At 38.0% G+C, this 129,656-nt stretch overlaps 4 protein-coding genes and 1 long non-coding RNA gene across 9 annotated transcripts; 2 read left to right on the plus strand and 3 right to left on the minus strand.

Moving 5' to 3' along the window:
- Nucleotides 1-12,944: 12,944 nt before the first annotated feature.
- LOC145775851 (VWFA and cache domain-containing protein 1-like) lies at nucleotides 12,945-54,023 on the plus strand. Of its 5 annotated transcripts, none has more exons than XM_082587235.1 (25): nucleotides 12,945-13,157; nucleotides 13,724-13,789; nucleotides 17,537-17,692; nucleotides 18,822-19,024; nucleotides 21,218-21,377; nucleotides 26,547-26,691; nucleotides 28,487-28,576; nucleotides 32,541-32,684; nucleotides 36,346-36,395; nucleotides 39,185-39,323; nucleotides 40,051-40,200; nucleotides 40,803-40,920; nucleotides 41,154-41,265; nucleotides 41,567-41,732; nucleotides 42,368-42,510; nucleotides 42,645-42,823; nucleotides 42,916-43,026; nucleotides 43,223-43,357; nucleotides 45,480-45,672; nucleotides 45,961-46,125; nucleotides 46,449-46,527; nucleotides 46,961-47,258; nucleotides 48,116-48,228; nucleotides 53,508-53,659; nucleotides 53,924-54,023. In XM_082587235.1, exons 1-25 carry the CDS (start codon nucleotides 13,014-13,016, stop codon nucleotides 53,978-53,980), a joined length of 3,468 nt encoding a protein of 1,155 aa, XP_082443361.1. In that variant the 5' UTR covers nucleotides 12,945-13,013; the 3' UTR covers nucleotides 53,981-54,023. The 5 variants fall into 5 exon arrangements, with proteins under 5 accessions (XP_082443361.1, XP_082443369.1, XP_082443376.1 ...); XM_082587266.1 differs by having other exon boundaries at nucleotides 13,125-13,157; nucleotides 17,560-17,692; XM_082587243.1 differs by lacking the exon at nucleotides 43,223-43,357.
- Nucleotides 54,024-68,173: 14,150 nt separating this feature from the next.
- On the plus strand, nucleotides 68,174-76,289 carry LOC145781189 (dynein axonemal assembly factor 11-like). Its single transcript, XM_082592968.1, has 9 exons — nucleotides 68,174-68,465; nucleotides 70,106-70,191; nucleotides 70,688-70,820; nucleotides 73,269-73,377; nucleotides 73,762-73,868; nucleotides 74,041-74,203; nucleotides 74,390-74,535; nucleotides 75,104-75,287; nucleotides 75,607-76,289. The coding sequence occupies exons 1-9, from the start codon at nucleotides 68,297-68,299 to the stop codon at nucleotides 75,818-75,820; spliced, it is 1,311 nt and encodes a 436-aa protein (XP_082449094.1). The 5' UTR covers nucleotides 68,174-68,296; the 3' UTR covers nucleotides 75,821-76,289.
- An 18-nt stretch (nucleotides 76,290-76,307) lies between these two features.
- Nucleotides 76,308-87,991, minus strand: LOC145781181 (chondroitin sulfate synthase 1-like). The gene is made up of 16 exons (XM_082592959.1): nucleotides 87,729-87,991; nucleotides 87,407-87,525; nucleotides 86,777-86,930; nucleotides 86,195-86,290; nucleotides 84,113-84,295; nucleotides 83,562-83,785; nucleotides 82,665-82,822; nucleotides 82,380-82,490; nucleotides 81,395-81,557; nucleotides 80,467-80,574; nucleotides 80,178-80,321; nucleotides 79,696-79,850; nucleotides 79,039-79,147; nucleotides 78,471-78,563; nucleotides 78,172-78,290; nucleotides 76,308-77,915 (listed from the first exon to the last, which is right to left on the minus strand). The coding sequence occupies exons 1-16, from the start codon at nucleotides 87,934-87,936 to the stop codon at nucleotides 77,729-77,731; spliced, it is 2,331 nt and encodes a 776-aa protein (XP_082449085.1). The 5' UTR covers nucleotides 87,937-87,991; the 3' UTR covers nucleotides 76,308-77,728.
- Nucleotides 87,992-95,553: 7,562 nt separating this feature from the next.
- LOC145771314 (BET1 homolog) lies at nucleotides 95,554-101,592 on the minus strand. Its single transcript, XM_082583063.1, has 4 exons — nucleotides 101,459-101,592; nucleotides 100,654-100,730; nucleotides 99,487-99,543; nucleotides 95,554-98,184 (listed from the first exon to the last, which is right to left on the minus strand). Exons 1-4 carry the CDS (start codon nucleotides 101,475-101,477, stop codon nucleotides 98,029-98,031), a joined length of 309 nt encoding a protein of 102 aa, XP_082439189.1. The 5' UTR covers nucleotides 101,478-101,592; the 3' UTR covers nucleotides 95,554-98,028.
- A 23,977-nt stretch (nucleotides 101,593-125,569) lies between these two features.
- Nucleotides 125,570-128,342, minus strand: LOC145781206 (uncharacterized). The gene is made up of 2 exons (XR_014290713.1): nucleotides 127,344-128,342; nucleotides 125,570-127,145 (listed from the first exon to the last, which is right to left on the minus strand). It is a non-coding gene; the product is annotated as an uncharacterized LOC145781206 (long non-coding RNA).
- Between the last annotated feature and the right edge of the window lie 1,314 nt (nucleotides 128,343-129,656).

Genomic DNA, 129,656 nt, shown 5'->3' on the forward strand with positions numbered 1-129,656 from the left:
ACCTCGCACCTTTTGGTCCACCTTCTTTCCATTATTCATACAAATTTTTTGCTTTGTAAACTGTGTAAGGTGGCAGTAAGTACCCATCAGCTGCACCAGAAAACATTACACTAATATTGACCTTGCTGTGGTTCTTGACCATCTCTGGATAGCGGGCTCCCCTACGCACTACGCATTTCTTCTTGCCCGGATCGTCTGACAGACCAGTTTCTTCAAAATTTACAATATTCTCGGGTGGCACACCTGCCAAACTTACAGCAAGTTCGTCAAAGTAAGCATTTATGCATTCCTCATCAACTGCTGCTCTTCTGCGAGTAATATTTGTCACCATCCTCTTGCTTAGTTTATTTTGTACACAAAATTTATTAACCCACTTTTTCCCAGGAATATTATTCGCCCATCTGCGATTTTCAACCCCCAACCTATCTAGGTAACCTTTAGCAAACATGCGGATATCTTGTGCTGCTACCGGAAACCCCCAGTCTCCCAGAATCTCAATGCGTTTAGCGAGACGATTTTTTTTCATCGGCGAATAGTTCTATAGGTCGTCCATAAGAGGCAGTGTGCTTTTCATTTATTTTGTTCCGTAATGTCTGTCTATTAAGCCCATGTTTTTCTGAAGCAGTTCTCAAACTCATTCCACCAGCAACATCTTCTTTAGCGGCTTCTATTGTTGCATCATCAAATGCTGCATATTTTCTTTTATTAGACATTTTAGTTATGGTATTTACAGGTAATATAAGTATCTGAAATGTCAAGAAAGTATAAATAAAACCTTGGTATACCATCACTGAACCATATGAATATAGATTAGGTGGCGGCTAAAGTTAGGGTATTTTGTCTGAAGTCGAGGTCCTTACTTTGGCCACCCATAATATTTTTAGTTGAAGTTGGAGTAAGCTCATCAAATTTTAACATGTTACTCTCTGCCATATTACATATCTTTCTAACTCACTGATTTTTTTCAGGATACTCGGAAAGTGCATGAACCGGAGTCAGTTTTTCAGGGTGCATTTTTCCCGGTTTCAGCGAGTTTTAAAAATTATTGATTAATAATCCCCCATATAGCTGGAGATTTCACCAAACACCTTTAAACCATCCACATAGTCCCTACTGAAGTGTATATGCAATATAAATGTGATAAGCAAAGCAGTTCTGCTCCAGTGCCCTTTGACATCACAAACCCGGTTTTGGCTAAAGTTAGGGTCCCGTCTAAAGTTAGGGCGTTTTACGGTATATAAAATGCCAAAGAAAACATGATCTTATCCTTTTGCTATGCCACCGGACAGCACCATTTTTTTTACAGTTACCGTAATATTCATACCCAAATTTTTGTTGAACATGCGCTCAGAATGCACCAAATTCAACATAATTTTTCGAAATTTTCTGGGGGAGGCCCCCCAGACCCCACACCACTGGGTGTCACCTTCGGCAAACACGCCGTCAGGCTTTGCCCGCCGGCCGTCAAACCCCCCTCATCTTTCAAAATACTTACGGTAGCTACGCTACTGAATTGGATCATTGTTATTGGGGCCGCAAAGCACATTCCGCACAGGGCCCAAAATACCCTAAGACCGGCACTGCTCAGTGCTCAAGCAATATAAAACTTCTGAGACGCGGCACATTATTTGTAATTATTTTTATTGAAAAGATTGCTGGAACATGAAACTATTTCAAAATTTGCTGCAGTCTACTTAGGGCAGCATTTTCAACGAAAGCCAGGGGGCAGCAGCATATGCTCCTACGCCACTGCACCGAACCTACTTTTATGTTAAAATATCATTGAAAGATATTGTTTAGAAGCAATTGTGAGGTCATTAAATACTTTGTCTGTTTTAATTCCACAGTTATTGGAGTAAATTTCGAAATTTAATGGAATTTATTGAAATAGGAAAAAGACGGAAATGCGATTTTTAGCCACAACTCAATACCGAACATTTTCTTATGTTGAAATATCATTGAAAGATATTATTTAGAAGCAATTGTGAGATCATTAAATACTATGACTGTTTTAATTCTTAAGACTTTAAGTTATTTCCGCATTTCTGTCTTTTAGTGTTGCCCAATATTTTACAAGATAATAGCCATGTGTATTGTGCGCATAGAAATTAAATTTCTTCTAACAAATTTATTGAAATAAAGTGTTTGAGAAGAAAAAACGTCAGGAAGTCGGTTTTCATTCTAATTTCCATAAAATAGCTTCAAAATTTACGTAAGTGTGCCGCGAGCGTTTTATAATTATTTTAGTGTGTTTACTTACAAGCTGGAAAAGTTTGGAAACAACTGCTTGAAAGAATGCAACACAGCAGTAGCGTTGCCAAATATTTTCAAAATATCCAACCTGATTGCTACCCAGAGTTGCCAGGTAACTGTGGAGCAATTAGAAGAGTTGTAGTTTGAAATTCGGACATATTTGCCTAACTTAGCAGTGGCGTAGCCAAAGAGGGGGGTTTTGGGGGTTACAACCCCCCTTTGGCACGCATGTGACGTCATGATATTGAAAATGATGCTTCCAGTCTTTAAAGCAAAGTTTGCCTATTTTTAAACGAAACTGCATTAAAAGAGCGAGTTTTGCCAATAACAAACATTCCAATAACTCAGCCAAGAATTAGCAGCAAGAAAACATAGAAACTTAGCTTTATTTCCAAAAAATGCCCAAGAAAACATGATCTTATCCTTTTGCCATGCCACCGGACAGCACCATTTTACAGGAATATTTATACCCAATTTTTGTTGAAAATGCTCTCAGAATGCAGCAAATTCAAAGTAATTTTTCAAAATTTTCTGGGGGAAACCCCCCAAACCCCCAACCGCTGGGTGTCGACGCCGGCGGCAAAGCCCGCCGGCCGTCAACCCTTCCCCCCCCCCTTTCACAATTCCTGGCTACACTACTGAGCCTAAGTCAAGACAAATATTTTATTTGTGGACTAAAAATTTACTACTATCACAAGAAATTAAATGTTTGCACATAAAAGATGTCCGAATGGCTTGTTGCTTTTATATTTTTCTAGACCTCTGCCATGTTTGGCATTTACGTCTTTCTTTGTAATAGTCAGATACAGTATAAAACGACACTGGCTTGTTAGCCGTCAGACACAGTAGGCTATATAAAATTAGGCCAATTTATCGTTTCTTGTCTGAATTTTAGACCACTTGGCAATCGTGTTGCTACCAATCAGCAATAAGGTGGGCATTTAAATATAAAACTTTTTACAGGCAAGTGAAGTTATTTGTTTTCAACAACAAACAGACAAATGAATCATTGGATCAATTAGAAGTTACAGGAACAGCGTTTCAACCAATTAGAAGTTGCAAGAAAAAAAGGGACCAAACGCAAAAAAAATTCTAATACCTAAGTCTCGGCTTGAAATAAATAAATAAATAAGGTAGGCTACCCTTCCCTAATAAGGCTCGCCTTTTTGATTTTGTTGCAAAAACGGGTAAAAAGCGCATGAAAACAGCGGGTACCAATGTGTGTTTTATTGTGTTTTAGCATCTTCAAAGCACTTCTTTGGTATGATTTTAACATTGCTCTGTTGGTTGTGATAAAATATCTTTTGAGCACATTGCTTATGCAGATTCCAGTATCAGTGTATATCTTTCATCATTTTTTAATATGTGCCTAATTGTTCATGGGTATGTGCCAAATGCTTGTCTTAAAACTGAATTAGTTCCCATTGTTAAAAACAAATCTGGTGACGTAAGAGACATCGCAAACTACAGACCTATTGCTCTTGCTACTGTCATTTCTAAACTATTTGAGCATGTTGTACTTTTTTTTTATTAATGATTATCTCACAACAAATGATAATCAATTTGGCTTTAAACCTAAGCATAGCACAGATATATGTGCATTTTTGTACTTAAGCAAGCTGTGTCTTACTACAGAAAATGTGGAAGTCCTGTTTTCTCTGTATTTTTAGATGCTCCGAAAGCATTTGATAGGGTAAACCACAACCTCCTATTCAAGAAACTAATTCAACGAGGAGTGCCGATATGCCTTGTTCGTCTAATTGTTTATTGGTATACCCATCAGCGGATGTAGCCTATATACGCTGGGGTTGTCATTACTCACAGTCTTTTTCTGTCGGCAATGGTGTCAAACAGGGTGGTGTCCTCAGTCCTTACTTATTTGCCGTGCACATGGATGATCTATCGACTGTGTTAAGCAAAACCAAAGCAGGCTGTTACATAGGCAATACACTTGTCAATCATCTCATGTTTGCTGATGATATTTGTTGTATCTCTCCAAGTGTTCATGGTCTGCAGAGTATCTTGAATGTGTGTGAAGATTATGCGCTTTCTAACGATGTCATTTTTAACTGCAAAAAGGTAGCCTACTTCCAAACCAATCACTTAAAGTTAAATTTGAATTCAATTATACGGCTCAATGGAAGTGAGATCAAATTCGTAGACAGTGTCAAATATTTGGGTGTTTTTCTTGACACGGCAATGTGTGAGGACAAGGATATAAATTGACAAGTGCGATCAATCTACTGTTCTGCCAACAAATTAAAATCAAAATTTTACAAGTGCTCCAGTGATATAAAAAATTGTTCTATTCCGTTCATATTGTACTCCAATGTATGCATGTCATCTGTGGGAAAATTATCATCAATGTGACATTAATCGCCTGCGTGTTGCCTTCAATAATGCATTTAGAATTATACATAAATTGCCTAAACACTATAGCGTTCGTGAACATCAAGTCTTGTGCAACATCATAACATTTCATGCATTACTTCGGAAGTATGTTTTTTCTTTTGTTGGAAGATGCGAAGTATCGTCTAACTCTATAGTTGCCTCCCTGATGAGGTCTGATTGCCATTGTATATCAAATTACCGTCTTCCTTATAATAATTCTATGTATGCTGTTATCTAGTTTTGATGGCTGCCATGTCATCTGATTGTTTTTATCGTTCTGAATACTTTCAGTTCTTCTAACTTGTAACACTACCGTACCATTGTTTGTAAGCTTGTAGCCTAACAGTAGATAGCCTATTTAGTAAGATTTTGTGCATTTGCAGTTTGTGTATTATTTCGTCGTTTTTCATTGTTATTTTGTTGTTGTTGTTCGTTATCTGTGCATTTGCAGTTTGTGTATTATTTCGTTGTTTTGGATATGGACAGCTTTGTCTGATGCAAATTAACAAATTTGGAACCAAAAGAAGCGCAATTTTATGTAGATCATCATATCCAAAATCCTCTTTAATCGGCTTTGAGCAAATGGAATGGGGGGCATTTGAAATTTGCGTCTAGCGCCCCCTAACGGAAATGAACTATAATCATCTTTTCTAATACTTCCATACTGATTTCTGATTTGTTTTTTCAAATATCGCAATCTGTAGGTATGTAGGTATGCGAGAACATTTTGGTAAAATATTCTGGATATGACGTCATGATGACGTCACAAAAATAATTGGAATATCGTAATTACTCTTCAATACTAGGGGATGAATGGAATGCAAGGATACTCCCAGTAAAGCCACTTTTTCTTTTCGTTTTTTGCTTTGTCGAATACAATAAGTTTAATGGGGAGTGATGGGCTACTTAAAACACATGCTGCGCCATCTAGTGCAGAAAATGTAAATGTTGACAATCGAGAATTTCCAGTGAATGCAATCGTTGGTTTGTGCATATTGTTTTGTGTTCACTTACTTGAGTACACCTTTCAGAGCATTTAGAAAATCAATGAAAAATTGTAATATTTGCAGTAGCAATGGCGTCATAATGCACTGATTAAAAGGAATGTTTTATGGACGATCACAAATATCACTGCTATAAGGTAAATAGTAAATCTCAATATCAATCTTTGCAAATACTTATGAACAATAATCTACATGTCAAACCAAACATATCATATCAGTAGAAGGCGTTTGAAATTAATTGAAATTGTTTCAAAAGTTTTGTTTTCATGATTTCTTTTCCTCACTTGTAAATCGCTTTTTTTTGCAACCAACACTTCAAAAAAGCTAGATTTTGAATAATTTTGACCAAATTTGAATCTGATATTTATTTTTCAACATAAAATATGTTTCTATCCGCTTCCTCGTCACTTTCAACGCTGTCTTCGTCTGAGGAAACTTCGTCTTTGTCATAATTTTCACAATCCACTCCATTGCAATTACCACACGCAGACACACATGGTAGCCCGTGCCGCCTGCAGCTGCAAACGTTGGTACTGCAAGGACTTTTTTTAGTGACGTTACAGTTACATCGTACAAAGCGAAGAATGTTATCAGGAGCCACACTCAAATCTGTCAGAATAGGATCGTAACTCCCATTGGATAATTTCCAGCCTCAATCGAGCGGATTTAGTTCAACGCTCATCAGTGTTTTCCATTCAACCACCTGCAGATGGATTCGAAGAAAATGATACTTTGCAGCATTTTTGGTTAGAGCGAGAGACTGTGGCTTGATTGTCGTTTTAGATGTTGCTACTGCCTTCATAAACTGATGGTAGCGCAAATCTTCCATCGCCTAGTTTTCTTTCCACCCATAGCTAAAAAGATAAAAATTGTATATTAAAACTGATCACACTTCTTAAACTTATATTGATGATTTGGTGGTAGGAACTTGACATTATCGTTATAATACTAATGTAACTTTTTAAGTTACCTAAACATTAACAATTTAAGTCCTTTTGTTCTACTTCCTCTGCAGTGATTTTTCCTGACATAAAAGATTATAGATATAAGTAGCCTGTGCATAGCTTAACCGAAAAATTAATAAAGAACGAAGGCAATTCCGAATATGTTCATCGTGTACAATTATATTCAAAAGAATACGATAAGGCTTATCTAAATACAATATTTCGTAAAGTAACATTTACATCATTCAAGCAAGTAAAACCAAGTTTATCATGAAAGTTTCTAGTTGCCAAAAACAAATTGTAGGTTACCTTGTCCAAACAATGCACACGTAGTATTGCAACCCGACCAAGCATGAATGAACAAAATATGACTTGTAATGACATCTCCAGTTGATTTGACCAAATCTTCAATTTTCCAGATTTCTTTGTCACCTTTGTTGCTAGCATCAGAAAGCATGTAGAGATGCGTACCATTTTACCAGTGAAACATCAACAACACTAGAATATCAGTGTCAGCCGCTACTACAACCACATCTTTGTTGTTATCTTCTGCATACTCCAATGCTGCTGAAACGATTTGAGTGTCCGCATCTCCCAAACTGTTTCGAACATCATGACCTTCTCTTCGCAGCTCGTCTGATAGGAAAGATATGAACTGTGATTTATTCTGCTCGTTCTTCAAAAATACTTCTTGGTTGAATGTTGGGATCATTTCTAAGTTATCCAAACTTACAAAGGCACTCATTTTCCCTGTTCTTCGTTTGTGCTCATGATCTTTTACGTAGGGACCATTTTCATATCCATCAAAAACTATACACGATCGTCCATATTTCTTGTTTACATACTTTCTGTATTGATCCAAAATTGACCGATATGGACGATTTTTGAGCCACTTTACTTTATGCAGCAAAGCACCTCCATCCAGTATATGAAATGATTGATCCCATATGTAGGTGGAGGATGTGACATCTTTCTTTAAAGCCTGTCCCAGTTTTGCTTTGCTTGATTTTTGCATCATCGAATTCTGAAACAGCGAGGTAGGAACAGCTGTCAGCTCATACTGGAAATAGCTTTGTACAGTATATCCTCTTCCCTCTCAATCAACACAAGCAACCTGGAAAATAGGAGCAATGGGTCGACATGCACTTTCTCCTTGTCGATTCTTACACCAATCTCTAGTGCTTCTAGCGTCTTGATCTGATCTCTCTTCTTAATTTTTGCTTCTGAATACGAAACACCGTCTAGTTGATGCTGGATTGCTTCACCAACACTTTCTGCGTCATCACAATTGATTCCATCTCCTTCTGTTCCTCTAACTCCTGTTGCAATATTTCTTAGTACAGGCTCACTTTCATAGAAGGGGTTATGGCTTTCAATCCAAGATCGAATCTTCACTAAATCATCATTGTCTCGCTTCATACGGCTTGTTCCTAATTCTGAATGTTGATTGCTTGTTTTATGTGTGTTCCCAGTTAATGTTGTCATAGCGTCATGTATTGAAGCGCAAACATGCATCGTGTGTAGGCCTACCCAGATCAGCATTACATTTTCTGTCATCCCTCTTCCACGGGTTAAGCTACCACGTGTTATGTCTTCAGTGAGCGCATCAACACTTATTCAATCGACAGATCAGTCCAAATTCCGTTCCAAAATCGAGCGCTTCGTCGGACAACATGATATCCGTTGAGCGTGAACTGTTCATGCAAATCTGGGAATATTGATGGGAGGTCATTCATCATTTGCAGATAAAGTCTGGCACTCTTTGCGTAGTTGATATGACCTGTTGCAGCAAATAAATTCAACATTTGTACAGTAACAGCTAGATGATTTTGCCAGTTACCAGTCCTTTCCGCAGCAATAAATAATTTAACAATGTTGATACAGCGGATATATTGTACCCAAAGCTTGGCTGTACGGGAAAGAGCACCAAATCTACTCATCATCTGTTTCATAACACTGTTTAACTTCTCCAATACTTCACAGTTGTTGATTTCATCAGGTGGGATCTCATCATTGATAAGATTGTGGTAGATGGCCTGGTTTTTCAAATCGTCTTCCGATATGATCTCTTCTTGTAGGAGTCTGCCAATGATTGTTAATCGAAGAGCACTTTGTAAGGCCTCTTACTGCTCTCGCTATCGCCTTGCCTGAAATCATGTGTTGAACCGCATTTTCACCATAAACCACTTGCAAGCATTCTACAATACCGGATCCTTTCATTGTATTACCAATGCTTCCTAAGTAACTTAGCAAAGTGTGGAACCCTCCAAGACGGCAAAGAATCTTCAGGAACTTTTCTGTTATTATTTCTACTGCTTTCAACCACAACGGCTGGTCGAAGGTAATGCATGTTGTTCCCGTGTTGGCTTTCCTCGACTGGTCAATCACAAAAGATAATGTTGAGTAAATACAGCTGTGATCATTTGGATTTAAATTGATAATAGGTAGAAGGGTAACGTGACACTTTCCTGGGTAGGTACCTTTGCGATACGTCTGCATAAAACCCGACCAGTTTGGTCTGGTAACAACAGAAAAACTAAACGACATTTCCCAAAGAAGGTCAATGTTCTTTTCTAGAGTTATACATAAGTGAAACTTAAGTTCTCTGATAGCACAGAATATTGAAGAGTAATTACGATATTCCAATTATTTTTGTGACGTCATCATGACGTCACATCCAAAAAAAAATTACCAAATGTTCTCACAAACCTACAGATTGCGATATTTGAAAAAACAAATCAGAAATCAGTATGGAAGTATTAGAAAAGATGATTATAGTTCATTTCCGTTAGGGGGCGCTAGACGCAAATTTCAATTGCCCCCCATTCCATTTGCTCAAAGCCGATTGAAGAGGATTTTGGATATGATGATCTACATAAAATTGCGCTTCTTTTGGTACCAAATTTGTTAAGTTACGATTTTTTTCCGGGTTCGGCCCTTTTTTTGAGCTTAGATGACTACACTATTAGGGTAGGCTATGTGCTGACGGTGTAGCCATAATGCTATGGCATGGGTGTTGATATGGGGGAGGAGGCTGTGTTGAGATATCATGACTTGTTGATGGTTGAGGAGAGATCCCATGACTTGTTTATATTTGTGGAGACAGCTCATGACTTGTTAACGGTTGTGATGACATCCCATAACTTGTTGATATTTGTGGAGACAACTCTTGACTTATTGACGGTTGTTGAGACATCCCACAACTTGTTGGTGGCTGTGAAAACATGTCATAACTCGATAATGGCAGCTGAGATTGGTCACCGACTGTATGGTCAACGTTGGTGACATCACTTGGAGCAAAGACATGGTCAGCAGTAGCCTTGTTATCAAATGGAAAAATTCCAAATCCTAATAAAAGCGAAACCCAATTTTCGCAAAACTGGAAACAGGTAGGCTAAGTTATTTTGTGTCCTAACCACATGATGGTGGTGTTTTGATTTGAGGTTGTGCTTGTTATCGCCAGTAGGGGAAGGTGGGGCAAGATGGGACGTGGGGCAGGACGGGACACCGTGGATATTTTTAAAAGTATTAGCTTTAGCGTCCTCTACCCATTTAGATGTTAAAGGACACCATGATTCTCGATGACTTGCAAAAAAAAGAGATGTTCAGAGAAAAAACGTGGTCGTGGCAACAAGATAACTGATTAGAGGCTAGTTGCTATAAGAAATCTTATCAAAACTTTTCACATTTTAGCATGATTTCAGAAAAATTTGGAAGATGATACGTGGTCTGGAGATACAGTAATAAAAGTGCTTTTTGGGGTATCTGACTTTTTAGATTTGAGTTACATATATAATAAACAAACAGAAAATTTCAAAATGTCAGTCATTGGGGCAAAATGGGACAGAGCTGCTTGGGGCAGGATGGGACATCTGTTCTGCTTATAATGGGCGTGGCAATTTTGTATGTGATTTTTATGGAAAAAAGTAGTCTGTCATTTTGCCCTGATGTAATTACGTGTGCTGTAAATGCAAGTCATTTTTGAAATTACAAGGTATTACCAGTAGATTTGTGGTTTTACAGGTGATTCCTCATATGAACAATACGCGTCCCGTCCTGCCCCAGGTGTGGGGCAAGATGGGACAAATTAATTTTTTTTGTTTTTGTTAATTATAAGGTCATGCGATACTAACTGAGTCTTTGTATCTTGCTGGTTGGTAGTGGTGTGCAATAGAAATAACATGATACCGTACCAAAGTTACCGATATTGATAAAAAGGAATTCTGCAAAACATCGATTAAAGTTAAGTGTCCCGTTCTGCCCCACCTTCCCCTAAGGGAGTATCAACTGCATTTTCTTTCTCATAACAGCCCTTACAAGCCCACAATTGAATGCCAACGGTAGCCTACCTGCCCTAATAAGGCCCATGGCTGATTTTGATGGGCTTTGTTTGGGCAACTCTTCGTTTAACGTCAACTATATAAATACTATACACTATCCAAGAAAGGTCAATATGTCAATAAATGTTGAAACTTTAGACCCTTTAGCAATTTAGCATATCCTGAAACTCCGGCCTGAAACTCTAACAAAGGTAGAAAACAAACACCACTTACGAAAACACCCCCATAGATTAAGTACCGCACTGAACAAATTTTACTCCTGCAAGATAGCTTTCAGAAATTTACAACTAACTCTGCTGGCATGTGGTTTCTTCCAGGAAACCAAATTACTTTTCTGTTCATTCACATGATTATAGCAGCCAATCAGATTACAACAGCTGTTCCTTGCTTGCTTTCGTTTTCCAGGTATAAAAGGGTGGGCCTTATTTAGGCACGGGCCTTATTTGGGCAGAGTAGCCTATACCTTAAATACGGCTCTCCTTCTCGCAGTGACATCATTGAACCTGGAGGTGGACACGAAAACTATTTTAGTCTAAATCTTCAAACACCAGGCCAAGGTCTGGATACGACAAAAAAATCATTGGAAGCAGAAATCCATGAACTGGTTTCAAATAAAACAGGAACAAGTAGGTTATCACTCTAGAATTTTGTAGCCGATTACTTAATAAATTTCAATCTTTTTTTTCTTTTTTTAACCTTTATCTTTGTTACCTTGAATGCATTTCATATTAATAAGTTAAAACTTTTCTCATTATTATTTTAGCCTACCTACCGTACCTAGCCTATTTAGCATAAATTAGGCTACTCTTTTTTTCTAATTTTATCTGAGTGGTTAGCCAAATTTAAAATTGTAGGTTACATTTAGTGGTCCATGACGTTCAAAAGTTTGGCGACTTCTGATTTAGACTGTTTGAAAGTTTTTGCTTTTTCGAAATATAGGCCTATTTGCCTTTCGAAGCAAACTTTTTGTCTTTGTTTTGTTTTGAAATTATTTTTTGGTGTAAAATTTATTCAAGAGATTTTGTTTCATAATCAATTTGCAACAAAACTTACAAGAACCTCAGAAACAAAAAATGCCGAAAATTTAGAGTTGAAGTGGGTTACATAAAGTGTCGAAAAAAGGAAAATTTCTCATACTTCATCTGCACTACGTTATAGCATAAGTTAGCCTAAGCTGCTCATTTAGAGTCTATGAGTTCTATCCAAGGGTAAGGGGTGAGCAATGCAAAATCACCCCCCCCCCCCACACACACACACTTATTTGGCTTTGAAAAAGTTTTGATATTTTATTGAAGGAATTTAAAAAAAAATATTTCAGCTGTTATCAATTCTTTGATTTGGTAACCCCGAACTACGAGACGGGCGTTTACACTGTGGAGTTTTAACTTAGTTAAATGCTTACCCAAAAATGCCATTTCCGATCGAAACATGCTTTGTGAGACCATTTGGACACGCTATGTACGTTGATGATCAATGAAGTTGATGCTATAATGGGGGTCTGGGGGGCGTACCCCCCAGAATTTAAAATGACTATGATGATTTTAACCCACTGTCCAAAACTCACCTCCCCCCCCCCGAATTCTAAAAGTGGATAGAGCCCCTGCTACTGTGTCTGATGTTCAATCTTTTCAGGTGTGCACATTAATGTTGGCAAAGCCAATAGGCCTACCTACAACCGAAACCGAGGGTCTATAGCCTATGCTTTACCACATCCAAGTGGCGATTGCTGGCCAATCTACACAAAGAGGATACTGCTCCTATTGAGCGAAAGTTGATACTATCTGCGGTCTGGTGCTCAGAGATACAATCGCAAAAAAAAAATTGAACGAGGCCGTAAGAACACAACACGTAATGTTTGTGATAGCCTACTTTGCAAAAAGACACTGCGGAAAAAAGTTTATTTTTCAACTTTTTTGTTTGTTAAGCAACAATGCTTGTCTGTTTCGCAAGTATGCAAAAATATAATATTTTTTAGTAATTACAATAGGCAATAACTTCAATTTACCATCCATTCTATAACTACTTAAAATAATCTGTGTTCTTTTACGATACTCAACTTCTTGAATCAGGCATCAATAGCAATGAAAGCAGTGACGGTGGTATTTCTATTAATTCAATGCATGCGGTTTGACATAAGCACAGGTGAAATGACGCTGGATGCAACACTGTTATCCAAGAAAGTAAAGGGATTTTTAGATACAACAGTAAAACGAGAAGCTTTACAGGTAGGCCTAAATAAAATTTTACAGCTTTTGTAAACCAAATAATGTGGTCTAGTAGGCTACTCTAGTCTTTGGCAGGTTTCCATTAAACAAAAAAGGTAGGCTACGGTACGGAAGTGAAATAATTTTCTTTATAGGCCTATCTAAATTTCATGGAGTTTACACACATGGCAATGGATTCACTGTTTCCCAATTTTAATCACAATAAAAGTAACAAAGCAATTATGATAGCAAAATGCAGAATGATTTCAAATAGGTGTCTTGAACCATATTTGTCAAATATTTATTGTAGAAAATTTTCAAAAGGTAACGAAATTTTATTTTGACTTCGTTTGAAATGTTAGGGTTCTTGTGAAGTGTTCTGATGGAGTAGAATATTCTTTGGTTAGGCTTTAGCCTGTTTAGACCAAAAATTGTTTCGAAAACGAAACAAAGCAATGATTTTCCTTCAACTCAAGCACTTTGATTTTATAAAGCGTTGCATTTGTAAGAGTTAATAAGGAATATTTACCACCACTGCAGGCTGGTTCAGGAAATAGCAATCCTTTAAAATTATTAAACGTTTCCAGACATACATTTGGGACAAACTGATATATCGCGAAGAACAATTTGTACCAAAACAGATATTGGATTCGGTAAGAAATCGTAGCCTACAGTTTACATAGGTTACTGATGTTTATTGCATGCTTACGAAAATCAATCGAGTTGTAATCAATTTCAAGTTCTCTCGCTTCCGTCGGGGGAGCGGTGAAACAGTGTGGCGCCAATGCCCACGCTTCCGAGAACATCGTCGGCGGAAAAAAATGTTTTTAATTTTGCAAAAGCGCATTTTTCTTTGTGTTCCCATCTCCAGGGAACACCACTCTTGGTTAAATGATATAACGGTTGCGCTACCGTAGAAAAATCTAGGGGCATAAACTTAGAATAAAATTGAACTGACCCAGAAAAGAACGTAAGGTGCCAACATTGGAAGGAGCAGGCATGTTCAGTACAGCATCGACTTTAGGACCCTTTGAAATCCCCTGTTTAGAAAGGACATGACCTAAGTACTCGACATTTGCCTGGGCAAATCTACATTTTTCCTTCCTACACCTAAGACCTTTCGAAGATAAACGATCGAGTACCGTAGTCATTTATATAAGGTTCTGGAAATGCTCTTCCGCCGTAGCTCCACTTATCAAAATGTCATCCAGGTAGACTGCTACACCTGCAGTGCCAGATTAACAAAATGCGGGGCCTGTAGCAGATTGATTTGATATACAGATAATAATTGAATATTTTTAGTTGATATTCATTGCATCTGAAACTGAACGGCCACTGCCTACATTCTCATCGTGCGTTCGATTTTGGACAATTCTTCTTGTGCTTTTTGGTCGGTAATCCGACACTTGAGTCCGCTTCTGCGCCTCTGACTCAAACTTAGCAAATTGTTTTCTGAAAGTCTGTAGGGATCCCGCCAAAGAGGCACACAACGCTGAAGCAATGTTGAGATTTTGCCGCTTTGTCTGAAGAGAGGCTTGGCTTGCCTGGAAGCGATCGGGTAAGCTATTAAAAAACAAAAACATTAAGCTTCCAATTTCGAGCAACTCCATTTTCTCGAGGAGTCCATTTGCCTGCTGTCGACATTTTGCCTTTTGCACTTGGTCATTGGCAAGTTTATCCAGTGCCTCCTTTTGAAAAGAAAACGTTCTTTAATTGCGTAAATGGCATCAGCTCTTCCGGACCATCGCGTTTCAGAGAGCTTCTTTAGCACTCCACCACCTGAACACTCCAGAACGGACCACCGGTGTGTTGAAGCAGCAGATATTTTTAACGAAGTCAAAGAACTGAACTGTTTCTGGACACAATTGTGCAGCGCATACACCAACTAAATTCAACGAATGAGCATAGCATGGAACATATTCTGCAACAGCACCATTTTTTTTTGACAAGTGCCTGTAGGCCTAGGCTACTCCGTTATATTTCCCGCTCATGGTGGACGCGCTATAATCACTCTGTCCAAGGCAATCGGCAAGATTGATACTCTTCTCACTGGTGTACAGTACAGTCGAATAATCTTCAAGCAATCGTGGGCTCGTGGCACTCGATCAGGCAGTTGCCTCCAGCGGAAATTACCGGTTTAAGTTTACCATAATTAAAAAGGGATAAGACGTTAGGACGAAGTAATTTAATCCTACAACTATAATATTCTCCCTTGCCATTCCAGTTTGCAAGCCAAAAATTACTTACCAACTATGTTCTAAGCTTACAATTTTTTGCAAAAAAATGTTTTACTCGCCAAGCGCGGGGCCTTGTGAAGCGCGGGGCCCGTAGCAGCTGCTACATCTGCTAATAGTTAATCTGGCGCTGTACACCTGGAAGGTCACTAGTTAGATCATCCATTATCTTTTGGAAATGGCCTGGGGCAGAAGAGATGCCAAACGGCATAACATTTTGCAGTAAAACCCCTGTATGGGTAGGACTTAATGCCAATATTTTTCGACTCTTTGGACCTAACCTAATCTGGTTATAAGCATCTGCCAGGTCAATCTTAGTGAATCCGTGGCCACCCCCTAGTTTACGCATTAAATCCTCTGGAAGAGGCAAAGGGTGCCCGTGAGTTTAAAGTTGTGGATTAACCGTCGAAAAATAGTCACCACAAACCCTTAATTTGGATTTCTTACCTTCGGTAGAAGCCTTGCGAACTGGTACTACAGGAGTTTCCCAGTCGCAAAATTGTAGGCCTACAGGTGTCCAGCAGATACGTTTTTCTATGCCGGCGTCATAGGCAAGAGCTAAGTCTTCTTGAATGGCGAAAGGCACTGGTCTGGGCTTTGAAAACACTGGTTTACAATCAGAGTTAAACTCAATCTCTAAATCGTAATCCTGAAGACAACCTAACTCAGGTTTAAATAAGTCTTCGTATTGATCACATAACTCGGAACATGATTTTTGCAAGTTAAAATCTATGTGGTTGTGACGATGAATGGCATGTAAAGATGAAGAAAATAACTTATCTACCGAAATATCTAGTGCTTGAATAGCATCACGCCCTAATAAGTTAAGGTTAGGGATTTCACATACCATAAATTGAACTGTGGTCGTCTTTCCCGATTTGTTGCAACTCGCTTTGGCAGTGAAAGATCCAACAATAGGCATCGAGTGCTCACTTGCCGACTGAAAACGTAGCTGCGGAGTCTGCAAGATAGGGTTGCCTAGCTGCGACCAAACTTCAGAAGAGATGAAATTTCCCCCTGTAGCTGTATCAAGTTCCATTAAGACGGGAAAAGACTTAATAAAAATTCGAACCTCGAGTTTAGGAACTTTACACGACGAATTATGAACAGTATTTACCTCCTGTATGCAGTTGACCTTAGAAGAATGAACTTGTGCGGCTTTTCTACGACATGCGGATTGTACATGCCCTGTAAGTTTACAGAAATGACAGACCGCATTTTTAAATCTGCAGTTGTTAGCAAGGTGATTAGAATTACCACATCGATAGCACTTACTTTGCTTGTTCGCATTAGCACTGGCCACTGTAGCTTTTTTGAAAGAATATCGTCTATGGGTGCCTTTAACTTTATGTACCACCGACGGTTCAGTGCCAGAGGCCTAAAATGTTTGTAGGAAACTCAGAACGAAACAAGAAAACACTTAGGCTATTATTTGGAATGTTTTCGTTTTTTTAATCATGTTTAGTAGGCTATAGGAGTGGCCTCTCGTTGGTAGGCTACCAGGTCCTATTTTTTTTCGACGGCCCTGACTAACCTCATATGTGTAAGGATTGTTAGACAGACAGACACTTGTCCACTGCAAAGCATAGATGAGTGCCCGCTGTCCATATAAGTTGCAGTAGGTTACGCAGTATGATCAATTGATCAAGACAAAGGGTTTTCGTTTTGTGATTCTTGTGTAACGCGTTTTTCTTGAGTGCAAACAAATGCAAGTTTGGATCTCTAAACGAAACTAGTTACATCGAAACTAGCATAATTGTTTGTTTCATTCAATGGTTTTCGATTTTGTTTGCACGAAAACATCTTTGAAAAGAGCAACTTGTCCTCCTCGTGCTCATTTTGAACATTCTTCACAGTCCTATTTTAATTGGACAAGCTGTTTCTGATAAACTGTATAGCCTATGGTCCAAACTATTTAATGTCATGAAAAAATTACTAGGTTGCACGTTAGAATTTAGCGTTTTTGTTTAAAGAAAACACGCACAAAGGCAATTAAATGTGTAACTGATAGGTAAGTAATCAGTAGTAGGTCCGTGAGTATAGACCTTCTTTATATGCACAACAAACACTAACAGTTCAAGTAGGCCTACTTGATATTGGCTGGCTAATTTTTTGGATCATTTGTTTGCAAACTTTAAGCTCAGCACAACATTGAATATTTTTAAGATGGTTAGAATTTTTGGAAAAAGGTTGCGAGCAAGAATTCGAGCTTTGCAAAAATTGAAGGACGCAGTTGTGCGGTCTTATGGTGCGAGCGGATCACCACATCAACCTTGCTGTTCTGAGTTTGAAACTCAATTCAGCAGGCAACTGAAGCAAGAGGTAATATAGTTTACGCTTTAAAATAGATAACTTTAAAACACGTGTGTCTTAAGAATGATCAAAATCACATTCCAAACTACTTTTGGATGACAAAGTTAGTCTTTTTCATCCCTTATCAAGATTATTTTACCTCACAGACCTCCCTCCCTCCAATAAACTTTATTATTGTTGTCTCATTTGCCACTTGTGCAAACATGGGTTGTTATTGATAGTCCAAAAATTAAAAAACAAGAAGCAAATGTGAGGCCTGTGGACATAGGCTACGTTACATTTGCAACAGTCAACTTGCAGTTGCAAGCGGAGCATAGCGATTTTGAACTTAATCCGCGCTGATAGCTCAGTTGGTTAGCGCGTGACTTCGTGAAAGAAGAAGCTTCAAGATCAAGCGCCGCTGGTTCGACTCTCGGGGTGTGCGCTTGAGCAACGCATTCTAAGCACTGCTCTGCATTCAGTGGCACCTAATAGATGGAATAATCCCCGGCAACAAGACTTCATCAATTGGAAACTTCCCTCTGTCAATCTCGGTAACCGGCCCTGCGCCAAAAGCCTCTACAAGTAGGCCTATGCAAAACTACCAGGAATAACCTATCAAGGCTTTGTCAGTCCGAGGATAGAGATTCAAAACCAACCAACCAACTGCCTTCACTCAATACTTTCCACCAAGGTTTAAATTCTAAACTTTTGAGAATAAAATTTTCTTTTCAACTTGGTCAACCTTATAACAACATTCTAATTGAGACTTACTTCTAGTGTAGGCTACTTCAATCATTGCACTTTCCGACTCCACAACCACCACAAGCCATGACAGAGTTGTGGAATCGAGCGAAAAATATAGAACGGCTCTGAATCCTCGATTTTTAACTGGCCAACTCCAACTCCACCGCCCTGGTACTTACAGATGCAGAAACTCTCAGATGGAAGCAATAACTTGTTATCTAACCTATTCGTCGATTAGGCTACACATGAAAGATTGATTTTCGTACCATAAACAGACCATAAGTTGAAACTATATTTCGTTTTTAAAGCGATTTTAGTAGTGAGGTGTTTTTCAGGTGGACTGTCACCGGGGATATTTATCACGGAGACTATTAGGCCTATTGGCCTACATTTTTACGGATTACCTTTTTAGGTTGCCACTGATAGATCGTGTCAAGTTTTGGCCCCAAATGTTCCTGAAAATCCTGTGTTGTTGTCACGCTACTTTCAAGAAGTTGCTATGCAAAATTATAAAGAAACGCCATCATTAAAATGGCAATACTTTGGCAGTGAGCAAGGAGTCACAACAATTTTTCCAGGAACAAAATTATGTGCAGACTATGACAACAGATTCAGGTTAGAAATGAAATATCGTGATGTCAAATGCTTATCACTTCGGATTTCTAGCTGGTAGGATTTGATTATACATTGCTCTTTTGCAATGCTGATTTACGATCAATTTACCAAGTTTTATCAGAAAACAAATATAAATTATTTGCTACAAAATTCCATCAGAAAAACTCGAAATCATTATCGCATTTTTAGGCTACTTGCTAAATGGAGTGCAGTCTTTAGAACTCGTTGCTCAAGCGTACACCCCGAGAGTCGACCCAGCGGCTTGCTTTTAAAGCTTCTTCGTTCATGAAGTCACGCACAAACAAGCTGAAACTTATTTAGTCGAAAAGACGATAGGCTATACGCAGTAGCCTAATGTAACGGCTAAATGTATTATGATATATATACGCTGTTAATGCATTATGTAAAGTACTGGTATTGTGCTATAACTTATGTGTTAATGTTCTTAATTTTGGGTCTTTTGTTTAAATGTTTGGGTGGCAGCTGACTTTGGTGACCTTTTGGTCTTTCGCTGCTATCCTTGCTGTGCGAATTATTTGTGTTTTTGTATATTTTTGTTTTTTTATTTTTCGCCAACAAAACAAAAATAAACTGAACTGAACTGAACTAACTTCACTGCAAACTGCTGATAAACGTTTTTTTAAGTCGTCTTTTTAACTTTAACCTTAGATATTTTTTCCACTGTTTTCTAACGATGCTTTTTAATTCTTCTTTAAAACAGTAGTGCTTCATTCGTAAATTTTCACTCTATTGGATTGCAATCTGGAGATCGAGAAAATCATTAATCTTTTAAATGAAACTAGGAGAGTTTCTGGACAATTACTGTATCTGGTCCAGATCTGGTAAAGATCTTGTCAGATCCGTATCCGATCTGGTAAAGATGTGGACCAGATAAAGTGGTTGTCTGAGTTATCTTTACGATAACTTAAGTGGCACGACAGATGTGTTATGCTAAGCTTCATGTGATGAGTTGTAAAATAATGTTATTTCGGCTAATCGAAAAGAACTTTTTCATTAAAAACTTGATTCGAAACAAACCCAAGACAAAGGAATTTTGCCACGAAGTCAATTTTTTTCGAAATGATAGTTGCTTCAAACATTTCTAATAATAAGCAACCTAAACCTAAATGCTGAAAAAGATAGTACAGTTGCAAATTTTATTTTTTGTATTGCTTTCTACGTTTGAAGATTCTCTTCCATTTTTTGTCGGCTGCGTAGCCGAGTGGTGAGAACGTTCGAAAGGACGTGGGTTCGACACCGTTCCAGAGCACGCGGCTGTGTCTCGGAAAAGACACTTAATGGCAAGCCAAAAATTAGGGGAGCAGCTGACACGAAGATTATATGTCACTTCGCTGCTTCCTGTCGTCTGTTGTATCGCGTGTGTGGTTGCAGTGTACTGTATGTCATCGCAATGGGCGCAAATAAAAACACGATTATTATTTTGTTATGAGTGCACACTGCACAATCGAAACAAAGTTGCTGGAATTTGGAAACAACCTTAAAATAAAATAAATTGGGGCCTCAACAAAATAAATTCGCTTTTGATAATCGTTATAAATGCAGTCAATCTATTTGGTCAGATCATATGATCAAGCCAAATTGATTTAATCAAGTGGAATCGACTGTAGACTTGTTTAGAGCAGCCTTACCATACGAACACTCAAAGCATAGACAAAAACACAAAAAATTTGGTCACTTGGATAGCCTTTCCAGACAACCACTTTATCTGGCCCAGATCTTTATCACATCTGGTACGGATCTGACCAGACATCTACCAGATCTGGACCAGATAAAGTGGCTGACTGGGTCTGTAGTTTTTATGACGTCGCTTTTGTATTTCATCACATGGCAATTTTTAGTTGCATAATTTCACAAAAATATTTTTTCACCTTGGTTTAAATTTAATCAAACACTTTTGAACACTGGGATATCATACTGAAATAAAGATCGAGGGCTCCAATCATGCGCTAAGCAGATTCTTCATGGCATCTCTTCACTAAATCGTTTGATTTCAATCGCTTGCAGAAATTGATTTCTTACGGGTAGGTAACAGTGGTTTTATGAGCTTTTAATATTTTTTAGTTTGTTAAAGCGTAGGCTATAAGCTACTGTGTAACAGCAGCATATTATTTGATTCAATTAATATAAACAGATCATGGGTAGACTAAATTGTGGATTGACAATGCTTTGCAGACCATGGTACAGCCAAGCCATTTTCCCCGATCCAAGGCAAGTTGTTATCGTTATAGATAAGAGCAAATCAATGGGTCGAACCCACAGTGGTCAAACCTTGCTGGAAGTGGCTAAAACAGCCACCAAAACTATCATAGAGACACTGAATTCTCACGACACGGTAGGCTATAAATCAAATTACTTTTGTCTTGTTTTGTTTATATTACTCAGTTCAAGACGTCTCAAGTTTCACGTCTCAGTTCAAGACGTCATTACATTCACTTTTCATTATCCAGTAGACATTAATCTTTCTAGTCTTCTACTATTTTTTGACCTTGGTTCTTCGTATACGTTATTGCTACGTGACCTATTTTCTGTGATAACCTATTTGATATTCCTGGTTTGCATCTTTTCCTTGATCGGTGGTTCTTAGTATTTTAGTAGTCATCGAACTCTTTCAAAGATTTAGTAACCTCTTGACCGATAGCTTGTTTTTAAAAGGCGCCTAAATAAAATTTTTGTCAAATTACTCTAAAATATATAATTTTAGCCTATATTTAATGTAGCCTACGCCTATATAACGGTAAGCTTCAATTTTAGAACTTTTCCTGAAATAAATACATTTACAGACCCATTTGACAATACAGTCCTCCCAGACGTAGCGGTTTTGCTGCTTGTGGACTCCTGGTCGGAAACAACTGTGTTAAATTGTAGTGAAAGTGAAATTCAAAAAATCTGTATGGAAAACAACGGTTTCCAATGCTTAACCCTATCTGTAGCGACACGGGTCTTTTTGAGAACCCCCCACTCTAGTAGTGAAATATTTCTCAGAAGGAAATATGCTAGAAATGTGAAATTTCTTGACTTTTAGTTTTTGTTTGTTGCGAATTTTGTAAACCTACACTGTTCATTTTTCTACCTTCCTGTCCTTCACAATAAGCATTTCGTCTCAGGTGGCTAGACATTTTCGAGCAATGCTAGATCAGTGCAATATAAAAGTTAGCCTACTGCAATTACTTTGAAATGTAAAAACGCCTAAAAATGGCTTATATTTATGAGAAACAGTAATTTTTTGTTTAGTTTAGCATTACTTTATGTAATAATTCAAAAATTTCAATTTTGAAGCTTTTTTTGGGGAAATAGAATAAAAACTGACTTTCTGATGTCTTTTCATCTCAAACAATTTATTCCAATAAATTTTTAGCGTAAAAATTCAATTTCTATACGCACAATACACATGGCTGTTATCTTGTAAAATATTTTGGCTCTGTGATTTTCATAGCTCCCGTTATTAAAGATTATTTAGCAAGATAGCCCGTGACGTACTTTCCGCGTGCGAAAACAGCTAGTATTGAGATAGGGTTAATTTTCTTTATGAACTTGAAGAATGTGCTTAACCCATATCCTCCTACCGTCAGTTTATACTGACAGCACATTTAGATGGTTTCTAGATTACAAACCGTTTTGTCGAAACCCAGTTAGTATGTTATGAGGCTCGTAAGGTCTGTACCTAAAACTATAGGGTAGCCACTTTAACAAGTCGAAATTCTGCCACTGAAATTGATTAGAATGAAACCGCCAACCAATCAGAAGCTACGGTTTAAGTGACGTAAAAAATGGCGAAAGGAAGATGCTAGAAAGCAAATTAAGTGATGGATTTTTTGTCAGCTGGTTGGCTTAAGGGTTAAGGTTAAGGCTAGAAAGTAGTCATTTCATTGACGCGGGTTCGATTCCCACTACTGCTATTGCTCTTTTTCTTCTTTAATTACCAAATAAAGTTCAAAACAAGCATTAACTCTCTGGATGAGTGCAAGAAGGATCACAATTGGACGGCAGCCTCTTATAACATGTTCTGATTGGTTGGCGGTTGCATTCTAGTCAATTTCAGTGGCAGAATTTCGACTTGTTAAAGTGGCTACCAAACTATAGTACATTTAGTGAAATTCCGTTTATCCTTCGACTGGATATAACGGATCAAATTTCCAAAATGGATATTTTTTGTTGTTCGAAATTATAGCGGTGTCAATTTTTACTGGATCGCGTTATAACGACATAAACCACGAAATTAGTTAGAACTAACATTGCTGCATCCATATTTTGCATACTTAGAAGAAATTAATTGTTTGTTTAAGTTTTGTACCATTTCCGCTTCCGTCAGTTTAAATTGACGCTAGGGACAGAAGGGAGCATGTAAATAGTAAATGATTTTAGAAATTATGTGCAGAATAGTTGAGTTTAGGGGTTATATATTTTGCAAACATTTTGATTCTGAAGCAAAACGTTGATATATTAGCAAATGAAAACTTAATCTAGGTCAATTGGTGAACATAATATGGTATAACTGTTTCATTTTGAAGTTAAAAGTAGTGATATATCATACATCTTTTGATTTCATACAGCATAGCAATGGCAAAACATTTGCATGATAGCAACAAATTAACAGTTTTTGAAGCATTGGAAGCTCTTGAAAGGTTAGAAACTGATGAAGAATCAATATCAGAAGTCGTGTCTCAAGCAAATTTAGTTATATTTCCTCCTGAAGATGATGGCATGGATACAGATGAAGATGATGGTGGTAAAATGGATTGTTTTCCAGACAATCTATCTGGTAGACAGTTGTTGGCTAATGCTGAATTGGATCGCGTATTCTTCCAGATGGAATCAAATAAGTATGCCAGGCAAAAAGGCAATCACACATTTACAATGACGTTAAAAAAGTTGAAATCATTTATAGCGATCCTTCTGTTAAGCGAATATAATCAAATGTCACGACAAGAGATGTATTGGCAGAGGCGAAAGGATTCCAACAACCAAATGGTAACTGAACTGATGACAAAAAATGAATTTGAAGAATGTAAGCAATTTCTTCATCTCTCTGACAACCAGCAATTAGACAAAAGTGACAAATTTTCAAAACTCCGGCCATTCTTTGCTGCAGTGAACAAACAATACCTTGCGAACTACAAACCTGAACAACATGTGAGTGTGAATGAAAGCATGGTACCATACTTTGGGAAACATGGCGCAAAACAATACATTCATGGGAAGCCTATAAAGTTTGGCTATAAGCTGTGGGTGCTAGCGAAGCCATTAGGCTACTGCGTACAATTCCGCCCTTATGCAGGAAAAGACTTCCAGCTGGAAGAGTACGAGGTGCCGGTTCGACACCGCTCAAGAGCATGTAGCTGTGTCTTTGGCAGGACACTTAAAGGCATGCCTGAAGGTGGACACGAAGATTGGCTTCCTTGCCTTCCCGTCCTCTGAATCTAAATCTTCAACCACCGGGTGTAAGCCTGGATACGACAAAAAAAAAAGCTCATTTGATGCAACATCTACCTCCACAAAGCGAGTCCAGTTCCAACTATCATGTGGTTATGGACAACTTTTTCACAAGTCTGGGACTTCTGCGATACCTTCGTGAAAAGTCTATTGCAGCTACAGGAACAGCCAGAGTTAACCGCATGGAAAATCCTCCCCTCAAGCGAGTTAATGAAGTTGACAAGTTACACAGAGGTGCCTCGGATGTTGCTGTGGAGACATCACATAACATTGCTGCTATCCGATGGAAAGACAGAAAAGTAGTAAATGTTCTGTCAACCTTTGCAGGAAAAGACCCACTGCAAAAAGCGAAGCGATATAGTAAGCAAGAGAGAAAAAAGATTGATATTCAGCAGCCAAATGTAATACACGTTTACAACCAACACATGGGTGGTGTTGACCGTTTGGATCAAAATCTTTCAAAGTATAAGATCAACTTGAGAAGCAAAAAATGGTGGTGGCCATTATTTCGTTTTTGTATTGATATGGCAGTCAACAATGCTTTTCAAATATATCGCCATCGCAAGACCGATGCTGGTGAAATTCGTTTAGATGCTCTGGGCTTCAGAAGAGCAGTTGTTGAATGTTACCACCAGCTTTATCGAAAAGATGTTTCCGATATACTGTTTCCGGACCCAGGGCATCTCCGCAACCCCATATAAAATACAGCACTGCCCAACAGTGGATCATAAAAGGGAAGCAACGCCACTGCACCAAACCAGGATGTTCTGGAACATCCCTTTATTTTTGTGAAACCTGCAATGTTGGCCTGCATCCTCAGTGTTTTAAGGAGTACCACGTGAAATAGATGATGTCAGAATTGGGCTCTTTCAGCTGAACTCAAGCCGGGTGAACATGTGAGACGAAATGGTTTCAAGCCAATATAAAGTACATTTTTACGATAAATCAATATCGCCAGACGTTGAATCAACCAAGAACATTCCTATCTTTTGATACTGTGACATTTATTTGATTCCTTAACATGTAGTGATTTCTTGACTTTTTTGTCCTTTTCCATTATTGCTTTGGTTGAATACGTATTAAACTAAACACTGACCGAGAAAACGTTTTCACATTTATTTTATATGCCCCCTCCTGCTTCTAACGTCAGTTTAAACTGACAAGCCAAAAATTGTTGATAATTGTCCCCCCCAAATTTTTTTTTCAAAAATATTGTTTAATTTGGTTAAGATACCTTAAAAATAATATAACAATTTTGTTAAAGAGGTGAATTTCTTCAACCATAGACAGATAAAATCAAGCAACCACACGACATTTAACATAATACATTAAAGTGAACATAATCTAAGAACGTTTTCGGCCATACACACGTTAGCCCTTTTCAAGTTACGAAAAATAACTGATTTTACATCTACATTGAAAATAAATAACTGATCTACACAATGAATTGAAAAACGAGATGCATAAGAATGAAACGGCAAAGCAGGGGAGAAAGGCACATCACATGGCGGTTAATTCCACGAGCCAAAAAGCGCATCATATGACGAATTAAGAAAAGACGTTAAGCAGATAGAAAACGCCTGCGGCAAACAACTGCGTATTGAGGCGAGGATTGCAGGATTTAATGAGTAAAGCCTAGTGGATTTTAGTGTCAAATTCGGTAAAACATTCACCCTCAACTCTAAAAGACTCCAAGGATGGTTTGTTGTTGGAACATGTTTGGCAATCGAATATACAGTATGGTCTTTAATGGCACTTTTTCTGTTCCAATTAGCTAAATCTAAGTGCTCCCTCACTCTCGTGGCCACAAGATAATTTACTGGTGAAAGCAATACACAAACAGTGTTTTTTTTGCCATTGCAAAAAAATTTTGATTCAGGAGGATATGGGTTAAATTGTCGCCAACGTTATCTACATAAACAGTCAATAAACCATTTCGTATCAGGCCACACTGGATTTAGCTTAAAAATGATTTTATTTTTTTGATAATAACAAAATAAATAATAAATCTATTTTTGCAAGAATAAACTACAAACTTTTACAAACGTTTTTGCATTTTTTTTATCATTAGTTGGCAGTGCTGGCTTTCGCAAACAGAGCTGAATCGTGGAGGAAACGTAGTGAAGGAAAAGCTTGTTTTTCCCAAGAACTTGCCCAAGCAACTTTGCAAAATAAAAAAAAGCTTTCAATGTTTGTCGATAATTTACTTCCGGCCGGTGAGTAGGCTATGTAGGCCTACGTGTACTGACGAACATCATTCAGTATGCAGTAGCCTGCTCTTGATGATGCGGATAGTTTCAATGAAACAAAGAGTTCATATCAGCAGCATAATAATCTACAGTAAGAAGCAATTCAGATGATTGAAGCCAGATTGCATGCATTTCCTCCCCACTCCGTGTAACACCACAATAACGTTTTCGACCCAAACTTACGTTATGACGATGCCTGACAGTTCGGTTGGTTAGCTCCTCACCTCGTGGACATATACGCTTCAAGACCAATTAAGCTGCGCTGGTTCAACTGTGGAGATGTGCGCTTGAGCAACTCATTTTAAGGACTGCTTTTCATTGATCCGCCCCGATAGCTCAATTGGTTAGCGCGTCACTTCTGGAACGAAGAAGCTTCAAGATCAAGCGGCGCTGGTTCGACTCTCGGGGTGTGCGCTTGAGCAACGCACGTTAAGGACTGCTCTCCATTCAGCGGCATCTAATGGATGGAATAGTTCCCCGGCAACGACACTTCAACAATCGGAAACTTCACTCTGTCAATCTCGGTGACCGGGCATGCGTCAGTGATTTAAAACCTCTACAAGTATGCGAAACTGCCAGGATTAGGCTCTGCAAAAAGCTTTCCCAGTCCGAGGATAAAGATTCAATCAATCAATCAGGGCACCTAATGAATGGAATAGTTCCCCGGCAGCAACACTTTAGCAATAGGAAAACTTCAATCTGTCAACCTCGGTGACCGGGCCGCGAATTTTTTTCTCCACGAACTTTTTGTTACTTCACATAGAGTTTGTATTTATAGCCTACTGTGTGAATGCAACGTTTTTCGATGGTGTGTTTGGTTCAGTGGTTTCGTCTTTTACCTTATGTTTGTAAGGACATCGGTTCGACGCCCATCGAAGTCAATTTTTTTTCTTTACATTAATTTTCGCGGTGCACAAAAGCTTTTCAAAAAAAGTAAGGTTAGGGTTAATTCTTAATCAATTCGGAAAATCTTACTTTTAGACTAGTGACCAGAATCAATTTCTTTTATCAACTTTTTTTAACTTGACTAGACTAAGTGTGTCTCCAGGCTACGTTTTTTTTTTTTTCAAATTCAATGTTTAGATTTGGACCTGGAGCGTGAGTATCGGCTGAAAATCGGCTGCTGTGAGGGCGAAAATCGTTATAAACAGTTACACGCGCCGCGCGGTAACCAATAATGGCTACACTTACAGAAATATGCAAATGAGACAAAAAGTTCGTGACCGGGCCTGCATCAATGGTTCAAAGCCTCTGCAACCATGCAAAACTTCCAGAATTAAGCTCTCAAAGAAGCTTTTCCAGCCCGAGAACAAAGATGCAATCAATCAATTTGACAAACCCTTTTAAGCTTTCAGCATCATGTGATATTTGGACAGCTGCAACTAACTTGTGCAGAAAATGTGCTACTTTTCCGGTGTAGGTCATAGTCGGCCTTTGCACCTTATTGGTAAATCCAGCACTTGTTACAATGGCTGGTGGCCAAGGAAACAAACTCTAAAACTAAAATCGTTAAATCGCTAGGGAAATAAAATTGCGGTCAGGAAGTTTTTGGAAGAGCTTTGGGGAAGTCTGTTTGGCAGCGCCTAGCAATACTGGTCGTGGTTGATGATAAAGGAGTGGGGAATCATCATTCTAAACAATTGCAAGTGGTCCACTATGCAGAAAAGATCGAAAATTATGAGAGCGACTGGCATAGCAATTTATTTTTGTTGCGACAAATATTCTTAGCATTGAATAAAATTGCTATTTGATACGTTTTCAGGAGGGTCCTATTATCAACTTGCTCTGGATAAAGCATTTGATTATTTCGATGGATCACTGAAGCTGCATACAAAACGTCACAATCATTTAGGTAAAGTTTATTTGTGAAATGAAACCAATAACATACGCAACGTAAAAAAAGAACAAAAAAACTTGTGATAGCCCAATTGGTTAAACACCTGAGTTTAAGAACGAGGAAACTGCAAGATCAAATGATGGTGGTTCGACTTGCAAGGAGTGTGCTTGAGCAACGCATTCACAAACAACAACGCTTATAATCGGAAACTTCATGCTACCCAACTACGTAACCGGATTACGTCAGTGGTTTAAAGCCTCTGCAAGTTAGCAAAATTGCTATAGGATTAAGCTTCAAAGAAGCTTTCTCAGTCCGTGATAAAAATTCCTTCAATCAATCAATTATCTATTATTGGCCTTGATGCTTGTTAAAACTGTTCCGCGTTGAGGAAATAGTCGAAGAAGCGATATAGTTTGTTTTAAGCTTCTAAGGCAACACTATATACAGGGTCTCCGAGAGAAATCATGACTGGTCGGGAAACAATACTAAAAGTGGGCCCCAAAAAAGTGTTTTTCAGCAAAAATACAAGTAACGAATTTGTATCATGCGTTGCATCATGTGTCTTAAGCCGAACTTGGCTACTTTTCTCATTGTGAAATTGAATTCCTTTAAAGTTTCGATTTTAAACAACGTATATAGCCTATCTATATAAAAAAAACTTCTCTCAATAATTATGAAAATCAACAAAAATCACTCGACTACACTTGCAGCAAACTTGCCATTGTTGCTCAATATTTTCTCTTGAAAGAATTGCAGTAAAGTTATATGATGTGCACATGCACACCTCATACACGGTGCCTTTGGCCACGGCCGTTTAGAGGAGAATTTAGGTCCAGTATCAAAACGATTTTCCGGCCCCAAATAAAGGCACTTCCAAGAAAAATGCACCATATGCAAAGAATGCAGTATAGTTTGTTCAAAGTCTCTAGTGTTAAGGTAGTGTGGGCGTGTTTGCTGATGAATTCTTGTCTGTTCGTTGTGTGGAATCCTGCAAGAGCCGCTTTTGGGTCGGTGATAACGTTTCCTTCCTTGACAAGTCTGCGTCACTACGTCGCGTTGGTTCCAGTCATGTTGTGAATCGAAATTGCTATAGGTGGTAATTTTAGTATAACTTACAGTAGATAAAAGAAAAACTGTAAACACAATGCAGGCAATGAAAATAGCTCAACAAAGCATTCAATCCATTCCGAACCTTTTGCAATACATTGCAGTTACGGATCACAGCATCAAATAATAAAGATTTTGCAAGGTCTAATTTGATGCACAACATGCATAAACTGTTCACTCGGTTTTGAGTCTTGGTGGAGCGTAAACAAATCTTACAAATTTCTGTGCGCTAGAACTACGTTTTCAACAACCGTTGAAGATGCTGGTTTAGGTAACAAATTTTCAAAGCAACAAAAATATTTGGAAACGTGTTTTGAAAGTTGCAATCATTGATTTCCTTGAGTAGATATCATGAGGTGATGCGTTCCGGTTTGCTGGGTACCAACTTATCCAAAATGTCATTGTTGTAGGCCTACAACTTGTTTAAATTTGTTCCACATGCCTACCACTATAGGCTACACATCTTCCATAGGACTTCAAACTTATCGATGATATCTGAGTTTATTGATACATTTGTGAATAAATTACCAACAGCTCGCAAATCTTTTGCAACATAGCGTAGGCCTACAGTAGAATAAATTTCGTTTGTAAGATTGAGCTGGTGAAGCGGAGTTGTTGGAGCGTTCTGTCCCAGAAAATTTTTTTTTTAATTCATAGTTCCTATAACAGCTTAAGCTTGCGAGTAGCCTACTTTCCAGCTTTCTGTAACTTTGATTACATTTTTATTTAACTTCATCAAAGTCATCAGCTTATTGTCCATTCGTAGTCGTCGTGTGAGCCTCCTTTGGGCCAAAAAACATTGAACATTCTTTATCGCTGTAAAAATAGGTTAGTAGAGTGAATCTCGCTTAGGACTGCAATCCACATAATGCAGAGAAGCACAGGTTTAAAACTGCTCGAGTAGGCTGCTTGGAAATGGTATAGCTTTCTTTAGAATTTCCTATCTGGCTTGGCTGCAATTGAAAATGACATAAGCTTAGTCGATCAATTACACTACTCAAAAATGATATAATATTTGGACAACACTGCACACCATGAACTCCAACTTTAGTCCATTTAAGAAATGACATCTATAAGCAGAAAATAGGCAAGAAGGGTTTACTTTCTTCAATCTTGCTTGGCAGTTTTCCAAATATGTTGGATCCATTATCATATGCCTGGCAAACGCGTCAAGGTGCAGTTGGTCAGTTCAGTTCAGTTCAGTTTATTTTTTGTTTTGTTGGCGAAAAAGAAAGACACAAAAAGCAAAAAGACAATAAACACAAATAATTCGCACAACAAGGATGGCAGCGAAAGACCAAAAGGTCACCAAAGTCAGCTGCCACCCAAACATTTAAACAAAAGACCCAAAATTAAGAACATTAACACATACGGTATATAATATATAGCACAATACCAGCACTTTAATTTGTAAAAATTAACAATGGAATTAACATTACATTAACAATGGAATAACACAGGGCAACATAAAAAAAACATTGTGTAGAGAAATAAGCGGATGATACGTTTCAGGAGTGATCATTGTACAAATTCTTTAATAAACATTTATATTTAAATTTAAAAACATTATAAGACTTTTCTTTTATTTCTTTTGGTACTTGATTCCATAGTTTCACTCCATTAAAACATAGCATCTTCTTACCAGAGTTTGACGTTGTAGAAGGCAAATATAAATCATTTTTGTGATTCTGACGGGTTTTATGATGGTGAATTTCATTTACAAAAATAAAGCAGCCAGCAAAGGCCTGGGGCAGCATTTTGTGCACATATTTGTACATAAATTTTGCAATTTCTAATTTAATAATATCGTCAATTCTAAGCACATTAAATTGGTGATAAAGAACAGTTGTATTTGTTGACCTCGGCAAAAATAAGCAGGATCGAATGAACTTGTTTTGTAACACTTGTAGTGGAGCAAGCAATAATGTAGAGTTTGCTCTTCCGCAATTTATAATCGAGTATTGGATCTTGGATTGAAACAAAGCAAGGTCAAGCAAGCATAATACACACTTAGGCAAAGCAGCACTAGTTTTCAAGTTAGAACAACATAACAATGATCGAAAAATACTTGTAAATTTGTAACTACGCATTTCATTCAAAAATTTGTTTACTTTTAGGTTGATAAATTTTTATTTTAGTATTAAAAATGGGCACCCCTCAAAAGTGACAAAACGAAAAACTACTCTTTTTTCCTTTACAATGTTATGCTAGGGGGGAAAGTAGTCCGACTTCCCTCCACCCCTCTCAGAGCCCCTGACTATATACGCATCATTTTGGCCGTGAATGCACAAAATCTTGAAGACTTAATTTTTAACATGAACGAACCATAAAAATAAGAAATACGCCAGAAAAAATAAAAACATTTGTTAGCTACAAGGCATTATTTATATTGCAGTTAATACTTTGTTCCGCCGTAATGAAATAATCCAGAAAGCGGTGTAGCCTAATTGCTCTAGCCACTGTTTTCATAAAAAAAAACACATCTCTAACTCGATAAAAAGCCGCAAACGATGCGCATATTGTCAGTAAGTTGTTGATTGTGGGCACTGACTTTATTTGTTCAGTTTTTGAGCATAACACTTTACATGATTTGTTTCTTTATTTGCCACCGGAGCAGATCTGTTTGTTGAGTCGGTCTTGGTCGCTGACTAAGGAGTGTGGGCCGAACCTATAGCGAGCTATATAGGAACCATATAGGTTCGGCCCATATCGGCCCATATAGAAACCTATAGCATAAAGGTCGCCATGGTTGAAACCTTAAATTCACAAGAGAAAGCCAAAACTGCATACTATAGCCTACTGCAGTTTTCTTGTATTAAATTGACATTACGGTACTGGAACACTTGTCTTGTAAAGCCTTTTTACATTTTAGCTGATTTTCCGACATCTACAATTCACTTTATATCTGATGGATCACCAGACGATAGCGAGTCAACCATCTTGGAAACATTACGAAAGAGAACACTGCAATTCAACTATTCCACTACTCTGGTAGCATATGGAGTTGGGAATGATGGTAAATGGCCTATACGTAGACGTACGTGTTTTGCGATTGTAAGCAATAAGCTTGCCATACAGATCTTTCACCGCATTTAAATGCTGAAGAGTATTAACGTTTTTGACGAACCGCATCACCATGCCAATCTTGCAGTTGACATATGTCGCTATCGAAAAGGTTTCGACGACTAATCCCACGTGATTGCGCCTTATGTGAATGTAGACCAGGGCTTCCCGATTCGTTTATCACCCCGCACCCCATGGGATTGATGAAGCCAATCTCGCACCCCCTGTTTTGAAGCAGAGTAGTTCTGAGAAAAAATTCAAAATACGTACGAAAACAACGCAGAAAAGCAGCTCACCGGCCTTTACATGGCTAACGAATAGGAAAAGGGGCAGCCTTCAACAACGTAATCACACAAAAATGCAAAAGCGAATAAAGAAATAACACAAACTGAGAACATAATGGCGTTAATCAAGATCTTTGAGCTTTCTCTTGCCTCTTCTTTGAAATTATCTGTTCGAAACGTGGAACCTTGTGGGACAATGCAATGCGCAGATCATTTTCGGGGTCCAGGGCGTTGCGGTATTTATTCTTTATGTAAAGTAGAGATGAAAATCCCGATTCACACAGCCAAGTGGTAGCAAACGGAACCAAAACTTGCAGTGCTTTCTTCGCCAGAGTTGGATACCCAGTTTGAACACTGCACCAGAAAGTTTCGAGTGAGCTGGACTCATAAAGCAGCTTTGTCGATTGGCATGCTTGCATGTCTATCAGATGTTCCTTATCTTCATCCTCATCTCCCATCTTCTCTAATTTGAAGGCAAAGGGGTTGATGATCCAAGCTTCCGGTTCTTCCAGATCTCCTGGGGAGAAATATCCGTCAAATGACTCTCTCAGGCTTTCCAAATGCTTACTAATTTCTGCCTTGACACTTTCTTCCAAGTCCAAGTTGCTGTGTTCCAGTATGACTTTCTCTAGCAAGGAAAAATTAGCGAAATTCTGCTGCAGGATACGCCGACTCCACAACGGCAGTTTCTGTCTGAAAGCACGCAACAAGCCACAAGCGGTCACAATATTCACATTCTTTCCCTGTATCGAACGATTTAGGTCATTTAGATGTTGGAAAACGTCCGCCAGGTATGCCAACATAGGAGCAAAGTTAGGAGATTCAAAAGTATGCACAAGAGCACTTTTTCGTTCTTGTAGAAATTGTTCAATTTCCAGTCTGCGCTCAAAAAACCTTTGCAAAACCTTACCTCTGGAGAGCCACCTGACGTCTGTATGAAATAGCAGCACAGAAGCACCGTCATCAAGATCACTGCAAAATGCTTTAAACAACCTGTGATTCAAAGCTCTTCCTCGAATATAATTAACAATTCTAACACACGAATCCATCACATTTTTCAGAGTAACGGGCAAAGTCTTTGACACAAGAGCTTGACGATGAAGAATACAATGAGTATTCATCACCTCTGGAATGTCATTTCGCATGAGAGTAACAAATCCGGACCGGTTTCCTAGCATAGCTGGAGCACCGTCTGTACAAATAGATCCGATAGCTTGCAGCGGAATGTCGTTAGTGTTAAAAAAGCTTTTAAGCAGATCGAAAACATCCCTTGCTGTTGTAGTTGTTTCGAGTGATTTACAAAAAAGGAAATGTTCCTCGACGGCATCCCCCTTTACATAACGAACAAAAACCAAAAGTTGGCTGCAATTACTGACATCTGTCGATTCATCCAACTGAACTGAGATCTTGGCGGAAGAAGCTTTGATATCTGACACAACTTGATCAAGAATATCAGCGCCAATATCATCAATTCTACTCCGGATAACATTGTTTGACAGAGGAATCTGTTGTAGTTTTTTAGCGGCCTCCTCACCCAGGACAGCCTTCACCATTTCCAAAGCACAGGGCTTGACAAGAGTCTCCGCAATAATGTGTGGCTTTTTCGTTTTTGCCACTTCGTATGCAACTTTGCACGATGCAAAAAGTAGAGGCTTGTCCACGGGAGCAAACCCTAACCTTGGAAGTGTTCCTTTGTTGTCATAGCGTGCCCTTTTAGCCTTCAAGGAATTAAGATCGTTGCCTGCTCTTTTGTTTCCACCGTGTTTAACTTGGAAATGTTGGCCAAGTTTTGATGGCTTCAGATTGCAATTGGAAAATACAGCATCGCAGAACATGCACTGTGGTCTGTCCATGCCATCCATGATTGTTTTAGTAAAACCATACTCGGTGTAATCTTCTTTCCATTTTCGAACTTTTTTAGTAGTCATGATGAAATTAGTTAGGCTGCTAGTGAAACACAGTTACTTAGGGATAAGCTACCATAAGGCTATCCTAAAGGTTACAGCCATTAGTAATTAGTTAGTAAGAGTTGCACTAATGACCAATCCTTGGTTTGCTTGCACTACCTGCCCGCTGCCCTGCCAAAAGCTGGCCACAAAACACCATTTAGGCCTACTTACTACATGCCAATTGTAAAAACTATAGAAACAATGCCCATTATCAACAACAAACATTATCAACAACAAACAGTTGCTAGTCAGGCCAATATCAGTTCTGTTTTTAGCCTGTCTAGTAGCTAACACTTTCCTTTTCGTAAGTCAGTCTACAACTCAACAACGTGAAAAACTTCGTTCTCGTTTAAAACGCATTAAATTGCCAATAATGAGCGAACAATTGCCAACAATGAGCAAATTGCTGACACAATATTATCGCATTATCCCTCCAACAATCACGTGACGATCGAACCACAGCCTTTTTGTTATCAATTACTTGTCAGGTGGTATTTTCTTGTTGTGCAGTGTGCTGTATGGGCCAACATAGAATGCTCTGAGAGATAATCACCACCTCCGTCGTCAAACAAAATCCATCTCTATATATGGAATAGCTCTTCTTGCTCGGTGGATTCTCGCACCCCCAGCAACAGCTTCTCGCACCCCCTGGGGGTGCGAGCACCCCCAATCGGGAAGCCCTGATGTAGACTATAAGGTTAATGAACGTGGCTGGCTTTCATTTAAGATCGAGATGAATTCTCATGGAATAAAATAGCTTGAGTGGCGTCACGTGGTGTTTACGCTCTTTCGTTTCTTTTCTAGTCCTCGCTCGTAGGCTATTACAATTTTTTATCAATTTCTTTCCCTCTTTTTTGTCATACTATATTACAATCTGATATTTGCTTTGTTTATTCCACCACACCCAATGTAGAAGTAATACTAAGATTTTGAAGTTTATAAATGCTTTGTGCCAATTGCTTGCGCTACGTCCAATGCCAATTTTTTTGCAAAGGTTCTTGATTTTTTTTCTTCAATGCACCCATCTGAAAATATACAAAGTTCAGTAGCCAACCTGGAAAAAAAGTTTTGCTTTTTGGAGGTGCAGTGTATTTTTAAAAGCAATTCATGCAATACAATCAGTTAAGTCGGCAAACAATGGTTATATGGACCCTAATAGTAAAGGATGCAAGTTTATTTTTGACTAAACGGAAGCTTAATATCTATGATCATTTTTTGGTGTCGATCTAATAGCCTATGTGTTGGCTAGTTTCAGAAATGGGCCTCAAAGGTGTTTATACAAGTAGCCTATCTCGTGAAAGGTTTAAGAACACAGAACACGTTCAAATTTGTAAGCTTTAAATTGAAAAAATAATTTTATCCTTCTCACTTGCTTTTTCAGATTTTACAATATTGAAAAATATGGCATCAATAAATAATAGTAAAATCCAGGTAAGTTATCTTCAGTTAATTTTTATTTCGTTTTGAAAGATTCACAAATTAACTCACAGTAACACTGTGATATTAATTCACGACTTTAATAGGTCTTAAATGCCTAACAAACTTCTGACGGGATAAATTTATTAAGTAACGCAAAACCAAGGAATCCAATAATGTGGAGAATAAGTTACATTCTATCTCTTTAATTCCGTGAAGAAAACTTGTACATTTCTTTTGCTTTCAGCCGCTTGCCTTGCCAATACACGTAGGCTACTTGCTGACTGACGACACATTACTTTTGATAAGCTGTGGTGGCAGTATTCTAAGCCTTTACATTGATAATTTAATTCTCCTCATGTCCACCATGTTCGTCATGACTTGAAAATCTCAGTAAAGCATCAAAATTACGTAACTGATCCATGGTAAAAGGCATCGCATTGGCTATAGTCAGTGGCGTACGCAAGGAGAGGGGGCATTGGGCCATGCCCCCTTCAAAGAATGTTAATTTTTAGCGTTGTTGTGATTGTGTATTGCAAACATGTTATTGTGCAAGAGTGGTCTTGGATAACAGGGCCGTATTAACCGCTCCTCATAACCCCCGGAGAAGCACGGTTGTTTAGGGGCCCACTCATTTCAATTTGTTAATTTTTTTTGGCTATTTGAAATGAAAAAAAAAATGTTGTAAATAAATTTTGCTACAGAAGCTAAGCTCGATCTTATAGCTTAAATTACGCAAGGCCCTATTTCATCATCAGTCGTCATCTCCGCCTGCAGCAGATTGCGCATCAACATGGATTATTTGCTTCCAAGAGTGGCGATTTTGAGCCAACTCGCCCAGTGTCGCCAAGTTGAGTCCGGTCCGTGATTGGATGTTGTCTTGCCTCATAGCTAAAAGATCTTCTGTTTTCGTGTGGTCAAGTAGCCTTTTGTTGGTCATGCTTCTCATGATGTGATTTTGGAAGGTAGTGAGTTTTTTCACTGTTGATGATGTCCAATTTACGCATTCTAGACTGTACAGCACGACTGGTAAAACGTAAGGTGTTGAAGATTTTTGATTTCAGTTTAATTGGGAGTCTATTGGATGTTAGAATCTTTTTGTTCTTTTCAAGTGCTGCCCAGCTTAAGCCAATTCGGTGTTGCACTGCAGTCATTCCATCGTTGGTTGCGGATAGCGACTGAGGCCCTATTTACCTCTTTCAAAACCCCAGTTGCTGGGACCACATCTCTGTTTAGTGGCCCACCCTTATTCATATTTAGTTGGTGCAGCGATTTTAGGCATTTTAACATAAACAATGTTACTAGCCTATATCTTGCTATGAAAACTCGACATTTTGCAGCTGAAGTTGCATCCATCGGTATTGTTGATCATCATTTTGGAATGACTATTTTTAAACTAACTGAATTGAAATCAGCAAAACCAGAAAATCTGTGATTTTTGTTGAATTTAAAGGAGAAATAATAGCCTACTGCGCTCTCGCTTTCTTAGAAAACGTGTTTCAAAGGTTGATGGCATAATAAGACTTGTCTAAAATTAAATGCTCATGAAACGACGAAGATGTTCAATAATAGCATCCAGAAGCGTTGAAAGGGATTATCCAGCGCATACTTTTGCATTCGAGGTGATTTTTTTTTTTAATTCAAACACATTTTAGCATTTAAGTTTTTTGTAACTACCTTGTTTAAGTAGGCTGTTGTGTTTTCAACCCAGCGTCATATTTTTTTAAGACAAACACTGCGTCATTTTTTTGTCTAGTTTTTACTTTTTGCATTTCAAAAATGATGCAATTTCATCTTTTGGAGATGGCCTTTTTCACTGCCAAATTATTCTCTGAAAACCTCCCTGTAAAATCTTTAAGTTATTTTAGTTAAAATTCAATAGATTTTTGTATTGTTATGTAGTCAAAGATGGAGTCCCAACAGATCGTGGAGTCAGTCTGATGTTTTTAATCCGAATTTCGCAACCTAACGGTTTAAAAAATGTTTTAGATAGATTTACTAAAATGTATAGCCCGCCAGTGAATTTCGTAGGGAAAGGGGGAGGGGCGAGATGGTGTTCAGGAGCGCTCAGCACACGGTCCTGTAGGGTAGGCCTTCTTTTTTGTTATATATATTCAGAGTGCGATAATTTTTGTTTAAAGTATCGTAATAAATTGCTTTCGATATTTAAACTTTCACAAAGAGGTTCGATTTATGCGTTATCTTAGTACATTGCCTGTCAACCGAACTATTTCAGTTTTTACTTATCCGTTTAGGCCTATACTATCATGCTTTTCATATCCACATCCACATATCCAATAATTCAATCCCAAACTACAGTGATATTCGTAAAGAGCGTGAGAGTTTATGTTTCACCAACAAATAGCCTCGGCTACCTTAAACTTTGGTCAGACTATAAAGTATAACATTAGGCTACTTTTAATAAAAAAAATGTCAAGTTAGGCTATATGGAATTCTCTACTGCTCCAGTGACAAAATCCTGCGTACGCCACTGAACGTACCGTCAATACTTGTGGTTCATAAAAACTATCGTCAATGCAAGCTGAGTATGGTAGGCTACTCTTACACAATATGACTTCTTGGTTATTATTGGCAAATGGGTGTTTTTTCAATTTGTTTTTGTTTCGATTAAAAAAAAATTCGAATGCCCTCTTGAGGAAATCTTGCGTACACCACTGGTTATAGTGTTTACATTACACATATTGCCATGAAGCTAATTGATATTGCTTTATGGCTATGAAACACCATACACAAAACGATGATTTAAACCGAAATATAAAAACAAAACTAACATTACCATGCAGAGAGGACGCTTTCGACCTCTCACTGATCTCGTCCTGTTCCGTAACCAGTTGATTGATTTTTACAAATCCACTTCATCACGGAATTCACAAAGCAAAGACCCCGTCTGGTCGGCTCCATATATTGATTATATTGGATTAGGTGAAATTCATTGTGGTACCTTGATATTAGTGAATTAGATAAGTTTCCCGTTCTCCGCGATAGCTCAGTCGGTTAAGCTCCTGATTTTCTGTATGAAGAAATCGCAAGATCAAGCAGTGCTGGTTTCAATCTCCGGGTGTGCGCTTTAGCAACTCATTTTAAGGACTTCTACCCATACATCAGCACATAGTGGATATAATAATTCACAGAGAACAACACTCTGTCAACCCATAGTCAGTCGAATGTCCTTAGTGACCATACTTTTAAGTAGGAAAATTAAGGATGACAATTCTTGATAACATCTGCTAGAAAGAAAAGAAAAAAGTTTGATGTATTTTTGCAATTTGCATTTCCGTTTCTTTATTCTCGTTATCTTCAATACAGCAATTATCTGTGAATTTGTAAATGGACTTTACGTTATAATTCCTAATCGGGTTGAACTGAATGTTCCGTTTACACCCAAAAATTAAACGTAGCTATCAATGAAAAAAGTTGACATTAGAAGCAAGCTGATGAATTGTTCCAAATTTGTGGAATTTACAGAGATGCACACTCATCTTCATTTATCTGCTTGTAGCTTTTTTTCAACCTGTGTTTTTAATTACAATGTTTATTATGTTTAAGAATGCATCGAAATTGAAGGACATCTACAATTGAATTGCATTGTATGTTGACTAAGTGGAAATAAAACTTTCTGTTATTATCTTTTAACATATCAAATATTTAGGTCAAGTCATAACCGGAAGCTTACCTGTATATATCAACAACCAATTAGTTGGAGTCGCAGCCGTTGATGTCTCCTTGGATGATTTGCTTGCAGAAACTACCCACTTCAGACCCAATGATTATTCTTATGCATTTGTGATTAATCAAATCGGTAGATAAAAGCGTAATATTTACCTACTAGAACCGTTTGAAGTTTTGCAATCCTTTTTACAAAAAAAATCTTGATCATTAAAAAAATCAATTTTGCTAACTCACCGACATTAGTGGTAGGATTAGTAGTTTGGTTCTTCTGCGTCGTATGAGCTGTTCTTCCGGACTAAGTAGTTTGGTTTCGTTCAGACATGTGCAGATGGGGCCTGGCTCCCTCACCGGGATGCGAGTGTGGCGCCACAGACCAGACAGTAGATCATGTCGTCCATGACTGCCCAATCCATCAACCACCACATGGAACGCTTGGACTGAAGGCCCTGGATGACGAGACTGTCGAGTGGCTGATGACATCATGCCCAAAAAAAAAAAAAAGAAAAAAAAAAAAGTAGTTTGGTTTATTTCGTTGCACGAAAAAACAAACAAACAATGCGTCGAATGAGAATGGGGCCCGAGAATCTCATTGGTATATGGCCAAAACTATCTTTCAACGAACTTAATCATGTCATTGAATGTTACATTTCAATTCAGTGTTTATAGCAATGCGTTTTCAACAGACAATGCCTTAAGTTGTCTAATATCTACCGTACATATGTTACCATTCAGGTCATGTGGTCAAACACCCACTGTTTCCACATTTAGAAGACGAACATTCCATCTCCGTCAGTGTAACAGCTTTCGAGAGAGACGCAGAATTTTTTTCAGTGCTCAATGCAATACAAGAGTAAGTGCGGTTCACATCATGCGTAAACTTAAGCATCGTCTGTGTTCGCTTCTTTTTATAGATATATTCAGCAATCCTACAATATGTTTAAACTACAGTAGGCTACAGCTGTGAATATACGCATTGTTGATAGGCCTACTGTGCTGTAGTTTATTACTTTGCAAGATCGTTGCTTACACACAGGTAATCCTTGTTTTTTCACTTTGGTTCACAAGAAAATAATTTTGTTATAGCGGTGAAGCTGGCAACAAAACCTTTGTAGCCACAAAATTCCTTCCATATGGAAGCAGCAAGAAGCGCGGTGTTGTTCAGCACCGAGTGCTGTCGGGGTACTACTGGAAACCTGTAAGTCATTTTTACATGATACAAGTATTCTCTGTGAAAGCGTCACATTATTAAATGGAGCTGTGATGAATTCACAAGAAAAGCATTTGCTGATCATAACCTCGAGCTTCTATCACAAACAGAAGGCAGACAGCATTGTATTAGGTTGCACCATATGGTTGCACAATTTTATGTAAACTACAATAAAACAGACAAAAACACTTTTGCCTACTCAATATGGTAATGGCCAAGTCGTTTGCTTTCAATAAATCGAGTTCTATTTGCTTGAACTGTAGACTGGTTATACGTTTTAACAACGCAGATCCCCTACACCGAATTTATAGTGTGCCTTGTCATGGACGTTAATAGCACCAAGTCAGTGTTGACTCCACAAGGATCGCTTGCTGCTGGAGATTTTCTTTATCATCGGCTTGACATTCTACCTCCACAATCGTCTTGTCTTCATTTGAATAGCTTGTCCATCAAAGGTTTGTTTTATCAAGTTCTCGTAGTTTTGTATGGCCTATGCCCTGTTGCAAACTGCCGAAATAAGTTTTACGAGTAGGTCGAACCTGGAATCGACAATATTGTTTTCCTTTTTTCAATAAATACCGTTCTGTAGATAAGTAAAATATATTAAATCAAACATTCTATCACTAACATTATCACTCGTTACCACACTGGAGAATTTCATACACTATATTTATGTATATTTTTTGTACATAAATGCAGCCTACTTACTGTATAGGTAGTAAAAAAGGACACGGTAAGATAATACATAGCAGAGTTTTAATTTTTAATGCGAGGTTTTAGAAGTCAAGAAGAAGGTTTTAGAATGAGTTCTTCTTTCGTGTGAGGCAGAATTTTAAAATCTTTAAGCATCAGGTGGTGGAAAGTTAGGTCAAAGTAACTTTGTCCACAACTACCGTACCATGCATTCTGTTTTGGTGCCTTATAGATATGGCATTTAAAAATGGTATGATCACCACCAACAATAGTTTGTTTTTCTTGTCACATCTACAGACCTGGTCGCATGGAAAGTAATACGCTAACCTAATAAAGCGTTCAATCGATCTGTACTAGTTATAAATTGAAAATTATTGGTTTAACATATGTCTTTCAGACAAAACTTCTGTGTTTCTTTCTTGGAAAGCTTTTTCCAATGTTGTGTCAGGAGTAAATCTTCGTGAAGTTGTCACTCAAGAATATATGGAAAATATCGCAAGTTATATGGAAGGAAGGGAAAAGAATTCAAATTTAATCAAAGTACGTCATGTATAACTGCTAAACATTTTAGAGCATTTTCTTCACTTATTGGTACCGTAGGTTTATCTAATAGCCTATGTTTATAAAACAGAACAACTTCCGTAATACTCCAATATGGTCAATCCTTGTTGCAGGATGGTATTAAAGACGAAGTGGTCGCAACCTACAAAGCACAAGAACTGTGGTTAGAAGAGACTAAAAACAAAACGCAAGAACAAGTTTTGTGGCGTTTCCTCGGAACAAGCGACGGAGTTTTACGGATATTTCCCGGAACTCAGTTACCTGATGCTTACGATCCTACTCAAACCTCTTGGTTGGCAAATAAGATTTAAACATTTTTAATTTCTTGAGTGTCGCCTACTTCATGGTTCGTTAAAAACCTCATAAGCACCTTTTATGTTATAGGTATCAACTTGCCATAGTACATAGAGGAATGAACATTATCACTCCTCCTTATGTTGATGCTGCATCTGGTGCTCAAGTAATTTCAGTCAGTAGTGTACTGTTTCAAAAGAGGTGAGTTTGAATATAAACTAATCGAAGGGATGAAATTACTTTTAAAACTTTGTAAATTCTCATTTTAAAACTAGTAGTTTGTACTGTAATTGGTGGCCTGTACCATTTTCTTCTGCAGTAATCTATGTATTTTAGAAGATTACACTTGCTGTTAAAAAGAATATGCTGTTTTTCAATGTAGGCTACTTGGTTTCAGAACGTCAAACAATAATATAGATGAGCTTCAACGAGCCAAGATTTTTGGTGTGGTGGCGGTGGATCTTTTGTTTTCGTATTTTCACCGAATATTCATGGACATGTATCCTGCTTGCAAAAAGCAAGATATATTCAAGTACTGTATGATTTACATGACATACGTTTTTGATAAAAACAAAATTAAAAATCTTGACATTTACTAAAGTAAAGTTTATCTTAACCAATTGGATATCTTAAATGTCACAAATAGGGTTGGACTATCCGGATAGAGGTTAACCGGATAATCGTTTACGTCAACATTTTTGTTTTCTCTGTAATCCGGATATAAGTTTGTCGGTTGACCGGATAACATAAAAGTAACATTTCTAATACGTTTTACATCTTTTTTGCAAGTTTGTTTATCTTTGTCTGTGACTGTGACAATTGTGAGTTTTTGTGACTCACAAAGAAACGCGAACGACTGAAATTATTATTTTTGTTGATGCATGTAGGCTATCGTAAGATGAGGACTGTATAAAGGAATTTAGTTAAAAAGTTTTGAATTCGAGTGCGCACTGTGCACTTTCAACTAACTAAAGTTTAGAGTTATTGACATGGAATTTAAACAATTTAAAAGTGAGAACCCTCTAGAACCTTACCTATCTTGGGGCTACTTTCTGTGAGCAAGAAATGGGGATAGAAAAAATGTGAAAATATAAGTTTTTGTAAAGTTGGATCTGCAGGAACAAAACTTCTTTTATGTTTACACGATTTAACAATCAATCCGTTGTGCTTCATAAACATACGTAGCAGATAGACCTGCAAAGAATGTTGAAAATGTGTGACTTTTTCATTCAGGCTACATAGCATGTGTGGACATTCACAATAATCTGTGACTCTGTGTGACGGTTAGATGATGTTGTAAGCTACTATTTGTGTAAATTTCAGAACAGCAAATGGAAACAAAGTTGTCTGAAATTTTCGTTCGGTTATGCTGTTTCTAAAATGTAAATATGCGGGTACGTTATCCGGATAGTAAAATTTATTGATATCCGAACTAACCCTAGTCACAAAACGCTAATTCAAGTGAATTAATTTTTGTGATTTTTCACTCTTTTTAAGCCTAAGCCCATTTTAGTAGTAAGACCCTATAATCTATGTTGTTTCCCTTTATGAGAAGATTTTTTCATAAACACTGTTGTAAAATTTTCAAAAATGCAATTAGCCTAAAATTGGAGAGGTCTGTATGGATTATTGGACTCATTTGCCATAGTTTTATATGGCCTATGCCCTGTAAAAATGAGATAGCCTTGAGGACGTGCGTGATGTCGCTTTGCGTACAGCCGGCTTACATTAAGCGATTATACTGAGACAATGACCGGAATAGCATACTTCAAATGAATTTTGGAAAATTCGATGGCTTTTAGCAAACGCAATTACTTGAGTTTTTAACCATTTGATATTTTGTTCAACATTTCCATGAAAATTGTTCTAAACTCTTTTTCTTAAAATCGCATACAAAGCAACCCGGTAGGTGCTATAAGTTAAAAACCATTGGAGAATACAAAATGGGAATCGAAAATGTCCTCCATTCAAACAATTAATGGCTTTGTTGTTGCAAATGGTTGTTCTAATAGGGCTAAATTTTATTCATTTTTATAAAAGATTTGTCATCTCATCGTTTAGGAATAGATCTTGGGCTATAGCATTGACAATTAGGTAACCTTGCCATCGTTCGTCCATCAAATGTGTTTTCAGCTCCCGCGTCTTAGATGACGAAACTAAAGACTGCATGTGCTCTAGTAGCCTATCTGTGTAGTTTAGAAAACATCGGTGACAAAAAGATAGGGCCTCGGCAGGCCCGAATTTAGGGGGGGGCAGAGGGTGCAGGTGCCCCGGCCTCCCGACTTTTGAAGGGCCATCCTACGTGGAAAAAATGTGATTTTTTTCCTTTCAGCCTTTAAAGTTTCTGCAAAATGCTGTGCAGTGCTGGATTAATGCTACTGTAGACGTAGAGGTGGCATTTCGCGCCGTAGGCGCGAAAATTTTTTTTGCACGTGGGCCCCCCGATCTAAAAGTTCCCCGGGCCCCCCATCATCTAAATCCGGCCCTGGGCCTCGGCCGTATAGAGTCAAACAAAAAAGAGGTCTATTCACGTTAGTCTTGTAACAAACAAACTGTTGAGTTAATAACCTAGGTTTTGTTGTTTTGTAGACTATTTACAAGGCACATTATCTAAGATACGTCACCAACACTTGGCTATGCTTTGTTTTATTTAGATGTGTGCTAATAGATAAATCTGGATTCGTCGTGCTTATTGAGGAATACATATCTGATCAAAACGAACAACACGAAGTAAAGCACATATCAGAGGTGGAGCCACAAGTTACGAGCATTCTTATCCGTGACGGCGTGTTGGAAAGAATCAATTGCTCAAACATAGAAAGCGGCCTGCTGCAAAGATCATATCAAGTAGCCTAAACTATTATAATTTTCATTGTGTCAAAGTGAATCAACAATATTGCGCGTTCTTGACAGTAGCCTACTGATTACAATACCTTTTTCTCAACCTTTGCTATGTTGACGTGTATTGTTTTTGATATGATGGTAAGAAATAAAAACAATTGAACTGAACTGATATTTTTTTCCGTTTTTCATGTTCATCAATTTGATATAAAATGTTAGAAATTCCAGATTACGCAAAGAAACATGCGAAATCTCCAAATCATTTAACGTTCTCTGGCGTTTTGATTTTTTTAGGTAAGAGACAACCAATCGTCTTTCATAGGAACATACGGAGAAGGATACTTTCATCTTATCGGATTCAAATTTTTTCCTGTGCCAAACACAAACGCTTATTTAATAATTCGAACGCTGACCACAAGCCAATGTGTAGGCGCATTTGTTTGTCAATGCAGTTCCCTGGTAAGTCGTGTTAAATTCCTCCAACTCTCTGTGTTAGTGTCGCAAGCAATCTGTAGGCCTACCTTGACCAAGTGTCATTCACAGTATGACCATGGTGGTACAAAAAATATGCAATGTTGATTTTTTAAGTTTCTGCGTCCCTGGAAATTCTCCGGGCCTTTTAAATCGTTCTGGGACTATAGTGTAGTTTCAAAACTATTCCTTAAAACCCTCTGTCAACGATGCTTTTGAAGCGACTTATGCTTTCAATAACTTAGCCCATATTCATTTATGAAACTAGTTGTCAGTTGTCAGTGGGTCAAAGATTAAATTTTTATTTTAAGGATTCTTTCGGGAATGGGAATCCTTCATTGGATTCCAATAACGGCGGAACAGCAAGTTCATCATCAGAAGGTGACGGGGGTGAGTAAAAATTTGTTGAAAGGCACAGTTTGAAAAAAAAAGTTCAGATTTTTAAAATAAGTTTTAGCGATTGTTAAATGTAATGGACAAATGTAATTTCGAAAACTTTTTAAAACATATGCAGCAGAAGCGTGAAACAATGCCTAAATTCATATTGCCCATGATAACCTAACGTTTACCCCATGACATCAATTGAAATTTTTTTTTAATTCCTGATTCATCTGGGTTATTCATGATCATTGGCTTTGGTACTGGTTACTGTAGTTGGGTACGTTAAACTCTTCTCGTCGTCATTTGTCTGTAAATATTTTGTAAATTTTGCCTGCGTTCTCGGTGTTTTGCAGTGTCCCGAAGTGTTCTTGCTTAGCAAATTGATATATTAGGCTACCATGTTTGTCAATTTGTCGTATTACGTTTTTTTTCCACCGTGCAGGTCTATCAGTGAGCAAACGTTCTCTGGAAAGGATGCGAAGGAACTCAACGAGCCAAACTACGCAAACGTTCACATTTGCTACGACAGTAGGAAGCGGAGGACAGTTTTCAGGAAGTGGAGCATCCAATTCAAATTACTTGGAGAATTTTAAAAATTTTCCAACGCCGCAAACTTTTGTCCAAGACACAGCGGCAACTCCCATTTGCATTACAACTTGGGATGACATATACTGCGAGTGTCCGTGTGCTAGTGAAAACCCTTTCTTCAGTGCCTGCTTAAACGAATACAATTCTAACAGGTGGGTTACTCGGAGATGTGAATGCACCAACAGCGGATCTTTTAAGCTGCCAATTAAGCTAAGTGTCTGATTGGTTAGTCCAGAATCAGTTTGTGCCAAGTTCATCTGTAAATCAGTAGCCTAACAGGGCCATTTTTATCAGCGGTTTATGGTTGATGCATAAGCGGAAAAAACGGTCCTGAAATTAAACTTCTTAATCGGTTGATGTGCTTAATCCGTGAATGCATCAATGGTTGATGCAACCATGGTTGATGCAACCAATTCTTCTAGTTTTTAACTTTAATTTAAAAAAATGTAATTTAGCATTGCGGTGTAATAGCATGCAAAATGTATTAGTGTTGTATCAGATCAGGCACATGTTTTTTCTTACCTGGCTATACTTCGTTGCTTTACTGGCAAGTGCATGTTTGAATTTTGCCACTAAATAGATTTTTGAAGGTTAAATGTTATTATTATTATTTATTTGTATCAGACAAAAAGTCCATAGAATTCAAATTTTTAACAATCATCACACAAAATATCAGATTAGCACAACATCATGCAGGCTATATCAAACAACATGCAAAATACTGTTGTTGTACTGTGAATATAAAAATGTAGAATTGAAATAGTAATCAGAAGACATAACATTATGCAAAAGTGGATTAATAGATCTTTTGCCGCGTTCTGCAAATGCATAGCAATTTTTTTCTAGATGGAGCATCAAAAGTTACAGTAAAACGTCGTTCTGTAGGCTACCTGATATATACACTCTCAGCACTATCGTATCTCGACAAATTGTGAATAATTCTGTACGAGTCGTTGTAAGCAACTCTTCTGCAATTTAATTTAATATGTTGGTGTAATTGAATTTGCAGTAAAACGTCGCCTCCATGCACTCCGCAAAGCCGTGTTGCTGCACCTCTGCAGCACTTGGAAGATCTTTCGAGTTTGCCAAAATGCTACAATATAACCTTTGAAGAATTTTTCTGTAAGTAGAAATTATGTGCGCTAAAAACAACACTTTAACAATCGGAAAAACTTCAGTCTGTCAATCTCGATAACCGGTCCTGCGTCAAAAGTCTCTACAAGTGTGCGAAACTACCAGGAATAATCTATCAATGTTTTGTCTGTCTGAGAATAAAGATTCAAAACCAACCAACCAAAATTGCATTTCAGTCTTCAGAATTGACTATAACCCAATGTTTCATATTTCTCCTTGGTTTGGTTTTGAATCTTCATCCTCGAACTGAGAAAGCAGTTGATTGGTTATACCTGGCAGTTCCACATACTTGTAGAGGTTTTGAATCACTGGCGCACTGCCGGTCACCGAGATTGGCAGATTAAAGCTTTCGATTGGTCTTGGTGTCTGCAAATTAATTCATCCATTAGGTGCCACTAAATGGTTGGAAGTCCTGAAATGCGTTGCTCAAGCGCATACCTCGAGAGCCGAATCAGCGCCCCGCTTGATCTTGAATGCATTCCTTACTTTTTCATTTTGAAACTTTTCGTTTCTGTCCTACTACTGTAATTAAGGTAGACAGAATGGCTGAAAGTAGACAGCTATAAACATTAAAAAAATCGAACAGTTTGTTTCTGTCAAACTTTGGGCTATAATAACATCGAAAAGGAGGAAAATAAATAAATCTAACATTCACATTTCACATGTGTATGTTTACATATGTAGGTTATACTTCTAGTCACATGTCGAACATTCACATGTGTAGGCTATATAATAGCTCCATAGCTCAGTTGGTTAGTGCGTGGCTTTTGGGACGAAGAAGCGTCAAGATCAAGCGGGGCGCTAGTTCGACTCTCGGGGTGTGCGCTTGAGCAACGCACGTTAATTACTGCTCTCAATTTAGTGGCATCTAATGGATGGAATAATTCCCCGGAAACAAGACTTTAACAATCGGAAACTTCACTCTGTCAATCTCGGTGACCGGGGCTGTGTCAGTGATTCAAAGCCTCTACAAGTAGGCTATGGGAAACTGCCAGGATTAAGCTGTGCAAGAAGCTTCCCCAGTCCGAGGATAAATATTCAATCAATCATATTGTCACTACTCCTTCTACTGTAGTTCTTACACGGAAAGAAACTTTGGAAAGATTGACGACGTAATTTATTGGGATATCAAACGTTGAACAGTCAGATAAATGGTCGAATGGTTCTACTTGTGAGATAAAAGATGAAATACTTGAAGTAACGAATGGTGTACCACTTTCAACACATAAAGAAATCAAATTCTGAACAGCAAACGTCTTCGAAGATTTCAAAATAAATATACATTACTACTTGCAACAGCTAGTTTTCGACTGGTTATAACTTCCACTTTTACAATCTATTCAATGTCGGCTAGTAGGCTACACAACAATCGTCTTCAATATACTTTTCATTACAGTACAATTTCTAATCTCCATAATACACAACTCTAACAATAATTGTAATCAAATCACGCGGTTATTTATACCGGTTTTCTTGGACCAGAAGCTTCCAGAGACTAGGGTAATAGACTATTACATCACAAGAATTCATTTGTCTGGTCAAGAAGTCAAAGAAGTTTCCAGAATTTCACGTAGACCTACACCAGGGGTCACCAAACTTTTTTCTCTGAGGGCCGGATTGCTGCGAGATTAATAGCTGCGGGCCGGATGCAAATTTCTAAGAGATATACAAATATTTAGAATCTCCATTGAGTTGAATTGAGCACAATAAATAACAAATTCAGCGGTGGAATAGCAAAGTTGTGATGAAAATCGAAAGGTTGCTGGAAATTTCTTTTAACAGTTTGAATATAAATAGCCTACTGTCCCAAGCAAAACACTGGAGAGGTGGAAACTGTATTTACAAAAGAATTTTTATTAATAATACAATAACCAGCAAGATAACTTTCATTTTCATTAAAAATCATCAGGCAAGTGGTCATCAATGGCTTCTTTGTATCCTTCGTTTGGCCATCTTCTTCAGGAAATCTGTTGCGGATTGCAAGGACTGCACAGGCAGGAATTACTTTACGTCTCTTTCGACCCAATTTTCCATATATCCAGAAGTTGAAGCTGCGATAAGCAACATATCTGTACAACCTGTAAAAGAAAATGTAATTTACCGAGAAGTGTAAAATCATCATTTTTTTTTTCATTGCAACATCATCAGTAAATCACAATGTAGAAAAGCCCTAGGCTAGAACTTTAGAACATAGGGTAAGAATAGAAACCTTAGGATTTGAGACCAAGGCAAGGGTGCATGTATAGTGGTAGGCTAACTCTGGTCTCTTGATTTTTTACATTGCCATAGGCTATGTGTAACACACATATTTAAGAACAAAGTTCACCATTTGGGTTCTAAAACTGCTAAGTTTGGATAATATTTTACAACTATCTAAACTGACCTGTTTGAGATTGGATCTCGGAGATCCTCGCCGACCACATCCTTTAGTGCAGCCATAATTGCTTCTGTATCCAGGCATATCTTTTCAAAGCTGCCGACCTGGTTTATGCATTGGCGGGCTATGTCCGTTTTGGCTACCACGGCGTCAATCTCCTAGCAACATTCATTTTCCATCATTGCTGGCATGATGGCACAATTTCCACATCTACAGCATTTCAAATTCTCCATCCGACTGCTGTCGGAGCTGGCACTGTCGGTGCTCGAATCCGAATCACAGTCATCTCTGTCAAGGCGCTGTTTTTTTGGTTCAAACAAAAATCCGTTTCTGATTTCAGACATCTTTAAAGGTTACGACTTGTGCAACGCTTCCAGTGTTAATGTATGAAGCTACAAACTGAGTGAACAACCAACTACGTCATACGGCACATAGCGTCATCCGGTGGCTGATTTTCTTTTCGTTATATTTGCCAAACAAAAACGTTTATCAAAAAAATTTTTCGAAAAAGATAATACTCAAACACCAAAGAATCAACAAAATTTTTTTTATTTTTCATTTCAGGTCCCCTTTAACAGTTGTAGTGCAGCTGTTATTTCCGCAGCACGTGGTGGGCCGGATGAAATCAGTTTGCGGGCCGGTTCTGGACCGCGGGCCGTAGTTTAGTGACCCCTGGCCTACACAAATACTTTATAAAAGCAGATTTCACAATAACAGATTGCGTAACAAAAGGTCATTGTGGTCAGTATTCGTCGAGAACAGAATTACATAATAAAATAGTTCACCTATTCTAGAACAAAAATGTAGCCTACCGCTCGATCTACGCATGTTGACTGTGACGTATATTTACAACGATATCTTATGCATACAGTACATGTTCTTGCAGTAAATGTAGTAAACATTCAATACCTATCGGACATCTTCTTAGTGTGGTGAGTCAGGCTGATCGTTCGGTGCTAGGGAAACCCAAAATAAACCTACCTGACTGCCTGAGATCCTGCAGGGGCACAGCAATTAGTACTACCGAGTCCGCTTCCTAACACTGTTCCAGGCGAGTATCTACAACCGCTCCATTCAGATCATAGATTTACTTTAAGTTGGTGGATTCTTCGAAAGACTCTGCACCAAAGAATTTTCAAAAAAAATATTGACCAGACCACACACCTAACACAGATGATCGAGAGGAATATAGTAAAGTCGACGGCAAAGAACATGCATGACACAACAGGGTTGCCTAATACAGGATCAACACACTAGGTGGCGTTAAACACACAAGAAGGTACAATATTAAGTTGCTGTTTCCAATAATAAATGGCTAGTAAAAGCTGATATTATGAATCAATGTTTATTTACCCCTCCCTTACCCAGTAAGCATTACATTTTCTACAATTGCTTTTGTGTTTAAAAGGTTGATCAGTCCTGCTTTTAAACCATAGTTAATTTTATTTAAATTTATCTAAAAACAGTAGTTTTTGAGGAAGGTGTATTACTTGTAATATTCGTCCAATCCAATTTCACGAAGTTTTCTAGGCAAATCTACTACTCAAGCACAGCGTTTCAACAAAATAGATCTATGTGTCTTTTTGTGTGTTTGGGCATAAAATCAAGCATCAGGGCTTAAATTTATGTAGCGGGAGTCGAGTAGTCCAAAGCATCCGCTCATACCTAGCTGCAAATTATTGTAGCAACATCCCGAGCACATCGGTGGTGGGGATGATCCGAGAATGACATCTGGATGAGTTTATTGCAGAAAATAAAATCTACATGTATGAGTTTATTGCAGAAAATAAATCTTCAAACCATCAGGACGCATTAACTCAAAAGGTTGCAACTGAAAAATGCCTAACTAAACAGAACGTGATGAACTGAATCAAATCATGACTCGTAACATAAACTAAACTGACACCACAACTGAACTGGTACCATAACGGCAAAAAAGCGTGGTGAACTCAGGGGCGCCGGAACGACTTTTGACTGGGGGGGGGGCAGGATTATGAAAAAAGGGCACTTTTATTGCTAAAAGGCCTTTTTTTTAAAGTTTTAAGATACATCTATCAGCTCATTATGGAGGGATGATACAAGTGTCCGGTATACAAAGAACAATGGCATGGAAGGGCATCAAACTATGTTATAATGATGTACGGTAACTTACTGTGATGCAGAATTTTGTGTCGTAAATATTCTTAAAGGCAAAAAGAATAGATTATACTTAGGCTAAAAGCGAATACCGTAGCAGAAATTGTTATATTGCAAAGCATGCAGTAGCTTACATGACCTTAAAAGGGCACCATTGCCTCCCCTGCCCCCCATCCACAGAAAAAATGAGGGCAAGGGGGTATCCGCCCCCTAACCCCCCGCTTCCGGCGCCCCTGGGTGAACTGATTGAAAGATGCCACGACGCAATCACTGAAAAAAATCATAATAATTATCTCATTTTTCATTATAGTCAGTTTGGTCAGTTTGAGTTTAGGCGTTTTAAAGTGTGTTAGGCTACAACACAATTCAAATCCAGTTGTGTGGGTTAATCGTGTAAAGTTTAGTCTTTTCAGATCTTCAGCCAACGTTACAACAAATATACTCGCTAGTTGTTAGTCCACTAGTGACTGATACAAATGACCAAACTGGTCACATTGATGTGACATTGTTTAATTTTCTTTATAACATTTGAATGAATGAAACCTTTTCATCTGAACAAATATAGGCTAGGTATATAAAATGTTGATTTCGTTAACTAAAATCGAATATCTACATTCTACTATAGTCTACTTCATTCATTCATCATTCTACTATAGCCTACTTTTGTGGGCTTAAACGTAGATCCAAATAACCTGCAGGCTGTAATGCTACTTGAAAATAGCCTAATAACAAAGGTTGTTTCTTAATTTTACAGCATTTAATAAGGATTCCTCGTACACCCTTGTGGCAGCTGTTTGTGGAGCTGGAGGTGGTGTGTTATTGCTTGCTATTATGATTTTAAATAACCCAAAAGTCCAAAATGCAATTTATAATTTTTTGCACAGAAGAGATAGAAGAGAAAGAAAGGTAAGAAAGTTTATACATTTGATGGTCTGTTGCTGTCAAATTATAGGCCAACTATACAGTATATGATTAGCCATAAGTTATTCTACGATGTAGGCCTACTAGTAGACACCATAGTTGAATCAATTAACCTAAGTTACATAGTTTCAAGTTCAATTAAGTTACAATAAATTGCATCATCACATTTTTAATTACAATACAATCACATTAGCCTATGTTACGATATTAGTTACAAAATTTACATTTGGACAAAATTATGTATTTTAGAAAAAGCTTGCCATGATTGCCATGAGATCATTAGATGACAAGAAGTGGAGCAGCTAAATGTTTAAGACTATGTAGCGTGCAATAAAGCGATTAAAACTGATTGTGTCATCCTTATGCTGTAAATTTTGTTAGTGTTAGTCTGAAACTTTAACAAAGAGTCGTTTGGATTTACTTCGACAGATCTAACTTACTTCAAGACACCAACATTTTGAGGGTATAAGGTTGGTGTTAAACATCTCAAAATGTTTTTTATCTACGATTGACTTCAACAACAGAACAATGTCTGCCTCGAACCCTTACATCTCAGTTGGTATATCGCCGACTTTAAAAACGAAATATTGGCAAGATCAAGCAACGCCGGATCAACTCTTGAGATGTGCTCTCAAGCAACGTGATAAACACATGACGGTTTAATTCAACGTCACCTAGTGGTTCGAACAATTCATGAAACAACACTTCAACAGCAAGTAGGAACATTATTTTGTCGATCTTGGCAAATGCACAAACACTAGGGCCTGGGCCCTGGGTCAGTAGTTTAAAGTTATTACTGGTAAGAAAACCTGACAGGATCAAATCTCCAAGAGTCGTTCTCAGTCTGAGGAAAAAAGGTGTTTTTGATTTGCTGAACGTGCGTATAGAAATTGAATCAAAGTAGGCTACTGTAGAAAGTGACTGTTACTGACTGGATATTTAACGCAATGTAGGTTAAGACAAAAGTTTGAATCAAAAGTCGAAGATAGATATGGAAATAGGTTTTCAGAGGACACTTTTAAAACAACTGTGCAAAGACTGGTGTTCACGAAAATGATTACAGTTTCCAAAGTTCAGTATAATCATGGATTACGATTTATCAGCCAAATTCTGTTTTTTAAACATGTAGGCTTCAATAAGACAAATTAATAATGCGAACATGAAAATGGATAGAAAACAATGAAAATGTAGCACCGGGTCTCTACAGTAGCTAAATAGTAGCCTAAGCTATATTTTTTGCTTGAGAATTTAGGCTAAGATGATAGGCTACATAGGCTATTGCTGAAAAATTAGACGAAGCAAAGGCTTCCTTAAACGATATCAACTTCAGGAAAGTTATGATAGTAGGCTAACCAAAATTAGCCTAGGCCTATATTGGATCACTTATCTAACAATTTGTCGGAAAAGTAAAGTGGGTGGCATGATCTGCCTTTGCCTTACATTCTCTGCAAAAATAAAACTAGGCCTAATGTAAGTTCAGAGATCTACGTATACGCCGCAAATTCTACGCCGCAGACTTGCGGCGTAGACTTTTTGTTTACGCCAACGCTTTCGGCCACATTTTTTTGGAAAGTTGTCGCTTGAGGCTACGCCGTAAAGTTTTCGCGGTTTTTTAGCGCATAGCGTCAACGCATACTTTTTAATGTATTTTTTTCGCTACAACACGTCAATACCTTTCAGCGCTGCAGTTGAAAGAATGTTTTCAATGGGCAAAGACATATTCGAACCAAAACACAGCAAAATGTCAGATGAACGCTTTCAGATGCTGGTGTTTCTTCGTAGAAATTCAAAATAAAACTTGTTTGTTTCGAGTGGTTTATACCATGTTTGGCACCGAGCAAACAAAATGAGTTTACGCTAGTGTATGCGCTGACGCTGACAACTTTTTTTTACAAGTTACGTTGACGCATACGGCGTATGGTTTTCGAACGTTTGCGTTTACGCTGACGGCGTCAATATTTTTTGTATGCGCGTACATAACTGTGTAAGTTATAGTAGGCTAATGGCTGTAATTGACACTCTCCCCAAAATGTAACAGGTTATGTGGGATAAATTATAACGAGCTTGAGCAACGCATTCCAGGACTGCTCTCCATTCAGCGACACTCAGTGGATGGAATAATTTTCCTGCAAAAGCACTTGAACAACTATCGAAAACTTTATTATGTAAATCTCGCTAAACGGCCCATGCGTCAGTGGTTCAAAGTCTCTACAAGTAGCTATAGTAGCCTATAGGCCATGCAAAACTTTTCGAAATAATTAACCTATAAAAAAGACTTGATTTTCTTCACATTGTGAATTTGTGACCTCATCGTGCATAATTTTAAAGAATTTTTATCACTGCACATTTTCTTAGAAAGCAGTTTAGCCTACGTGATAGGCTATAATGTTATGTGGCATGAAAGTAGGGCATGAAAAGATAGGTAAATTAGATTGATAGAATTTTCATCAAGTAGTCAGACAGCTTTAACAACTTATTAGTTAAAAATATAAACAATCATTAAATATTGAAATATAAATGTTACCACAATAGTAATCATCATCCTCATTCATACGTAGGCCTACAGTAAAATATGTTAATGTATAATATAGTAACGCGTTTTGTCGCTTCTACCTTTTTGTGAACATTTGCCATGTTGACATGCAGCCCATTATCAGTGCCGATCGCAGGGCCGGATTTATCAGTAGGCAGAGTAGGAAGTTGCCTAGGGCGGCAAATTATTGGGGGCGGCAAAATATACGAATATATTACATTGATAATACTGTAGGCTACGTGAATATAATAATTCACAACAGATATATAGCAATTAATAAATATGTTATCACATCACACACATTTATAAACAGTGCGACAAGTCTTGTATGGCAAGTCATCGCCCCTAGAGTACTTCACGCTTAATTGGTTTTCAACGATAATTAAATGTGCTGCTTAGCGCTTCTTTTAATTCAATTCAATTTTTCTTTGTCGGAAAACAACTTTGTAGTTTGTACGTTATTTTTCTTTGTCGGAAAACAACAGCAATGATAAAGTTAGGCTACTAATAGTTTACGGGAACAAACCAACAAAAGGAAACGGCGGCAAAACCACAGAAGTTTAAAACGTGCATGCGATGTAAATTTAAAGCATACTTCGATGAAAGTAAAGTTAAGCACGGCCACCAAACCTATAAAGGAGCCTATAGTAGTCAATCAGTAGCGTAGCCAGGAATTTTAAAAGGGGGGGGTTTTGACCACCCAACGGCGGGGGGTCTGGGGGGCCTCCCCCAGAAGATTTTCAAAAATTACTTTGAATTTGGTGCATTCTGAGAGCATTTTCAACAAAAATTTGGGTACGAATATTCCTGTAAAATGGTGCTGTCCGGTAGCATAGCAAAAGGATAAGATCATGTTTTCTTCGGCATTTTTCGGAAAAAAAGCTAAGTCTCTGTGTTTTCTTGTTGCTAATTCCTGGCTGAGATGTTTGAATGTTTGGTATTGGCAAAACTCGCTCTTTTAATGCAATTTTGTTTAAAATTAGGCAATTTTTTTTAGACTGAAAGCATCATTCTCAATATCGTGACGTCACACGCGTGCCAAGGGGGGGGGTTGTAACCCCCAAAACCCCCCCCTTGGCTACGCCACTGTAGTCATTGTTAGGTTGATGGAAAAGTTGCAGGCTAGGCAGGCAGTGCAGAGCGATCATTCTATATTTTGAAGCTGATCAAGAATGCACGGTGGTCTACGTTGAAGCATGATCACATGAATGATCTCACATTTTTGAGCATTAACTCATCTTTACTTATTTCTACACGCTTTGAAAAAATTATTGATTTGTTTGCAAGAGAAAAAGCCGCAAGAAGCGATTTTAAACAATTAGTTTATTATAGTGGTCACAGCGGTAAACCATAATCTCTTCGTGGGAAAATTGTAACATAAGATTCCCGAATCCGTTCGTCTGTATGTAATGACCGAAAAAGAAACACTCCTTCGAAACGTCTATTCAAATTTGTATTTCTGTAAAATTAGCCACCTGGCTGTCGAAATTGGATGTAACGCCGTACACCACTAAAACTTGTCACTACAGAACAGATTACTTAGATAAAAGACGGAAAATTTGTCCAGCTAGTAAGCACCAAGCAAACAGTTAACTATGCGACTGACTTCCAACAAACAATTTTAAGAATAACCAGAATGATTTGCAATATCTCAAACTCACGTACGCAGTACTGTGACGCAATAATGAAAGACAATTATGAAGTCATTCAAACAGGTGTTCAAAGCGGCTGATGCAATATTTCATAAGGTCTTACGAACGATGGTGCAATATTTGGACATTTTCTAGCAATTTCCATGACGTAAGATGCCAGCTAGGTTAAGTAGACCATAACGGTTTTTATATGACGTTTGATTTGGTGAAAATTGTCGGGAACATAGCGGCCCCTAGTTATTACAGTCTGACATGGCATAACTAAAAAAGAATTGACGACAATTGTGAGCCAATGAATAAAAACACACGATACACAAATTGTTTGAATCACTCACGTTTATGTTAACACGTAAATACAAAGGGCATGCAAAGAATGAACAACAATACGAATAATACACGACGATACATGAAATTGGTACCATAGATACACGCTAAAATGACGCTATATACAATGGTTGCGATAATAACCGACTGTTCTGGGCTCAGACAAGTGTCGGCCACCGCAGACAAAACCAGGCTCAAACCCTAACACTTAGGTGTTCTTTACGGGGGCGAGGCACGAAATATCCCTCAACACGTAGTCTACTTTCACTTCCCCCGTACTCTCATCATAGTTGCAGACGGCAACTTTAGCTCTACGAACCACAGGCTTCCCTTTCCTAATTTGTGGAACTACCTCATGCACCCTCCCAAGTTGATACTTCCCACGTTTACCAATATCTTGGAGGGAACCCACCACTACAAATTGACCAGGCTCCAAATTCTCGGCTATTTTTAGCCATTTTTTCCGGCCCTGAAGACCTGGCAAGTAAAAATCGATCCATTTACTCCAAAACTGCTGAGAAAGTGACAAATTGAACCGATAGTCCCTCCTTAGTTGGTCACGATCATGTGGCTGCCCAACAGCACAGTATGGGTCTAAGTATGAGGTCAAAAGTGAGGCAGGGGTGATGACAGTAAAATCCCTAGGGTCGTCACTCAAAGGTACCAAAGGGCGTTCGTTCACGATCCGAACGGCACTGCCTGTGTACGTAAGCAGTTCAATGAAATTGGGCTTACGTATTGAAGCGTCCAAAATGTGAAAAAAGTATTTAATCACATCGGCCATGAAACCAAACCTACCAAGTCGAAATCTAGCCAAGACATCTGCCAGAAGGTTTAACAAGTCAGGACCTGAAAACATTACATCATTAACACAAGTTCCTCAAAATTCAGACTTGCCATCGTAAACAATACGCTTTTTTAATTGTGACGTCACAAAGTATGGTAAATACCATTCAAATCCTTTTACATTTTCTGCTTCACCAGCACGCTCAATATAGCCATTAGATTTAAGATCTTTCATGGTGTCAGTAAGGAAATCACGAAGTTCAGGTTGTTTTAAAGCCTTCTTCCTTAAATCAGCAGCTCTATCTGACGCCAACACAAAATTGTTAGGTAGATCAATATCTTCCTTCAACGGAACAGGTATCTCAAATCGACCATCTTTCAACTCAATATTCGGTTCAACAAGTTCTCTAGCCAAAATGTCATTGCGAGACAATTCACAGGTTTCATTTTGCAAGGTCAAATCCTGAATGACTTTATTCAGGTCTGCTATTTCCATATCACGAGACTCAATTTTACGCTGAAAGCCAGAGATGACATCCGACTCTGAAGACGTCTGCACTCTGCACACGTTTGCAACGCTTTCATCTAAGGGTGACTTACCACCACAAGCCAACCAGCCGAGAGGAGTGAGTAAAGCATGCGGTTCACTACGATTTTCACCAACACGCTCCTCTTTGGCCCACATCAAATAAGCGTTGTCGTTGCCAATCAGTACATCTACAGTACTACAATCATTCAAATGAAACATATTCACGTCATGAAAATGACGGAAACTACTTAAATCTTGTTTATGCGGTAAAGTTTTAACATCGTCAGCCCAAGCTGGGTTAACCACCGAAGTTATATCACAAAACAGTTCATCTGTCTCTAACGACTGGATGTTGAGTTTAACAAGGTTAGCACAAGTAGGTTTCTGATCAGCCAGAGTATCCATTTTAAACGACGCTTTATCATACGGTTTAAGACCAAGTTCGCAGACCAAATCACTCGAAACAAAAGTCAACTGCGAACCAGGATCATGCTGACAATACACCAACTTCGATTTGCCAGTCATTGGATTCAAAACACGAGCAGCAGTAATGCGGTTAAAGGCTGCTTTAACATTTCCAATCTTAACATTACGCACAGGAACTCTGGCACCAACATCATCTTTACCGACCGACTCCAGAGAATCACGTGACGTCACATAAAAATCATGCAGAAGAAAATAGTGCTTTCTATCGTTGTTAAGGCCACATTGACGACAGTTGTTTGCATGAACGCAATCCCTAACCATATGCTGGCGCAAACAATTCAAGCATTTGCCAGCTTTCACAATGACATCTCTCCGATCTTTAGGTGTCAAGCGCAAAAATTCTTTACAATTAGACAAAAAAATGATATTCAACTTGACCACGTGACGAACAATAAAAACATTCCGGCATGTCTCTACGTCTGGCCACACCACCGCGCGGTGCGCCAACAGCAGTCGAGTACTGCGAATTCCCTGAAATCACATTATCATGGGGTTTTACCGACGTCTGCCTAACCGGACAAGAAGGCAATTTTCCTTTGCCAAACTTTTTAAAATGCTGCGACTCACCAGAATCGCCCATTAGCATAATGCTAAAATCAGTCGACTTGCGCGTTTCCTCCCGTACTACAAATTCAAACAAACTCTGAAAAGTAGGCTCATCAGTACCACCATACTGATCACCTAAAAAGTCAAGATAACGCTGCTTAGCGTCAAACGGGAGTCGCTTAGCCAAATCCAAAACAAAACGTACTTCCAATTTGTCACGCTGACCATAAGCTTGCGCGTAAAGCAGACACTGCGACAATTCATCTTTAAACGCTTTCAGATCACTGGAAGAGGTCGAAGTCAATTTGCTACCATAGCGATACTTTCTAAATTCCGGTTCGGCGAAAAGACCTCCACGAACCCCAAAACGCTGGGACAAGCGAGCTAACGACATTTCTATCCTGTCTTCTTCTGACAAGCCAGGAGTGTCGGAAACCAAATTAGCAATCGTTTGCGCAGCTGTTCTAACACAAGCTGCTTGTAACAAAGTCAAACGAGTTCCTTTAAAGGACGAAGCTGCCATTAAGGCCGTAACACGATTTTTAAAGAAGACAAATGGCATATTATTACCATCGTAACCAATCAAGGCCGCCTTATCGAAAAACGTCCTACTATTTTGGTATTCAAAAAAGCAATCCTGTTGTTGAGAACTCGATTTAGCGGGAGAAGACAAGCTATATCCTTTAAGGGGCTGAGTGGGCTCAGTCACATGCACAGCCCGATCACGATCCTCACACACGTTAAAATCAGGAGACGCGATACGCCTCTCACAACCACGCAAATTACGTGTAGCTGGGCGATCAAAAACTAGCGGCGCAGAAAACTGTGAAGGGGGCAAAGCATTACTGCTAATGGCGGCCCCGTGACCTGCACGCTCTGGGGGAGGAGTTCGGCTATAATTCGCAGGCCTTGGCTCTACAGCCTTCGGAAGACCCTTAGCCGCGGCCCCGAGACCTCCTGAAACAGCTGAAAAACGTGTGGATTGCACTGGTCCACTTACAGATTGAACAGGCGTCTGGAAAAGGTTATGTAAATTAAACTGTGATTGATGTTCACTTCTGGAATGCCTAGAAGAGCCCTTCTTGGAGCTACGCCGGGAGCCCACATCTGATCGATATTCAGCCAAAGCTACCTCTTTACGTTGTTCAGCCCTCAACTGTGCGTCTTTGAGTGCAAACTCAGCAGCTCTCGCGGTGGCCTCAGCAGCTCTTGCTTCAGCCTCAGCTCTTGCGGTGGCCTCAGCAGCTCTCACTTCAGCCTCAGCTCTCGCGACGGTCTCTGCTCGTACGGCCTCTGCTCGTATGGCATCAGCTCTCGCTGTGGCCTCAGCAGCTCTCGCTTCAGCCTCAGCTCGTATCTGGAGCTCCTCTCGTCTTAGCTGCAGGTTAATTTGTGCCACTATCCGAGACGAACTCGTAGACATCCTAGTGCTTACATTTGAGGCGCTATCCTCAGGATGTATGTCAGCATCCAACATATCTGAGAACTCACTTACTTTTTGTTCAAAGTTATTTTTTAACGAGTTAAATTCGGGGTCTACCCTATCACGAAGTTCTGCCAAGATTGCAGAGTTAAAAATTTTAGTCAAAAGAGCATGGAAATGCCGTAAATCCTCTTCCAAAGTAGATAACTTAGATCTAAAAATTAACAGTTCCTGCTTATCACTCAAAGAACCTAGGGCTACAGAAAGTTCCCCAATTTGAGTCAAAATATCCCTTCTAAGATGCCGGGCCTCTCGAACTGACTTAGCCTCATCGTTACTGGGTCCCTCCCCAGAATGGCCTGCCCGACCGCAAAGAACATCATCAGGCTTAAACTCAGTCGAGTCGACGGCGGTCGAGTCCCTGTCGCCACCGAGTGTAGACATATTAAATGTTGGGGCTCAATTTAACAATTAAAAAATTTAAGTTACACAAACACACAAAATTAAGTTATAAAAAACTTAACTTCAAAGACCGTAAAAATACAAAAAAGAATTTAAATGCACAATACCGTAGTTGTACGGGTATATAAAGTCCTAAAGTTCCCCACAACTTGCTTGGATTCGTTCACTTGAATCTTGAAGCACAGATCGATTGTCTTTAATCTTTTTTCTTCAAATGAATGTCAATGTTGTTTTTTCTTCAGAACCAACAAAGAAACGCCTTTAATTTTTAACTTGAAGTTCTTCAGTACCAACTGAGAAGAAATGTCTTTAATTTTCTTTTGCTTCTGTAGACTACCAACCAACAAGATCTTCTTTTATTATTTTGCTTTAATTTCTTCTTGACCTACCAACTGACAAGAACCCGTCTTTTATTTTTTATGTGCTTCTAGTGCTTCTTGGCCTACCAGCTAACAAGTCACGTCTTTTATTTTTTTATGTGCTTCTAGTGCTTCTTGGCCTACCAGCTAACAAGTCACGTCTTTTATTTTTTATGGTCACAGCGGTAAACCATAATCTCTTCGTGGGAAAATTGTAACATAAGATTCCCGAATCCGTTCGTCTGTATGTAATGACCGAAAAAGAAACACTCCTTCGAAACGTCTATTCAAATTTGTATTTCTGTAAAATTAGCCACCTGGCTGTCGAAATTGGATGTAACGCCGTACACCACTAAAACTTGTCACTACAGAACAGATTACTTAGATAAAAGACGGAAAATTTGTCCAGCTAGTAAGCACCAAGCAAACAGTTAACTATGCGACTGACTTCCAACCAGGGATGCCAGCGACAAATTTCCAATAAACTTAGATTGTGTGCTAAAAAAAACCCAGATGAGGCAAAAAAAACCCAGGTCCAGAAAATATGTAGTAAAGCGGTTAAAAAAACCTGCGTGTGCTTTCAGTACCATTTTAAAGCATTACACAGAAGCCTCAGAAAGCTACAAATAGTAACATGTTTATATAATTGACGGTATACAATAGCTCAATTGGTTAGCGCGTGACTTCTGGAACGAAGAAACTTCAAGATTAATAGCGGCGCTGGTTCGACTCTCGGGGTGTGCGCTTGAGCAACGCACGTTAAGGACTGCTCTCCATTCAGCGGCATCTATTGGATGGAATAATTCCCTGGCAACAACACTTCAACAATCGGAAACTCCACTCTGTCGATCTCGGTGACCGGGCCTGCGTCAGTGATTCAAAGCCTCCACAAGTATGCGAAACTGCCAGGATTAAGCTCTGCAAGAAGCTTTCCCAGTCCGAGGATAAAGATTCAATCAGTCAATATGACCAGTTAATATATGTGTAATATAACTATATGCAAAAACAAGAGCTTGGTAAGGCCTATATGGGCTCACGGCAAAGATTTTGGTTCAAAATTACCTTTATGGTAAAGCGTCTAGCTAGCAAGGTTTAGTCTGTGTTTAACCAAAATTTCTAAAACTGACTAGATGTATGAGTGTATAGGCTAGCCATTAAGGTTAGTTTTGACTTTTGAACTAAACTTTTTGCTGTGTGAGTTGTAGACTGCGGCTGAGGAGAATCATCATGCCTGCTTACTGCTTGCAGTTTGGTGTAGGCCTACAACTACGGTAACTTGGTTCTTAGCAACAAACCCTGCTTTGCCTTTTTCATTTGAACATACTGTTGAAAAGAATAACTCAAATTTACAATAAATAAATGCTCAGTAACACAAATAGTTGTAGGCTACTAGGCCTACTCCAATTTTTAGTCATCCACATTTTCATAAAGTTGGATCATTTTTTCAGCATCCTGTACCTCACTGACTGCAGTAGCTGATGCAAAAAAACATTACCGGTGTACCTTATCATTTTTGTGTTGCAGTGTGGACCATTTATCTAAGATCCCAGTGCTTTAATACTGTGCAAGCTCTGTACAAAGTTAAAAACCTAGATTTACCTAAATTTGAAATAAAAAAACTTAAAACCCAGATGTGGTCAAAAAAACCCAGATCTAGGTGGAAAAACCAAGCTCTGGCATCCTTGCTTCCAACAAACAATTTTAAGAATAACCAGAATGATTTGCAATATCTCAAACTCACGTACGCAGTACTGTGACGCAATAATGAAAGACAATTATGAAGTCATTCAAACAGGTGTTCAAAGCGGCTGATGCAATATTTCTAAGGTCTTACGAACGATGGTGCAATATTTGGACATTTTCTAGCAATTTCCATGACGTAAGATGCCAGCTAGGTTAAGTAGACCATAACGGTTTTTATATGACGTTTGATTTGGTGAAAATTGTCGGGAACATATAGGCTACAATGACATTCATTGATGTACATTCAAATAAGCAGTGCAAATAACTTTTTTGTAAGGAATTGAAAATATAAATCGTTGCGCACCATCGAAATTTGTTTTTGGGAGGCAGCACTTTTCTTATCTGCCTAGGGCAGCACTTAGGCTAAATCCGGTCCTGGCCGGTCGTAGGGTATTTTAGGGCAGTGTGCGGAATATGGTTTTGCGAGCCCCAATGACAATGGTCCAATTCAGTAGCATAGCTAGGTATTTTGAAAGGGAAGGGGGGTTTTGACGGCAGGCGGGCGAAGCCTGATGGCGTGTTCGCCGAAGGCGACACCCAGTGGCGGGGCGTCTCGGAGGCCTCCACAGAAAATTTTAAAAAAATTACTTTGAATTTTGTGCATTCTGAGAGCATGTTCAGAAAAAATTTGGTATGAATATTACTGTAAAATGGTGCTGTCCGGTGGCATAGCAAAAAGATAAGATCATGTTTTCTTTGGCATTTTTCGGATACAAAGCTGAGTATTTTCTGAGTAAATTGCGCGTCCCCTAATTTGCAGGCCCTGTGCGATCGCAGGGTTTGCACACCCCAAAAACCGGCACTGCCATTATATTCTCGTTGATAATAATCAAAACTGAAAACAACTGAACAGAAGTCAAACAAGACCTTTTGCAATGCACAGTAAGATATAATATTTTCACAGGAACAACGGGCGTAATACAGGCTTGCCAGATTGGCTTTTTTACGACCAAATTTCACAAATTTGGCCTTTTTTGAAGTCGTTTGGCCACAAAATTTGGGTTTGGCTTTTTGGCTTTATTTTGGCTTGTTTTCATATTGGTTTGGCCGCAAATTATTTGTTTGGCTTTTTTTACATTTACTGTATTTTGTAAGATTGAAACAACAATATTATCCATTACATCCATTCAGCGATCATGCCATCAGCGCAGCACACTTCATGGAAGACAATTGGAATGCAGCGTGGTGTGCCACCGACACGAAACTACATCGTTTTATACCTCACCCGGTGGCGCGCCCCCCTGGTATGGACCTGCCTCGGCCGACTTGGGTCAAGCTCAACAGAATCCGAACCGGAGTCGGTCGCTTCCATTCCAACATGCACAAGTGGGGTTTGGCTCCCTCACCGGCCTGCGAATGCGGCGCGGAGGAACAAACTGCTGACCATGTCGTTCTCGAATGTCTGATCTATAAGGCACCAAATGGAACGCATGGTATAGCAACGCTGGACGAAGCTACACTCACCTGGCTCTCCATCATCTGCCCTGAAATTTGATTTGATCTGGTCTCAAACGAAAGAAGAAGAACAATGGCAACACTTGTCCTTTATTCTTTCACTGTGAATTGTAGAATTGCTGTTTGTTAATGCCATAGACATCCCATTATGCGCATGTGCACTGTTCAGAAACTGCAGGGCCAGGGCAGACTGACAGCGTGTGCAAGGATAAAGTCTTGCTCTTTTGGCGATGCTTGTTAATTTTTATAAAGTGACTATTTTGACAGGCTATTATTTAAAGTACTGTATTAATTATTATCTGTTTAAAAGTATTGTAGCTGTTGATAATGTGAAAACGAAAGTGGAAGGCAATGTATGATAGCAGCAGGAAATATCTACCTCAATGGGAAAAGGAGTTTTCTTGGCTTAAAAAAGATGAACGCACAGGTGATGCTTTTTGCAAGTTATGCCAAGCAACCATTGTCCCAACGAAAAGTAATTTTCATAAACATGAAATGACAACGAAGCATAAACGTAAACTTCCAGTAGGCTACAAGGTCAAAATTCTTTATTATTTGATACGCTTGCAGCTAAAATGTAAGAAAAATGTAGTACAAGCTGACATGAACAGCATAGTCATCACTAATTACCAGCTCCTGTTGCTTTTTTTTAATGAATTACAAACTGTTAGAACGCAACGTGAGTAGTTTTTGGCCTTTTTTAGTTTAATGTTTGGCTTTTTTTTACAGTTTTATTGGCCTTTTTTTTATGAAGCTTTGGCTTTTTTTCAATTTAAAGTCTGGCAACTCTGGCATGATACCGAAAAATAAAAAGGAAACTCTCAAAAATGTCCCATTTGTTTGAATTGAAAGTTTAACATCTGAATTACCCTGGTATCCAGGATTTTCTGAAATTAATATCTCAAATCCTTGCTGTAGTTGAAAAGCCTTTGTTTAGAAATTTCTTGAATAACAATTTAATTTAGTGTGCACAAATGCTTAAGATATGTACCGGTACTTGAGTTTTTTTTGCCTGTTTGTGGTTTCACATTAATGAACTTAACGCATCACGGTGTTTCAATGCCACAAGATAGGATACTTGAAAGCACTGCACCAGCCTTTTTATCTGATTTTTGAGTGTAAATCTTTTTTTCTAGTGATGGCTGTTTGTTAAATGTTTTTTCCATAGTAAATATAATATTAGGCATACAGTAGTAGCCTAAAAGTATACGGTAGTAGCCAAAAATTTTCAACACCTACGTTTTAGTTTTACCAGTCGTGCTGTACAGTCTAGAATGCGTAAATTGGACATCATCAACAATGAAAAAACTCACTACCTTTCAAAATCACATCATGAGAAGCATGACCAACAAAAGGTTACTTGACCACACGAAAACAGAAGATCTTCTAACTATGACAAAACTACACCCAATTGCAGCAATAATAAAAGCCAAAGTTTTAAAACTATTCGACCACACCAAAAGATCACAATTCGGAATCAGCAAAGTTTGCACAGAAGGCAAAGTAGAAGGAAAAAGAAAACGTGGCAGACAATCAAAACGATGGCAAGACAACATTCAATCATGGACCGGACTCAACTTGACGACACTGGGCGAGTTGGCTCAAAATCGCCACTCTTTGAAGCAAATAAGCCATGTTGATGCGCAATCTGCCGCAGGTGAAGATGATGACTGATAATGAGTAGCCTAAGATTTGTAAAGCTGCTGCAATAAGTCTTTTTACATTTATATTTTTCTATTCCAGCGTTACAGCAGTGGTGATGCAGTGATTGAAAACAAATGCACTTGATATTTATTGATAGATTCAGCCACAGAAAAACTTGTTTGAAGCATATGATTGTCGGCAGCAGTGGCCGAGTGGTTAGCGCGCTGGGCTCGCAGTCGAGAGCCTGCATGTTCGACTCCAGCCACCCGCACTTGCTGTTGTTTCTCTGGGCAAGAAACTTTACGATAATTGCCTCTACCCAGTGATCGATTTCAAGTAATGGGTAGTACCAAATTTAAGTCATCAGTAGAATACTGAATAGACAACCGGAAACAGACATTGCCGTCGCCTGCAGCGTGGGTCAGGTGTACGTCAAAAGGCGTACACCGATGTCTGATGCATAGCGCTCAAGTCCGCTTTCCCGCAATGCAGGATAAAGATATGAAAAACAAACACTCCGTCTGGGATTTACTTCATGTATTTTTATTTACAGGCCTGCTTGCATACAGTTCCAGTGTATCCTGTTATGCTTTTAAACAGAATTTGTAATTTATTAATTGTGATTATTGATAATAATAGGCCTCTATATACAGTTTGCAATTTTATACTAATGTGATAAAATGGTCAGAATCACAGAAGATTTGGTACGCAAGCGAGCTGAGCACAATGATTGTGAGATATTTTCTCTAGAAGAGCTGTCATTACATCAACAAGACCTTGAAAAAATAGAACACTTAGATAGATGGTGTAAACAGTTGAAAATTCTTTACTTGCAAAATAACTTAATAGGTAAGTTTTTGCTCTGCAAATGCTAGTCGTATATGTTTAATAGGCTTCACTATCTAATGTGTTGTGTTGTTAACTTTCTCTACTTTGATTTCGATTTTAAAGATAGCCTTTCTAGAGTATAAGTGGCATGTCATGAAATAGAGATTTTAGTCCTTAGGATACTTTAGATGTATTTTGAACAAGGGCTACTTGTCTATTAATAAAGTAGGTCTACTCGTCTTTACTCTTCACCTAAGGGTCTGCTACTATTCGGTGAGTTCCTAACCTCTAACCCTAACCCTAAAACGGCAATAATAATTAGGCTACGATACCCGATAATTTAAAAAAAAAAATCCCCGTTAAAGAATCAGACTCACCGAATCGGACTCCCCGAAATGGACCATTTCGTCACATAATGTGTATTTTTGACTTACAAGTAGAAAATTATTGTTAAGCTGACACATTTGAGTTTCCTGCTTCAAAGAAGGTTTTTTGGTTCGGAGAGCAGCTGACTCAAAGGCTATATGTCACTTTTCTGCTTCCTATGGTCTGTTTTATCCTATGTGTGATCGCAATGTGCACTAATAAAAACAAGATTATTATTATTTTGCAAATTTATGAAGTAGTTACAGTGTAATAATACCAGGCCTCAAAATTCGTTTTTATTGACGGCGGACAAACGTGTCTGGTCTGAGCAGCTATCTCGGCCGACAAATCAAGTCTCACGGCGGACACACCAGTTTTAGCGTCGATCGTTGTGCTTAATCACTTTACCTTGATAATTCTTCGCCATTTGAGAAATGAGAACTATATATAGCTACGGTTTAGAAGGATTTTTAAAATTTCAGCGAAGTCACTGACTCTGAAAAGCTTTCATCAGACCAACGACGTGCGCTTGAAGAGTCAAAGCGCTGCATAGCTGCTTAATACGCCGCATAACTAATTAACTTCCACCGAACGAGGTCGTGTGGCTTCTTGCGTCACAATGCTCTGGGCAGGAGTCGGAAAACTTCTACATTAACGCTACTGTTTTCTGTTGTGCAAAGTTTTTTCTTTAGGATTATTTTTGCGCGTCATATGAGCGAAAGTGAATTTTCCGTGGGCCTTTTCTTTCTTACTGTAATACCAAAACTTAACAAATTTTGCTGCATCTTGCTGTAATAGCCTACTCGTATAATCTAACTTTGTAACCAACCTTGCCTTATCAATATCACTGGGAGATCAAATCCAGACATTGTAACGTAAGACTTGAACTAAGTTGCTCGTGATTAGTGTAAAAGTACTGGACTCCCATCAGTTCTTAGCAAATAATCCACCTTTGTTACCCTGATTCAATGTCACCAATTGTTGAAGCAACGTAAAAATCGAAAGTTTTCCTGCTTGAATGGAAGCTAAAGGATACAGTATTAACATTTTCTAGATGCGTGCTAGAATGCGCGGGAAATTATATATTTGCAACAATTGTTCGTGCTATGCAATGACGATTTCTATTTCTCGGCGGACAAATATGACCGATCTAGATGGTACTTCCCGCTGACATCACATGCTGTGATGGCGGACATGACTGCCGTGTCCGCCGAGAATTTCGAGGCCTGAATACTATTGTTGATCATGCATTAAACTTGTTTAAAAACTGTGAAAAGAAATTTTGTGCTTTGCAGCTAAAATTGAAAACGTTGGAAGACTGAAAAAGTTAGAATACCTTAATCTTGCATTGAACAATGTTGAGAAAATAGAAAATTTGCAGGTAACCGTTTTTTTTGGTCTTACAATGTTTGCTGAAAAATTCTTCAACCGATTTAGGACAAATCATGAAGATATATATAACATTGTGCTTCCATTTGCACCCACCTACAGTAGTATGTATTGGGTTTGCTAAACACTGCAGCAATTCTTGTCTTTTTTAATTATCCATTGAGCCAGTTTAAGCCAACAAAGTATACTTTTTAAATTTATTTGTTTTCTGTGTATTTTTAAAAGTACCATATAGTATTACCGGTACTTCTAACGACTTTTTGTCCATTTAAAATGACAATGTGTTTAATCATGTCTTACTTTTGAGTAATATTATGTCTTTTGTAACACCGCCTGTGTTATACATAATGGAATTGCAGTTTACAGTATTAAATCCAGGTTTGTTTTGGTTAGAAATTAGGAACTTTTGTTTTGCAAGCAGGTAATTTTAAGCATGATTGTTGCTTTTCAGTGAGGCCAAGTAACAACTTAATATAAAATGTCAACAGGGTTGTGAATCTCTCAAAAAGTTGGATTTAACTGTGAACTTCATAGGAGAGCTGACAAGTGTAGAGAGCTTGCGTTCTAATATTTTCTTTGAAGATCTGTATCTGACGGGTAATCCGTGTACACAATACGAAGGTATTTGTCTTTTTTAACAAGAGAAGTATGTACGGTACGTTTATTGAAGTTTAAATCATATTACAATTTAAGTAGAGAGGTAACTCTTTTAAACCATAAACAGACATAACTCAGCAACAACACTACATTTAACATTATAAAAAACAAAAAGCGAACGTTTTCGGCTAGTCATACAGCCCTTTTCAAGCCTATAAGAAAATACATATTAAAAGAAATGCTAAAGAATCATATAGTACCGGTATCACAGCAAAAATATGGTCAAATCTAAACATTTGAACATAAGCAGAAAGGAGTTTGAACATAACGTTTGAACATAAGCTGATTTCAAAAAATTTTCTAACAATCCCGTTTGTTGGTAAGGAATCCAAACGTTTTGCCACAAGTTTGTCCAGATTTATTGCCTTGAAGTTTAACGTTAAGATTTTTCCCGTTTATAAAACATTTAAAGCTGGTTATTATTTTCAGTTGAAGTCTAAAACTCCTTTACGCTTATGTTCAAACGTCGTTTATAAGTTCACTTGCTCGCATGATGCGAGATCGTCATACATTGGTATGACCACGCGACATTTGGTGACGAGAGTGGGAGAGCATTTGAATTTAGCCAATTTTAATAAAAACAGTGCAATTAAAGACCATATTAGAAACTGCCAATCGTGCTCTAACAATAAACCGTCATTGCAGTCCTTCAAAATTGTTCGTAAGTGTTTGTCCGAGTTCGACACCAAGATTCACGAGGCATTGATCATCAAATCTTTAAACCCAGGGCTCAAGGGAGCAAGTCTTTTAGGCGCCGGTCAAATAGGCACGCACACTGTGCCGTCAGGATATTTAGGTGCGGAGCACTGTGGCGCCCGTTCATTTAGGTGCTATTCCTAGTAAAGTCTGCAGATTGTATCAGCTTGGCAGGTAGGGCAATGCTTTTCACACAAAATGTTATATTGAACAAAAAATATGTTGTTTTGTTAATGCGCGACTGCGCGTGCATTTACTTGTTGTTAGTGTTGGCTTCAATGAGTGAAGCTGCTTTGTCCGGCAATGCTTTTCACACAAAATGTTATATTGAACAGAAAAATATACATATTGTTTTTTTAATGGGCGTGTTCGGCATTTACTTGTTGTTAGTCCAGGTTTGCGTCGGCGACAGCTTTATCAATAAATTATTCAAGTTTCCGAACATGACTGAGTTCACTTTCAGTTAAGTCAAATAATAACTACACTAAACATCAGTAAAAAATATACCGTAGCCTATATTCAAGCGGGTGGTAGGCTTGAGTGAAGACTGAAGAGTAACTTAGTTTTCCGTCAAAACCCCGACTAGGTTTTGCCAAAGCTGAGTTGATACTATCTGCAGACTTTACTAGGAATAGCACCTAAATGAACGGGCGCCACAGTGCTCCACACCTAAATATCCTGACGCCACAGTGTGCGCGCCTATTTGACCGGCGCCTAACTGTCTGCGCCTAAAAGACGTGGACCCGGGCTCAACAGGCAATAATTTGCTGGCGCAGCTTCTTATCTTTTAACAGTTTTTGATTGAATTATCACGTCTTGTGCTTCTCGCATTTGCTTTGTTTGTGTCACTATCTCGTGTTGTGCTTCTGTCAATTTTGCGCAATTCTGCCTGATTCCTTTTCTGAACAATTAATTAATTTTTTACTTCTCAAATACTTGACCCGTTGTGCTGTGTAATTTTCAGTTATCCTTTTGTGTGAGCAAGGCAGTTTCTCAAATGTTTAGATTTGACCATATTTTTGCTGTGATACTATATGATTCTTTAGCATTTCTTTTAATATGTATTTTCTTATAGGCTTGAAAAGGGCTGTATGACTAGCCGAAAACGTTTGCTTTTTGTTTTTTATAATGTTAAATGTAGTGTTGTTGCTGAGTTATGTCTGTTTATGGTTTAAATCATATGTACTTGTACAAGTGCTCAATCACTGAAAATCAAAATATTAATGTGCTTTTCAATTTGATATATTTTTAATACTATTTCAGATAGTCTGCTTGATTTGTCTTACAATTTAAAATCTTTAGAAACAGTTTGAGCTTTTACGGGTACCCTTTATAATATATTCTAGCCGAGTGGTTTCTAATTTGTGGTACATGAAGGCCTTCCAAGTGGTACGGATGTACTTTCTGTTGTTTTTTTTTTTTCGCAAAAAATGTTAATACTGTACAACTTTTGCTTGAACCAAGCTGACAATCATAAATTTAGTCAAAACATTTGCTTTGACGACTCTGTTGTTAACGTCTCAGTTCCGATGACAATTGTTCACTCTGGTCTAGTACACAGAGGTGCTCGGATACTCCTGAGCAAATGCAAAAAAAGTGTCTCTTCTGGCTTGGGGAAGGGCAAAGTTTTTTATAGAGTAAAATAAACAAAAAAATGGTGAAATAGAATAAAATAGAGTTGTTTAAAGGTATCGTACATTCGCCATATTGTTCTAGGATACCAAGAGTTTGTAATGGCAACGCTACCTCAACTTCGTTGGATAGACGGTCACGAAATAGAAAAGTCAGAAAGGATAAAAGCAATGCAACAACTCGATGAGCTCAGGTGGGAACAAAGTATACATTTCATACTGAAACTTATATAATCGGGCACTGTATGTTGTTGTCAATTGCATATACGTTTGTTAAAATTTATTTTGGATGGGAAAACGATGATCAATGAGAAACCATTAGTTATTAGAGATACATGCGACTTTAGTTTATTTGGAGGAATCTTCTTGCCTTCCTCTCATGGCGTTTCTTGGCAAGATAGTCAACTTCACTTAAGGCCAAGTTATGTTGCACCGTTTCCAGGCAATTGCTTAATCTAGCCAAAAGATTCAACGTGCATTGACAATGACATGGCAGTGACGTATCCAGACTCCAGAATGGGTCGTATCAACCACCAAGATGCTCATGACAGAATAATGTTTATTAATTTCACGTTTAGACCAAAAATAATTGCCCAGCAAGAAGAATATTTTCTAAAGCGAGAACAACAAAAGAAAGAAGAAACTGAAAAGCAAGAAAACACTGATGGAAGTACTGCAAATATAGGTATGGCTGAGTTAAATGCTCCGACTTTCTGTCCACTGCTTAGACTTCCTATCTGTCTTCTTTCTTTTACAACTTCGAACCCAGTTTCTACTACAAATTCGAAAGTTTTGTCCATGGTAGTGTTCAGTTTGATTCCTTTTCATCCACAATTTCAGTCAGTTTTGTTGTTTAGAAAAAAATTTGAGCGAGTTGGAGTTGGAACAAAAGAAAAATTCTGATTTTTGGGAAGAAAAAGTTGATTATACACCAGAAGCCCGAATTTCCATTCAAAACAAAATAAAAGAAGATCGAGAGAAGTCTCACGAAACAAAATTCAAACAACCTGAAAAAGTCAAGTATGTGCCCTTACTGCCCAATGCCCATGCTTCAGGATATTTTACTATTTTGGTTTCAATATTTATTATGTGAATGTTTTGACAACCTATGTCAAACTTACATAGAATTTATTTTTTTATCATGATACGTTGCCAGTTGATGTTTTAACATAACAAGGTAACATTTGATGTCAATTGCGTTTCCAGGCGCGAGCGCAGATTGTTCAACGAAGACGGGAGACCGCTTAATGTCAATGAGGGGAAGATTGATTTCAAACTGACGGAATCTGACGATGATTCTGCGTTCGTATTAGATGTCGCCTGTTACAAATTCATGGACACGTCGCTGATAGGTTTGAAAGCAGTTTTAAGTTTCATTCCAGGCAGAAAATTAACCATTTTTTACATTGATTCAACGTATGCAAGCCGAATCAATGTAAAAAATGGTTGATTTGCTGTGTGGGTTGTAACTAACATCTGGAAAATGTAGGGTTAAGAATGTCGTAAAACCCAACATGACTTCATAATTACTGCATCTGCTATTTACCCTAGGGAACGTTCAAATATTACGTAACGCCTTCGAGGGGGAGGGGTTATGCAAAGCGTTACCTTAGCGTCACATCGGGGGGAGGGGGTTCAAGCAAAACGTTACGTAACGCTTTCGAGTACGGAATGGTAGTTTTTTGTGCTGAATTCGTAGTGAAAAAGCGTTACATGGGGGAGGGGGGGATTGAAAAAAGCGTTACGTTGGCGTTACATGGGGGAGGGGGGGGTCAAAAATTCGGAAAAAAAGCGTTACGTAATATTTGAACGTTCCCAGGTTGATAAATTTTGACCTTTTTGTATTTTACGACCGGTAGGCTAAGTATCAGGAATGTTCAACCATGATTTCTATTTTACAACAAAGGAGTCTTTGTTTAGAAGCCGATGTACAACCATGGTACGTGCGGGTCGCCATGAAAGGTTCACTTCTACAAATCGCTTTGATGGAAGAGGTCAAACCAGACAGTTGCGTCGCTCAGAGATCGCAGATCACTGGTCATTTAATCGTCACAATGCCAAAGCTGGACCCTCCCCCAACACCGGCACGACGACCTGAGGAAGGGTAAGACGATTGAGTATGACGCGTAGATGCTGATCGAGTTTTAGTGAAAAGGTGACGTTAACTGTCTTTCGACCGTTTGTTTAATATTTAAAGTTGCAATTCTTGTCATTTTATTTCTAGTCGCAACAGAAAATTTTCTAAGCAATGTTTTGAAAGTTATTTCCCGACAGTTTTAAGTGGTTGGTATGTAAGATGTCAATCACTAAATACGCATGAAGTGTAGCCAATCAATAATGCTGTCCTTAAATTATCATAACTTTTATACTTTCTGGAGTATATTGAATTAGTGGCCGCAATGATTTGTAACATTTCATGGTAGAACAACGGAAGCAAGAAAAAAGAAAGCGCCCGTCCAAGTTGACAAACCACGCGAACGACTAGAAGTCGCCACCAAGGGCTCATTTGCTGACGAACTGGCTAACATAACAAAGAAGTTGCCGAATAAAGATGCTGTGAGGAAAAAGGCGGTGAAGCGTGAACCTGAGAACACAGCGGGCTTTGTAGATGACTTGGATGTTCCACCTCTCATCTGATTATTCAAAGCATTGGAAATCATTTTCATTTGGCTAATGATTGTAGTGACAAACTTGTTGACATTCGAAATCAAATACTGTTTTATTTATACTGATTTTCTACTGAAGACGACTGTAAGATTTATATATTTTTTACATAAATCAATTTGAAGTATATTTGGTTTGTTGCCCTGCAGTGCAACCGCACGGACAGAACAATGATAATTATCCAGACACGCGACTTGCTTCGACCGACCAACTGAACGCTCGTGCGGTTAGGAAATACAACAAACAAATGTAGAATAAAATTTCTATGATTGAAACTTGACAGGTGAAAGACCTGAGGCCACATACTATGCTGTTCGTGAGAACATGAGTATTCGTTTGCGATTGAATATTTTGTTCGGTAAGGATTTAGATTTTGCTATAAATTTTCACAAACCCTCAATTGCACAAACAAAACAATGTTCTTATTCGCTGGGCACAAAATTTATAAAGGACAATCGTCATTAAAAATAAACCTATATGGTAATAAGCTATGGTTGCTTTGTCTTCGAGCAGACCAGTTACTCTCAAACTTTTTCTATTCGCGTAGCCTACTACTCGGAGGTTTTGTACACTGTCCAGGTACCACCTTTATCCAGAACACCTTAACGCAAAAATATACTATAAAAGACAAGGTTTAACCAAGCACAACGTAAGAATAAAAAAAACATAGCAAACAGTTCCAATGACATGGATGTAATTGTTTTTCTTTCACGAGTCGGTTATTGCGGGCACTAACATCATGCCCAAAACCAGTTCCTGCATTTCGACTTGATGGTCATCAAAGCCCAAAACTTCTGCTGCATCATAAACGCTTGAAGCTCCCTCCACCGAAACAAAGTAAATATGACAAAAAATATGTTAACTTCGGTGAGTTTCTCATCGCATACCAGTTCGAGAACCATTGGCGTAGATAACACACGGTTGCTTGACTGATGCGCATAATATCTTAGCCGCAGTTTTCAATATTTTCTGATGCAATGGAAAGAAAACAAAATTAGAGCGTTACAATGTAGCCTAGTGAAGCTCCGTTACCCATCAAATTTTTATTATAAAGCTACGAATGGTCTTGACCATGAGTAGAAATCCACACAAAAATGCCTTTCTCGAAAAGATTTTTGAAAAATTAGGATATTCGTAGCTTTTGTTGGTACGGTAGCGAAGATCATGGTATACCAAGTTGCCGAATCACGATTGTTCATACGAAGAGCATAGCCTACTATGTGACCTCTGATCATCCAGAATAAGAGGTTACAGAAAACCTCGTGCAAAGAAATCGTCTTATGCGTTGTGCTTCAAGTAGACTAACATAAAAATAACGGCAAGCCGCCACAAACCCAACATTGCAGCAGCGTCCCCTGTGAAGATTTCAACAACAGTGATATTGGAATAGAACCAAGTTTTAAGATACGCTAATGTTCAAACAATATGTAGGCTAACATCAACTATTACAATTTTTGCAACCCAATGATTTTAACCTCATCTTAAAAGCTTCATATGGTGTTTGAACAGTATTTAATATTAGGTAGCGTATATTGCATGTAAGAGAAATATAACAGAAGAACGTAGCCTTGGGTGACAAGGCATTCTAGTTTTTTAAAGCACATTGCCCAGAATAGCACCAATAAATACGTTTTGATCGTGCTTTTTAATCAATGCTTAGAAAGCTACTTGTAGATGATAGCCTATCTTAGTTCAATACAAAGCTACAAACGTAAGTAAAATAGGCACTGGCTACACTAAAACATGCAACGATTAAAAGTACGTATGCACTATGCAACAACAACTTTATATTTTTTTTTATGAAAAATGCATTATTTTTGCACTCGCCCTTCGCAAGACTATAATAGGTTTTAAAGTACAGTGAAAAAATGTAGAAAAGTATCAGTGACGAAGAGAACTTGCAAGAAGATTGACATTTTTTGTTTCGACCTCACAAGAAAGTTTTTCTGCTCTTGACAGGAAAGTACTCTCACAGTCTCTCTCGTGCCATCTAACGGCAAGTGAATGCTCTGGAGAGCGAAACACGTCAAGGCCGGACGACAATGCTCTTTCATAGAGATCAGCTCCACTGTGTAACAAAATATAGTAAACTTCATTAAAATGTATCAGCCTTAAAAGATTTGAATTAAGTTGTTAAAAAAGGTAATGGCAAAAACAGCGAGCATGAAACCCTGTTCAGTGAGCTATTTCCGTGGACCCAGTGTTCTTTAGGCTACTGTGAAAGAAATTATGAAAGCTATTAATCAATATTCTTTTAACGTTAGGTTGTCCTCCAGCCAAAGAAATCAATTATGGCAACAAAGAAAATTGGAAGGTTGTGCTACCTTGAGAAAGCCTCCCCGCCACATGCTCTTGAGATATCTTGCTTGTAACCGCAAAAGAAACTGTAGTCAAACGATCTCCAGAACCCGCTGTACTTTGATATTTCTTTGACCCTCATCTCCTGCATTGAAGTATTAAGAGACAAAACTTAATGCTCTATTTCCAAAGTTTCGTCAGTCAAAACTAAGTTACATAACAAAGATATGGTGTAGCCTACTATTAATCGTCTACTTCAGTGGCACAAAGCTTTTGGCTACACCTTTGTCACAAACCAACGTAACCTAATTGTATACAAACTCACATCAGAATTTAATTCTTGAAAAGGGGCGGGAAAGAAAAGGCGTTCACCCAGAACTGTGTTCAGTCGGGCATGATGAAGAAATTCAGGTGACATCTGTAGAAACAAATCAAAACGTTTTTTTTGTTTTTTTTTTTTCAAAAAACTCAACAACCGACACGCGCAAAGTTTCTACTGTCTGACCCTGTATTTGATTTATAACTTTCGAGAGTGAGATTTGAGAGAGAGAAAAGTTTTGTCACGAAGTTGGTGTTGTTTGGGAGCAGCTGACTAGACGACCAAATGGTCTTTAGTTGCTCCTGGTTAATCAGATTGAATTTTAACACTGAGCGTACTTATGCGTTCCTCTATGTTCATGAACCCTGAACCGTTTGTTATTGTGATGTAAGCTTATTGTGTATCGTACTATTATAGAATCTGATTGGCAAATAAAGTTATTTCTCTCTCTTTCTCTTACATATATTTGGATTACTCGGCCATTTTATGACTTTAGTATTTTTATATGAAAGAAACTGGTCGCTGATGGGTCTCCTTCAGAAAACTTGACCCAGCGATACGCGAAATGACATACCTGAATGAATAAACTAGTTGAGCAGATGAGAGTATCTGCAGGTAAAGCACGGACGGCCATGGATACACCTTGGATGTGGGAAAAAGCTTCTTCCCCTCCATTTATCCACCTAAAATAAATCAATAAGAGGATACTGTTTGCTTGTTTCAAATGTGCCGTTGTAGACCTGAAATACTTGTCTTTTTCTATAGCAAACTCAATGTTTTAATTTATAGGCCAAAACACTGGAAGCCTCATACTGATTGAAGAATATCTTTGCACAAAAAAAAATATATATTATATATATTTCTGACAAACACCAATTTGTGCACATTAGCTGATAAGTCAATAGTTACGACCATATTATCGAGTAATTGCCATCCCAAGGACCAAGGTACATTATTGACCTTTACCGTATGATACACCGTATCTTTTTGAAGTGAATAACTTTCTAGGTATGGATATCATAGTAAAAAAAGACAGAGCAACGACCCACACCACAGCACTGACAAATGTGGGATGTGACCAAACTTAATATTAAGATGGATTATAGTTGTCGATTTGTATCGTACAAACCACGCAACAAATTCGATTGTAATATCATGTAACTTTTCTGATGATAATCAGAAACACAATAAAAACAAACGACATCTAATAACATTCACCAGGTGCAAATACCTGAGCGAAAGGTCGGGATACTTTTGCTTGTACAAGTTGAGCAAGCTCAAAGTCTCTGAATTTTTTTCATCAACGTGCTTCGATTCATTGCTCTTCGTGAAGTACAAGACAACTAGCAATGCGACGTCCTTGGCGCGTTCCACAGACATGCAAGCCTAGAAACGCACGCATCAAGTGCCAGTGATTAACATGTAAACTGACAGTAAATTTGTTTCTATCTTGTTATTTTAGTACAAGTATAATTTCTTTTTAAAAGTTATTATGAAAATGCGAACGGAAAACTTCAATAATGGTCGAACCCATACAATCATGGTGAGATTAAATATCCTCATTCTAGAACATTTCGCTCTCACAAAGTCATCACAAATGCTGCGTTTAAAGCTGAATTAGAATTTAGGAAACTGCCTTTTCTAATGAGCATTCACACGAAAAATTCAAGAATAAAACACAAAATCGTTGGTTCAAATATTGCTTTGCTTTACCTGTTCAAACATTTGCATAAACTCTTTAAAATGTGGCGAACCATCTTGCAAGGGAAGTACAAAGTTGACTATGACGTTCGGAGCAAAGTGTGTGCTTAGAGCTCTCATCCGATCATAAGGCTGATCAATAAACACGGTGGCAACCTGAACGTGATAAAAATATATTTTACGTCAATTTTCAGAAAAAATAAAGTGGTTTAGGCAGAAATGCAACCTTCAAAGCGCCCAGCTAGTAATAATTTGCATAGTTGTGCTATTTCAAAGAATAATTTTTCAGTTTCTACGTTACCTCTTCTTTGTTTTTCTGTACATCGACCATGTATTGGAAACCAACACCGGGCACGACCCGACGAAAGGCATTGCTCACAGACAGACCCTCATCGCTTCCAAATTCTTCCTGAAAGGTCAAGGTCGTGTTACCGTACGAGGGAGATAGAGATTTTCACGTAGGGTGGACAACTCTAGACGTTGCGGAGAGATTTTATTAAATGAAAAAAGGTCATAACAAAATTAACGGCATTTCTGAAACAATGAGAGTATTTGGACCTTATCGTCAGAAAATCATGGCTGGAAAATTATAGAGAGTTGGGGTTTTAAAACCGGGATCTCAAAGATGTAGCGACTGTTTAAACTTTCCATTTCTCCCGGTTTATGCAAAAAAAAAATCACGTCATTTTTAAAAGGTATGGTTGGGCCACCAAGTCATAAAATAAATGGTTTTATGTTTGGTTTTCGTCACTGAAATTTTCTATGTGGTTTTGATACTGTGCACTGCGCAGTTTTTTTGTTGTTGATAAATTTAGTATTTAACCATGGTGTTTTTAGATGCAAAAGTACTGTATGTTATTCCAGAAGAGGACATCTTGTGATGTCGGAAACGTTCGAAATTTGTTTGTATGTAGTTTTCTTTTTTGACTTGGGTAAATATTATTGTAATAAACTTAAATATGTTATATTTGATTGCGTTGCTGGGCTTCGTATGCCTATGGTTCAACAAGACAAACTCCCTACCAAAGCTCTGGTTTTGATACAGCAAAAAGGAAGACCACAATAAGATTATTTCTTTAGAAAAATGACAAGATTTTATAATTTAATTTAATATCACTAGCTCTACTTTAACCCTACATACCCTGCAAGCATACCTTGCAATAACATCAAAACAGTGTAAACATCTGGGTTGATTTGATTTTTTAGCAGACTAATCACCAAACCTTCACCTTCATCTTGCTTAAGGATAAAGCAGCAACTTTTTTCAAAACTTCCTGATCCGCTTTTGTCAAATCCCGACTTGGCTCCGGTCCGTCCGCGATATATATTTTCCCAGGTTTTTCATCGGACACTTCTATTTTATCCCAAGAGATCACATCCCCGTGTTGATATCTGTTACGATGAGAAAAGAATTCCACTAGTTTAACACTTAGCAGTAAATTTTGTATAAAGAAGAAGAAAACTAAGGTGTCTGGACTGTCTGCATTGCAATAATATCACATGGACAAAAACATAATGATTTTTAATAGACGATCATAAAATAAGGTTCCTCAGTTTCGACGATACCAATAAATTTAAACCTGCCGGTGGGAAATCTTTTGTTTTGTGAATACCAACGTGAAAGGGCATTTTAAGGCTCTACCATGGAAGCAAATATTTTTCAAACCAGGGGCGGATCCAGCAAGTAGTCGCGGGGGGGGGGGGCGAAACAAAAACAACATTCTATTTCATCATTCTGTTTCAACAAAAACAACATTTCTATACATCATTCTGTTTCAACAAAAACAGATTGATGTATATATAATAGGTCTACAGGATGGCGGTGGGATGGCGCAACGGATAAGGCGTTGGCTTTCAAATTATGCAAACCTGGTTCGACTCCCAGCTTCAGCTGGTTGTTGAAAAACACCGCTCACCTCTACCCAGGGTGTAATAAATTGGGTGGGCGTAGTTGCTGAAGTAAAGGCGGCCGAGAGAAAGGAACTGGCCACCCTACTCTCCTTAGTGCCGAAGGCTTAGTACAATGAGAACCTTATCTTCTCATTCCCCAAAGCTCAGTACCTGAGTATGGTACCTTCACTTTACTTACAGTACATTAATCTAACTTTGCAAATACACTGTGGATAAAGTTAGTTTTTTTTTTAAGAGGGGGCGATCGCCTTGCAATGCACCCCCTTGAATCCGCCATTGTTATAGACACAACAACTCACTCACTTGTTGGCGTTTCCTTCTCTACCCAAAATCAATCGATCGTCCGCCATCCCGCCCTCCTGGACAAGGACTCTGTCCATGCTCTGGATAATGTTGTGGTAGTACTCGTTCAACCTGCCACACATTATGCACCAATTCATGAACGGTCTACGGCCAGGAATTATTGTTTAAACGGCACATACAGCACAATGAATTTCATCTGAAAAGATTGCGTTCTTCTTTATTTCTTTTCCCAATGAATTACATGCTTTTTAAAAAATCTTAAACCCATCAACGGCATTTGATTACTTTTTTGTTTCGTTAAGTTGTCTTGCTAAATAGAAGTGGTGCAGCTTCATCAAGGCATTTTCATCCACAACAGGGTGAACAGATACGCTTTCCTTGAATGGGCATTTCTCCGAGTAAGGATCCACAAGTTTATTTCCGTTGGATTTGTAGAAAACATACTGAAAAAAATTCAGTTCAAAGAGAGATTGAGCGGACGACAAGTGGAAATACACTGATCACCTATAGAAATATTATTGACAGACGAAGTTGATAGATTTTTGGTGCTTCATAGTATTGTTAGTACGTTTCAGCAGAGACAGACGATAGACGCGCATTGGAGTAGGCTACATCATTGTCAAACATTATCCTTTTTTACACCAATTCAACGTCTGCAGACTTTTCTAGTTGCAATTTAGATTTCGCTAACGCATGCTTTGAGCAAGAGAGTAATTTGCTCAATGCTGAAGGCTAACTACAAGGAAGTAAACGCAAAAAATGACACCAAAGCAACCATGTTAGTATCTACCACGTTTGTTTTTACCAGGAAAATTAGCTATATTTGCAACCTGTGGTGGTAAAGAGATAAAACCTCAGCCTTGGATGTTAAAATATTGTTAAATCTATTTTTGCAAGGTACCATCATCAGAAATTGAAGTTTCTTTCAATAAACATTGGCCAAGAGTTATAATTGCTCTTCCTGACACTATGAAGCATCGAAAACATTTGATATAAAAATGTTCTTCAATGTAGTTTTTCTGTGAGTGTTAAAAATAAAAGTAAATTTGTTAAATCTGGCTGTGTTACTCGGCTGTGTGTGCTTGTGATACAACAAGACAAACCCTCTGCTCAAGCTCTACCATTTGCCAAGAAAAACAATAAACATTATTGTGAAATTACAATGACCACTTCAATCAATACCTTCGAGGTGTAAGTGCATGTTTGGTTGAGAAAGCGCAGCACGCATCTTGCAAATTGCAAGCCAGATGGTGCTCTTGCTTCACTGTATTCAAGCTGACAAGTAGAAAGGTACGGACACAATCGTTGCAAAGCGTGCCGTGTTAGAAGAAAGCCGTCCTCTGAGCAGTGAAAGTTTGGATCGTTTGTATAGACTTTATCTTTGCCATCTGTGTGTACTTTTGTTCCTGTACGATCAAGGAGCAACATTCTTACCAAACATTTAAAGCTGAGCTTTTGCATTGCGAAAGCTTTCAGCTTAAGTGAAAATTTTCCAAAACAGAACTGTATTAACATTTATTTGGTTGAACTGTAAAAAGAAAGTCAGATATAGTAGGATAAGGATGTGAAACAAGTTTACAGCACCATTATATGTTTCTTCAGAATTTTTTCTTAACATAAGTTATTCAATGAAAGAATAACAGCAATTAAAAGTATTTTACTAAGTCTACAGAAAATTTTTTTTCAAAAGACTTTTAATTAGAATCGACTTTAACAACATTACAATCTCTTGCCTATCCACATGGATACTGAATCATCCAATCTATTTGTGAAGTTGAGAAGTCTTGGTAAATTGACGTAGGTATTGCTGTTGACAATGTAAAAGTGGTGGTGCGTGTCGATATGCTGACTGCAAATGTCGCTCAGTACTTGGTAAATAATCGTTGGAGAAATTTCATTGGGATTCGAAGTAGAAGCTGTAAAAGTTGAAGTAATAATGTCAAGGCTTGAAAACATCCAATCAGATTTTTTGAGCAAAATAATGCAAAACCAACTCGTAGCACTTGTCCTTAATATACAGTATGTTATATAGCTGATGAAAACAAGATGCTGGGTTTCTGAATATCGACAACACTCTACTTGTCGCACCGGATCACAAAGCTTCATAATCGGCTAATCGCCAACACTTTGTGTCTTGACTCTAGATCAATGGTTCCCAACCTTTTTGTCTTGGTGACCCCCTTTAAAAATTTTCGTAGATACCGCGACCCCCACTTATATTCTTTCCTAAATGCAAGTATACTATTAACAAATAATACAACAAAAGGCAGCACTAAAAATGTTTTTCTTGCATTTATTGACAAATCAATGCGATGATTGACCTTGTAGGTCTGCAGCTATAACGTGAAATTCGACGTTGCGTGCTAGACAGAGCCAGTCTCATGTCGTCTTCCACATCTATTCTATTTCTTTCCTTCGTTTTCATATGCAGAAGAGTTGAAATACCACTCTCACTTAGATAGGCCTACGTCGTAGCGAAGGGCAGTAATAGGCCTACTTGAAAAGCCAGCTTAGAAATCTGTGGGTAATGAATCATACATTTCACACCAAAATTGAGAGAGTGACTTTGTATTGCTGGTTCGCAATTGCTCATTGCTCACTTAAATTAAACAACCTGCATTCCAGTCCCAGTTGAAAATATCTATGATTATGATTTCAAAAACACGAAGCTATTGCACTGATGTAATGTTCAAGTTCTCTCTTCCTCTTACACTACAAATAAATACTTAAACAGACCACAAACTACTAGCACTAGGGCTAATCTCGTTGCTAGGATCTCATTGCGGTGTGTTTACATCACCCGAAACCGCTTTATTTCGGTTTCATTTCTGTTAAAACTACCAGAGATGTATGTATACGCCGCAAATTCTACGCCGCATACTTGCGAGGTAAACTTTTTGTTTACGCTAACGCTTGCGGCCACATTTTTTTGGATAGTTTGCGCTTGAGGCTACGCCGAAAAGTTTTCGCGGTTTTTTAGTGCATAGGGTCAACGCATACTTTTTATTGTATTTTTTTCGCTACAACACGCCAATACCTTCCAGCGCTGCAGTTGAAAGAATGTTTTCAATGGGCAACGACATATTGGAACCAAAACACAGCAAAATGTCAGATGAACACTTTCAGATGCTTGTGTTTCTTCATAGAAATTCAAAATAAAACTTGTTTGTTTCGAGTGGTTTATACCGTGTGAATGTTTGGCACCGATCAAACAAAATTAGTTTACGCTAGTGTATGTGCTGACGCCACCAACTTTTTTTACAAGTTACGTTGACGCATACGGCGTATGGTTTTTCGAATGTTTGCGTTTACGCTGACGGCGTCAATATTTTTTGTATGCGCGTACATCACTGGAAACTACCGACATGAAATCCAGACCGCCACAAATCTCATTTCGGTCATCGCATGCAAACAGACTACGGGTCTGGCAGACTAACCGAAACGGAAAATGTTCATTTTGGGCGCAATGAAACGTCATGTAAAAGTAGCCTGGCACATACCACTAGCGGACCGGTACCTCGGCCTACTTACATTCACTTTTGTTGTTGCATGAGCAACAGCTTCGCGACTCCCTATAAAAAGCTGTGCGACCCCTTGGGGGTCGCGACCCCCAGGTTGGGAACCACTGCTCTAGATCAAACTGTTTGTTGTCCGTTTTGGCTGCAGTTTTGGATAAACCTATTAAACCTTGCACCATTAAAAGTACCGGTATCAAAACACTTTGAAGGTTTTCCAAACCATCCCAAGCAAAAAATCAGCTTCTCCATTATCTTTATAGTGTACCATGAAAGCATGAGTGTAGACAACGAGATTACCTGAAAGACGATAGGTGTTGACTCCGTCACTCTCTTTCAAATTCAGTCCGATTGGAGAATATACAGTGATCTCACCGTTGCCTTTACTAACCCAATCTGCATAATTTTGTAAATTTTTATCAGCAATAAACAGATATGTTATTGTAGTACAATGAATTAATAAAGTAGGTTCCAGCAGCAAATCTGTCCTTTTATACCTTGATTCAAAATTTTCAAAAGGACTGACTATATAGCTGGGTAGACTAATGGAAAACGAAAGAGTGGCAACAAATATTATACGGAAAACATTTACGTTTGTTGTTGCATTGCATACAGTTCTACATGTTAAAAACGCGAGAAGTAAGATGAGCTGTTAAATCTCTAACAAATAACTCCCATCCTGCAAAGCACTACACAAGGCAACAGGGCAATTTTTGTAGTTTCAACAGGAGGCAATTTCAATACTTGTAGTTACTCATTGTTTTACCATGGCAGTGACAATACAAAGACAGACTAATATTTTATAAAAAATAAATAAAAACATCCTTTACAGACAAATACACAATACACATGTAAAGTGACCATTAACAGTGTTCCGTTCACCTTTCCCCCAAGTCTCAAAGACAAGATCAAACACAGGATTCGACTCAACATTAGGATGCACAAGAGCAACAAAAACTTTCTTTTTCAGTTTGAGCTCTTGCGTAAGAAAACCAGGAATATGACGAGGCGTAAGACTTTGTTCCCATGAAGGATTCTAAATAGAAACAAAAAACTGAACAAAAAAGGAATGTTTATCAGGTCACTATTTGAACAACAGAACGGACCAGTAGCACTTTCAGAAGTTGTGTATTTGAACTATTTGTTGTCTATAATTATTATGAAGACTTTGCTTTCTCTCAGAGGCCATCAAATTAGAAGCAACTTTTAATTTACAAACCAGGCTTTCACTTTAACTTATTCAACTTTTGATAACATAATTAATATTTTTATGACAAAAAAACATTGGAAAACAATCAAAGAGCATCAACTATTTAACAGTAACTGTTTTAACAACAATTTTGTATTCAAAGGTTCAGTCTTTTGAGTTTTTAAATAAAAGCAAGTAAAAAATAATTTTAAGCAATCAAAGTCATAGATGACACAATAAAATATCAACACTTGAACTAGATTTCACAACTGAAATCACATCTATAATACTATATATATATATAGTTAAAGATAGCTTATTACTTGAATTGGTACAGCGTCTCTCTGAGCATCAATAGGAATAGTGAAATTTCCATTAGAATCTTGATCAAACATACTTGTATCTTGTGAAAGCTTTCTTTCATGAACTACCATCCCATCTGCTAAATTACAAAAACAAGCTGAATGTTACAAACAAATAAATCAAACAAACAATCAAACTTTGTTTTATGTTTAGATGACTGAAGTCAGTATCAAATCAAAAATACTGTGACAAAAGCTAAACTAAGCTAGTGCTAGCTAAATATAAAGAAGCACAAAACACAAGAAGCAAAATATTTTTCATTTAATATTATCACTAAAATACCTTTTTGGTTTGATGATTTGTCGAAACGAACTTTGATCACAGGTGGGTTATCATAATGATCCACACTGGAATGAAACCAAATTTGGTTCATCACAGATGTTGAAGCAAATGCCAGAAAGAGAAAAACAGAAATGAAAATGCCACATGCAATACCGACCGAGAACCAGACAAAATTTCTTCCCAACTTCTGATTACTGGAAGACTTCATGATATCAGATTGAAACCTTACGAATTGCTATTATTTCACTGACAGTAAATAAACAAACCTTTAATTTGAAAATAGAATAATAAAGCCATAATTTGAATCCAGGATTAGATATATCAGTATTTACAAACAATAAGGTGTTTATATAGTAGTGGGTTGTAAACCTGAAGGCTTTGACATCAGAAACTCAATCATTTAATCACGTTACACAATGAATTGAGCAAAAATAATCACAGCACCATATACATAACCATTGCAAAGAAGTTTAAAACACTCAACCCAATTGAGTTTATAGCCTTTTTTTCTTTCTAGTGTACTGATGTAAAATATTGATGGCATTGTTTGTAAATGCACAAAAAAAACATGAAATATATACATTATTTTATGAAACACACATAATAATATCTTTCATTTGATAAAGAGTTATCTGCTCCTACAACAGATTAATTGAAAATTGCTGTTGTTTTAAAATAATGTTCACACAGGTTTCAATCAGAGATAAGCGTAAATGTAAGTTTGATTGAAGTGAGAAATAATAAGTAGCCTATCATTTCAAAGTTTTCAAATGATCAAGGTTGATACCATAGTACACATACACAATTTCTAATAAATAAAACTTTATGACAATACTGGCAAAGAAATGAAAGAAGTGAAGATTACTTTATGCACTTTAACATCACATTTATCATTTGCCAAACTGTTTTCATGATAGAAACAAAAACTGTCACTTTTCTAATTCATGTCACAAGGCATAGTTTATAATTTATTTAATCCTCACACAACCTTAAAAAACAGATATTTATGGAACCCTTGTTTCTTGGTATTGGGGTTAGTGAAAAAATTTTCTTGACTGGGTGTTTTGAAATAATTTTTTGGTAGTAGAAATAACTAAGTTGATAATTTTGAAATTCTTTGCAACACACTGAGCATAGATAGTGTTGGGCGATATATCGAATTTTCGATACGATACGATATCTTTTCAATATCGATATTTATTTCAATATCGTTCGATATTTTAACTATTACAGCCCTAACTCGTAACTGCAAACCCCTACAAAACCGTTGCCGAGGCCAAACGGCAAAAGTTGAAATTGCATCGGCAATTGCTATGAACGTTTATTACTGTACTAAAAAATTGTTCCAAAACATGTAAAACGAGAAGCGAAAAATATACTAGAGTAGTCTATCCCGACCGCACAGTTTGATTTATTGTGATGTAATAATACCAAAAGTAGCGATAAAGCGAGCAACGCGACACGCACGCTGTTACGATAATTCACGTTGAATAACTCACGGGGAGGAAAAGTAAGTTAATTTTGGGTTGATTCAACGTTCGAGTCAGCACAAATCGATTTAATTTTTCCGGCGGGTTATATTGCGTAACAACGATGCCCAATCAGAAATTTACGTTTGTTTTACATTAATTCAACATCTAGCGACGTTGAATTATCATAAAATAACGTTAATTGCTCAACCAAGTACCGGTAACAAATTAATAGCTTCCTGCGAGAAGATTGCCTCAATTTACGTGTGCACTAACATAATTTCGGCACAATTGGGCTACTGCGAGCAACACAAAGTCTGTTTGATGAAGAACTAGATGTCAGAATCGGTATCATCAGAGGATGAGGTTGTCGTGTCATCACTGGAATCGGACACATCAAGAGGCTCATCGCTTGGCTGTAAATCTACACTGTCTTCGCCGTTGTAGCGTGTAATATAGCGTCCACGTTTAGCCGCTTTCGTGCTTTGATACCCATCCACACGCCTCTTTCGCATAGCTCCATCAGGGAGTTGACTTAGGAGCAAATGTATGGCTGTGGCATAACGACTGGGAGGAATGTCTGACCCTAACCTTGCAAGCGCTCGTGTGGCCTCAGCATTTTTATTGCCGACGCTAATGCGCCATTCATGCATCTGCGTCGGCAATCACCTCGACACTTGCCGACACTAATTTCAAAGATTGAGAAACTCTTTTCTTAGTTAGAACAAAAATATCGAAAAGTATCGAAATATCGAGTATTTTTTCAAATATCGTATCGTTTTGTTTTTTTCAATATCGCCCAACACTAAGCATAGATACAAAATAAATAAATGCAACTCAATTTTTTTATTACTGTACGGTACTTGAGTCAGCACAATTATTAGGCTATTTAGACAAATAGGCCCACCTCACATTACACCTGCTTCAGTCCAGCTTATTTGAATGAATACTCTTATTTTTAAAAGTCTGAAGCTAATCTAGCAAATCAGAATCTATTTTCTAAATATGATTAAACAGACTCTGAATGTGATAATAAATTGATTTGTACTACAATACATATCTTAATTGTTTATATACTTCAAGCATTGCAGCGACTTTGATGCCTATCAGAAGATTAAATTATTAACAATAAACTGAAAAACTATATATAAGCAGCATTATTATGAAAACAAGGCTTTAAACTGCTGAAGTGCTAAAATAAGTTGAAAATAAAATATTGTACCACACTGTAATTTTGCAAAATTTGAGACAAACATACTGTACTTCGTATTCAAAATAATCCGAAACAAAGTTTATCTGTGTTCGAAAAAAACTATCATACATCATGACGAGTATCATACAAAAAATAAGCTATTGCATCAATTTAAAAAAAGTTAAAACAACATTTGACCGATAAGTGAGCATGCAAAACATCGCATAACTTAAAATTGATTTACTCATCTTTCTTTGGAGGAAAATATTTTTCAAAGTTTTCTTTAACAAAAGGAATCAGTTTAGAAATATTTGGAATGTCATAATTTTGAGTAATATATACTCCTGCACACAAACCGCTTCCAAAATACCCCACAAATCTGATAAGTCCCATGGTCAATATGAAGTGGAGGTAAACTGGAAGGTATAGTGTCTTTGTTGTTTCTTGAATAAGTTTGGTTGCAAAACAGTTAAAATAAGTTAAATACACTACAACACTGCAAAGTGTATAATGCACAATTGCACATCAATGCTTTGTTGCCTGCAGTGCAAAGTATGTATATACCAAAGTAGCCTATAACCTGAAACACAGCGCTACTTAAGATTGCAATTTAAAGTAGTATATTGTATATATAGCCGTTAAGCAACAGATGAACGACTTGCATCAATTTCTTGCAAGTTCTGCTAGCTATTAGCGTCCTCAAATCGTTCGTAAAATTAGAAGTATATATTAGAAGTTGACTCGAAAGCGAAGCCTCACTGAGTCACAGTCACTGTACTTTTAGAAACAGTGCTGCCATATCTTTTTGCTAAGAAAATGAAATATCTTTTGAAATGTGTCAAACCTACAGCAATGCTTGATATGAACGACTCGGTTACATGTCTTTTAATACAAACAAATTTATTTTCACACAAATCAGTTCAATTATATACAACTAAAAATTGATTTCGATCAACTAGATCATCTTCAGTTTAGCTTATTCAAATAGAACAAGCTTAACTGAATCTATTTGAATAAGCTTAACTGAAGATGATCTAGAACAGGAATGGCCAAATAATTTTAGCCATGATCCACTACCGCCAAATCTGACAACTTAGAGATCCACAATGAGCTGAAAAAAAATTTTTCTAAATAGTTTTTATAAAAATTTAAAAAATATCTGGCAAAACTTTTACACTCCGCTTGTCAGATATCCAGCCGAGTTGGCGATCCCTATACTATGAAGCCCTGATAAAAGCCTTAAAAATCAATCAATCAATCATTTTATTTTTCGTCATTAACGCGTCCGGGACGAAAAAGATACTAACTACAAAACCACAACTTCAAAGATCCGGAACCGGATCGCGATCCGCCATTTGGCCATGCCTGATCTAGCTGCTTGTTGATCGAAATTGATTTTTTTGCTGTTCGTGATTGAACTGACTCGGGTGAAAATATATTCTTTTGGATTACAGATCTTTTTGTATCTTTTTTGTACTAAAATTCGTATCATTAAAACTTTCTAGCACTAGTTGCAACGTTAGTCTGATGAAAGTGAAAGCAATGACAAACAGGTTGATTTATTGCTTCACTGACGTTTGGCGCACCATGACAATGCGCATCCAGCGAAAACTTAAAAAATTAAATTTACGATAAGTTATATACTGCAGTGCGGTTGAAGGCTGTCTTCAGACGAACGTTGCAACTTGAGCTAAAAACGATAATTGTCCGATGTATTGTACACCCAAACGTTTCAGTATTCAAAACTAGGCTACTTTACTAAAGTAGCCTACCTATAGCTTTATAGTCTAAGCGTAAAACGTATTGACCTGGAATAAATTGCGACCTTAACAAATTAGGTATTGTTGGAAAGCTGAACTCCTCTAGATTAAGATTTTTACTCTCCTCCAACCAGAGATCTTTGGCAAAAAAAGTTACGGCTGTTTTTTTAGCAGCACTTTGCGCCGCTAGTGTCGAAAGTGCAATTTTCCTTTTGCGAATGCGCAAGTTTCTGGTCTAATTTTCAACTTTTTTCCCTACGTGTATAAGAAAGAGACAACTCACATTTTAAAAAATATTTTTTATTTTTAAATGAATTCACTCTGACGTCATCAAATTAAAATTGCTTACCTATTACTCCCAGCCCATTGATAATTGCAGATCCAATACATTTCAATTGTTTTTATTTCTGACCATCATATCAAAAACAATACACGTCAACATAGCAAAGGTCCAGAAACAGGTAGAAGCGACAAAACGTGAACGTTAAAACGGGCTTGTGACCGAAGTAAGCTATTGAGTTGAAAAAAAAATTGGCACGGTTGCAACACCTTCAGAAAAAATTAAGATATAAAGGGAAAATAAAAAAAGAAAATGTTACAAAAAAAAATTAGATGACGCCATTAGATGCCGCTGAATGGAGAACAGTCCTTAACATGCGCTGCTCAAGCGCACACCCAGAGAGTCGAACCAGCGCAGCTTGATCTTGAAGCTTCTTCGTTTCAGAAGTCACGCGCAAAAAACTTATTTCCCTTTGAAGTAAAAAGTTCAGGGAACTTGTCACTTTTTGAGTTTCAAACACGTTTTGTCGCCTCTATCTTTTTTCTCGACCTTTGCTATGTTGACGTTTATTGTTTTTGCTGTGATGGTCAGAAATATAAATAACCGAATTGAAATCGCTTTTGTTACACTTGCGTTCAGGCAAGGCAATTGAAGAAGATAGTTGCCAAAGATTTTTGCACCCCTAAGCTATTTCATGTTATAGCCTAAGGCCCTAAGCATTGGCTAGTAGGCTATCTAATTAACTCAGAACTTCGTTGTGAAGTGGATAGGGAATCTGAAATGATGAGGTTTTTTCGGAGTTGGGTTGGAGTCTGGTTTTATGGAATAGGAGTGGTGTCGGAGTCTAAAAAATCACACTCCGTTCAACACTGCAACGCAATCACATTAAATAGCGTGCTACAGTTCACCTCTGGCGTAGCCAGGGGGGCAAAGCTCCTCCCTTTAACCAGGTCGCAACTCTTTCAAACTGCAAAGAGATTTTTCAGGGATATCTAAAGGGGATACGAATGCTCGCAGTGATTGCCTTATTCTCACGACACAGCCAGGGCGGTAGTTTGTAGCGCGCTAAACACAAGTTAGTTAAGTTCTTTATTAAATTGCGGAAAGCTTTGTAATGCAGCTGGTAGCCCACAGTCAGCTACAGAAGACAGTTAGCAAATGTTACGTTGAGCATATTTAAAGAATGGGACTACTTGTTTGGAAAGACAGTTGAAAAGTTACCAGCGAGTTGATTTTCTTACCAAAGCCTTTGCAGTAGGCAGTAGGCTAGATGTAAAGCACGTATAGCCTACGGGTAGTTGAACAAGTGACCATGAGTAGGCTATGCATTGAATATCCAAGCCTGATGCAAATAGCGCAATGCAGGTTATCATAGCAAGATTTACTAAACTACTATTGGTGTCAATTGTCATTTCACGATAAACAGAGATTATTTACGATAAAAAGACCCCCCTTGTATTATTATCAGACGTAATAAAAGCCATCGTATCTCCTGCTTTAGATATCCCTGAGATTTTATATCAGTCAAGAACAGATTAGTAATTCTGACGTATCAAAATCAAACACCTTTCTGAGGAACCGCAACATATATTGCTTGTAAGTGAAATGGCTTAGGTTAGGATACATAACATCTACAAATGGAAAACACATATTTTCGCTTTGCAATGTTAGGTAAAAATTGCTGGTAAGCTGATACACATGAGTCCACTTCCAAGAATGAGCACAATAAAAGTATACTGTATTTCAAATTAGCCATCAACTGAATGCAAGAGTCCTAAAATAGGCAGCCCATCGAGGATTAACCAGTGATGTACGCAGGGGCGCCGGAACGATTTTTGACTGGGGGGGCAAGATTACGAAAATAGGGCACTTTTGTTTACTAAAAGGCCAATTTTTTTTCAAGTTTCAAGATAAGATATAGCGATAATGCTAATCTATCAGCTCACTATGTATTGAGTAATGATAGCCTACAAGTGTCCGGTATACAAAGAAGGGCATCATGCTATGTTATAATGATGTAACTTACTGTCAAGCCTTAAAGCAACCTGCGGCCATGGCCGCTAAGTAGTGCTTGAATGACCGCCGGTGCTACCTCCTCAATCGGCCAAGTTTGGTCGCCGGTCTCTTCTAGCCAATTATTTAATTTCGCAATAGAATGATCGTGGATTAACTGTCGAAAATATGTAGTATCAAAGAGTGACGCAAAATTACGTCAGCGCGTCATAATCGCCACTGTTGCATTGTGCGGGAAGATTTTTGTTATTGATGGAAGATATCCATCTGCGATCACAAGCGCTGTAAGTCTTGTTTGTAATTCCCGACGTTTATTTTAACAAAGTCTTAATCCGAAGTGCTAATTTACATCGGCTGGTAATATTGTCGTTTTTATGTCGATTCGATGTTGTCGGACATTGAATCGTTGTTAAAAAGGAGAACTAAGTTAGTTGACATCCGAGGGGAAAACATTTTTTGGTCATATTTTGCAAAACTATGCTTCTTTTTAGTAATGTCCTTCACGTCATTGAAATACTTATTTTATTACCTTGCGGTCATCGTCAACTCAATCATGTCGAACGTTGTTTTTCGTTGCTAAAAAGAAGTCTAGGGGAGTGGCCAACTTCTTTAAAATCAGCCACATTGGAGACACTCGTGCGAGTGTCGTTAGATGGTCCCGCAGTACTAGATTACAATCCCGATAAAGCAGTTATTGCGTGGTGTAACGATTCTGTTGTAGGACGTCGCCCAGGCCCAGCCTTCAACAACGCTAAGTGATCATTTTAGCATTGTTGCAAGTTTAATTCTATTTACTTGTGCTATCGTTATTATTTGTATTTTGGCCTCCAAGCACGCAGATTTGGCCGCCGAGAAGGAGCTCCCGGTAAGCCACGATGGCTGCCGAAAAAAACGAGTTTGAAGGCCTGTACTGTGTTGCAAAATTTTGTGCCGTAAATATTATTTTGAGGCAAAAATGAAAGATCATTATTAGGCTAAAAGGGAATAGCAGAAATTGTTATATTGCGAAATGTGCAGTAGCTTACATGACTTTAAAAGGGCACCATTGCCCCCCCTGCCCCTCCATCTGCAGAAAAATTGAGGCCCCCCCTGCCCCCCCGCTTCCGGCGCCCCTGGATGTACGCGCATACAAAAAATATTGACGCCGTCAGCGTAAACGAAAACGTTCGAAAAACCATACGCCGTATGCGTCAACGTAACTTGTAAAAAAGTTGGCGGCGTCAGCGCATACACTAGCGTAAACTCATTTTGTTTGCTAGGTACCAAACATTCACACGGTATAAACCACTCGACACAAACAAGTTTTATTTGGAATTTCCACGAAGAAACACAAGCATTTGAAAGTGTTCATCTGACATTTTGCTGCGTTTTCGTTTCAATATGTCTTAGCCCATTGAAAACATTCTTTCAACTGCAGCGCTGGAAGGTATTGGCGTGTTGTAGCGAAAAAAATACATTAAAAAGTATACGTTGACGCTATACGCTAAAAAACCGCGAAAACTTTACGGCGTAGCTTCAAGCGACAACTATCAAAAAAATGTGGCCGTAAGCGTTAGCGTAAACAAAAAGTCTACGCCGCAAGTCTACGGCGTAAAATTTAAGCGAATTATCACCAGTTTTTCATCAATAGCAACGTTGTAAAGTAGCCTACACATCAACAGAAAGTAATAAAATTTGCTTCAGGCTTTCGTCCTTACACATAATATTGCACAGATCTGACATATTTACAAAGCTGCATGGGGACGTGATAGTTGCGACAACGAGTCATATCATATGATTGATATTGTATTACCAATATCGCACTTTTGCCCATGCATGAAATACTAACACAAAAGCACAAGAATTGTCTTTTGGTAAACTGTGACTTGATACAACATACCAATGCCAATTCAAATTTGGTAGATTTAAATATAGAATATGGTGGATGATATGCGCAACTCTACAACCAATAAATTAAATAGCAAATGCAACGGTCTTTTATGAAACATTATTTCATAGTTATTTGGAAAAGTCATTGTGAAGGTGGCGCTGTATGAAACTCAATGTCTTTTTCGTTCATTGTTTATTTACGAAAATGGTTTTATTCTAGCTGTCCGTTTTGCGCCGGACATGGGGAAAAAAACGATAGTAGCAGATGACTCGTAGTTCACTCTGTTAATGAGTTGTCAAAATCAAGCGATTTGTGGTTAACTCGCCAGAATGAATATCCATACGTAAAGCAGTCAGCTTTGGTCACCAACAAATCTGTTATAAAACTCTTACCGCCGCAAAGCCAGCTGCTTCATTCGTCTATTCTTATTCATATATAATTATAAACAAGCTAACTGTTTGACAAATGCATTTTTACTGTTTAGCCTACAGGTCTTCAAAACAGACTGTATATCTACCTGTAGGCCTATAATGTACATGTCCGTTTTTCCCAAAAAATCTACCCAAGAAACCCTATAATTATAAGCAAAAAAAAATATGTAGAGAGCTCAGTTTTTGGGAGATTGTGATCCATTGTTCACAAATATTCAAAAATAAAACAAAAGCTAAAATTTTCAATGAAAACTTAAATATCAATACATGTAAACAGGTTTTTATAACAAAAAACTGAGAGAACCATTTCAACCTCTTTGTCGCAGATTGTGGCTCGGTGGTTTCCAATTTTTTGTGTAGAATATTCATTTAAGTAGTTTCAAAAGAAAGGAAAAATATTATGAAATTTATCTGTAATATTTTTGAAAAAGAAAACGTCCGTTTTGCCTTGCTTTTCCCGAGTGATGAACATGGTCTATGGAGTGAACACGAATTGCAAAAACAGTACCATCATTGGTCCATTGTCGCAATGCATTACATACTTTGCAACTACACATTACATACTACGCAACACTTCAAAAAGACTGTCTTCACCACGTCATTTTAAATAACTTAAAGACAAAGAACAAAAGTAAATAGCGACATTACAAATAAGAAAATCGGTCAGTGAACAAGGTCGTTCAGCATGCAGCAGTTAATCGCCCGTAGAAGTTTCATCCATTGGCCACAATACTGACACTTTATAAATGTACTGAATTGTCTTGAAGTGCATAGTAGAAATCAAAGACTATCTTTACCATCCTTAATTAAAATAAATGGTTAGCAACCGAACATAATTTTAAACCAAAAGTCATCAAATTCACTGGTTTTTGAAGTTACATTTTTTGGTTTTGATTTTCAAGGGTAAATTCTAACACTTTACGATGAGGCTTTGATTTTCTATGGAAAAGCGTGGCGAGCTTCAGACTGACGACTTTGTAATAAAGTTTTGATGAACTTTACCGGATCATTGAATGCAAACCGGAGGAAGTGACAAGATCGGGAAAAAAATTTTTTTAACGTAATACATTAAGCTGGGTAAGTTATCAAAAAGTGTTTCAATGTTTAGATATGAAAAAATGCCCACACCCACACTACTCTTATGCTTGAGAACTAATTGATGAAAAGATCTATGAGTGTTGGGTCTGGGACTTTAAAGGAATAAAACACTCGCAACTATCCTTCTCTATTCTACCCAACGTTGCGTTCGCACTGCAGGATGTTGAACAAAGCCCGTTATCTCGAGTTAACCTATTCGTATCAATAAATACATTACAAAGAACACGGCACAGGAAAACAGAGCGAGATAAAGGTACATTTTGCAGTAACCGCCTCTTGAAATATGTTTGAGTTTCTTCATGGTTGTTCCTAAGAAGCCTCCAACTTTGTCCATGTCGTCGTCCTGTGGAAAAGTACAAGTTAAAAGTAACTGCAAAAAAACTTTTTGTTATATTTTTAGCAATATTGAAGGTTTTAAGCAAAAAAAAATGCACTCCAGACAAATTAATCACTTTCGCATTGCAATTCCTATCAGGGGCTGCAGTGTTTATTCAATGAAGTTGAAAACAAAAATATAAATAAATAATATTCATTGTATCTAATGCTTCACTGACGTTTCAGATAACATGGTGTCCTGTCAGTGAGCATGTTCAGAGCAAATAACGTAAAATGAATTACAGTTTCAGAAGAAAAACAAAGCTTTAGGCAACAAAAGTTGGAAAAACCTGACTTGGCGATTTTCCACGTTCTTTGTGTTTAACATGCTACCATAAAACGATTTTCAATAAAATTTTGCCCCATTGCGGTCTGATCAGCATTCCGCGCCCGCTTTTGTCAGAGCTTTCAAGACGACAATAGGCGTGAGCAGCGAAGCGTGCGACTGTACAGTCTACGTCACTATAGGCGAGCAATCAGTTGATCGCGCAATACTTCTTACTGCGGGCGATTTAACTGTAGGCTATGTATGTATGTACATCAAAACAGCAGGTTTCAACATCAAAACAACAGACAATTTGCTCAAAACATCAGATCTGATGTTAGTGTTAACTTGGCTTTTGTTATTGCTGTCTATAGTGACGTATTCTCGAGCTGTGTTTGCACTTTTTGGTCATTTTGAAAAAAAATAAATAAATAAATGAAACATTGAACTTTGGGCCTTGCCAGTGCCATTGAAAACAATTTTTTTTCGTTAATTCTTTTTGAAATGTATTCTTGAATGTTCAGTTTACGCATTTTTATGCTTAATTTCCGTTTGAAAATTTCATTTACTATGCCTTTAAAGATGGTTGATTTTACTGTAGATAACACATGATTTTAAAATAAAAAGGTGATGATAAACTTGAACGTTATGTGAAAACCAAAACCATTAAAAGTCGCAACTTAACAGACCACAGAAAGAAAAATCAAGTTTTCTTAAAAATTGTATGTTACATTAGATAAAATTAGCTTCTTCCAATTGCAACTTCAAATGCATATTAACTATCCCTTTATCTTTAAATTTTTATCTTGTATGTTATTCAGTTATTTCTGAAACCGTGTTTTTATTTCAAATTGCCTATAATGGATTGAATCAAGAAGAAACTAATTGATGAAACAAAATACTGGTGTAATGGCTAAGAATACCACCTAGAAAGCTGCTTAAGCAGAAAACTTCTGTCATCAACGAAACTGCATATTAAAGGCGTCATACTCAAGCAAAGCTCACCATGTCCTTCAAAAGGCTATTCTGTCCTCGCACTTCTTCACCAATGTTAATGGATAACTGAAATAAAATAATAAAATAACGTTTAAACAATAATTGGAATGACAGAATAAGAAATAATTGTTAAAATGAATTTTTAAATTTTTGTAAGTAGAAAATATCACCACGTAGTTTCAGTTATGCAATTGATTGAGTTTCGCTTTTAGCAGTATGATCGTTGCTTACTTCACAATGTAGATTTTAACGACCTGTTTTAGCCGTACGTCTAAAACAGTTAAAATCTACATTGTGTAGTTTCAGTTGAATAAACACAATACCAAATGAGGTATAGTGTTTCAAAAAGTAATCACTTTAGGAAAATATTTACTATTTAGACCGCATTTCATATGATACCTGCATTAATATTGTTGTGTAATAAATAAACATATTAATATGTAACATTGTAACAGCTGACTACTGACTACATCAAAGTGTACTCATAAACTAAAGCTTTCTTCCTTGCTTCATGGTTATTTAACTGTGGTTGTAGGCCAGCAATGATAACATTTCCTACTTTTAATGCAGTAGTATTAAATACAACAACGACAAAAATGAACATCATCTTTTTCAAGCTATAAATATACCGTATATACCTGTTTTTGAGCAACCCAGAAGTTTTCCAAACCTCAATTCAACAATAAACTGCATGAAAAATGGACCTCAAGAGGCTCAACTAGCGAATATAAATAAACTAGATAAAGAAAAGCTAAAACACTTCCCAGCTTCTCTCCATGTGATTACTATAGAGATTTAGATAAATAGGATGTCTAGATGTTTAAATACAATTACACCAAAAGCAAAATGATAAAAGTCATCTTTTCAGACTTGGCCACTATAAACTAACTTTTTCTGAAATCAAACTCAGTTATTGTCAAAATTTCTTTGTGTAAACATTTTATTTGTGATGTTTTTACACTGTATTATCAGTGTAAACTCACTCAGATTTACATGCCAAAAATGGATGAAAGAAATTATAAGACTAATTTCCTCAATACCCAATTTACAAAAAGGATCGGTTTACCCAATAGATTGTAAGTAACAGACATGAGCTTTAAAAAACAATGTTGACAGAAGTTTTAAAAATTTAAGAGTACTTTATGTAAAAACTGGTCATCAATTTTATGAGCCTACATGTTTCAAGGCAGAAACTTTGTGCTTTAGTTCTTCTTCCATTCTTTGATTTTCCTCTTCATAGATTGAACTTTCACCTGTGAAAGTATAACGTGAAGCTTTAGCCACTTACATAGCTTTACATCCAATTTGGAGAAGCCGATTCGGAGAAATTTCATTTCAGAGACAGCTTTTTTTGGAGAAAACCGATTTGGCAAACTTTTGAGAATTTGCATTATTTACGGATTATTTAGGTAGGCGACTTTTATGTTTGCCTTTCCATACCCATGCAAACGGTTAGGCAATTAACTTAACCAATGACACTGGTCAATAAGACAAACTAACAATCAAACTAACAAGTAATTCTGGTGCCCAAGTAAGTAATTCAATACTAATATGCAGCCAGTGCTAGGCTTGGTCAAAATTAGTAATTGTTGTTTTTAGAAGTTTAAACTGCATCACGTAGCTTTCAAATTGCTGTATTTTTGTTATTAGCAGAGCTGGCAAGAGCGACTGCAACAAGTATGAGACGAGTGCTAGACCAAGTAGCTCCATATTAATCTAGACCGTGTCACCACCACTACCCAAGGGTGGTAAAAGGAAGATCCCCTCGGGCCTCGACCCCTGGAGTGGAAAAAAGGTTCAAAACGCAGAAGAAAAACTACAGATATTTTAAGTCAATGGTGTTACAATTTCATAAAACATTTCTTTTAAGTCTTACAGTGAGTAACAAGCAAGTAAGAAATGCACTTTTGGATAAAAATTATAATGTACAATAGCCACTACCCACTATATATAATGAAGCACAAACACTAAACATTAATACCTGCATGTGACCTTCTCATTTTGAAATATAAGAATAAAATCTGTGGAATGAGATTTGAATACAATCAACTTGATGTGTTTTAGAATTGCAATGAAAACAATCTTTTTATATATAATAATATTAATGTATGACCTAAGACACATTTGTCAAAATTAACCAATTTAGCTCATGCTAGTTAGCAAGTTCTAACAATCACAAGCTAACAAACATCTGGCTTAAATGTTGCACTAGTAAAATATATATATCATGGTAACACATCTGCTCTATTAACTGTATGCTTAGGAATAGATTTATTTGGTTAAACGTTGAGTATGTTAGTTGAAACTGTTCTAGTTTTTTAAATAAATTTTCTCACAAGTCCTGCTATTAGCCTATAGAAACGCAGCACTGGCTATTCCTGCCATATTTTGTGAACATAGCCTGTGAGGCTATGTGCACATGTCCATTTGAGCATAACTTATTCTTTTATTTCACCTTCTTTATTAAAATACAAAAGGAAAGGACATTGAGAAAAAAATTTCACTTACATATAACTTCTAAATTTAAGAGTTTTTTTCAACTGAAGCGGTGACTCGTAGGCTACACTGTTTCTTGGGTTTGTATTTCGCAGGACATCAGTTCTAATTTAAAACTAAATTTTAATTCAAAGTAACTCAATTGTTATTAATGCACTTTTGTGGTGAATTCCAAATTCAAAACTAAGTTTTAATTCAAAGTAACTCAATTGTTATTAATGCACTTTTGTGGTGAATTTGGAATTTAAGCAGATCACAGCCCCATTTTTATGTCTTTCAAACATGGGAAATAAAGTTAGATTTTTTTTTATTTTGCTGAAATTTCAGAATTTCTTTGGGTAAGTTTGTCATTAGAGGATGTGACCATGTTCGCCGAACGAACTTGGATGTAATCTTTGCTTCGACGCACTACATTTTCGCTGTTAACAAGTTAGTGTGATGGCTGTGAAAAGCAACAATATATATTGTTTAAAAAAAAGAGTTTCATCAATGTTCAGTTCAATTTGGTTTGGTTCTGACCATTACAATGACAAACAATAGCCTATGTGTCAAACATAGCAGAGGTTTAACATATAACATACCAAACAAAACATAACAATCAAAGGAGACCATGGAGTATTTTTGGGGGCCGCAAAGGATGCAACCTAGTTCGTACCATGAACAGTTCGTACCGTCAGTTCGTACCTTGAAAAGATCGAGAGAAAAAATTAAAAAAAGCCGAAGTTGCTGATCACAGTTTCCGCAATCATTTTAAAATTTTCCTCCTGAAAAGATCGAGAGAAAAAATAGCTCAAAACCGAAGTCCGCTGATTGCAGTTTCCGCAAACATTTTTCCGCAGTTTCCGCTAACCCTAACTATAGAGTAATCTATGCTCTAACCCAAACCCTCGCTGATCGCAGTTTCTGAAAATTTTTTTCCGCAGTTTCCGTTAACCCTTACCCTAATTCTAACCATAGAGTAATCTATGCTCTAACCCTTGCTGATCGCAGTTTCCGCAAACATTTTTCCACAGTTTCCGCTAACTTTTACCCTAACCATAGAATAATCTATGCTCTAACCCTCGCTGATCGCAGTTTCCGCAAACATTTTCCCGCAGTTTCCGCTAACCGCAGTTTCCGCTTACCCTAACTCTAACCATAGAGTAATCTATGCTCTAACCCTCGCTGATTGCAGTTTCCAAACATTTTTCCGCAGTTTCGCAATTTCCGCTAACCCTAACCCTCGAGTTTGTTACAAATTGTTTGGGGAAACTCCGATCAGCGACTTCGGCTTTGTGCTATTAAACTGCGATCAGCGACTTCAGCTTTTTTTAATTTTTCTCTTGATCTTTTCATGGTACAAACTGACTGTACGAATGGTTCAAGGTACGAACTAGGTTGCACCTGCCACAAGTACGTAGAGGTCTTCTGTATAGATTTTCCATGATACAGACAAAATCGGTTAATCGAATCACCTATTTGCCAGACATTTTGATACGTTATACGATTGATTCGTTTAACCAATTTACTAAATAAAGGTTTATTGTGAATGGGCGTAATGTTAAGAAGATGTCTGTGCTGACTAGGCTGCAACGCACATTACAACTGATACTTCCTACAACTGTTTACAATTCTGGTTAAACTTCAAAGAGTTTCCTAGTTCTGTGTTAACATACCACTACGCTGTACAGGGTTGAGAAAAACCCGGGTTATTTTAAAAAAGCCCAACCCACCCGAGTTTTTTTAAAAAAGATGCAAAAAAAGGTAGATTCATGCTTATTTCACCTCAAAACTACTTTTTACGAATGAAGTGCCTTTCACTCACAGTACATGCTTGCATAACTCAATAAAATAATGCACTAAGGCTGTTGTTGCTTGAATGTTGCATCATCCATTAATTTCAAGATCAAGTTGGATGTTGCATATCCACTGATTTCTATACCAAGTTGATGCTACCGTGGTAGAAATCACATTATTGCATCATTTATTTTAGATTTGAAGGCAAGGAGCATTTATGCCATCATGTTTAAATATTTTTTATCATTTATATATATATCATATAATTATATATAGTAATGGATGAGCAATTGAGCGATTGCGTGGCCAATGGCCATTTAGGCAAATGCTCTGAAACAGCCAAGCGTTAGAATCCAGAATCTGCGGTCCACGGCATTAAGGCGCGAACAAAACGGGGCAGGCAAAACGGCGCAGACAAAACGGCGCCAAAGTCAACGTAACCAGCTCAGAACCTTTTCCTCATTTTGTTAACATGTTTTGGTCAATTCCTCTTTGTCGTGAGTTGCCAAGGGTGGTGGGGGGGGGACTTGTATACCAGCTCCAAAAATCCTTATTCACACATAAACTTTCGTTATGGTTGCAGAGTATTATCGTTCTATAAATTGAACTTGTTGCGTTGACTTTGGCGCCGTTATGTCCGCGCCGTTTTGTTCGTGCCTTAATGTCCTGCTTCGCAGAATCTGTAATTGGTAAATAGCCTCCTAAATTGCATTTCACATCATATAATATATACAGACTACAGTAGAGTAGTACTTTCACCAGTTTAACTATATATAAGGCCTTCTTGCATAAATGAGTTTTAGTGTAGTATACACAAAGGGGCATTACTTGATTTCTTTGTACTGTACAATATCCACTGCGTTTTCAGTTTATTCTTGGAAATTTACTTCACAATCACATCCTTAACTCCTAATTTAAAGTTTGTTTTAAGTGCCTTGTAGTGTTTTTGTTCATTTTTTCAATTTTTTAATAAAAACTGGCCAAATACGATGCTCTGGGTTTTTTTTATGGTTTTTTTTGGGTTTTTTTGAAAAAACCCACCCGGGTTTTTTTGGGTCGGGTAAAATACCGACAACCCTGACGCTGTATGTCCCAGCCAGCAAAACTGGTCCTTTTTACATTGATTTATTGTCTGCAGATGTTGAAACAATGTAAAAAAGATCAGCTTTGCTGACTGGGAGAGTATGTACCATCAAAGCATTTTTCTGCAAACTGCAGCAATCGGACTGCAAATCGGCAATCTTTCATATCACCGATCTCTGTGACGTCACAACGCGAACTTTGACGTTGAAGATTTTGATTCAAGCGGGCTATTTTTAGCTCTGTACCAGCTGTGTAGTTTTGAGTATGGAAAAGGGCCTACAAAAATAGTGGTATGGTGGAAAAACACAGCTCTCCCGTGATTTGTCACAACCTAATATCCGCCATTTTCAAGTTTTCGAGATAAACAACTTTTTGTGTTTATAGCTGTAAAATTAACAAGGTAAAACACTCGAAGTTGACATTTGGAAGGCTGGAGCGGACAACCAAACAAAATTTTTAAGAATGAAATTTGAGCCAGGTTTTTGTTTGTTTATTAAAATATGGCTTATATTTGGTTTTGCCAGATAACTAGTTATAAAAAAAGTATTAGGTTTGTATGATAAAACCTAATATATACTCTCGATGTTGACTTTAACCGACTTATTGGCTTATTTAATGTTATGTTTTGGTATGATAAAGCCTCATATAAGCTAAATGTTGACTTTGACCACACTATGTTGGCTTTGTAAGCCTAAATCAAACCTAAAGTACCGGTAAGCCTCTGGATTTCTCCCAGAACTGTGTATCATTTCATCACTGTAATCTCTAGATGACTTTGCTGATATCACAAAAGCCTGCTAGGTTAAAGGCTATCGCTGACTCAAAATTAGTTGCTGGTAGCCTACTTAATAACCATGCCTTCATTTAAGGCAGAGGTGATGAACCTGCGGGCCGCATGCGGCCCGTCAAAGAGTTTTGTGAGGCCCGCAAAACGATTTGACAATCGCTCATGCATTAAAGACATCTCAAAGCTGTTTTATGCATTCACTGGTACACCTTTCCTTTGCTATTTTCTTGCCATAAACACTAACTTTCAAGGTTTAAAGTTAGAAAATAGAAAAGCTATAAGGCAAAGTTGTTAACACTATTCACCAACTTCACCTTGTATTTTTGGTCGATTCCAATCTATGACGTCATAGAATTTTGACAAGCGCTAAGTTGTATGGCCCGATAACTCATATGTAATTGACAAAGTGGCCCGCGACCGCAAAAAGGTTCGTCACCCCTGATTTAAGGCTACCGTACTACATTGGCTCATTGGCTGCACAGCATCTGGGACGGTTGATTAATGACTCCTAGGGCCTCTACTTTAAAATCGTAATAATCATATGCAAGCTAAGTTATTTAGCGTACCGTAAAGTCAACTAAGCCATCAGTACACTAGTAGGCTGCGAAAAATCAAACTGATCGGCGAGACGTAAATGATACGGCATTTAATGAAAAGAAAAGCTAGTGTGTTCGGATGGACATTTTTAAGCTAGCCTACATAATTAAGCTTACTTAGTGCTTGACAACATTTTCGCCCAATCTACTTTATCAAACGCTTTTAAATCCGTTTCATGCAACTCAAGAGATGTAAGATGTTGTGAAATAGCCTGCTGCAATTGCTTCTGAAATTATGGCTGTTACGTGACGATATCCTGTTACGTGATTGGAGTAGAAGAATATGTTAGGTTTCAGAAAATTATTCTTGCACAGATTAGAATATGCTAGGTTTTACCCACCAATTATCTCGAAAACCATACTACATTAGGGCACAAATTTTTGTCAGGAGATGCATGAAGTCTTTAAACGTAGAAAAATGCAAAAAAGTCATTTTCGACAAAATGGTGCATATTAGGTCTACCAAAATCACGGGAGAGCTCACACTCATTGTTTGTTTTGAAATCGCAAAGTTTTTTTTTTCAAGTGTTTTGCGCTGTCTGGTCATCATCATCATAATCCATCGTCGGTTTGTTCCCCACTAGTGGGGGTGGCCGATTGTTTCCGCGCAGCAATTGTTTTTATCCCTTTTCTCCATTTCACCCTGTCCCTTGCATCTTCCTCCTTCAGTCCGACTTTTTTAAATTCATCCTTCACTTGTTGTTTCCACGTTCTTCTTGGACGACCGCGTTTCCTCTTCCCATCCACCTTTAGATCTAGTGCCTTTCTAAGAAAACTTCCTTCCTCCCTCCTTATCACAATATCACATGTCCATACCATCTTACTCTATTTGCCCTTGCCATTTGGTCTATGGTCTCTCTCATCTCTAGCATATCCAACAATTCTTCAGTCCTTTTTTCCCTTCTCGTTCTCACCCCACACATTGCTCTCACCATTGACCTTTCCGTTCTTCTCAGGATTGCCAGTTCACTCTCTCTCAATATCCATGTCTCGCTACCATATAGCATTGCAGGCCGCACACAGCTCCGATATGCTTTTCCTTTCATCCTTAGTGAAAATTTTCTGCCATACAACATTTCCCCACATTCCCTGAACTTTGCCCAGCCCAATCTTGCCCTTGTTGTCACCGCTGCTTCACATCCACCACTTCCATCTATCCGATCACCCAGATAACAGAAGTCTGTCACTGTTTCGATGCCATGGCAGAACTCATCATCATGGCTTTCCACTTCATTCCTTCCTTTACTGCATTTCCCACAAACAAAATACTTCGCCAATCTTGTTGCGGCTCTCTTGACATTAGCACATCTTGCATGTACCCACTTTCCACATTCCTTGCATTGCATTGAATTTCTCATCACTCTCTTGCCACATATTCCACAGGGATCTACTTTGCTCTCAATAACTGTTCCTTCTGCTCCACTCACCATAGGCGCCGACTCCGGGGGGGCGGCGCCCCCCCGTGAATTTAGCTCGGGGTGGCTGCCCCCCCGCAAATTATTTAAAAAAAAATTCTAAAGCAAATGTTTCTAAGTTCAAATTTGCGTTAGTTTGACCTTCATTGCGGATCGATCTCAACTAAAAGATCTACTTGTTGCAACAAGAGCGCTGCTCCTAAGATAACAAAAGAAACAGAAGTACGGTAGCTGATAAACGCCAGCATGGTGCCGCTGAAGCATTGTAACCATAGGCGCCTAAGCCGTGGGGGCGTGGGGGCCAGGCCCCCACGCATATTTCTGTGTGGGGGCAACTTTAGATGAACAATAGATGAACTAGCGATTGGCAGCAGGACAACGTTTTTTGAATGCAAACCGCAAGAGCTTCGCGATAAATAATCACTACAGTCCTCGAAATTAGCGGCCGCACGCGGCAATTGCCGTGGTAAATGCTGCCGCAAACGTCATAATGGCCATTCTGCTACGGCAATAAAAATGCCGTCGCAAAATGAACACTTAATTAGGACACAAATTGTTCAAAATTTCTTCCTGTGTTATTTACTCGCAGCGGGAGTTTAATCAAAAGAAACATCGCACCAAGACCTCACCTCGGACTATTTTACTTGCTGTGAACACTCGCGCAATGTTTGAAATTAGCATATTTTCACTTAGCAAAAACGTTGCCGAGGCCAAACGGCAAAGGTTGAAATTGCCTCGGCAATTGCTGTGAACGTTTATTACAAAAACTGTACCAAAACATGTAAAACGAGAAGCGAAAAATATACTAGAGTAGTCTATCACGACTGCACTGTTTGATTTGTTATGATGTGATAATATCAAAAGTAGCGATAAAGCGAGCAACGCTGTTGCGGTAATTCACATTAAATAACTTACCAGGGGAAAAGTAGGCTAAGGGAACGTTCAAATATTACGTAACGCTTTTTTTCCGAATTTTTGACCCCCCCCTCCCCCATGTAACGCCAACGTTACGCTTTTTTCAATCCCCCCTCCCCCATGTAACGCTTTTTCACTACAAATTCAGCACAAAAAACTACCATTCCGTACTCGAAAGTGTTACGTAACGTTTTGCTTGAACCCCTTCCCCGATGTGACGCTAACGTAACGCTTTGCATAACCCCCCCCCCTCCCTCTCGAAGGCGTTACGTAATATTTGAACGTTCCCTAAGTTAATTTTGGGTTGATTCAAGGTTCGAGTCAGCACAAGTCGATTTAATTTTCCCGGCGGGTAATATTGCATTACAACAATGCCCAATAAGAAATTTACGTTTGTTTTACATTAATTCGACATCTAGCGACTTTGAAATATCATGAAATAACGTTAATTGCTCAACCAGGTACCGGTAACAAATTGGGTCTGCTACTATTCGGTGAGTCCGATTCGGTGAGTTCCTAACTTCTAACCCCTAACCCTAAAACGGCAATGATAATTAGGCTACGGTACACGATAATTTAAAAAAAAAAAATCCCCTGTTAAGGGATCGGACTCACCGAAACGGGCCATTCCGTAACAAATTAGTAGCTCCCTGCGAGAAGATTGCCTCGATTTACGTATAAGCTAACATAATTTCGGCACAATTGGGATACTACGAGCAACACAAAGTCTGTTGGATAAAGAACTAGTCAGAATCGGAATCATCAGATGCTGTATCGGAGGATGAGGTTGACGCGTCGTCACTGGAATACTTAAAGACGCAAAACTGCCCGTTCATGAACGCGCGATGCCATATGATCGGAAGCATTACTTTTCTTTATTACCGAAGAACCATTTATCCAATTTTGTACTACTTTTTTAACTTGACCCCGTAGCTTTTCTAATTCCGATTTGTTTCCGTCATAAAATTCTTTCCAAATTTTGCAAAATACCACATTAAATCTTCCTTCCGACCTTCACCATGATTTATATTCGCAACGACACCGGTAAACAATAAGCATTCGATGAATGAATAACTTTTGCGTAACAATTAAGCTAGTATTTATAAGGTTGCAAACTTTTTACAGTTCACAAGAGCATTGTCAGCGCATGAAATAGCTTGCACGATGCTCTGGGCTACCGCCGTGTGACACACGATGAAAAAGAAGCGCATAAAATTTCGTTTGATTAAAGCATACGGCAATTGCCGCCGCAATCCAAGGTTTGTTGATTTGGCGACGGCAGTGTTTTTGCTGTCGTAGATGGAAACTAATTTCGAGGGCCTGTCACTAGAACGAGTAGGATGCTACATCTCACACCAGACAACAAAATCTGTCATTTTTACATTGATTTAACGTCTGTAGACGTTGAATCAATAACGTCTGTAGACGTTGAATCAATAACGTCTGTAGACGTTGAATCAATGTAAAAATGACTGATTTTGCTGCCTGGGACATAGCAAAAATCTACCATTTTGTATCGATTCAATGTCATCAGATGTTGAATGCACCCAAAAACAACACAATTTGCTACGTAGACGGAGCGTGCGTTTAGCTTTATGCGCTTGCAAACAGACTCGATGTCGCTTTCGAAAGTCGAAACCTCTGCAGTGAATCGCTCGCTGTGAAAATGAACTTGAAGTCTCGGCCCGAGGTAACCACTAACCAACGTAACAAGGGCTGATACAAACCGCATTGCGCACACACGGCATAATCAACGCAGCAACGGACTCACGCAAATTGCATGGCGCACACACGACCGTTGCCATAGAAACCCGATCAAAGGCGGGAATATGTGCATCTTTTGTTTCATCTGCAACACGAAAACGGGCGTTTTACAGCGAATTGAAAGCAGGTCAGTCATAAGTTGCGATATTGTAGTGAAGAGAGAGCAATGTCAAGTCGAAAACTCAATCAAACGTCTCTCCGTAACTATTTTTCAAGGGCTGTTTAGTGTTCACGGATGTCAGCAACTTTTAAATTTATTCAAGGTGACGTGCTGTTGAATTGATGTAAACATGAATGATTTTACTTTCAACAGGTATATTTTCAAGCATATGATTATTGATCAAGTTAGTATTTGCATTCCACTTTCAAAACATTGTCATTCCATTTACAGTAGCCTATACCTTTTACTAAACCTTTTCGTCTCTTGTTTCAAGCTAATAAATCTAGTTCGTTGCCAAACTTTATGTTGTGCTTAGCTTAAAGACTAAAGAGTCGCAGTCCATCAACCGCTAGCCAACGCAGACGCATGGCATGTGTTTGCTGAACCGAAGTGGTAGAGTTTTGTTTATAATAATTAAGGGTAGGTCGAACGTAGCGATAACTCCGAGTGTGGCAATAAAAGCAATCCTATTGTGACGACATAATTGCGTCATCCATCTGCGTGACATTTTCCTGAATTTACGTTGCTGCTGATGAAACACGCTTTCGCCCCAAGGCCAAAAAAATAGTTAGGCGCCTATGATTGTAACAATGATTGAAAAACGTTTTTCTTGATTTCTTCCGCTTTGTTTTTTCTTGGGAGTGTCAATAACGAGGTGCAGTTTGCTCAGTTTAGTATCTACGCGTATTAAGAGCTAAAGTTCAAAGTGACTAGCATATAATTCGAAGTAGCCTACAGGCCTCGAAATTCGCTTTTGTTGACGGCGGACAAACGTGTCCGGTCTGAGCAGCTATCTCGGCGGACAAATCACGTCTCACGGCGGACACACCAGTTTTAGCCGTCGATCGTCATGCTTAATCACTTTATCTTGATAATAATTCTTCGCCATTTCAGCACTATAACTACGGTTTTAGAAGGCTTTTTAAAAAATCAGTAAAGTCACTCTGAAAGGCTTTCATCAGACCAACGACTTGCGCTTGAAGCATAGACTCCTTAAGTAAAGGACTGGAAACTGACGATCTCGGGGTTTTTAACTTGAGTCTGAATGATTAACTTGAGTCCTGGCTTAAATTACTTCTAGAGAAGCTAGAAACACTACCTTGGATTTCATATTAGGGTTTTTGAGGATGACGAGTTCAATAGTTTTATTTTCACCACCGTTTGAGGTCATTTTCAAGGTCAAAATATCATATTTTAAGGTCAAATTACAGAATTTTGGTCATTTTTGCGTCTAAATCGTAAAGCAAAACCGTTTGAAAGAAGTCTGTGACGAAATATGCTATTACATAAACATCATATGTATTTCTCAACACTATGGCTATTATCTAAAAGAGTCAATGATTACAATATAATACACAAATTGACAATACATAACAAGATGACACTATAATAGACAATGTCTATCACTAGTTGGAAAGCTTTTCTTGCCCCCTGAGGCATCCCAAAGGCTTTTCTTTGTCACTTACATTGAGGACATAAGCTTTCAATTGAATGTTAGCTAAAGTAGTACAAGCAGCATTATACTACTAGCTAAAGGTGCGTCTACAAAGGATAACAACTCAGCAAAATGAAACCGGCAACGCATTTCAGTCTTGCCATGCAAATTACAGCTTTGATTTCAATAAATTGTTACGTCACAAAAGCTTGGAACCACAATGTTTTGCTAGGGCATATGAAATCACCAAAATATTTCCGAAAATAAATAAAAAGAACTTCAAAGAACTTATGCAGTGTAGAGAAAACATCTTACACAATAGATGTAGTAGGTGCACAATATCATATTTCGACACAGACTTCTTTGAAACGGTTTTGCTTTACGATTTAGACGCAAAAATAGGCAAAAATGACCAAAATTCTGTAATTTGACCTTAAAATATGATATTTTGACCTTGAAAATGACCTCAGGTATTGTTGAAAGTAACACTATTGAACTCGCCATCCTCAAAAACCCTAATATAGAATCCAAGATTGTGTTTCTAGCTTCTCTAGAAGTCATTTAAGCCAGGACTCAAGTTAATCATTCGGACTCAAGTTAAAAAGGGTCCACGTCTTTTAGGCGCTGACAGTTAGGCGCTGGTCTAATAGGCGCGCACACTGTGGCGTCTGGATATTTAGGTGCGGAGCACTGTGGCGCCCGTTCATTTAGGTGCTATTCCTAGTAAAGTCTGTAGATTGTATCAGCTTGGCAGGTAGGGGCGTAGGGCAATGCTTTTCACACAAAATGTTATATTGAACAGGAAAGTATATTGTTTTGTTAATGCGTGTGCGTTGTTGGTCATGGCTTCAGTGAGTGAAGTTGCTTAAACTGGCAATGCTTTTTCACACAAAATGTTATATCACACAGAAAAAATATATGGGTGAAGTTGCTTGAACCGGAAATGCTTTTCACTCAAAATGTTACATTGAACAGAAAAATATGTTATGGCTTCCGTGAGTGAAGCTGCTTAAACCGGCAATGATTTTCACACAAAATGTGATATTGAACAGAAAAATATGTTATGGCTTCCGTGAGTGAAGCTGCTTAAACCGGCAATGATTTTCACACAAAATGTTATATTGAACAGAAAAATATGTTATGGCTTCCGTGAGTGAAGCTGCTTAAACCGGCAATGATTTTCACATAAAATGTTACATTGAACAGAAAAATATGTTGTTTTTTTTAATGCGCGTGTTCAGCATTTATTTGTTGTTAGTCCAGGTTTGCGCCGGCGAAAGCTTTATCAATAAATTATTCAAGTTTCCGAAAATGTATGAGATTGAGTTCACTTTTAGTTAGGTCAAATAATAACTAAACATCAGTAAAAAATGTACCGTAGGCTGTACCCAAGCGGGCGGTAGGCTTGAGTGAAGAGTAACTTAGTTTTCCGTCAAAACCCGGACTAGGTTTAATAACGAGCGAAGTCTCACCATTATGCTTGCAACTTGTAGCCAAGGTGTAGCCTATATGCTCTGTAGGAATGTATTCATGTGAACAGTAGTAGAGCGTCTTACGCGTTCTCGTCACATGGCCAATCCATCCCGAACAGAAGTAATTTATATTTAATCTAAATTACCAGACATTTTTCACACAAATCTGTTGTATTTACGCGGTAAAAACATGTCATGTGATCGACGTAGACGCACAATCTTGACATCAAATGAAAGCATACATCTTCAGCTATCCGAAGATGCAAAGCTTTGCAATAAAATTTAAAACATTCTATGTACAACTAGCAACTTTCCAAAAGGTATTTCTAAAAAATTAAAAATTGGCAGAAAAGTGTACTTCATTATAATTTTTACTACCCAAGAATGATACAATAATATGAAAATATATGTAGTTTAATCGAATGCCAAAACAATTCTGCACATGAGAAAAAATTTACTTCGTTTCTGCGCGCAATGCTTTAGGAGGTACAGCAGAATGATTATGGAGAAATTTGGAAAATTTTAAGCAAAAAGTTGACGTAATTTAGCCTACAGTCTTTTTGATCGAGAAATTCCAAAGTAAGGGGTTGCCTAGCCAGTTTTGACTGCCAATTCCAATAAGTAAAAGAAAAAAAATCCACTGTGTCCCCATCTTTAAGAAGTCCTCATCTGATAACTGCACCGCCAAAATATTTTTTTTTAATTAGCCAAAAAAGGACAGGCAAAGACTATGGATCTGCCATCATTTACATTATTTTTTTGCTTGAAATAGACCTTTTAACCTTGGACGTAGGGATACTTCCTTGGTCATCATGGCAAAAATCCCAAGACGTGTGTATACGTCCGTGGTCGCGAAAGAGTTAACTAAAAATGAACTCAATAATGTTCGGAAGCTTCAATAATTTATTGATAAAGCTTTCACCAACGCAAACCTGGACTAACAACAAATAAAACAATAATAAATCAATAAAACAACAATATATTTTTCTGTTCAATGTAACATTTTGTGTGAAAAGCATTGCCGGTTTTAGCAGCTTCACTCACTGAAGCCATGATATAATTTTCTGGCAAGCTGCCAAGCTGATACAATCTACAGACTTTACTAGGAATAGCACCTAAATGACCGGGCGCCACAGTGCTCCGCACCTAAATATCCAGACGCCACAGTGTGCGCGCCTATTAGACCAGCGCCTAACTGTCAGCGCCTAAAAGACTTGCTCCCGTTAAAAACCCCGAGCATGGGAGGTTCCAGTCCTTTACTTAAGGAGTCCATGGCTTGAAGAGTCAAAGCGCCGTGTAGCTGGTCAATACGTCACATAACTGATTAACTTCCCCCGAACGAGGTCGTGTGGCTTATTGCGTCACAATACTCTGGGCAGGAGTCGGAAAATTTCTACAATGACGCTACTATTTTCTAACTTTGAAACTCTGTGTGCAAACTCTGAAACTGTGAAACTCTGCTGTGCAAAGTTTCACAGGCTTTTTTCTTTAAGTTTATTTTTGCGTGTCATGTGAGCGAAAGTGAATTTTCCTTGGGTCTTTTCTTTCTTACTGTAATACCAAAACTTAACAAATTTTGTTGCATCTTGCTGTGATAGCGTACTCGTATAATCTAATTTAGTAACCAACCTTGCCGTATCATCATTACTCGGAGATCAAAGCCAGATATTGTGACGTAAAACTTGAACTAAATTGCGCGTGATTAGTGTAGAAGTACCTGTACTCCTATCGATTCTTAGCGAAGAATTCACCTTTGTTACGCTGATTCAATGTCATCAATCCTTGAAGCAACGTAAAAATCGAAAGTTTTCCTCCTTAAATGGAAGCTAAGAGATACAGTATTCACATTTTCTAGATGCGCGCTAGAATGCGCTGGAAAATATATTATTGCAATGCAATGACGATTTGTATCGCTAGTTTCTGTGTTGTTTCTCGGCGGACAAATATGACCGATCTAGATGGTACATACCGCGGACATCACATGCTGTGACGGCGGACATGTCCGCCGGGACTTTCGAGGCCTGAGCCTACATTATAAAGCTTGGCGATATACAATGGCAGATAGACGCAAACAAACATCAAGGCTGACAAACAAACATCAGCATTTTGAACGTAAGCAATCAGTGGGCTAAAAAGTTTGCCCCCCAGGCAATTTTCAAAACCCGGCGCCTATGCCACTCACCATCACTTTTGTTTTTTCAAGATTCACCTTCATACCCTTGGTTTCAAATGCTTCTTTCCATTTCTCAAACTTTCTCTCCAGTCCCTCTATACTATTACTTGTCAAGACCAGGTCGTCTGCATATATACAAAATTTCACTCAATAAGCCCTCCCTCACTCTTTCAGTTACAACGTCAACCACAATAGCAAATATCAGAGGTGACAAAAGTGATCCTTGGTGTACACCAACCTTCACAAAAAACTCGTTTGAATAATTTGATCCAACTCTCACTTTTGTTCTTGCATCCTCATACATAGACATCACAGCTCTCACTAATACCTCTGGTATACCTCTTTTCCTCATTGCCCACTCCATCACTTTCCTTGGTACTCTGTCAAATGCCTTTTCTAAGTCGACGAAACACATATATAGTTTTCTCTGCTTCTCACGGTATTCCTCCTGCATTCTTCTCAATATAAACAGAGCTTCTCAATGTCTGGTAAAATAATTAATTTGCAATGTTCTTCAACTAAACAAAACTGCACAAATGAAATTACGCACTGCATTTCACAACAATAGGCTACTTTTTTTCAGCAATTTAAAAAAAAATTCTCCACAGTTTTCTGGTTTAAACTTTTAGACATTCTTTTCAACACTTCCCTCTCAAGCCGAAATAATTTGTCTGTGTCCTTTCCTTGCAAGGCCAGTCGGCGACGGATGACATCAAAAGCATTTAAACTTCTTTAGTGTGATTATTCCTTTTGTGTGCTCTTCTGTTTTAATGAAGCCCAGCTGTGCGAAAATTGGTTCTTTGTAGTGCGATGTCTAGCACATAAGATTATGGCCTGGGATTACAGACACTTGTCTTTGTTTTGATCGCTTGCGTCTGTCTCACCTTTGCTTCATTTCGCCTTTGAACATTGCAGACAATTATGCGAAGCAAAAAAGAGACATTCTCTTTTCGCTAACGGGTACAATTATACATTACAATTAAATGAATGAAGTAGGCAAACTAGAAGCAAATCCTGATGCTTTTATCCGACTTATATATATATTCTTTTAAGCGGTATACGCTTAACCGATGTTTTTACTTAACATTAGATTGGATTTGGTTTGGGATTTCAGGTTTTGATTCAAATAAACGATTGATACGTTTAAGCAGTATATTGCAAAACCTCAGTGTCACGATATTAATTAATGCCCGTTAATCTCTAATTTGTGGTTTTTGTTATAACTTCATAGATCTCCCTCGTGTCACTGCCAGTTACTCTCTGCAATATGTTAATCTTAGTTCAACGATACAACATCTTTGTATTAATGTGTAGGAGGTCACAAATGTTGAAAGTCTATGAAAGGGGGCCCACAAGCCATGAAAGGTAGAAAACCAGGGAGCAAGTCTTTTAGGCGCAGACAGTTAGGTGCCGGTCAGATAGATGCGCAGTTGCGCACACTGTGGTGTCTGGATATTTAGGTGCGGAGCACTGTGGCTACCGTTAATTTAGGTGCTATTCCTAGTAAAGTCTGCAGATTGTATCAGCTTGGCAGGTAGGGCAATGCTTTTCACACAAAATGTTGTATTGAAAAGAAAAATATGTCATGGCTTCCGTGAGTGAAGCTGCTTAAACCGGCAATGCTTTTCACACAAAATGTTATATTGAACAGAAAAATATATTGTATTTTAATGCGCGTGTTCGGCATTTATTTGTTGTTAATCCAGGTTTGCGTCGGCGAAAGCTTCATCAATAAATTGTTCAAGTTTCCGAACATGACTGAGTTCACTTTTAGTGAGTCAAATAATAACTATACTAAACATCAGTAAAAAAATATAGGGGAAAGTGGGGCTTTAACGATCACAGGGCTATAACGTTCATTTATTTTATTTTATATTTCCGCCCCATTAAAATTATGTGACACCTAAAAACATCTTACACATTTTTTCCTATTGTATTAAACATCATTATAAAGCATGTTGAGCTACCAATTACTCACCACCAACCACTCTGTGCTTCCTTGATTCTACATATATATACAATATTTTTAAGAAAAAACGGCTCGCAAAACTTTTCATGTGCTATTTTTATTTACAATTTTTTATACAATTTTGTTTGAATATTATATCATAATTGTTTGTATATGTATGGTAGAGTAACTGTACCAAATACATATCAAAGCAAAATTATTGACTGAGATTATCTCTGTTATGAATTATAGTGTATTAAAGTTTATTGTTTCAATATTGTACTACAGGGGCTTTAGCGATCACTTTGAATTATGGTTCGGTTTTACCAAAAAGGGAAATGTAAGGGTAGAAAAAGTGGACTTAATGTAAATATGAGAAGAAATTACAGTAAAGGAACATTACATGGAAAAAGACTTGAAATGGCAATGGAAGCATGCCATAGTGGTAGCATAAGAAATGCAGCAAAAATGTATGATGTTCCATACTCAGTGCTACAAAGCAGAGTAAAGAATAAGTTGAAACAGGAAAATCCAGGACACCCTACAGCATTAACAGCAGAAGAAGCTGAGATTGAAGAATGCATTTTAGTGTTATCAGATTAGGGGTATGGACTCACACAACTTGAGACATGTCAAGTAGTTGGCTCCTATGTTGCAGAATTATCCAACAAAACAGACAGAATTACGCCTTTCAAGGGAGGAGTGCCAGGGCAGCAATGGTTTCGAGGTTTCATGAGGAGACATCCAGCTATAAGCAAAAGGAAAGGAGAGCAGTTATCAAAGGCACGAGTGCGCAACCTGTCGACTGCTGTTTTTCAAGACTGGTTCAACCTGCTGGAACAAACTCTGGCGAACCTAGGACCACTTCAACCCAAGTATGAAAACCTTTTGTGTGTCAACTGTTCAATGGTGTGGATATTATTTAGGTGGGCACATTGTGTTGATAAAGTCACATGTTCTACACAATACTGTTGCAACTTTAGTTCGATTATCGCACATTTTTTTAAAAACATAATAGTGATCGTTAAAGCCCCAGTTCATAGGGGCTATACCAATCACCAAAAAGATTTTTAAAAACCATTGTAACAAGCCTGTTTAACTACTGGGGCTATAATGATCATTGAAAACATTTTAAAAAAGGTTGTCCTGATCTCACACAAAAATTTTTTTTAGCCTGAGACCTATACATTTCTTGATATTGAAGAAAACACGAGAGCATGATCGTTAAAGCACCACTTTCCCCTACCGTAGCCTATATTCAAGGGGGTGGTAAGCTTGAGTGAAGGGTACCGTAACTTAGTTTTCCGTCAAAACCCCGACTAGGTTTGATAACGAGCAAAGTCTCACCATTATGATTGCAACTTGTACCCAGAATTCATATGCCCTATAGAAACGTATTCATGTAGTAGAGCGTTGTCTCGTACGTACTCGCCACACGACCAATCCATCCCGAGTAGAAGTAATTGCGAAAGATAACAGATTAAGTAAAGTTCCATCTGGCTGCAACTTGTGTTCAGGATGCATAGCAAATGTCCTGCGGAGATGTGCTAATATCAAGAGTAGTAAAGTGTTGTCTCGCACCTCATCTCCACACGCGTAATAACAAAACAACATATTTTTCTGTTCAATATAACATTTTGTGTGAAAAGCATTGCCCTACCTGCCAAGCTGATACAATCTGCAGACTTTACTAGGAATAGCACCTAAATAAACAGGCGCCACAGTGCTCCGCACCTAAATATCCAGACGCCACAGTGTGCGCAACTGCGCATCTATCTGACCGGCACCTAACTGTCTGCGCCTAAAAGACGTGGACCCGAAAACCACTATCGTACTTTAGCCTACGGTGTATCGCATCAGCTGACTCAGAAGTAGAAAGTTAGGGTTAAGCGAAAAGAAAGAGAAGTAGAAGTTAGAGTTAAGTAGAAAGTAAGTTAGACTGAAATTGAAGCATCAAGATGAACAACTCCAACAAGGCTATGGCGTAGAGAAGTTACCAGATGCAAAGTAAAGTTTTGGCCAAATAGTTATTGAACATCTGTGCAGGCCGAGAAAATTATTTTGAAAATATGATTTAGGGTCGGATGCACCAAACGTGGTTAAATTAACCGGCGGTTAACTTTAACCGGTGGTTAGCTGACCACCGGTTAACTTAACCGCCGGTTAAAGTTACCACCGAATGCACCAACCGCTGGTTAGGTAACCGCGCGAACAATCGGAATTTGCTGAGTCATCAGCAGCAGTCAACCAGAAAACAGTTTGTTATTGCGTTCTTAGAGGCATTACGTGTTTTGTTAATATCATTTTAAAGGTTACACAGTCACAGTCACTTTTATCAAATACAAGAAAGCATGGCAGTGCGTCGTTCCATTTGATACCGTAGGCTATGTTCTTACGTTTAACATGACGTAGTAGCTTTAACAATAGGCTAATTCATTTGCACAGCACACCTAAGGCGTTCACTAAGCTATACAAAACTGGTGGTGGTCCTCCCCAGAAACTTGATGACCCGATTTTGGATGAAGTTAAAGGTGAGTGGATTTGTGCATACATTTTCAACACTTTATTTTCATGCAGCCTTAATGCTTAGTATAATACAATATTGTATTTGTGGAACAGGTATGATAGCCGAACAAATAAATCCTCTACCCACTCAATATGATGACGACGCAGTGCTTGATGCTGGGAATCTTGAAGTACAGGATTGTGGAGGTAAATAGCTGAATTACTTCACTGTAACCAGGGCCCAATTAACCATGAGACACAGACCTCAGCCCCCCTGGTTTTTGGGGCCCCCAACTTTTTTTTATATTAGGTGTAGGTAGTGGAAAGTTGTGCCATGCCAACCTTCCATCATATGCAAAAAAGTCAATGCTTTCACAGATATCAAGGAACCATTAATAAACTCTGCTAGTTCAAATTCAAGTGACTGTAACAGTAATTTTACTTAACACCTGAAACACCTGAAGCACAATCTTTGTGATGTCAAATTTTTTATTGCAGAATGTTCACAAGAAGCAACAGACCCAGTGGAACTGGTGTTCATACATGATAGCCCTGTGGCAAACAGTAGGCTACCCTCATAAACACCATACAAATCATAGAAGCAAGTACCGGTGCAGAGATTGTGGAATCATTACACAAACGAAAGAAAATAACAATGGATGATCTGTTGAAAAGAAAAATGGAAATGGTAGAGCATGAAATCGACTGCAGGAAGAAAGAACTTGATTGGAAGAGGGAAGAACATGAAGTGAAAATGAAAATTCTGAAATTAAAATTAGAGAAAGCTGAAAAAGAAAATTTACAGTGACCATAACTGAATTATTGAAATTCACTTTTAATGTTGATGTCGCGATGTACAAACTTGTTGATTATATAATACAAACAGTGGCGTAGCCAAGGGGGGGGGGGGGGTTTTGGGGGTTACAACCCCCCCCCCCCCCCCTTTGGCACGCGTGTGACGTCACGATATTGAGAATGATGTTTTCAGTCAAAAAAAAATTGCTTAATTTTGAACAAAATTGCATTAAAAGAGCGAGTTTTGCCAATACCAAACATTTAAACATCTCAGCCAGGAATTAAGCAACAAGAAAACATAGAGATTTAGCTTTATTTCCGAAAAATGCCGAAGAAAACATGATCTTATCCTTTTGCTATGCCACCGGACAGCACTATTTTACAAGAATATTCATACCCACATTTTTGTTGAAAACGCTCTCAGAATGCACCAAATTCAAAGTAATTTATCAAAATTTTCTGGGGGAGGTCTCCCAGACCCCCCGCCGCTGGGTCGTCAAAACCCCCCCCCCCCCCCTTTCAAAATTCCTGGCTACGCTACTGAATACAAACATGTGGTAAATATACAGCTAATGATAATTAAACTCAGCAATCAGCACCAGTAAGCTAACTGAAGCGAAAACAAACAACTTCATCAAGTTAACCAATGGTTAACCCACATCGTCTGTTGGGTTAACTTTTCGGTTAAGTCAGCCAAGTTAACCTGCGGTTAACTCATTGTCAGCGTTGGTGCATATCACATTTTGGTTAAATGAAAGTTAACCGGTTGGTTAACTTAACCAGCAGTTAACCACGTTTGGTGCATCCGACCCTTAAAGATATTTTCTAAAGTAGTGTTGAAAACATTAAAAAGCGCAATGTAGCCTACCTTACCAATACAATGTATTAAAACGGTCCTATTTACAATGGCTATTTATTACATTACCTAAAACTATAGGCTATTGAAGAAGCCTAACCTCAGGACAATCTTCTAAACCGAAACAATACGAATCAAGCCAAATCACTGGACGTTTTATCTGCCAAACTACAGAAACATATCTCTCTATGGAAGAATCCAAATAATAGTTAATACACACACTAATCATCTCGCAAATAATACATATTGCCAGAAACATTGTACCAAGCACTAACGTGTAGGTAAAGACTGGCATATCCTTATGAGTTATGACTGATCAATAGAAATGACGTGGCTCGTTTTTAACACTGGTCACTGGATTGACTGAGGGGATTTTTATCTGATAAAATTATGGATTCATCACAAGGTTGCCAGGTAGCCTAAAATTCGGAAAAAGAAAGATAAACTGGCCTAATTTTATATGCTGTGTCTGTCGGCTAGGTAATCATAAGAACATGTATCTGTGCAAATGTTTTAGTTCCTGTAGTACGGTATCAGTGAAGTGCTGGACCATAAATAAAACCTTTTATATTATTTTCTTAAAATGTCCGAAATTCTGACTAAAAAATTGTTGCAATTCGGTGGTGGTATCCACGTTTTTCTTCGTTATTTCAGGAAAACTTTCGCAAGTGCTGTAGCCAATTATAGCACACAATCACTAATTATTGGTGGTTGGTCAATTCTTGGTCGTTGGTTTGAATCTTCATCCTTGGCTTACTCAGTCTGAGAATGCAGATTCAAACCAACAGTAGTTGTTTTTCAATCTCAGTGGCGAACCCTTTTTATTCAATGAAGTAGTGTGCCTGCCTCTGCACACTAGTGTGTATGAATGTGTAGTTAGATTTACTGTGATGGGGTGGTGGCTGACTAGATGACTGCTTATGGTCTTTCGCTACCATCCTGATTGCGCCATAATCTAACCAACAGTTGTACAATGCATTGTTTTGACAATTACATTTTACTCTGATTATTTGTTAATATATGGCGCTGTTAAAACAAAATAAATTGACTTGACTTGACTTGACTAATATTTTCCGAGTTTTTCACTGATCACTTGGCAACTCCGATTCATCAAATTTACTTCATCATCAGTCACCCAAAGAAAAGCCCAGCTCACAAAACGAAATGTTACTGTCTCCCAGTGGCGGCTTGTGCCATGGGGCTGCAGGGCTGAAAGAAAGAGAAGAGGGAAGATATGTTTTCCTCTGTGTTTGTCCAACCCGGTTACTTTTTTCACTTAAGAATTGCCGTAAAAAAAAAATTGATTGATTAGTCGGGAGGCTACAACAAAAAATCGATTTTTGTTTGCTACAATCTGGATTCTAGTTTAGAGGTGCGCAACCTGCGCACTGTTGGATACCATATCCAACAGCCCTGATAGCTCAATTGGTTAGCGCGTGACTTCGTGAATGAAGAAGCTTAAAGATCAAGCGGCGCTGGTTCGATCCTCGGGTGTCCGTGCGTTTGAGCAACGCATTCTAAGGACTGTTCTCTATTCAGCGGCTAATAGATGAAATTATAGCAACAACACTTCGACAATCGGAAACTTCGCTCTGTCAATCTCGGTGACCGGCCCTGCGTCAAGAGCCTCTATAGTCTACAAGTAGGAATGCGAAACTACCAGGAATGACAGTATCAACAGGGAATGGGATGGGATGGAAGACAGATTTTGGAATGGAAGATGGAAAATGTCAAGGATGGAAAGGAATGAAAGATCTTGATGATGGGATGGAAGACAATCTTCCATCATTCCATCCCAATTCCATCATTAATTTTCTAACGCTTTATCAAAACATGTAAAATATTACGTTGCTTGCTGAAATATTCTATACGGAAGGCAACGTTCAAACAATAATTCAAGCGGTACGTAATCCTTAGGAAAGTAGGCTACTGCTGTTTTTAGCTTAAATTTAGCCTATGGTTTTTAGGTTTATTTATGGCATATTCAACGCGGAGATCACAAAATGTGAAGATGGAAGAGATTTCTAAGATGGAATAGAAGATGGAATGGAAGATTTCTAAGATGGAATGGAAGATGGAAAAAAACGTCTTCCATTTCATCCCATACCCTACCTATCAAGGCTTTGTCAGTCCGAGGATAAAGATTCAAATCCAACCAACCACTTTATCCGCGTGAGAAGGTAGCATTAAAGTTCAAATTATGCAAGCCTACTACATTTTCATCGCCTAAAATGGTGAAGCAGTAGCCTACAATGGTCCAGCAGCACATCTCCACTTCGTCAAGTGTTCTGATCTCCGTCTGAAAACCAGTTAAATTATGGCTTCTCTAGACTTAATGCTTCATCCTTCATCAAGGCGTAACCGTTAGGCCTAGCCCTCACTGGTGTGAAACGTTAGGCCTTGCGTACGCTATACGTTATGGTGCAGACAATCAGACATGTAGGCTAGGTTAACAATGTTAATACAAACAGTGTTAACCGCAACCCGTACCCAAATCATATTAGGCTAAGCTTAATTCAATATATTTTTTGTTTGTTGTAAAACAACAACAATGATAAAGTTACAAATAATGAACGCAAACAAAACCAACAAAAAGATGGCAAAACCACAGAAGTAGGCTACTACGCTTCTAGCTGAAGGGCAGTTGAAACGATTCTAGGTTGCTGATGACTAGACGATCGTTGAAGTCAGACAGTAGCCTAGCCTACATTTTTGTATTGCGCCACATGTTGAAGCGAGCAGAGCTAGAAACGTCATGGCCTTCCGTCAGAAGTAGGCTCCGTTGATCGAAAAGGAAGATTTATGCTACGCGAATCAATATATATGTTCAAGTGATGTGACGTCATAATGTCTATGATTGAACTAGTCACAATGAAGCCAGTCACAATGAAGATAAACTAAACTTGAAGGTTGCAAGCAAGGATGCCAGACCTTGGTTTTTCCACCTAGATCTGGGTTTTTTTGACCACATCTGGGTTTTAAGTTTTTTTATTTCAAATTTAGGTAAATCTAGGTTTTTTTGGTTTTTAACTTTGTACAGAGCTTGCACGGTATTAAGGCACTGGGATCTTCGATAAATGGTCCACACTGCAACACAAAAATGATAAGGTAGCCTACTGGTAATGTTTTTTTGCATCAGCTACTGCAGTCAGTGAGGTACAGGATGCTAAAGAAATGATCCAACTTTATGAAAATGTGGATGACTAAAAATTGGAGTAGTACAACTATTTGTGTTACTGAACATTTACTTATTGTGAATTTGAGTTATTCTTTTCAACATTATGTTCAAATGAAAAAGGCTAAGCAGCGTTTATTGCTAAGAACCAAGTTATCATAGTTGTACACCAAGCAGTAAGCAGGCATGATGATTCTCCTCAGCCGCAGTCTACAACTCACACAGCAAAAAGTTTAGTTCAAAAGTCAAAACTAACCTTATTGGTTTTGTCTAGTCAGTTTTAGAAATTTTGGTTAAACACGCACTGAACCTTGCTAGCTAGACGCTTTACCATAAAGGTAATTTTGAACCAAAATCTTTGCTGTGAGCCCATATAGGCCTACCAAGCTCTTGTTTTTGTATATAGTTATATTACACAGTGGCGGCTCGTGGCCTTTGGTGATGGGGGTGCTGCAAATGTTGATGGTAAGTATGACGTCATAATGTGGCACGAACAGTCGAGCGCCGAAGGCGCGAGCTTCCTAGGGGGGTCTGGGGGCATGCCCCCCCAGAAAATTTTGCACTTTTATATGCTCTAAAATGCCTTTGCTGGTGTTTTCAGGACAAAAAATAAAAATTTTGAGCAGTTGAAAATGTGGACTTTTAGAACTTTGAAACAAAAAAATTGCTTTTTCTGAAAGGTTGGTACAAAATAGGAAATCTGAAGTAGGCCTAATAGATGGGAACATTTTGCTCATAATATGAATATCAATCAATCATTTTATTTTTTGTCATTAACACGTCCGGGACGAAAAAGATACTACTATTTACAATAGTCGATATAGACCTACCAGCACGTTAACGAACGGGAAAAGATGGCAAAACCTTGAAAGGTTTAAAACGTGCCTGAATGAAAAATTATGTAGTAGGCTATATATCAGTAGTTAGCACGGCCACAACACCCAAAAAACAAATAGCAAAAAATAAAACAAAAACAGAGAGAAGCACACATGTAGTAACAACGTAATGAAAAGTGTTGTGGATTGAATTTGTCAGTTCCAAGATTGATGTGGATGAGCAATGAGCAGTAATCATAATAATAATAGGATGGAGAAAGAAAACCGAACATAAAAGAAACCCATCCTCACTCCTCAGGCAAAAGCTCATTTCGATGTGGCCCAGGTGACCAGGTGTTGAGCTCTTTCTATGGTCAGACTGCACATCACACAGTAACCTATGGTGATTAAGGTTTGAGATCCAGTTTAAGTTATTGTTTCTTGTCCTGGTGGGTGAAGATGGAATGGATGAGCTGCTGGTAGATAAGATGATGATGTCCTGATGGTGTTGATGAAGCTCTCATCCCCTTTTGCGACGTGTCGTGTTGATTATGGAGTGTTGCGTTTGCTGTTAATATCTACAAACATAAAAGTACAGCACAAGCAGTCGACGTTATTGTTAGGTAGGCCTAATCTTTTGTAAATTATTTCGGATTTCCACTAAAATCTTCACAAGAATGCAAGAAAGTCTTTCTACATTGTCTTTCTATTGCGTATCCGTTTTGTTTGCTTAAATTTTGTTTTAGATTGTGGACAAAAAGTGACTTTGTATCACTCTTTCTAATTGAAAAAGGAAATTCGTTCCATGTTTTCGCACCTGTGAAAGTGTGAATTCTATTGAATGCTGAGTTACAAGCGTTTTTGAGAAGTATGGAATGTTTAGAGAATCATTATCATGTTTTCTTGTACACAGGCAGTGAACCTCTTTGACACATTTAAAACGATTGGAGAAGCAATCTGGTAGTAAATTGTTGTGAAATTTAAACACGAAAACACTAATTTCCAGTTTGAACAATTGCTCAATTGATATCGGATCTTGCTACAACTACCATTGTTGGGACAAAAAATACGATGAATTCAAAACAGATTTTTTCTCCTAATTTACAAGTAAAAAGGAAGTGTCCAACAGGAGAGTGACAATCTAGCCTATATAATATACATTGGTTAAAATTATTTGCAATATTATATCATATATATAATATGCATATAAGCACTGTTTTGTAAATAGTTACCAGTTTTAACAAATTAGATAGGCATAGGCTATTATAGGCCTAACCCAAAACATAAAAAGATTAATTAATCAGTACGATACTTAACTTTAGGATGGCTTCTGAAGATTTGATTATGTATGTCTGTGAATAAATAAATACAAAACTGTTGCCATTGATTGTTCAGACATTTCTTTTCCCAAATTGGTGTTTTGCATCGTTGACGAGTTGAACACTCCGTTTAGTGAGGGACTCAGTCAAGGCCATGGATGATCCAGCAAAGTTTTTCTTTCGCTGAAATACAAGATTTCTTGTGGTTTGTCTGACAAATTATTTTATGATGGGTTATTTTATTACTAATAACTATGAATAACAAATAAACAAAAGACACAAAGTTCCTACAGTGCATGCTGCACATGCACTATGCAGGCTATAATTAGGGTGCATACAAAGGTAAACAGTGGGATAAACTACAAAACATAAGTTACTTACAAATAAACTGCTCCATGTCAACTGGAACCAAGCTTATTTATAGACAAAATCCATTCTTCTTGTTTACTTTTGAGCAAAATGATGACTTTGTCGTTAATGTCTGGGTAACAAAGAATTTTTTCTCTGTTGAAATGACGGCAAGAGCATTTAATGATTGGAGCCTTTCTTGATTGATGGTACTCAGAAAAGTTTTGATTCTTTTTAATGTCGAAAAGCAGCGTTCAGGCTCTGCTGTGGTCATAGGAATAATTAGGAGGATTTTTAACAGTTTGGAAATTTCACTGAGAGCATCTCTGAATAAATGTCAACAATTCAAATAACGCGGAATATTCATGCATGTCCAATCTGCTGTAGAATACTGCAAGTTCAGTTTCAAACTTTTCTTTTTCTATGATGGAATATGCTTCCACAGTTACTACCACCTCATGTATGGGCAGTTTATTTTTAAAGCTATTGAAGCTTCTCTTGTTGAACAATTTTGCAGTTACTAATTGTTTGGTGAAGCAATATCTAGCCATTATGTCAACACATATGCAGTCACACACCTCCTTCGCTTCAGCCATAAGTGTTTTTGAAGAATTCTCACAGTACGGTACTTTTGAGTTTCTTATCACGGAAATTGCACTTTTGAAATTGCTTATATATTCAAGTACTTTGAACACATCAATATCTCGAGATTGCATTTGGTTGAAAATCACTTCAACATGAGACATTATTTGATAAAAAAGCTGCAACCAAAAGAGGAATTTTTTGTTGGTAAGGTAATGCAAAATACCTGTTGCTTCTGAAATGGTATGATCAGTAGTTGATGTGGACTGTAGTGTATTTCATCAAGGCAGGATTTTAAGGGTTCCAAATGTTCATGAACTCTATTAACTGTTCGTAGGATGAAAGTTCACATTGACAGCACCACGTTGCAGCCTCCCATGTCATAACCTATCCTTCTACCAGTCTACAGCTTGCTGCACAACTAGACTAGCACTTATAAACCATCAACACACAGCCTGAAAATAACAACGCTATGTGGAATTAATGTAAATATGGCAGACCCTGCTCAGCAAAATGCTGATAAAAAAATCTAGCCAATTAAGAAGTTGCGTTGTTCTTACAGTTACACCCCTAGATCTTTGACCTTAACTTATTATCGCAAGTAAACAAAGAACCTAGCTTAAATTTAATTAAGTAAGAACAATAATGATGACCTAGTGACTAGGTCCTAGTCTAAGCTCAATCAAGATAACCTAGTCTAAGCTTTATCTTTTTGTGCAGAAAGCAAAGCATATTAGTCTAACCATGTAACAGCATCAGTCACAGCCACCTAACATTGTGCTTGAAAACGATGAAGTATACTTGCAACAATAGTTAGCCTGACCTGCAACTGCAAAATTTGCAGTTCGGTATCGTCGAGTTTTAAAGCAACCTCAGACAAAAATGACGTCACGATTCCTGTTTGTTCTTCTTTTATAAAATCACAACTGCAGAGCTTGCAGTTCAGAGCTTCCAAATATAAAACATGAAAAATCATAATACTTTTTAAAATCCAGAAATTATGAAACTTCTAGTCGATAGGATCTATAGAGAAAATGAAAAAAAAACGTGAAATTAATAAAAAAAATAAAATTCTGAAATGTGCAGGGGGTGCTGCAGTTTTGCAGTTTCTATAGACGAGCCGCCACTGATATTACATATATATTAACTACCATACCAACATAAGCATGTATATATATTGTATAATTACGGTATATATAGGCTACGTGTTACTATTTGTAGCTTTCTGAGGCTTCTGTGTAATGATTTAAAAATGGTGCTGAAAGCGCACGCAGGTTTTTTTAACCGCTTTACTACATATTTTCTGGACCTGGGTTTTTTTTGCCTCATCTGGGTTTTTTTTAGCACACAATCTAAGTTTATTGGAAATTTGTCGCTGGCATCCTTGGTTGCAAGTTGAATGTGAGGGTAGGCTACTGGATTGCATCAAATAACATAAAAGTGTAGGCTACAAATGTGAAACTGCAGTTGGTACAGAAGTAAAAGGCATAGACTACTAAATGAAATTTTCAAACGGGAATTAAGCATCAAAATGCGTAAACTGAACATTCAAGAATACATTTCAAAAAAAATTACCGAAAAAAATTTGTTTTTAATGGCGCTGGCAAAGCCCAAAGTCCAATGTTTCATTTATTTTCATTTTTTTCAAAATGACCAAAAAGTGCAAACACAGCTCAAAAGACAGCAATAACAAAAGTCACGTTACAACATCTGATGTTTTAAAATCAGATCTGAATTTTTGAGCAAACTGTCTGATGTGTTGAC

Source organism: Aplidium turbinatum, chromosome 1 (assembly GCF_918807975.1).
Source record: "Aplidium turbinatum chromosome 1, kaAplTurb1.1, whole genome shotgun sequence".
NCBI lineage: Eukaryota > Metazoa > Chordata > Ascidiacea > Aplousobranchia > Polyclinidae > Aplidium > Aplidium turbinatum.

Bases quoted from the DNA above. Each gene is read 5' to 3' on its own strand.
- LOC145775851 (XM_082587235.1), top strand. From the start codon at position 13,014: ATGAAAGCAGTGACGGTGGTATTTCTATTAATTCAATGCATGCGGTTT. The intron at 45,673-45,960 runs GTAGCCTAAACT...TGATTTTTTTAG, and splicing joins TGCTGCAAAGATCATATCAA to GTAAGAGACAACCAATCGTC. The intron at 46,126-46,448 runs GTAAGTCGTGTT...TTTTATTTTAAG, and splicing joins TTTGTCAATGCAGTTCCCTG to GATTCTTTCGGGAATGGGAA.
- LOC145781189 (XM_082592968.1), top strand. From the start codon at position 68,297: ATGGTCAGAATCACAGAAGATTTGGTACGCAAGCGAGCTGAGCACAAT. The intron at 70,821-73,268 runs GTATTTGTCTTT...ATATTGTTCTAG, and splicing joins TCCGTGTACACAATACGAAG to GATACCAAGAGTTTGTAATG. The intron at 73,869-74,040 runs GTATGGCTGAGT...TTTGTTGTTTAG, and splicing joins TGGAAGTACTGCAAATATAG to AAAAAAATTTGAGCGAGTTG.
- LOC145781181 (XM_082592959.1), bottom strand. From the start codon at position 87,936: ATGAAGTCTTCCAGTAATCAGAAGTTGGGAAGAAATTTTGTCTGGTTC. The intron at 84,296-86,194 runs GTAATCTCGTTG...CAACTTTTACAG, and splicing joins CAACACCTATCGTCTTTCAG to CTTCTACTTCGAATCCCAAT. The intron at 82,823-83,561 runs GTATTGATTGAA...AATTTTTTTCAG, and splicing joins CATGCACTTACACCTCGAAG to TATGTTTTCTACAAATCCAA.
- LOC145771314 (XM_082583063.1), bottom strand. The intron at 99,544-100,653 runs GTAGGCTCATAA...ATTTTATTTCAG, and splicing joins AAGTTTCTGCCTTGAAACAT to TTATCCATTAACATTGGTGA. The intron at 98,185-99,486 runs GTGAGCTTTGCT...ACTTTTCCACAG, and splicing joins ATAGCCTTTTGAAGGACATG to GACGACGACATGGACAAAGT.